Here is a 144,179-nt window from a genome sequence, read left to right on the forward strand (position 1 = left end):
GACCCTGACTGTAGGCTCATGAACAAATTGGGGACACAAAGCATCTCTTTTCCTTTAAAGGAGAGGGACATGGAGCTACATAAATCCAGGGTTGTCTTGTTACACTTGGAAGGCAGTTTTTAGCATACACAGAGCATTGCCATATACGTTTTCATATTTTTCAATTTTCATCTATTATTGTGGAGGGAAGATGTAAGATTGTGCTAGGATAAAACATCTGTGTATATAGAAAGCTAGATCAAGGAGGTAGACATTTAAACCAGCCCATTTATTAATTGAAGCAGTTCAGTTTAGGAAGAAGTATCAGATTAGCAGCATTTAGCTGAAAGGACAAATTCTTGGTTATAGCTAAAATCTCCAGATGATACAAAGACTTGGGTTTTTCCCTGGGAAAACTATGGCAGCTACATAATGGAATAAACATTCTACTGCTATCCTTACCAAACAAATTTCCCAAATTTTTATACCTCCTCTTATTCATTTTTACATTGGGCAAGCAAAAATGCAGACATGATTGGGAAATCAAGGACTCAGCTTCCAACAAATGCAACTAAGGTCATAAACAAAACTACGCTTAATGATGAAGTGGGACTGTGACGCAGGGTGCTTCATGGGTCACTTGCCAATCAGAAAATGCCACATCACATTCATCACAGAAACAAGGGGCTCTTTTGCTCAAAATTAAAATGTGTATTTCAAAAGCCTTGGCAGTTCTCAGGTTCTGTGGTTCCCCCTCTCGTAATGTTGTGCAGTTACATGATTGGGTTCACCCTACTGGTATTCTCTGTAATGAGAAAGCAAAGAAAATTCATTGGCAGGAGATGCCGATCAGAGCATGCTGCCTCAAACACTTCCCGCAGTACTAGAACCGTTTGCATGGGGAGAGCACTCTCCTTCAGAAGACAAATCAGCTAAGTTAGAAGTAGCAATGGGGACTTAGAGGAAGCCGGGTTTTTAAAGTAAAGTCTTCTTTAGCAATACTGGTATTTGTCCTCAGTACTACATAGTTTTAATTTAAAAGTATTTCCAGCAATGCAGTTCAATGAAAGTTTAATATTTTACCTGATTCGTTTCAGAGTTGTAAAAGGAACAAAATATTACAAACAAAAGGTGGGAATCAGAAAAAAATTATACTTGCTATATGTCTGTAGAATAATTTCTAAACTACGAATTGCCTGAGATTACAGGTCTCTACACAAGGAAACGATTCATCCAGTTGCCACATGGCTTATTTACCATTTGTTGTACATGATCAGCACATATTAAAGGATTTTTTAAATGGAGCCAATAGAAGTTTATGATAATAAAAAACAAAAACAAAAAAACAGATTTCTTAAGGAATTTTCAAGTGTGAGGCAAATGTAAGGAAGGGGTTAAGAGAAGAGCTTAATACCACTGAGTTAGATTCTAGGCTTCGCCAATTATTAGTTCTTTAAGCCATGGTTTCCTTATTGGTAAAAAGGGACCATCTCTTCTATAAAGGGTCATTTTGAAGATTAAACAAAATAAAGTACACATAAAACATTTAGCATAATATTTGGCACATAATAAACACTCAATAAAATTTAGCTGTTATTTATTTTAGTTCACAAAGGTTAATATATTTCCCTTTTATATGACATAATTTGACAATCTGAAGTCTTTTATTTTCATTAGTTTCAATTTGTCCATATCACACAACTTAAGCATATATGCTTTCAGTAATTAGCATGTTGTATAGGATTTCCCAGAGTTTTTAGATAAGAAATAGAAATTATACTTTTAAATAAATTAAAATAGTTAAAATAAACTTTATAAAATAATTGAAGTCCAATCAATTTGGTTTTATTGTTGAAAACTACTTTAAACATTCAGCAAATTATTTGCTTTACATTAACAGAAGAAAACAATGAATGATAGATTAAAAATGACAGGAAAGAAAATAAGGTACATAAAACTGAAATATAAGAATTCAAGTTTAAAGACCAAATAAAGATTCACTTACTGAGGTTATAAGAATTTAACCTTCTCTTTAGCATACATGTACACTCTAATCTGTGAAATAGCACTTATACTGGTAAACTCATGGTTTAGCACATATGGTGTATTTACAAACTGATTTTATAAGTAAACATGCAATGTGAACAACAGCCCTTGATTCATGTTGTTACAGTGACAAATTCATGTTGTTCATTCCAGGAACTGGCTTTACTCTGTCAGGTGCTTACCAATCACAAGGTTTACTTCTCGTACACAAAGTTAAACATGGAGCCAGAGCCTGTGACTGGCTTAGAGACTTTTTGCTATGCAAAAGGTTTTTTAGTCAAACTTTTTGTTTCCCTCATTGCTTTTGGACTGTAACTCTTGTAGAAAATTTTTCCATTTCTAGTTTTAAAAGTATATATATTCAGATTTTCTTATAGTACTTAATTATATTTATTTGTAGGGCTTATCCTGGTGTCTAGTATTTTCAATATAATATTTTTCTCATATGGCTGTCCACTTATCCTAGCTCCATTTATTAAAAATTCTTTCTTCACTAATTTGATGTGCTGCCTTCATTATATTTTCATGTGCATCAGTTTGAAGGTAATGTGTTATTTCTCTTTGAATAACTTAAATATTTTCCTTTTGTTTTATAGCAGCTTTATTGTGATGTGTTTAATTGTGTGTGTTTTTAAAATTCTGTTTGGGGTTTGTAGCACATTTTGAATTGTGATTTAATGTCAGTTTTGTAAGATTCTCAGCCACCAACTTTTAAAATATTCCTCTGATCTATTCTCTCCATTCTCCTTTTGGGATTCATTACACATATTGGATCTTTTAAATCAAGTTCCACACAGTTCTTATTCTCAGTATTTTCCAAACATGTTATAGTTCTTGTATTTTTAAAAATTTACCTTCTAATGACTGATTCTCACTTCATCTGTGTCTAACCTGATATTAAACATATTTATTGAGTTCTTTATTTCAATTATTGTATTTTAACAGTTATTGAGATATAAATTGCATACTATTTCCAGTATCTCTTCTTAGCTTCTCAACCCTGCAGTGGACATTTTCTGCATAGCCTCCGGGGGCTTCAGGTAGTTTGTCAGGGACACAAGTACTTCTCTGTGTTTCTGTTCTCTCAAGGGTCATGGTTTCTCAAGTCTTGGTAGTCCTCTGATGTCTCTCACACATACATACACAAAACTGTTTCTTTCTGTCCCTATTCTTAGTCAGATTTTTATTCTCAGCAAGAGAGTTGGTATATGACAAGCTGATCTATCATTACAGGATGCCTTTGTAAGCACTTGGACTCAGTTCTGGATTTTCTATTCTATTCCATTAGTTTCTTGTCATGTGCCAAAACCACTTTATTCTAATTATAGAGAACTTCATATTTTTATATATGGTAGGATTAATATACATATGCATACTTGAACACACACCAACACACACACACACACACACACACACACACACACACACACACATACCTAATATGTTTCAGTGTCTTCTAGCTATTCTTTCTTGTTTATTCTTCTAAATAAGCTGTATAATAAAGCTATTTAACTCCAGAAAACAAATGTGATATTTGTATTTGGATCAGGTTAAATTTGTAAATTTACTTAGGAACAAAATGTACATCATTTTAGCATTGAGTGTAGTATTGTCTATTAAAAAAATCTACTTCAGTTTCCTCTGTGCCTTCAGAAAATTTTATAATTTTCTTCATATGGATGTTAAACTTTTTTCCCCCAGAATTTTACTTTGTTTTATTTCTATTACTTATAACAGAGTCTTCTCTTCCATTCATCCTCTAACTGATTAATATTCACATATGTGAAGGGCATTGATTTGTTGTTTATGTTATATCTTGCAACCTTACTAAATTATTTGCTTATAATACTGTATTTTTTCATAAATTATTTTGGGTTTTCAAAGAGTATGTTAATATAGTCTACACATATAAATAGTTTTACTTGTATTTTCAAATTCTTATGTTTATAATTCCTTTCTCATTTAATTGTATTAGATTTTAATGGGGATATTAGACATTTTCTTATTCCTGGTTCTTATACCAAAGGGTCTCTAGAACATCCTCATTGATGAGGATACTGGCTTTTCAGTGAACTGTCAGTCATTTTATTATTTTAAGGAAGTATACACTAATGAAAACTGAGTGCTTGGTTTGTTTTTGTTTTTACATAAATGGATGATTTATGTTGTTCAGTGACCTTTTCCCATTCAAGAAAATGTTCATATTTGTTTTCCATAGCTCTATTAATATGATGAATTATATTGATGTATCCCTTAATAATTATCTTTGGCCAAAACCGGTTTGGCTCAGTGGATAGAGTGCTGACCTGCAAACTGAAAGGTCCCGGGTTCGATTCTGGTCAAGGGCATGTACCTTGGTTACGGGTATATCCCAAGTAGGGGGTGTGCAAGAGGCAGCTGCAGGTATATCCCCAGTAGGGGATGTGCAAGAGGCAGCTGATCGATGATTCTCTCTCATCGATGTTTCTAACTCTCTATCCCTCTCTCTTCCTCTCTGTAAAAAAATCAATAAAATATATTTAAAAATGATAATTAATTATCTTTGTATTTCTGAAATAAATCTCCCATGTTATGATGTATTATTATTTAATGCACTATTAATTATTTTTGCTAACATTTTACTTAAGAGTTTTGTATACCTATTTATAAGTGGAAACAGGCTGTAGTTTTTGTTTTATACAATATTTTTCAGGTTTTGATATTAGTTTGATATCCAATTCATTATTTTTATTACTTTTTCATGCTTTGAAGTAGTTCAAATAGCATTTGGATAATGTAATCTTTAACAGTTTGGTAAAATTTCATTATAGAGCAATCTGTGGGAGGGTCTTTACATTTTATTTAATTTTAAAATTCATTTTATTTAGACTATATGTTTAATGAGATCAATTTTAGTAAAATATATTTTACTAGAAAGTTATCTAGTATTTTTTTTTTTTAGAGTTTCAAATGAATTTGCATAGAATTGTATAGAAAAGTTTCTTGATTAAACTTCCTTTCTTTGACAGCTATCATTGTTTTCTCTTTGCTATTTTCTTATTTTGCATTTTCTCACATTTAACTGATTCAATTTAATTATTTTTTAAAGGACCAGATTTATTTATTCATAAACTCTGTGGATTATTTATTGTTTTATTCTCTAAATTGTTATTTTTTGTTTTATTTTTATTTCTTTTCTTTCTAATTCCTTCTTTATAATTTTAATACTTTTCAATTCCCAGTTAGTATCTATAAGGCAATCAGCAAACAATGTATTTCCATATATACTTCTTTAATTCATCCACTTTTGTAGTTGAAATTTATTGACATTGTTAGGGCATATATTAAGTATATACTATTCTATCACCTTAGCGTTTGCCATCAACTCTACAGTTAAGTATATTCACTGTCCTTATGGTGAACATTCCCCAGTATTCTCAGTTGTCTGAATTCATTCCCTACTGATTCTTTAAGAATATTCCTTGAGGTCATGCATGTTTATAGCTTCACTTATAATATATATACTAAAAGGTAAGCTAAACTAGATTTAAAATTTGGCTTACATTACCTTTGAGTATCTTAAATATACTACCGTATAATCTTCTGGTTTAAAATACCATTGTTGGAAAGTATGGCTTTTTTTTTTAAATCAGGAAGCCCAAAGGCTTTTTTTCTTTATCTCAATAGATTTTTAAAATATATCTTGGTATTTATATGATTTTACTAAACACACACACACACACACACACACACACACACACACACACACAAATGAACAAACAAAGAAGAAACAATCTCAGATACAGAGAACAAGTCTATAGTAGCTACATAGTAGGGGGAGTGCAGGAATGAGTGAAAAAGGTGAAAATAACTAAACACAATTTGCCAGTTATAAAAATAGTTATGTTGATGTAAAGTACAGCATAAAAATATATTGTAATAACTATCTATGGGATTGGAGGAGATCACTGAGGAGTAAGTATAAATAGAGAAAAGATCCCAGGACTGAACCTTAGAAAACTGACCAAGAGGTTAAAAAGAGAAAGAATAACCAGCAAATAATTCTCAGAAAAGCAACTCTTCAACTAGGATAGAAAACAGAGTAGTGTGGTGTCCCAAAAGCCAAGTAGGGAAAGTGGGTTAGGCTCTAGTTGGGGAAAGTGGGCATCATCAGTGAATTACTGAATATTCCCAAGTCATCTTACAAAACATTTTGAGCTTCTAGAACAGTGAAAGGAAAATCTCATGGACAACATCTTTAACAAAAAGTCATTCCTACACATTCTAGAATATGAGCAGGCAAACGAAAACTCCAACTATTGGCGGTAATAGAGGGAAGAAAAAAAAGGAGGAATTTCCAATTTTCCTTCAGCTAGAGAATAAGGAATGGCTAACAAGTACTCACTACTCAAGGAAAAGTCTATCCTTAGAGAGGAATCCTGGCAGGCAGGCCTGAAAATTACTGTGAAAAGTGGGGTAGGGTTACAGAGCATGCAGTTTTGAGATGAGTATAGAAAGATTAAAATAAAATTATAATAGATTATGCTGGTATGGTCAAGTTCCAAGAGCTTCCAGAAATACACATACTTTCTGTAATCTCATAACTCCAAAATTTCTCTCTAAAGCCCTAAATTCTCTTAAGCCATAGACTTATGTATAACTTTCTCCCTACCTCACATCTAGCTCATTATCAAGAACAAGCAACACTACCTCCAGTATATATCTTGACTGTTTACCTCCACCTGTAATACTCCAGCTGAGCTACAATCATCACCATTAGAAATTACTGCAATAGCCAATTAACTGGGCTGCTATTACTATCCTAACCTTCCCCACTTCATCTGTTTTCTTTCAAGTACCCAGTTACTCTTTAAGAATATAATCAGATAATATCACATCTCTGAGAAAAAACTACCAATGGCATCACATAACCCTTGCGACAAAAGCTAAGTGTTTCACCATAACCTACATGGCCCTACGTAATCTGAATCCTAGTTTCCTCAATGATGTTATTTCCTACTATTCTTCTTCTCACACTAGTTCAAGGCCACACTGGCTTTGTAGTTTCCCAAAACTCCATGTAGCTCCTGTACATGCTCACACACATACCTTACACGCTTCCCCCTCAAATCTTTGCACAGCTCACTTCATTTGTCCAATTCAAATAGCATCCTATCAGAGACACCCCCTAAACATTCCATCGAAATAGGACTGCTATATTGGCCCACCCCTTATCAATCTCTTTTTTTTCTTTATATCCTTTAGTTTTCTTCCTATCACATTTATTATTATTTGAGAGCATGTTTTTATTGTTATCTCCCACAATAAAATGTAAGCACTGTAAATACACTGGATTTATGTAGTACTCTATTCACTTAAATATTTCCAGAGCCAGATCCATGCCTTGTCCACAATAGGTGCTAAGTAAATATTTGTTGATTAGCTGTATGAAGCATTTCCTAATTACCATTTCTTATAACTTGTTTAAGTACTGATTACTGTCACAAGTTCAACTTTATCCCTCTACCTTTGCTTTTATATTTTAAAAAGGTGTTTTATATCTTTATTCTATCCTTCCAGTTTTTATGGTTTTACTTTAACTTTTATTCATTAATCCACGTAGAATACATTTTTGTTTATGAGGAGAAATAACTTCCTATTTACCTCCTTCCCCAATCTCCCAGTATGCACTTATTAAATAGTCTGAACTTGCTTAGAATATCATTTTTACACATACTAAGTTGTATGTACATATAGAATATCCTTCATAAATTCCTCATATTTTTTAAATTTTACTACATTTTGATGTAAATATTCTAGACATATCTGCTAAACTACATGCTCTTCTTTTATTGGAAGCTCATTCTGCCATGGAGCAGTCAACATTTATTACAGAATCTGAAATTAAATTAAACCAGTGTGCTTGGTCATAGAATGTGGCTTTCTCAAACAATGTGCTTTTGAATGTCACCCATAACTTGTTTCTATTGTGTTTAAAACTCACAAGGAATGTATGTATATTGTAAGGAAAGGATAGAGAAAGAGAAGACAAACCAGATTACAGAAAGAAATTTCTAGTCATTTGATTTTGTCTAAGATATTCTACAGTATTTTGATAGGATCTTTGTACTTTCCCTCTGCCTTGTGATTGGCTAAAATCACAGAACTAAATTAGAATTCACACTTAATGGATTCAAGGCCTATGTATCACACTCTCACTTTATAACACCCTCTGTGCCCATTTACATATGTGCTCATTCATTCTAAGAAACATCTGTATTTGATAAAGCAAGTTGAGACCAGGATTTTGCCCTGAGGGTATACTATCTAACAAGGAAATCCATGTATTTAGTTTTGTAACCAAAATGATGCTTTCTCATTCAAAAGATGCGCTTGTGCATCTGCTATTTGTTTGGCATGCTTTCTGGCTCTCTGTTACTCACTTCACAGTTTGGGTTTAACAAATATATTGAGTGAAATGAGGAAAATTATGTAGACCCAAACAGTAGGAAGTGCTAGATTGTCATCAAATAACCAAGTGCTGAGTTTACAAGAGAAAGGTATCATTTGATACTCCAGCCACTTTTTGCTGGATCTTTGTAAGATTGCCATAGTTAAAAAAAAAAAAAATGTTTTTATTGGTTTGAAATAGAGGATGAGAGAAGAGAGGGAGAGAGAGAAACATCAATGATGAAAGAGAATCATTGATTATCTGTCTCCTGCTTGCTCCCTTCTTAGGATTGAGCCTGCAACCCAGGCATGTGCCCTGACAGGAATTGAACCGTGATCTCTTGGTTCATGGGTTGGTGCTCAACTACTGAGCTATACTGGCTCGGCAATTTTATTTCCAATTAATTTCTTTGTACTATATGGAATCAAATAATTTATGACACCTGAATTCAAATAAAATTGACAATATTTGAGAACAAACTATCAACCATGTCTGTGTGTTAAATACTGTAGTTTAAAGGTTACATAAAATGTAATATTTTAATATAAAATCATGACTACCAAGCAAGCACTCATTTTTAAAAAGGAGCCACCAGCCTGGCTGAGAGGCTCAGTGGTTGAGAGTCTTCCCATGACCAGAAAGGTCACCAGTTTGATTCCTGGTCAGGACATATGCCCAAGTTATAGGCTCGATCCCAGAGAGGGGTCGTGGAGGAGGCAGCCAAGATTGATGTTATGCTCTCACATAGGTGTTTTTCTTTTTCTCTCTGCCTCTCCCTTCCTCTCTCTCTAAATTAATTATATATATATATATATATATTTTTTTTTAAAGAAAAAAAAAAGATGAGCTACCAGAAAAAGGACCAGGTACTAAAATTCCATATTCTGTCCCAACTGCCTTCTGAACGTTCATTTCTTGGTATCTGTGTAAATTCACCTACTTAATATTGTGGCACTCTCAATGCCAAAGTTATGCAGAGTGAGAAGTAAGACAGAGTAATCATTCCAAATTTTTTATCTTATAATTCGCCAAAAAGAAATTCAACTTTCACAGTCAAGTTTACTTTAGTGCATGCTGCCTAGCTTTAAGCCCACAATTTGGATAAACCTAAATTTTCAAACAATGGGGCAATAGAGATAGAAACTTGAAAGAAACAGAAAGGAAGGAGGAGGGGAAAATATTCCTTAAAGAAAGAAAGAAATTCCTGGACAGAATGGACCTGTAAGAGGGAAATGATTCAGCAAGATCTTTACACTTAAAAAATTATTTTTCTCTTATTGCTCTCTATCAGTGCCCTAAACTATTCCTTTTCAGATTTAATCCTCCATTTTCTCTTCCCTGCTTCTCTCCCTCCATCTCTATAACGGGGGAAAGCTACCTTCATTCAGTGACTCACACAGGAATGCTGGTTTTAGTCATAAGCAAGGTTTCTGCAACTTCACTGATGGGGTGTTCTCCTTGAACAGAATGATTTTCCATATTACCTCTCCTCAGCTACAGCCAAACAGATGGCTCTATACTTTTAAGCCCAACTAAAGCATGCTGTGAGTGCAAACACAAGGAGCTTATTCGTAATAATCCTGTTCAAATCTACTCACCATATTTTAGTTATGTCTTGCTTTTTTAAACAAGTTTTAAAACGTGTAAAGTGGCAAAACAAATGTAACAAAAGATATGTTTGGATGTAAATAAATTTAACATTAGTAATTAACTTTCATGATAAATTCTAGAAAACACAGCAAAGAGTTCACTGAAACTGCTGTAAACATGCTGAGAAATTCAACTCCTATCTCAACTGGACCCTTATTCTAGACTAAGTATGTATACATGTAGGCAGCCAGTAGTTTATAGCACATTTTAATATTTTTAGAGAATAGTTAAGTGATCCAATCCTTAAAAATACAGCACCCCCCCACCCCACCCCCGCTGTTTTTTCTTCCCCCCCAGGAATCTATTTTGGAAGCCAATTCAATGATTACTACTGGGACATGGAATTTTGATATCCATTTGGTACTGATTTACACCAGTATTTTTAAGGTTGCCAACAAGAAAGTCCAGAATATCAGGCAGCCAAAATTCCACAAGAGACAACTGTCTTTTATTTTATAGCTTATGAATTTGGGGCTTAATATGATTTTCCACTAACAAGATCTGTACACCCTCCAGAGTGCTAAAGCCAGTGTGTAGATCAGCAAAGTAACCCAGAACATATGAGGCTAGTTAATATTAAACTTGAAGGAAAACTATACAAATTATATTGTTTATTTAGGAAAAAAAGCACTCTAGTTGAAAAGGGCTGACATATGATTTATTGCAAACACTTAACCAGCATGTTTACAGTTTTACTCTTAAACCCACTTGCATCATTTGTTTGGCGGTGGTATGGCATTGGATATAGTATTAATAAAGTCATGAATTAAAAATCCACTAGATATTGGTAAGGAATGGCTCTAAATACTTTTTGTCTTCTGTTTGTATTAAATGTCTAAAAAAAGCAGAATCTTGTCCAAAAGGAGTAATAAGTCACAGGCAAATAACTTAAGAGTTAGATGAGCATAAGTAAAGAAAGAACCTGTTTAATTAAAAATAACAAAATGTTCTTTGTTCTTAGAAATAATTCTGTTGCAAAACACAACTTCCATATACATACATATATATATATGTTTTTAAACATCAGCATCAATTTCTTTGTACGCTCAAAGTGATCTTTTGAAGGAGGTCAAAGAAAGAATAAATATTGAAACACTGGAAGAATTAATTTTTTTTTTTTTTTTTTAGAAAAATCATGAAGACTTCTTTCCTGGGAAAGAAGGAGGGAAGGAAGGAAGGAAGGAAGGAAGGAAGGAAGGAAGGAAGGAAGGAAGGAAGGAAGGAAGGAAGGAAGGAAGGAAGACATTGTCCTTTAATATTTAAGTATCTCATGCCTAAATGATATTCTCTGGGATTCTAGGCTTGACCAGAAACCTTCATGTTTCATACAATTTCTAATGTGGTTTTACATACTTGTTTTTTATGTAAGAGTCAGCAGAGATATGATTTAATCAGCATAGAAAACCTTGGAATTATTTACCTACAAAATTGGACATCAAACACAGCATCCTGCAACTGTTTTCCAGTAGAGAGAAATGAGTTAGCTCACATTTACAGATGAGGTCTATTGAAAAATAAAAGAGGAAATATTTCTATAGCAGACATTCATACTACACAGTGTGTAGATCAGCAAAGTAACACAGAACATATGAGGCAAGTTAATATTAAACTTGAAGGAAAACTACACAAATTATATTGTTTATTAACCACCAAGAAAACCATATCAGATGCTCATGAGAATCCTAAACTCATTCCAAAGATTGCCCAGGTCACCTACCATGGATGATTTCCCCTCATCATCAGGAAGTGCTCTGCTTTCCTGGAATAGAGAACAACTTTGGGTGGATCCTCAGACTCACCAGAGAGAAGGTATAGCATTATATGTGAGCCCCTGGCCTCCACACCACTATACTTCTGAAACAGCCGTACAAAACAGAATTGTTTTAACTGTGTTGTCCAACTGCTCCATCTAATGTCAGTTAAAGCTAAACATGAACCAATGGAAGAAATACTTCTGATATCCATTCTTAACTTTTATAGTAGAAATATTTATGTAAAAAAACTTCATTGAAAAATATATCGCTAAATTACTCTATAAAATTATTTGCTAATAACATAACTTTATCTACACAAACTTTTAAAACTGACATTGAGTGGATAAATTATTTCTTACCAAAAGTTACTATATCTAGAAGAAAATAAAATTCAAAAATATATATGACTTAATCTTCAAATGTTAATGTCTGTATCCCTACAATGTTACAAGACAGACACTGAGAAAAAACTCATCATTCTATTTGGAAAGGTCAAGGAAATGTGTCTCAGGTGACAGCTAAACACACACTGCTTTTATCAACCCTGACCCTCTGTCAAGAACAAACACTCCTGGTTCATTTAAAAAATAATAATTTTCTTATTTGGCACAGAGTTATGACAAATTCCATTCTTAATTAAATTTCCAAAAGACACCACATTACTAGTAAAATTCAAATTATGGCTAACCCCACCAGTGTTGCTGATGCTAAAAGTGGAGAAATGCATCTCTAAATGTGTCAGGTACATGGAAAATGGTTTCACTTTAAAACTTAAGTTCATCCTTCCAAATTACTAGGTAATCAGCAGTAATGTGACTGAGTGACTCTACCTGTACTTTATTTCCATTTGTTTTTATGTAAACACTAGAGGCCTGGTGCACAAAATTTGTGCATGGGGGTGTGTGTGCTTCAGCCCAGCCTGTACCCTCTCCAATCTAGGACCCCTTGAGGGATGTCCGGATCGGGCCTAAACTGGCAGTTGGACATCCCTCTCACAATCCAGGACTGCTGGCTCCCAACTGCCTTCCCGATTGCCCTTAAGTGCTTCTGCCTGTCTGCCTGATCACCCCCTAACCACTTTCCTGCCAGCCTGATTGATGCTGAACTGCCCTCTCCTAAAGGCCTTGGTCGCCCACAACTGCCCTTCCCTGCAGGACCAGTTGCCCAAACTTCCCTCCTCTGCCGGCCTGGTCACCCCTAAGTGCCCTCCCCTGCTGGACTGATTGCCCACAATGCCCTCCCTTGCAGGTCTAGTACCTCCCAAATGCCCTCTCTTGCTGGCCGTCTTGTGGCAGCCATCTTGTGTTCACATGGGGGCAGCCATCTTTGACCACATGGGGCATCCATCTTTTGTGTATTGGAGTGATGACCAATTTGCATATTTCTTTTATTAGATGGGATGTTGCTAGTAAGTCAAGTTCACTGTGTCCTTTGGAAATCTAAACATACAGAAAACCAGGCATGACAGAATATATACTATTTAATATAAACAAAGGAATTCTGAGAGCAAAACATAAAGGTTAAAGGAGGTAACTTCTCTTTAAGGCTGGAAGAAGAAATTTGAGAAACTTAAATGAGGAGGTTCTAAAAACCCTGACAAAATGATATCACCCTGTGTGGGTAACATGAACGTGGTCTTGAGAAGCTTGCTTAAGAATGTTCTATTCAACCATTCTTGACCAATGGTGAGCAGTGCAATTGACATCACAACTGATTTATATCTGACCTTCATCTTCTGCCTTAAGTTCATGGCATGCATCGCTTAGACGTGCTCCCAAGAAATCTCCATGCGACAATAGTGGAGTCACGGCAGGGGTCTGTGTTGTCAAGAGGGAAAGAGATGGAGAAAAACTGGGTGTCATGGCTTCAGGCAGGGAATTGAGATGGTAGAGAAGGGGGGAGTGTGGGTATTTGTGAAAAACCTGCCCTGGAGTCATGGCTGGCATTCTTGGTGGCACTGCTTTTATCCCGGGTTGAGCTACTGCGGTGATCAAAGGGGGTGGAAAAACAAAACATTTCTTCTCTTCGGGAGTTCCAGGTTCGTGTAAATGCTCGTCCTTTAGTTTTGCAATATCATTAAATACTGAGGCAAGGGGTTGGAACTTGGGTTCCCAACTGAGGAGATAATTCCAGTGAAAGCTGCCTCTCCCATCGTGATCAGAGGCTCTCTGTGTCGCGCATCTTGCTTCCGGATCCCCTGAAACAAAGATAGGCTCTTTCCTGACCTCAGCCAGGATGTCCACTTTGACCTCTCTCTTCCTTAGTGTCTGGGGCAGCCTATCATTTTGAATGTAGGCTGTGCCACAGCTGTCTCCTCCATCTTCTTCCTCCAGCGCATGGGTGGTTTCTGCTGTCACAACAGTAACCACCATGTCAGTTTCCCCAGACAAGCAGGAGAGCTGGTCCGAGTCCCTTGGGATCCCAGAGTCCGGCATCCGGGACTCCCGGTCGCTCAGAGCTGAGCCAGAGTCCTTTCTGTAAGGGTGCTCATTTATCCTCTGGATCTCCTTATCTTCTGCGGTTTCTCCTTCCACAGAACAGCGGTCACTGGAGTTTGAGCGCCTGTACAGATGCCCAGCGTCCTTCTCCATGATACTTATTAAACTCAACCATTCTGGCGTGGAGTCCATGGGCGCTGCCGCATCATTGCAGCCATCCGTTGTCTGCAAGGGCTTGCTGGTGTCCCTGGTCAGTCTCAAACTGGTATCTAAGGATGATGACGTTTTCTTGTCTTCATAACTGTTGCCTGTGTCTTTTTGTTTATGTCTTAAAATCAGGATAGTCAGAAGGATGATGAGTAACAGAAACGCTAAAAAGGAGATGGTGAGGCTGATTGAGAAGCGGCTAGCCGACACTGCTGAGCGTTTTCCTTCTGAGGAAAAAGACACGTTCACAAAAACAGTACAAGATGCGAACTTGGAGTCTTGTTTAGGGCTACGAGCGATTATTTTCATTTCAATGGTGTCTTCTTTGCTGACTTGACTTCTTATGAGGGGAAGGGCTCTAGTCAAATAAATATTTCCATTCGTTTTATTTACTGAAAAGAAAGGAGATGGCGTTTCAAGGGAGTAAAGAATAACACCATCAGTACCAGCGTCTGCATCTGATGCTTCCACTCTGCCAATCAATTGTCTTAGGTTATAGTTTTCTGGGAGGTTGAAAAAATATTGATCTTGAGTGAAAATGGGTTCAAACTCATCTATTCCTTCAATCTCGACCCAAACCATTAAGGAGGCTGTGGAATCACCTTTGTCTTTTGCCTCAACCATGAGGCAGTATTTATTGTCATTTTCATAGTCAAGGACTTGCTTAGCATGAATATCCCCTGTCAGAGGGTCAATGAGGAAGGGATCATGGTCAGGAGGTGCTCCATGAGTGGAAGGACAAGGGGATAAAATAGAATAGGTCAATTCTCCATAAGGACCTGCGTCAAAATCCAAAGCATTTACAGAGCATATGGTGGAGAACACAGGCAGATTTTCAGGAACAACACAGTTCAACCTTGGGAACAGAAACAGAGGTTCATGATCATTATCATCTAGGATACTGACAAACACAACTGCAAAAGAAAAATGTTTCTTTTCTTCATCTGAAGCTTGGATGGTTAAAGTGAATTTTATTGTTTCTTCGTAATCCAAAGGCTTAGTCAAATAAAGGACTCCAGTCCTCTCTTCTAAGTAAAAATGCCCCTTTTCGTTCCCAGAGATTATGTGGTAGATGATTTCTGCATGTAAACCCACATCACGGTCACTGGCTGACACCACGGTGATGTGACTCCCCAGAGGGGTACTTTCCTTGACATGTGCGTGGTATGTCAGACTGTGGAATATAGGTGGATTATCATTGACATCGAGCACTTCTATGGACACCATGGTGGTGGAAGTCAGTGGAGGGCAGCCATGGTCAGATGCCAGAATGACAAGCTTGTGACTGGCAGATGCTTCTCTGTCCAGATTATGAAGCAACACCAAATAACCAACCTGCTTAAAAGGATATTGTAAATGAAGGAAATGAGTTTCCACGTCAAAATTCTTCTGTGAATTACCACTCATGATGGAATATTCAACATGTGTGTTTTCAGGGGCCCAGTCTTGGTCAGTGGTTGAGAAGGTGACAAGCGTACTTCCAATTTGAGCATCTTCACTCAAGCTAAGATTGTAATATTCTATGGCAAACACAGGGGGATGATTGTTAATATCTTGTATTTCTATCTCCACTAAGGTAAGAGCCCTCAGGTTAGGAATTCCACCATCACTGGCTTCAACAAGAAATTGAACTGTTGATTTTTTATCCAGAAGTACTATGGGTTTGGTCGTAAATATCATGCCTGAAAAATAAGACGTAGCATTTCAATGCTGTGAAATTAAATTTTCATGATCCATTTAGTTAGCAAATGTGTTTCAAATATTTACCAATGTGTTTGCTTATTTGTTACTTAATTTACAACCAAAATTAACTCCAAATAGAAAATTAAAATTATTATATTTGTACTTTTGTAACACGTAAGAATCAGAAATAATATTCGTGACATTCACTCTACTTAATATGTGTGCTGCTTGCAGATAACTTTGCCATAAATTTGTCCTAGTTTTCTTTTTGTATAGTAAGTTGTTCCATTGCTGTTTATTCATCTTTACCAAGTTTAGCTATACTGTCTACTCACTGTTAAACTTTCTCTGTACAAAACTTAACTGCTCTAATCTGAAATCACTTGCTTAAATGAATTTCACTGCCACAGATGTCTTGCTCTGATAAAAACACAAACAGCCTTGGATAGCATCAAATAAACCAGAACACCACCATGTTTTTACTCAGTAGATATGCTCAAATAATCCCCCCCCCCCATTTTCTTTGGTCCTTATTGAGTGTTATTACTGAACTTTCTACAATTAGGCTTCAATGAAAACTTTCAAACTTTAATAACACAAAGTCCTCAATACTCTTTCGAAGCCTGGGATAACTTCCTGAACTGTGCTTGGTTGGACTAATGGACTGGGTGTTTACTATATGGGGGTCTCTGAACCTCTGAGCCATCGCCAGCATTTAATCAATTCCTTTTGCTTTCCAGCCATTGAGATGCTGGGGAAGAGAAATAACACTGGGGTTTGCTATCACAGCATTTGACATGAAGAGAAATAAGATGGTGGTGTTTGTAATACTAGGGAATGGGGATGAGGAGCTATTTTAGGAGCATTTGGAAAGGATTATTTCAGGTTTCCAGCCTATAACTTAGACTCTGAACACTAAAGCCACTATACATAACTCACCATTCCTAGGATCAATGGAGAATTCCGCGGAAGAGGAAATAATTCTGTAAGAAATGTACTCATAGTTCTCTGGGTCTGTGGCTGCCACAGTGAGCACAGAGTACCCCACAGGCACCAATTCTGGAATAGTGATCTGAGGAACAAAGACAGAGAAGTGGATGTTGTGCTACAAGACTACAGATATTCTCATGCATAGGGCCAAAACGTGAGATCATTTTATTCATTTTGCTTATAGAAAATTCACAGTGAGCCTGACTTTATTAGCTATGTTTACAGAGCTGACATATTAAGATGATTATGTTGTGGTCCCAGAATTCAGAAAAAAATATTTTTAAAAGATTAATTCAGTTTCTATTTTTATTATGAAAAAATTTCCTTCTAAATTATTTCTGTGTGGTAGAGGATAGTTAATACATTCAGTAATATATTATGACTTACATACATTACCTGATTTAACTAGCCTTTACAGGAGATCACTACTTAGGTTAGTTTCTCTCCTGGGTTTACACAGAAACTTAGCATGTGTTACATTCAAGTGTCCTAAAGCCCAGGTCCAAGTACTTAGTTGAATGCTATCATTGTTCTTATTTCCATAAACATATTCTATGCCCTAAAAACTAAAATATCCACTTCACAGTTTTGTTGTATATATATTTATTTTTATTTATTTTTTGCAAAATGATAGCACTCCAAAATATTCCAAAACTATACCTAGGAAAGAAAAAGGTTTTCCAAATTACCTGCAGATAATCTACTTTAGGCTACAATAGGTCACCTTATTGTCTTATTTGTGACCTTGAAAACATTAGGCAAGTTCCAATTGTTATGAACAACAGGACCCCAATCCCTAAAAACTAGAAAAATGATAACATAGTTTCATATGATGATATATAATACATACTTAAGAAACTCAATAGAATGATACATTCAATTTCATATATACTTCTATCCTCTAAGCATCAACTTAGGCACTAAAAATAGGGATTGCTGTCTGTCTAAATTAGTCTGTCCTCAATGGTAGGCTCACATTGTTCCCTATTCTTTCTAATTGTTTCCTATTCTTTCCAGCTTGGGCTGTGTTTTAGCATCTAGGCAAGCTATTTACCTGGTAAGAATCTTGAGAAAACACTGGCGGGTTATCATTGATGTCCAACACATGGACAATGAGTGATCCCTCAATGTGGTGCACCGAATCAGAAATTTGGATAAGCAGCTCATATTCAGTGGCTTCTTCAAAATTCAATGCTTTCATTAGCACCAGCTCCCCAGTGTACTGATCAATAGCAAACTTTGTTCCAGGATTACTCTCTTTGGTGAAACTGAAGACGAAAGCTGGATTCAAATCCACATCATGAACTGATATTTGAGTCACAATTACACCAGGCAAAGAATCTGAAATAGTCATGACCAATGTCAGTCTCTATTAAAATTCATCCTTTGAAATATCTCTTGAATAGTTCAATCCAAGCTTTTTTATATTTATTTGAAGTCCAACATGACTTGCTTTTTCTTGGCATGATTTCTCATACACAGCTCATTATAAAGTAAACAAAAACTTTGAAGAATTTATAAGCCCAATAAAAGTGAAATTTTACCACTGAATTGAGAATTGAGGGGATAGGGTAGAGTCAATTTTTATATTACATTTTTCATTGTATGCTTACAACATACTCCCAGGACCAAGAAACATTCTAAGCCACTTATTTGTACTATATAGATTCTGTATCAAAATCATATATTCATGGGGGTATGGGTGGAAAGAAGATTATTACTCAAAACACTAATAAAAAACAACATTTTGAAAAAGTAGGCAAGTCTGAAATAAAAATGTTTGGATACCGAAGTTAGGAATAGATACTTAGTTCTTTGGCACTTATCTTGCAAATTTATTTCTTTTGCAGTAACATATACATTGCTTCCTTCCCTTAAAATATAACTCTCAAAATGGTCAATACTATAGAAAGCCAAAGTATACATAGTACTAGTTATGAAAACAAATCTTTAGTATTATTTACACACAAAAATAATCACAAAAGAGATGACATGCTAAATGCCTCACACTCTATGTATCCTCTAGCTTAAACTGCTGTGAAAGGGATTTTGTTTTTTAGCTTACATTATGGTACAGGTAGAAAGATGACAACAAGGTATTCAGAATAGTTCCACTGCATATAAGACTCCTAGTTTTCGTATTCAAGCTTGAACATTCTTGATGTTCACCAACCACATCTTAACCCACTCAGTATGTTTTGGTTTATGTTGCTTGTTCTTGTAATACCCAGGGTGTCCTCCCAAAATATATACATACACTTTGAATAATTATAAAGGCAGTGCTTATTAAAATACATTTCATTTTCAAAATTGAGCTATCAGCTGTTAGAGTGTGTATACATTTTTTGGGACACTCTGTGTTTATATCGGGCATCCTGCTGCATTTTTATGCAAATGCATATACTTTAGAATAGCACCTTCAGTAAAAGCACATGAAAATCTATCAAATAGGTAGGAAACAAAAATGAAGAATTTTTTTTTATTGATAGAATATTTTAGAATATTTAGAATATCTGGCCGAAACTGGTTTGGCTCAGTGGTAGAGCGTCAGTCTGTGGACTGAAGGGTCCCAGGTTCGATTCTGGTCAAGGGCATGTACATTGGTTGCGGGCACATCCCCATTGGGGGGCGTGCAAAAGGCAGCTGGTGGATGTTTCTCTCTCATCTCTGATGTTTCTGGCTCTCTATCTCTCTCCTTTCCTCTTTGTAAAAACTCAATAAAATATATTTAAGAATAGAATATCTGGAGATGTCCCTAGATATAGAAATTTCTGCAACATTGCTGTCTGTGATCGGTGATGGTTACAATTTGTTTGGAAAGGGGACTTAAAAATGTTAGGAACACTGTAGGAATAAATTTAGTATTAATATTACAAGGAGAGAGGCAAGTGAGGGGCTACACTATTTGGGACTTCAATTATAAAGAGTTGGGCTGCATTTTCTCACCAGAGCTGTTGACCACAGGCAACTTTGAGATCATAATCTATTGAGTCATCATATATCCCAGAGGCCCAAGCAATTAAGATTAATCAGCATATCACATAAAATTCTGTATTTGCAGCCTCTACCACTAATGGTGTGAAACTTTTTGCAGATGTTTAGTTTACATGAGAGGAAAATGATGACTTTGTATGATGAAAAGCAATCCCTGTCACTTATTATTAATATACTGCAAAGACTGACAAAGTTATCAATATGAGATTGCTTGTTCTCAGAGGAGTTTTAGGCTGATTATTAGTAAACAAAATGTGCTACTTCACAGAGCAAATTTTATTTTTAAGAAATATCTGAACACAAAAAGAACCCACTTGCAATGGTGGTCTGGGCATGGGGAACTGGCCTTCTGTTTATTTGAATGCAAATCCCAGCTTCAATATTTAACTTCTTTGACATTTGATAAACATTTGACCACCAGTATTTTATTTTTTAAAATAAAGATGAAAACTATCTTTAGAATTAGTACTCATACTTAATACAGCATCTGGCTGAAAATATGGTAGATGATATTAATACAAGTTAATCAAAACCACCATTCCAAACTGCTACACTCACTTTCTGCAATTTCCACTGGTTCAAGGGGGAGAAAAGCCGGGGCATTGTCATTTACATCAGTCACTTGTATCTTGACCATACTTGTACCCGTAAGCCTGGGCATTCCTTTATCTGTGGCTTGTACAATCAAGCTGGTTTGGAAAAGAATCAAGAAAAACAACATAAATATCAGATTTCCAGTTGAAAATTTAAAAATGAGCTGGCTAGCTATATTTGTTTCTCCTACTGGCTTTTTCTAAATGATATCATTTCAAATTTATTTCATAAGAATAGTAGCCTGAAACTTATTTATTTATTTTTGTCATGTTTAGAGAAGCAACTCCAGCAAACCACCAGGGCTCTGGAGGCATCTGGATCAAAAGAATGCATCATTTCTGGGAAATAAGACTGTCAAATTCATTCCTTTCTTACTAAGAACAACCTAAAACATAAAAAAGTACCTGTTATATATTTTCATTTTACTGTATCAACAAAATATAAATCCACCAAACAGTTGTTTTATATTGATATTTTTTTTTAGACCCAAATTGCAAAAACAATCAAAACTGTAGAATTGAAAGAGGAAATCGCTGTGATTAATACATATACAAAAAATGCATGATTGGCTAGGACTATAAAGTAGATGTGAAAGTACATGATCTGAAAAAATTCACATGCTGTGATTCAACCTCTCTTGGATGATGATACAACTAGTTTATCCAGCAACCAAGTTAGAAAATTTATTAGTGTCTTCAACTCCTCCCTTTCTGTCACCACCTTTCCAACACGCAACTAATGATGAGTCTTGAAGATTTTACCTCTTAAGTATCACTTGAATTAGTGATCTCATCCATTTCATGCCTTCCTCCAGAGTCTCAGAAAGGCTGATCAACCATCCTGCTTTGCCAAGGACCAAAGGGTTTCCTAGGCCGTGAGACTTTCAGATTTTCTAAAAAACTAGACAGCTCTGGCAAAACCAGAATAAGTTGGTTCTGTAGCCTCATCATCTTTACCTGGAATGGTGTGTATTCATTATATTCTTTCTCATCTGGAGTACTTACTTACTCACCAATCTTCCTGCTGCAAGTCTCATCTGCTCATATCCAACCACCACATTGCAACTCAATTGTTCTATCTAAACTCCAGATCTAAAAACCTACCTCCCTATTTAAAACCTTTCCTTGTTTCTCCATGCATATAAGAGGAAGTCCAATCCTTGAGCATGTGTACAATGCCCTTCTATGATCTGTCCTCTGCCTGGAATCCTGTCCCTACACCTTTGGTCTGTAGTTTTCACTGACCTCTCATTTGATTTGGATGTCCCTCTCTGACCTTGTACATTCTTCTATACAATAATTAGCTTTTGTTCTTAATGATTTATTTGTCAGGCTCTCCCATAACTGCTACAAGGGCCAGTTGGATACCTTCTCTGATTTTTTTTAATATATGTTGAATACAGATCTCTCAAAATTTTTTTTTAAGATTATAAGTGTACTATATCACAGAGCCAGGATTCAAGCCCAGGTCTTGCTTGACTGGACAGTTTGTGTTCCACTATATATATGATCCTCCTTCCACTCCTCTCTCTTACTGTGTATATGTAACTCCTTAATGTGTAATCATTAGCTCATTTTTCACTCTCCTCTAAACACTGGGAGGTCAATAGGGGTAGCTGAATAATAAAGTGAGTTGTCAATAGAAGATGATCTTTATTTCAGAGGCGATGTTAGTCTTAGCCAGCTGTTGATGATACCTTTTGAGAAAGTGTAAGTGTGTCAATTTCCTAAAAAATACTTTCTTTTCCGTTGTTAGCTTACCTAATAAGTATTCTTTCTTTTTAACCTTAAATTTAAAAATGATGTAAGATAACCATCAACTCTTTCTTGGTTTAAATTCCACTTGATAGCAAATGATTACTGTTATCTACCATTCATAAAGCACACGGGCTGCCTTTAACACTATCAAAGTTGGAACATACACACACACACACACACATATATATATATATATATATATATATATATATATATATATATGCCGAAGCAACCTGCTGACCAGCCAACCAGCTAGTAGCTATGATGCACAATGACCAGCATGGGGCAGATGCTCACCACAGGAGCCTTGCTGAGCGACAGCAACTTTGCAGAGAGCCCTCTCACACACCAGGACCCCTTAGGATATGTTGGACTACGGGTTTTGGCTGATCGCCACAGGCCAGGCAGAGGGACCCTACCTGCTGGAGGGACCCCATCTGCAGGAGGGACCCCACTCACTCCAGTTACCCTTTAAGCCCCAGTGTGCCCCAGGTGTAGCCGGCCAGAGAGGGACCATGGAGGATGGCTCCAGGGCATGTTGCCTATCTCACCCAGTCCTGCTCCACTGGCCACCTTCTAATTAATTTCTTTTCAATGTTCAAGAACCATGCACTGGACCTCTAGTCAGCATATAATGACTTGAGTTTCACACTTCTGGAGCCTAGGAATAATTCCATGTGGAAGGTCTGTTTTGTTAGTATGAACGTAAGTCAGATACATATGGAAATGCTTTACTAAAAATAATCAACTCATAATGTTCTCTGGCCCTGCTACCTGCCCTTCCCCAATGTCATACTAAAGTCTCAGCCAACACATCAAAGTTATGTCTCCTTCTACCAAAACCATAACCGCCCTTCACAACATTACAACTTTTAACCTGATGTCAGGTTAAAAAAAAAAAAATGGGATTCTTTGATATAGAGAAAAATATATGATTTGGTTTCAAAATAAAAGGACAACTAAAAAGTTTCTCAGTGGCTTAAAAAAAATGAAAAATTATAAAGTCAGATCCATTGAGATTCTACATACAACTTCTTAGAGACCTCAAGTTTTTTATGATAGCTCCTTGGCAGTCTTTGTGGAATATTGGTTGTAGCCAGTCCAATTGGCTCCATGTTTTAGGGCTGCTACCCTAACGAGTATTACCAAGAGACTATCAATGAGACTGGCCCATCCCAAAGAAAAAAGAACCATCTACATGTATTATCATTTGTATGTCATCCTGCAAAATAGTCTACTTCCTTTCTGCTCCATCTGAAAGTAAAGTGTGTTGGTCAGTAACCCCTCCAGCCCACTCAGAGGTTCAAGCGACTTTGCTATTGTTTCCCTCAGAGCAAGGATCATCAGTTACTTAAAGAAAGTCTCCAACATGAAAACACAAATATGAAATAGACAAAGAGAAGAAATGAGCCCAAAGGAAACAGAGATCCAGAAAGAACAAAAGAAAATGTAAAAACAATTCTAATTCATGTCCTTTGAGAGACATCAGAAGGTAATGCATGCATACATTAAGAATGAGATGCTACAGAAAGTTCAAAGTCAAGAAAAAAACTCTTGGGGGAAAAAATATAAACAATGTCCAAAAATGTTTTCTAACTAGAGCAAAAAGAAAGTTTAGAAGGTTAAAATTAAGATATTCTCTCTGAAAAAAAAATAAAAAAAAATATACCCACATACAAAAAAAAAATAGAAAGTAGGAAATAAAATAGTATTGACAAAGGATCGATCCAGCAGTCCAACTATTGACTGAATAAAGTCTAGGACAAAGGAATAGGGCAAAGTAAGCACACAAAACAAACCAGAGAAAAAGAGAAGAGGTAATTATTAATGAAATAAGATAGAAAAATAGAAAGATTTCTCCTTATTCAAAGAGCAGACCAAGTACTCAGCACAAGGAAAGACTCACATTACAGTACATAATCACAACATTTCTAAACATTAGAGATAAAGAAAATAACCCAAGAACTCCCACAGAGAAGGAAAAACAAATCATGTACAAAACACATCATTAGGATGGCAACAGACTTCTCGACAGCAACACTGGGTTTTAAAAGATAAGAGAATACCTTCAAAATTCTAAAAAATAAATAAATAAAAATCAACTTCTATACTATACATTGTATAAATCACATGTGAGAATAGAATACAAGCACTTTTAGATACTCAAGAACTCACAGAATTTACTTCCCTGGCCAAAGCTACTGGAATTAAAAAAACGAAAAAAGAGAAAGGCATGAGATCTGGAACATGAGCTTAATTTAAGAGAGCAATAAAGCAAAGCCGTGAAATACCCCGCTTTGCTGAAGACTCAGAAAGCTACTGCTGATTGTTAATGCTAGACCAGGAGGGCAGAAAGCAGCAGGAACAGGTCTGGAAGCAACAAAGAGGACTTGATAGAATATTCTATATGGGAGGCATGTGAGGGGGGAAGATGGGTAGGCATGAAGAGCTGTTGGAGTGCTGACAAGGAATACATAGATGTAGGGAATTGAGTGAGCAAAACAGGAAAGATAATTCATTAACTTTGGAGCAGGGGGAGGGGAAACATAAGAAAGGAAACATAAGTATGACATGGCTCTAAGATGAACACTTACAGAATCTTATAATGTAAACACTGATTACTAAGTAAATGAAAACCAGTGAATGAATACAAAGACCGAATTGGATAAGAGAAAGTAAAAATATTAAATACACATCTGTTATGACAGGAAGTTGATAGATAATGTTTAAAATGGTAAGTTAAGACATCTTGGTGTTTAAAGTAATGGAGAAAACCAGTTTAAAATGTCAGTCTCTGGGGGGGGCTTTAGTGCTGGGATGGGTGAGGCAATGGTGGCTGACTTTCTTCTTAGTCTGTTGATATACTCCATGCTACTACTGGATTTTTTAAAAGTGTATTGCTTTGATAATAAAAGCTTTGGCCCTAAAACATTACAAGGCTCCCAGGAATATCCAAATAGCAACTTAAAAAGGGATGAGTCTCTCCTCATCAGTTATAAGTCAAGCAATGGAAATGCTTTCAAATGATTCAAAGCGCATTTTTGCGTACTCATTCCTAGACGTGTTATTTCACAACTGCAAGCTGGGACTTATTTTATTATTATTTTATGTTCCTAAAATAGTTTTATTCTGTTTTGTGTTTTATAAATGTACAGGTATGTACTTTTAAAAAGGACTTTTAATTTTTTTTTAGAAAGAGAGAAAGGAAGGGAGAGGGAGAGAGAGAAACATGGATGTGAGAAACAATGAATAATCTGCCTCCTGCTCACCTCCTGCTGGGGATGGAACCCACAACCTGGGCATTTGCCCTGACCAGGAATCCACTGACCATCTTTTGGTACATGGGACAATGCTCACTCAGCTGAGCCACAATGGCTGGGGCAGGTGTGTACATTTAAGATTCATTCACATAATACAAGAGGAAACCCTACTATGGCCATTTGAGTGGATAAGAATCTCATTCTATCATTTACTGGCTACACAGTCTTGGCAAACCTTACCTCTGTGAACTTCAGTTCCCTTATTCTGTAAATTTAGTTTATGGTGAGAATTCAACATGTAATGCAGGTGCACCATAAATTACTGTGATTGTTATTATGCTTCCTGACATGGATTATAAGGGCACTCAGTTTTATTAAGCTCCTTGGAAACAAGAACTGTTTCATATGGCTTTATATCTCAAGCTCAGTAAACAGTTTTTAAAACAAGAAAATATCGATCAGACAGAGCTTACAGTCTGTTTTACAATTTGTCGTTTTTCTACTGAGTTTTCTTATATGAGGCTTACTATGAGGGCAAAAAAGTATTTAATTTTTATTTAATGTATCTATATTGAATAGAAGCATAACTGACAATATCCTTTACCCCTTGTTTTATATTGTAAAACAGAGGACTGGAATTGAGAATATTTTCCTCATCAGACAAAACAATAATATTTCAAAAGTGAAGTTAAAAGCTAAATGACACTTTTCCCGAGGCACTCACTGGACAGATAGGTAGGCTAGGGGGAAATCAACCTATATTTCCTACTGCCTTAAATGTCAGAAAGAGCACTAAAGAGGGGGGAAAAAAGCTACAAGGGAGAAGGGGAGCCCCAAACCTAGATAGGCAGAAGCTGTAAACTATTTCCTTGCCTTGGTGCTACTGGTGACTGTGTGTGTGTGTGTGTGTATGTGTGTGTGTGTGTGTGTTTGTGTGTATGTGTGTGTGGCTGTATGGGTAGAATTCAACTTCTCTCAGTTCTTCCAGCCTTGAGTTAAATACTTTATGGAGAATTGGGGAGGGGCACTTTTAAATATTGGGACCAATTTAAATATTGGGAACATTGAAACTATGACATACATAGGAAAAACTGGAAGGAGTTAGACTTAGTGGCTAATTAGGCTCCACTGAGTAACAAAGTCTTAGATGCCCAAACAACTAAGCCACACAGGTCAGGGCTACCACTTTCTTTTTTGAAATCACTTTCATTCTGTTTGAATGACTTGGCTGCATTCTTAAAGCAGTCCCCATTTACAGCCATTTTAGGTTCCCTAGTCTTTTTCTTTTCCAGACTGAGGTGCCGTAAATATCCCTGTATGTTTGGCTAGATTATCATAGCACTGACATTTTAAATACCTAGGAGACTTGTAACACTATGATTCTCTCTTTTGTAGAATTCTGTGTGAGTCTGGCATATTTTGGACTCTAGGCAAAAAAATATTTAATGTTCCATGGGGTGCTTTCAATAAGATCATGTCTATTAAAACACAGTTCAAGGGACTTGATGACAGGATTATAATTCACACATAAAAAGAATAAAGAATTAAAAAGAGCTATGTCATTCAGTCTTCACTGTTCTAAAAAAAAAATAGTAAGAACAAACATTAGCAGAGTGCTCCATGGCTCATTAGATTTTTGACAAATATTGATTTTTAAAAAGTCTCTGATTTAGTACTTAGCAGCATCTTAAATTCATGAAATCTTAAAATGAAAAGAAACCTTAAAATTCTAATTGAATCACCTTTCCAAAGCTGTAAATACTTTCTAAGACTCTCCCCATAATCATAAGTTGGATGAAAGGGAAAACACATTTTATAACTAAACTTGTACAATAGACAATCAAGCTCAAAGCAACAACAGTGCTGTCAGAAAGGAAGCAGATAGCTGATCAAATGGACCGGAATCTGGGACAAACCTGTAGGAGCTGGTGAACTCGTAATCCAGAATCCCATTTGCTATTATCACGCCGCTCTGCGCGTCAATCTGGAACACCTGGGCTTGTGTGCCAGCAAGAAGGGAATACTCAATGAGGCCATGTGACCCGCTGTCCAGGTCAGCAGCAAAAACCTGTGAGGAAGCAACTCTTGCATTAAAAAAGGGGTTAGGTCTGTTTTCCAGAGAAATTGACAGGATTACAGATTGTCAAATACATTTAAAAAACAACCATCAAAGCAACACTAACAAACTGCTGAAGCTTACATTTCACTTTACAATAAAGTGAATAATGGGTTAGGAAGCAAGTCTGTGTTCTCAGGCAAAGGATTTACAGGTAACTTTCAGCAGAGTCTCATATGTTTAAAGCTACAGTTTTAGGCAAGAGGAAAATATAGTTGAAAAATATCTAATTTGCATGAATAGAAAGCTTCTAGCTCTGTGTGTGCATTCTTGCTGGCCCCAGAAAAGGAAAGATAAAGGAAACCTATACACAGTGAGTGGTAATCTGTCATTTGCTTTTTTATTTCTTGCTTAAAGTGTTGCCTGAAAAGGAATCCATATGTGGATTTTTTTTATATTACATTGAGAGTCTCTGTTTTAAAGAATCTTTAAATAGATGAAACAAAGCCTAGGTTTAGTGCTAACAAAATCCCCCCTGATCATTTAGGTGACAAATTATCAAAGTAGTGCTGAGGACGAAAGTTTTGCATTAGCTTCCAGGAGAGGTATTGTTTAGTCTGCACTACATTTTGACCCCAAAACCATTAGTGAATTCAAAGTCTTGTTTATGAAAAAGATGGCAGATGAATTTAAAAATGTTTAAACTTATTTTTACTCTCTATGCCCATCGTCTTCTCACTCTTGGGTGATTGTACTGATGTCCTGGTGGGTTTTTGCTTCTACTTCTCAAACTATCAGCCTTCACACACTGCTGCTGGAGTTCTCAGGGGTCCCTGAGTGGCACAAGTTTGGGTGCCCAGGACATGTTCAGAAAGGTACACAGCTAGCTATTTGGTACAGCAAAACAGCAATATACACTTCCATTCAGAATCACCAGGAAGAGCAACTCCTCTGTATTTGGGCAGAAGAAAGTCTATCATGTCTCCAATGCCATACAATGAAAAGGCCCTGATCGGAAATTGAACAGTGACCTCAGGATTCATAAGTCAATGCTCAACCACTGAGCTATGCTGACCAGGCTGTGGCTTCTCTTTTCTCTCATGACATTAAATGCACACTTCATTATAACATTAATTATATGCATTTAAATCACATACTTACAGTTCTGATTTCCCCACTAAATTGTATGCATTTGTGAGTTTAATTTCTGTGCCCCTATAGAGTCTCTGCTAATGTTAGCAGAGTGCTCAGATGGGCACAAATTGAACACTAAATAAACAGAGGAAGAAGAGTGAACTCAGAAACTCCAAATTCATTCACCAAACATTGGATGTGCCTTGAAAACATTTAAATTTTAACTTATGTGCTAGAAAAAGGCCTATTTTTGATGTACATTGATTCATGATAATCCACACATACATGCACAAACATCTTTCTGTTACCTGTATGATAGGAGCATTGTGAAACTGGCCTTCAGGCACTGATACTTGGTAAATTCTTTGCCCAAATCGTGGGAAATTATCATTCACATCTTGTATCAAGATGACTACTTTGCTGTAGGCTCTATGCCCACTGCTTTCAGCTAAAACGATGAGTTGTATTTCATTTCTGACTTCAAAATCAAGAAACTTGGGTTCTTTCACAGTGAGGTCTCCTATTTTTATTCCCAGGGAGAAAACAAAATAAAAAAAAGTTGATGTTGTAGTTTATTATTTTAAAAGTTCCAAATCATCTTTGCCTTATGTGCTCAAATGCTCACCTGGCCCTTTCTGAAGCACCATATTGGCTGGCCTCCCTCCTCCATTGAATGGGGGGGAAGGGAGGAGGGTGTCATTGTGAAAAAGGTTGAGCGTATGCAGATGTTTGCAAGTTTCAAACATGTAGGAGGGAAATAAGCTGTAAAATATCTGAACGCTTGAAGCTATCTCTTAAAACCTCTTTTTTCTCCATAATTGGTCCATCACCATGCCTGGGGAATCTACCTTCCAGATATTTTTTGTATCTACCTCCTCCATCCACTGGCATTTCCCATTTTGTCCTCTGAATTAAGCACTTAACAGAATCCTATATAATAAAACCCTACTATGCAAATCAACCAAATTGCAGAATGACCAGTCACTATGATGCCCACTGACCACCAGGGGCAGATGTTCAATGCAGGAGCTTCCCCATGGTGGTCAGTGTGCTCTCACAGGGGGAATGCCACTCAACCAGAAGTGGTGAGCACAGCAGTGGTGGCAGCAGTGGTGGCAGGAGCCTCTCCCACCTCCACTGCAGGTGGGCAGTAAGGAGCAAGGGGTCCCAGACTGGAAGAGGGATGTCTGCCTGCAGGCTTAGGCCTGATTCCCCCCAAGCATTCATCCCAGACTATGAGAGGGTGCAGGCTGGGCTGAGAGACACTTCCCCACAGTGCACGATTTTTGTGCACCAGGCCTCTAGTCTTATCTAATAAAGACAGAATATCCAAATTTTCCATCACTCTGCAACAAAGACAGTGACACACACACCCAATAAGGAGCCAATTGATGAAACAAAGATGGTGATGGCTAGGCCAGGATGCAGACATTTTGCCCTGCCCTGACCACCCCAGGACTCTGGGCAGCACGTGAGGAGCAGCCGGGGTAAGACGGGACACCTGCTATGAGGGGCAGGGATGGTGGGAGTGGAGGAAGCTACAGGAGAGCAGCAGGGCTGGAGTGAAGGCAGAAGGCAGCAGCCAGAGCAAAGGCCCGGGTCTCAGGTGCCAGAGGGAAGCCGGTGCCTGCAGTCAGGGGAAAGAATGCCTATTCTTGCACAAATTTTTATGAATTGGGCCTCTAGTTAAATAATAAAAAAAGACATTGTCATTGTCCTGTGTAAAATTATTCAATGGCTGCCCATGGTGATTTTACATGGTAAAATTTCAGCATTTTTAACCTCCAAAGGACCTCTCCCACCTCAGAAATCTCATCATGCCCTTCTCCATTTGTCTCTGCTCTGGTCATAAAACTCATAAGTATTCTGTTCCTCAAATGCTCATTTCAGAGTTGCCATGTATGCTTTTCCATTTGCCTCAAACGGTCCCCAGCCCTGTACTTCCTCAGAGATCTTTCCAGACCACCCATCCCTGTACCATCACTGTCAGCCCCCAACGGACCCTCACAAACACATGCTGTACTTCGTTCACTGCTTCAGTCTAGTTACTCCTCAGGATTTAGGGTTTTGCAAGGTGAGGAAGGCTACCTGCCTCTTACATCATCATAACCCCAATACCCAGCTTGAAGTCTGGCTTGCGGAAAACACCAGTAACATTTGTCACACCCTTATATGAAAAGTATAACCAGGTTAGGGAAAGTAGCTCTGGGGGGATTATGCCATGTTCAAGTTCCTCCCTCAAATTAGGAAAATTCCTCCCCTGATATAATTTCTTTCTTTGGTTTCTACTCTACCTTTTCTTCCCCCTTCAGCTGAATTGCTTACTGAATTTAATGTTATTATTTTTATTATGATGATTTACTTGGTTCTCACTGTCAGAGATTCCATTGAGTGGGGATTTGCTGAATGAGCATTGATTTGGAGTTCAGGGAACCTGATACCAAGCGTAGATCCTGGACCTGGATGCTTAACTTTGGAAAATTACCTAGTTCCACCATCACTAATTCTATGGCCTGGAGTCAGTTACTCAGGTTCTCCAGAGCTGAGTCTCCCCTTCTGTAAAATGGGGATGCGAGCAATGACTTCACAGGGTAGCTGTGAGAAGTCACACAGTGCATGCTTAGAATGTTTCTGTGTAGTCAGATGGTATAGATCCCAGTGTTGTACCTACATCTCTCTTCCCCTTCATCACTAGATATAGATTTAATATCTTTACAAGGTCTGAATTTAGAAAGAGAAAATTAAGTAGCCTCAGACTGTTAGAAAAATTCTATCTCTAGTGAAACAGCCTGCTTCTGGGAGCCACAGTTCTTAGTGCTCTATCTAAACCCGTTTCCTAGGTAACCATCGAAACCCAAGAAATATGGTAACTTTGCTATTGAGTATTTTGGAGGGGATTTTATAGTTTCTATTCTGTTATTAAGAGAAATTAAACATTTATATTGTACATGAAGAACTCATTATATTACCAAATTTGAAATTTCATAAAATCACTTTCATTTATTATCATCAGATTTAGTTACCAATTTAGATCGAAAGGCAAATTACTTTTATAAACCACAGTCTGATGTTACTAATACCTCTGACAAAATTTAGAGCAGCTTTAACTATGGCAGCTGGAGACTCATTAAGGTGCATTTTGATGAGCAGGGAATGAAGGAAGCTGGTCTTTAGAAAACTTCATGAAAGAAAGGAGGAGCCCCCACCCCCAAATGGTGGAGGAGCCCCAGTCTGAGGTGGGTGCAAAGGTCTCATCTGGAGCTCTGTCTCCACCGAGCAGGGCACTCAGCTTGCTCTCATGTGCTGTTACCACTGGTAAAGGAGAAACATGATGGAAATGCAACACTAAATTGCCAGTGTCACTGAGTAGAAAGTGTGCCAATTACAGTGCAGATCAAAGTGGGGTTTTTAATAAAAGGCTTGTGTTTGGGCTTTGATAATTGGAATTTTGAACTTGGAATGGTTCTGCAGCTCTAATGCTTTCCTTGCTCGATTTTTTTTTTGGCATAATAATTGGCATATGCTGTGGAAGTTATGCAAGTGGAAAAGACAATAACCAGTCTGTGAGATAATTCACGGCTGGCGCACCTACCAGATCCACATTTTGCCTTGGATGATACATGCATATTTTTCTCAGAGACAACAAGGGTTTTCTGTCACTGGTGAGATGAAAGTACTCCTGGGTTCTGTCTACTAGTAATAGGATGGGCAGGAGTCCATGTTTTCCTTAGAGGAAGGGCCTCATAACACCAAGTTCATGTTCATTCTCATATGTCAGAGTGCCAGTTACACAACAACTTGAGAATGAAACTGCAGGGATATTTTCCTTCTGATATATGTACATATATAGCTTTAGTCCAAGTTATAAAATACACATAAAAATGAGATTATGAGTCTTCAAATGCTAAGTGTTTGATAGCACACTCAGGTCACTTGGGTCAATTATAAATGGTGCACATGCATATTGTATATACAACCAGAGTGTGATAAATATTTATGCTATCCCCTAGCTTTTAAACTCTCTCCCATTAAAGCTATACCCTTGAAACATTGAAAGTTTGATCATTTTTGTTTTATGTCAATCTACCAAGTAATGAAATGAATACTACCATCTGTTATTGACATACACAATGTTAGTCAGCTCCCAAATTCCTGCTGGTTTGGACAGTGAGTAGTAGATGTTTTTAAGCTGAAGTGACAAGAAGTTTGGACATAAAAGTAAACCTTTGGTTTGTGACTATGGACACAGGGCAAACTCTGGCAAGGATGGACAGAAAATTCAGTGCCCATCAGAGAACCATCTAATCATAACTGATTTAGCCAATAACTAATAAAATGGTTTTCTCCCATTTTTACCATTAATAAAAGTGACCACAAAGTTTAACGATTATGTGACAAAAGTGGCATAAAAGATAAATTTAATATCACACTTAATGATTTTAAAAAATGTTTCCTGGCAGCAATAGGATAAAAATATATATTGAAATGATCTTCATAATAAAAAAAAGAAAATGTTTGATAAATTGTGTGTGTGTGTGTGTGTGTGTGTGCATTGAAATGCATTACTGAGTTGATACAGTAGTAGGAAATCTTCAGAGCACAAAACAACAAACCACAAACTCATAGACACAGACAACAGTCTGGTAGTGGACAGAAGGAGACCTGACTTGGGGTGGCGAAAATGCAATACAATATACAGATGATGTATTTATAGAACTGTATACCTGAAATCTACATAATTTTATTAAGCAATTCACCCCCATAAATTCAATAAAAAATAAGATGCAAACCATAAGTAAATAAATAAAGTGTAAACAGTAACCCAGGAAGGTAAGCAAGCACTAAAATCCCATTTATGTTAAAAGAATTTCTAACACAACTTCCTTCTTTGAGATTAATCTCTAATAGCTGCACAGGCTATAGAAAAACAAGGGGAAAAGCCTGAACTCACAAAAGGTGAAAAGTCTAATAGAAAAATCAGAAGAAAGCTAGAAACCTAAAGGTCCAAATGAGTGATCAAAGTTTTATATATATAATATATAAAGTGGATGCACAGAAACTTGCTTTTCTTGACTTCGTGTTGACTGGAAGGGAGAGGGAAAAAATGTCTGCCAATACATCATTGATAATGCTTCCAATGGCTCTTTACCCATACTACCCTTTAACCAAACGATGGGGTGAAGAGATGAAGATTCTTAGCAGACTACCTCAAAAAGATCCTGACTAAAGGCTGTGTAGATCAAAAAGTCATACCACTACCCTGGACAAGAAAGCATTTACTTAAGAAATTACCCTTTCTCAATTCTTCCCATGTGCATGTATTACAAATTAAATAAGGCAGTTGTATGGTAATATAGAAATTATTTAAAACATACTTCTTGAGGGTTGACAACGAAGTTGTAGATACATATCTACTACATAGTTCTTAGTCAAAAAAGTATGTTTTAAATAATCAATTGGTATTCATTTAAAACACAATAATGGTCTTATTAAAGCTAAATTTAATACATGCTGTATTTGGAAGTAATTTCTTTACCAAGATATAGAAACCTTTCCAGCTGTCCTCTCTTATTGCATCATTGACATTCAGTGGCAAATTGGAAGAATCTGATGATAATTCCCTAAGGCTAGACATATGTGCTTATTTTCAATTCAATGTAAATATCAATGATCTTTCTACTATATCTCCAATTCTCCCACATAGATGAGTTAATTATGAATAGAAACCAATTTATCTAAAAAAAAAATTCAAAGAATAGGATAGGAGCCATCTAATTTGGAAATGTAAAGAATAGAATTATTAGCAAGATCATGTGAACAAGTAAATAGTTCTTGATTTCCCACAATTTCTGATTTGCTACCATAAAAAACTTCCTTATTTACCTTTTAAATTATTTACCTGTAACAATTTCTACCTTTCCAATTTTGTTTCCTTTGAAGAAGTATTTATTACTAGGAACATTATATGATGCAGGAAATAAAAGTTATTGGGGAGAGAAGACCTACCTGAGTTGGAGCACAGGGAAAAAATTCCGTCTTCATTTCCACTAAAAATTGAGTATTTAATGCTATCTTGGATTGACTCAGAAGCAAAGGCTTTTACAGTCACGATAGAAGTACCTATAAAATTGAGTTTAAAAAAAAAGAATATTAGGAAAAGAAAATTTCAGGGAAAAACCAGAACAAACACTGGGTACTTATTATTTGCCTCCCATGTTTTCATGTGTTCATTCATTCAATGATTACTTATTGAGTGTCTTCAATAAGCCACTGTGATGCTAGTTGCTGGGGAGCTAGTGACAAGCAAAATAGAAAAGATCTCTATCCTTATGGTGGTTATTAACTGATGAGGACACAGGCAAAAGCCAGAAAACAAATATACAATCAAGGTAGATTTCATATGTGCTAAGTTCCTTGGAAATAAATAAACAAGATTATATGGTAGAAAACACTTCTGTTGAGGGGGAGGCAGATACTCTTTTGGAGAGGCCTCAGGGGTGTGACCCTGTAGTTGACCCTTGAAGCATGAGAAGCCATAGAAAGAGCTGGAAGAAAGGGATTCCAGGAGAAGAACAGAAATTACAAAAACCCTGGGCTGGAAAAGGGCTCTAATCATCTGAGAGATGCAAGTCAAAATGACAATGAGGTACCATCTTACACCTGTCAGAATAGTTATTATCAACAAATCAACAAAGGACAAGTGCTGGCGAGGATGTGGAGGTAAAGGAACCCTTATGCACCGCTGGTGGGAATGCAGACTGGTGCAAACACTATGAAAAACAGTTTGGCGTTGCCTCAAAAAATTAAAAATGGAACTTCCAATTGACATAGTAATACCACTTGTAGGAAACGATACCCCAAGAAATCAGAAACACCAATCAGAAAGGACATTTGCACCCCTATGTTCATAGCAGCACGATTTACAATAGCTAAAATTTGGAAACAGCCTAAGTGCCCACCAGCAGATGAGTGGATTAAAAAACTGTGGTACATGTAAAATATGCTACCCTGTTGTAAAAATGAAAGAACTCTTACCATTCGCAACAGCATGGATGGACATTATGCTAAGCAAAATAAGCCAGTCAGAGAAAAATAAATAGCAGATGATCTCAATCATTTGTGGAATATAATGAACAACATAAATTAATGAACAAAAGTAGATCCAGAGACAGAGAAGCATGGAACAGACCATCAAACCTCAGAGGGAAGGTGGGGGAGAGGTACGAGATCAACCGAAGGATTTGTGTGCAGCATATAAGCATAACCTATGGACACAGACACTAGGGGGGTGAGGACCTGGGGCCTGGTGATGGCCAGGGAGAGGTCAATGGGGGGAAAAGGAGACATATGTAATGGTATATGTAACTTTAAACAATAAAGAATTAAAACACACAAAGATATAGAAGTTCATGTCTTTGTACACAGTAAATGCTTAGTAAATATGAGGGGAAAGGAGTTATTAAAGAAGAAAGAGAGAGGAACTAAGGGAAGGAGGTGGTCATTAAAGTGGTCTAGCCTGAGAGTTTAGAAAAGTGCTTCTCTGCCTACCGAACACTTCTGAACAACAGCGATTATTTTTAAATCACTCAGTGCTGTAAAACCACATCTGATAATGGAAATTGCAGTAGTTAAAAAAACAACACCTATTCAAGATCTCTGCTGGACATCTTCATTCAATCTTACTCTGCAGGCCCAAGGAACAGGCTTGCAACCCCTCATGCTGGAGGTCATGGTAAAAATGATCTCTAAACTAAGCCAAATGGGTATATTTTAGATACTAAAGTGTTTCATTAAAAAGAAAAGGAAGAAAAGCTGGAATAGACATGAACTTTTTAAGTATATCTTTGTGTGTTTTAATTCCCCAGGAGCCTTTTCAACACTTACTATTAAAAAAAATGCAATGAGTGCTATAAATATTAAAAGAAATAGTATGTGATATTGCCTGCAAAACTGAAAATTCAGTGATAAAAGTATATATAGAATTTGTAATGGAGAAAGCATAGCAACACCAAGACTAGATCCATTATTCTCTTTAAAAACATTACGCTTAACATAAACTGTGACAAAGTTTAAAAATCTGATTTCCAAATTGTTGTTCTTTTCAAGGCAGTTATGAAATCATTTATTGACAAAGTAAAGGATTATAATCAATCATGGTGGAATCAAGTTACCACACATGTTGAGAACTCTTTCAAATTTTATTATAATCTGATGCTTATTTTGATACATTTCAGGGGACTGTTTTATAAATATAAAAATATCTTACAGTTTGGTAGGAATATGCCTTCACAGTAGGGCGGTATGTTTTATCTTCAGTGCTCACTCACAGTTCTGTGCTTCCTGATACAATTTGTTTTTTAAACACAGGAAATTCAATTTCAAGTAGTAGCTTGTCATCTATTCTTAAGAATGGCAGTCAGAAGAAAAACAGGCAAGATGTACAATCTTGCTGACGGCCTTTTCTTCACGGGTAGGATGCTTATTATATGCCCAATTACAAAAGAAAACACAGAGATCACTTACATGTAAAAGAGCAAAGATGAGTACGGAATTGCAAATAAGAATCACACATGGCCTCTCCCATAAAGGGAACTGATCCTGGCTTTATTGCAAATAAAATGCTCATAATATCAATGAAATAGTATTTCTTTCAACAAAATACCTCAACCTAGATGTTAAGTTAGCAAAGAGCTGCAAATATTTATATACTTTTTCCCTCTGACAAAATTTACATCTGAGAGAGCCTGAAAAAAAAAAAAAAAAAAAAAAGGAAATAATTAAAGAGCCATGCATCCTTCTTGGTCTTGGCTTACTATGCATATTTTTTTAAAAAACTTTAAAAAAATTTTGATTTCAGAGAGGAAGGGAGAGGGAGTGATAGAAACATTAATGATGAGAATCATTGATCGGCTGCCTCCTGCACATCCCATACCGGGGACTGAGCTGGCAACCCAGGCATATATATGCCCTTGACTGGAAACGAACCTGAGACCTTTCAGTATGCAGGCTGATGCTCTATCCACTGAGCCAAACCAGCTAGGGCTACACATTATTTTTATTGTTGACACTATACAGATGCCCTCATTGCCACCTCCTTAGCCTGCCACCAACTATGCACATTTTATTGTTAATTTTTTTTTAATGTTTTTATTGATTTCAGTTACAGAAAAGAAAAGGGAGAGAGAGACGGAAACATCAATGAGGGAGAGAATCACTGATCAGCTGGCTCCTCTATGTCCCCCACTGGGAACCGATCCTGCAAGCTGGCATGTGTCCTGACAGGGAATCAAACCGTGACCTCCTGGTTTGTGAGTCAACACTCAACCATGGAGCCACACCAGCGGGGCCCTATGCACATTTTAAATAAAAGTCTATCTGTCTTCAGGCACCCAGGGGAAACTTACAACTAGTTCTCATTTCACATCAAGATAGAAATGGTAAAATATAAAAACCAACATGGTATCTTCAGTTTCTATGAGGTAAGTAAAACATAGAAGAATTTATTTTTTTATATTTTCAGGCTTTTATGAATTTCACTTCATGTCTAACATTGCATTGAAAAGTATGATACATTTAATGTTCTTGGCTTTTTTCTTCTATTAATGCTAGATGACTATAAAAATCATAATCATAGAAACACTTAGGTAAAATAATTATGAAAACATTTTATTATGAATTGTCCATGAGTGAATAATTCCAGAGTTTTATTTTTGGTATTTCTAAGCAATGCAAGCGTATTTTTAAATTGATGGTTAACTTGAGAGAAACAGATTTTTCAAACATTTGGATAATTTTGAATTATCTATTATCTTTTAAATGATGCATTTGGAGTTAATGTAGTCCAGCCACCGAAATGTTAAACATATTTCAATCATTTAAGAAGGAAAGTCGGGAGGGACATTTAGCAAGATGCTTTAAGTTTGAAAGTTGTATTATTAACATTAAAGCTATGTTAATCAAGACAGTGTGGTATTGGGAAAAGAAAAGACAAATAGATCAATGGAGCAGACAGAGAACCCAGAAACAGACCCATATAAATAGTCAACTGATCTTTGATAAAGGAGCAAAGGTAGTACAATGAGGCAAAGATAGACCTTTCAACAAATGGTGCTGGAACAACTGAGCATTTACATGCAAATATAAAGTAAAATAAATCTAAACACCAACTTTATACCCTTCACAAAAATTAACTCAAAATGTATCATAAATCTAAATGTAAAGCAAAAAACTATAAAACTCGTACAAGATAACATAGGGGGAAACATAGATAACTTTGGGTTCAGTGACCCTTTTTTTAGATAAATACTAAAGGCACAATCCATTAAAAAAATAATTAATAAACTAGATTTCATTAAAATGTAAAACTTCTGCTTTGAGTAAGACACTGTCAAGAGAATGAGAAGTCAAGCCACAGATTGGGAGAAAACATTTACAAAAGATAAAGAACTGGTATCTAAAACATACAAAGAACTCTTAGAATTCAACGTGAAAACAAACTAAAAAATGGCACTAACAAGACACCTCATCAAAGAAGATATACAGAGGAAAATAAGAACATGAATAGATCCCCCCACATCAATATATCATTAGGAACATGCAAATTAAAACAACAATGAGATGTTACTACATGCTTATTGGAATTGGCAATATCCGGAATGCTGCCAACATCAAACTCTGACAAGGATGCGGAACAAGAAGAATTGTCCTTCACTGTGGTAGGAATGCATACCGGTGCAGCCACTTTGGAAGACAGTTTGGCAGTTTCTTTAAAATATTAAACATACTCTTACCGTAAAAGCCAGCAATCACATTCTTTGGAATTTACCCAAAAGAGTTGAAAACTTATGTCTATACAAAAACCTGGACGTGGATATTTTTATAGTTGCTATTTTTATAATAGCTTTATTCATAATTGCCCAAACTTAGAAGTAGCCAAGCTGTCTTTCAGTAGATGAATGGATAAATAAACTGTGCTACACCCAGACAATGATATATTATTCAGTGCTATCAAGCCATGAAAAGACATAGAGGAACCTTAAATGCATATTACTAAATGAAGGAAAATCTGAAAAGACTACATACTGGATGAATTCAACTATATGAAATGCCTAAAAAGGCAAAACTATGGAGACAGAATAAAAAGATCAGTAAGTTGCCAGGGTTAGGGGCAAAAGTGAGAGAGGGATGAATAGGCAGAGCATGGAAGTTTTTGAGGACAGTGAAACTACTCTGTGATACCATAATGATGGATTCATGTCATGATACATTTGTCCAAACCACAGAATGCACAATACAAATGGTGAAACTATGGAGCTCTGATGATTTCTGATGTGTCCATGTAGGTTCATTGGCTGCAGCAAATGTTGGGTGCAGGATGTTGGTAACAGTGGAGGCTATGCGTGTATAGTGGCAGAGGATGTGTGGGAAGTCTCTGCAGCTCTCTCTCAATTTTGCCATGAACCTAAATTCTCTGGAAAAATAGTCTTCAAAAACATATTAACCCTGTTACATATAAAGAAAACATAAAGAAACAGAATCACTCCCAGGGCAGAAGCCTTGACAAAGTGTTAAGAGACTTAAAGGGAAAAATGTGTAAATCCAAAGGAAGTCGATGTGCTATGAAAATCCAGATGGTCATTACAACATCAAAAAATCCCACTAGGTATTGCTCTTGCATTCTTCGTGACAAAAAAGTAAATCAGCTAATGTCATTCAATATGTGAATCACATCCTTCTCAAACTATTAGGATTAGTGATTAGTGAGCAACTCTGCTATTACAATTTGGCTTCTTTTTTTGTAGAGAGAGCTGGTCAACCTGACGTCACCACTGTAATTCACATGGTTCTTAATATGAATAAAAGAATGTGAGCTCTGATTTATATATGTCGCTTTTATATATAAGTCTCAGCCTGGGGAAAGAACTCCCTGATTTAATAAGATGAGGTATTGAGCCTATTCAGCGGAGGCCTAGAGGTGGTAATGGGGTTAATTCACAAAGATGAAACCTGTTTTGTGAGTGTTTGTCTTCTGAGTAAACGTGACCTTGCCTAAGGCCTTTCTCCTTCTGTCTCCTCCAAAGCTATCTTAGAGTCAGCGGTAAGGTAATGAAATCCAATATCATTGTAAATGGCGAAGTCAGTTAGATGCTCCTCATTCTATTGAATTCCATTCCAAATAAGAGACTGGCCTTAAATAATGAGGAAGGAATAACAGATAATGTGTGGGTTTTTTTCCTTTTTTCATTATTGTAAAAATTTCTCTTTGGGGCCTTAGGTATATGTAGAAATTTTATTCACTAATGTAAAAAGTCGTAATAATAATGATGGTTTCCAGGACAATTCTTTTGAGGAATAACACACTTAATGCCTATTGCTCTGCCAAATTTATACTGGGTGTGAATGTTCTCTAGCAGTGGTTGGAGACCCTCGCATGTGAAGGGTAAATAAACAACCTAGAAAAGGGGAAATTATAGCAAGTAAAACCCAAAATCCTCCCAAGGCTTAGTCCTGTGCCCTCGTCTCCTATGATTCTCCCCCTTGCTTACTGCTGCAATCACGAGGTCCTCTTTGCTGTTCTTTGAACAAATAAAGCTTTTCCTTTTTTATGAAATACTTTGTCCCCAAATATAGGAATGCCTACCTCCTTTCTTGAAGTCTTTGCCCAAATGTCACTTGCTCAATGATGCCTGATCTTATCTGCTATTTAAAAATCACAATTTGGCTGAAACTGGTTTGGCTCAATGGATAGAGCGTCGGCTTGGGGACAGAAAGATCCCGGGTTCGATTCCGGTCAAGGCCATGTACCTTGGTTGTGGGCATATCTCCAATGGGGGGTGTGCAAGAGGCAGCTGATCAATGACTCTCTCTTACCGATGTTTCTAACTCTCTATCTCGCTCCCTTCCTCTCTGTACAATATCAATAAAATATATATTTTTAAAAAAATAAAAATAAATAAAAATAAAAAATAAAAATCACAATTTGCCTCTCTCTTTCAGCATTCCCTACTTCCTCCAATCTTGCTTTCTTTATTCAATAGTTCTTACCACCACCTAACATATACTATACTTTAGATATTTAATATGTTGATTGATACTGTTTTTCTATCTCTGCTAGAATGTAAGCTTCATAAGGACAAGCTTCACAAAAATACTAAAGGCACAATCAACGTGAAAAGCTTTGTCTTTCAGTTCACTAACATATCCCAATGGAAAAGAACCTGGCACATAGTATTCCCCAAAAAATGTGTTGAAGGAGAAAATAAAATATCTGAAGAGTGATGCGTACAGCAGTGGAGTGCTCCAGAGGGCAGAAATGGGATTTATGGATAGACACAAAGTAGGCAGATCTGGGTTCAATATAGGAAGGACTTTTCAAATGAAGGGGTTTTCCAACTTTGTCATGCAACAAATAATCTGCAGAGCTTGTTAAAAACAACAAGGTATAAGTGAACTGGAGGTCACAGTTCAATTCCTGGTCTATATATTGTATATGATATATGATATATATATATATGTGTATGTATGTATATATATGACAACAGATTCTGGACCCCAGACTTAAGCAGAACCTGGAAGAGCTGGAAAGCAGAACAAAAATCTTCAAAGGACACTTACCTGCCTCACAATTTTCAGTCACAATCCCTTTATACAGACGGTGGCTGAAGGACATCTTTACATCCTCTCCTTCCATGTGAACGATCAAGAGTCCACTGGTTGTTCTAGCTGGGACCCCTTGGTCTATAACTTTAAGCCGCAGCCAGATCGGAAAATATTCTGAAGATGGATTTTGCTGAAGCTGAATCTCTCCTGTATACTTATTAATAGAAAACATTGACTGGGCCTCTGCGAAACTAAAAATGACAGTTCCATTGGGCCCCAAGTCTGGATCATTGGCTCTCAGAATGGCAGTTGTCTGGTTTACAGGTGACTGAGGGGAAAGAAAAATATCTAAGGGGTTCTGTTCCCAAACTGGATCATTGTCATTAACATCAGTGACATGCACTTTTATCATTACTGTGGTGCTTCTTGAGCCCTGGACACTACAGTCTCTGGCCACAGCCCAAAATGTATGTTGAGATCTGGCTTCTCGGTCAAGGGCATGGCCAGTTCTCAAAGTGCCTGCCACGGGATCCATGGTGAAGGCATCAGCAGCCTCATCTGTCAGGAAATACTCAGTTTTCCCATTCAGGCCTTCATCCTTGTCCACAGCGGACAGCACAAGAACCACTGTTCCTACATCAGCATCTTCTCTCACGAAGGACTGGTACTGAAGCATGGGAAAGGAAGGGCTGTGGTCATTATCATCCAAGACTCTAACTTGCAACTGCACCAGAGTGCTCCTCGGGGGGTCCCCCAGATCAGAGCACAGGATGACAAGGGCAAAATTGTTGACTTGCTCTCGGTCCAAAGCACGAGTGTTTGAGAGTTCTCCTGACGTTTCATTAATAGAAAAGTACTCATCAGTATTTCCATCTATTAAAAAAAACAAATTCAAAGTTCACTTGAGTTAAAAAAAAAAAAAAAGTAGCAGCCCTTGGCTAGCAATATACATATATATACAGTATATTCACTGATTTGTTCACTCAATAAATATTTATTTCCTGATTACTACATTGTAGTGTTTTTGTAAGTACTGAGACTATAACAGTGAATGTGAATAATAAAGTCCCTGCCCTCATGAATCTTCTATTATTGGAGATAAACAAATTATATAATTCAATATGTATCTTAATTCAATAAATAATTTTAACACCTGCTTTAACTGATTTATATGATTTTTTGTATATGCATATGTAGAACTTTTATATTCATATATTTTTCCTTTTGAGAGGATTAAAATGCATTTTTTATTTGAAAAAAAACAATAGTTGGCAGGGATAAGAAACAGAATATAATTTCCATTTTTATATACCAATCACAGATTAACAGATTGACAAACCCTAGCCAGGTAGCTCTGTGGGTTAGAGCATTGTCCTGATATGCTAAGAGGCTGAGGGTTTAATCCCCTGTCAGTATACATATACAAGAATTAACCAAATAATGTATAAATAAGTTCTCTCTCTTTCTCTCTCTCTCTCTCTCTCTCTCTCTCTCTCTCTCTCTCTCTCTCTCTCTCATAAGTTTAAAAAAAATGCAAAACTTTTATAAATTGATAACAGTAATTTTCCCAAACATTACTCACTACAGATTGTAGGCCATTTATACCTTTCCATGGCACCTTGTGCATGAATCATAACACTTCTGTTAGTGGAACACTTGTCTATTTCTTCTATAACATAATCAAGGGGGATATTTTATCCATCTCTGCATCCTTCAAAAAATATTTCCTTTACTACTGTCCCTGGTACTAAGTGGAATGTAAGTTAAAGCTGAGACAAAAAGCTTTCAAAGATATTTGAAAGTTACCCTGAGCATCAGTCAGGAAAAATGTGGTTCAATGACTTGCTGGCCATATTCTTGAATGGTGGGCCAATTTTTGGTTGAGGGGCATATTCTTGTATGAGGCACACTATTCCTGATAGTGTGGGAAGTCATTGGAGTCCACTAGAGGCATATGGGGAAGAAGTGGATGGGCATTCAGAGAACACAACAGCCAGAGGTAGTGCTGGAGGCTGAGGAGAAGGGACTTGCATTTGTATTTATTCACAAGACATGGTTAATTTGTACCAAATATAGGGCTGACCAGACAAACTACATTTCTGTGGGATTAGCAAACATTTAAGGAACACCTTTCTTCTACCAAGTATGTGCTGGATGCTGGAATAGCAGGAGATTAGGGCATGATCCCAGCCTCCAAGAGTTTATAGCTCAGGAGGAAAGGTGGGTCAGGACTTGGACATTAAAGTGTGGTGTGAAAATCATATACTCAGGACACTAGGAAGCACAGAGGAAGGGTACACAGTCCTGTGTTAGGATGTTCAGGCTATGCTTATTAGAAAGTGACATTAAAACTAACTCCTAAAGGGGAGGAAGACAGGATGCAAATTTCAAAGACAGGGAAGAGGAAGAGGAAGAGGAAGAGGGAAGAGCATGTGTGAAGTCCCAGGAGTAGGAGAAATGAATGGTTGCAAATGTTTAAGTGAACACGTGGTCCCCTGGGTATTTAAATGTCAGTGGTATGGAGAGGGTTGGTAGTGGATTTCAGAGGTAAGCAGGTGTCTAATCATGAAGTGCTCTGTGCACAATGATGAAGGGTCTATACTTTATCTTAAAGTCCATGGGAGTCCTTGAAGGACTGCAGAAGGAAAGTGTTACGAATCACATTTCTGTTTTAGAAAGAGTATTGGGCATCAGTGTCAAAGCTTGAATAGAATACTGAGGTTCAGCGATTGCTATGGTAATCTACTTGAGCAATGAGGAGGTTCTGAAATCAAATGTGTAGAGAGGACGTGGACATATTCCAAAAATATTAAGGAGGAAAAAATGAGTAAGGAAGTGCCAAAACTGGTTTGGCTCAGTGGATAGAGTGTAGGTCTGCGGACTGAAAGGTCCCAGTTTTGATTCTGGTCAAGGGCATGTATATTGGTTGCGGGCACATCCCCAGTAGGGGGTATGCAGGAGGCAGCTGATCGATGTTTCTCTCTCATTGATGTTTCTAAATCTCTATCCCTCTCTCTTCCTTTCTGTAAAAAATCAATAAAATATTTATTTTTTAAAATGAGTAAGGAAGAATTCATGATGGGCTTAGGTGAAAGACAAGTGTTTAGACCAGTTCTCTTTAAAGTGAGGTCTGAGTGCCCCCAGGCTTATATGAAGCTTCCCAAGGAGTATCTAGGAACAGGTAGTTTTAAGGTGATTTCCAGAAGCTCAGTTCTCATGTTCTCATTACTAAAATTGTTCCACCTAAGAAATCACCTAGAATCACGTGGGTTTGCCTTTCCCACATTTATTCTTGCTATCACCCTTCTTTCGGATTATAAAGAAAGGCTCACGTCTCACCCATCCTAACCTGACCAAGATGTACCACCCCAAAATGTAAAACTTCCTGCCAAGCAAAGAGGCATTCCCAACATTGGTGTTCAGTGTTGAAACAGTGACTGACTTTCATGGCTGGGGAATGCATCCTTTCATAGTTGGGAGGAATCTTTGAGATGAACTAAATTGTAGGACCTATCCAAGTTTCTAAGTCATAAAATAAAAATAAAGATCAATCATTGATATGGGGTTTTATTTCAGAAATATTACTGTTCTACCAATAATCCTCTCCCATGTAAAACATGCGAACAAGCATTTTCAGTGCTTACATGTGTAACAAGATTCTTTTAAGGGCAAGTTGAGCAAAAACAGCTGATAACCACCAGCAGAGACTGTAAGAGAAGCCAGACCATAATGGGGGGATAAGAAGGAGGTGCTGCTAAGTTTGTTTTTGGACACTTTGATAATGTGATGCTGTTGTATACGATTTGGGTCCTCGAGGCTGCCAGGAAAAATTGAAACAATTTGAAATGGGAGGAAGAAGGGTAAGTGGATATCCTGGGTTAAGAAAAAGATTACTGGGTGTCCAATGTGGCTTTGACATCAAGAGTTACCTTCCACCTTTACCATCTCTCAGCTACTTTACCACTCTAAATTTTTTACATGGTTTTTGGTGTGTGTAAGTGTGTGTGTGTGTGTGTGTGTGTGTGTGTGTGTGTGTGTGTTTCTTAGAATTTTTCTTGAACTAATTTAACATCTTTTTGGTTTGTTCATTAATTAATGAGTTAAATACACATCTTTGGCAGTCATTAATTTTATATTTGTATGACAGTCACTAGTTGAGTTGTTGTTGTTTTTAAAGTCCATTAGTGCTTGACATCTAGGGGGCAGATAAAGATTGGGAGATATTGGGGTACCAGTGGTAGCTGAAGACAGGGACTGGATGAAATGATGCAATAAGAGTGCATCTATGAGACAAGAGAAAGGATAAGCACAAAAAAAACCCGGAAACTCCAACAAGTCAGAGGACCACCAGGAGAACAGAGACATTGGGAAGACTTGTCTAGAAGGATAGGGAGAAAGTGGCTTTCTGAAGTCAAGGTCAGACCAAGTGTCCACGGCATGATGCATGAAGGCATAAAGCAGTACAATGAAATTAAGAACTGAAAAGGATCCACTGGGTTTAGCAACAAGATCTTTAGTGTCTTTTGCAAAGACATTTTTAGCAGAGTGACTTCTGTGCAACATGTTGCAATGAACAAAGGAATGAAAATGAAGTAAAGACAAAGAAACCAGAGTGCAGGTGATTTTAAGCTGTTAACCGAGCGGGACATATAAATACGTCAAACGTAAACAATATTGGGAACAGGTAGGACGTATGAATACGTCCTTGAAATATATGTTGCGCCCCGAGAGGGACGGGTATATAATTTTTGTAATCTTTTTTTTTATTTTATTGATTTTTTTACAGAGAGGAAGAAAAGGGGAGGGATAGAGAGTTAGAAATATCGATGAGATGAGAGAGAAACATCGATCAGCTGCCTCTTGCACACCCCCCACTGGGGATGTGCCGGCTATCAAGGTACATGCCCTTGACCAAAATCAAACCCGGGACCTTTAGGTCCAAAGGCTGACACTCTATCCACTGAGCCAAACCGGTTTCGGCTATTTTTTGTAATCTTTATCATTGTTTGTAAAATTTATAATTTTTTAATTTGACGTGCCCATTTTTTTTTGTCGGTATTCTTTTCTATTTTTTTTATAATTTTGTATTTTCCTTTGTGATTTATATATATAAATAAATGAATATATATATTAATATTTCATTTATTTTCATTAAGTATAAATAAAAAAAATAATATGAAATTATGTCCTCCGGGCGTGACGTACTGACAAGTCCTATTGAAAGAGTACGCACCCCTTACAGGTTGTGTCATTAAAAAGGGAACTCCCCGGTTAACAGGTTTTAAGAAGCTTAATTGTTAAGACAAATAGATTGTGAGTAAAGTGATACATCTAAGGGGCGGGGGGGTGTTTTTCAAAATGGGAAAGAATGGCAAAAAGTGATGGGGAAAGCCAAGAGGAGGAGAAAAGATGGCAATTCAGAAAAAAGAAGTGAATGGTACAAGGAACATCCCTGATGCCATAGATGGGGACGGGTGGCAGTCTAACGAAAGTGTTTGTAATTGGTTCTCACCAAGATAAAGTCAGAAATTGAGAGTAAGCATTTAGAAAATTGTATAGCGGCTCAAGAGAATAATTTTATGTCTGCAGATTACAATAGTTCTTAAAAATTGGGGTTTGCATTTTGCATTTACAGGGGATTCTTTCCCTCTGTAACTTATTGTATTTTATAAAAGTATCAGTCACAAAAGATTGAAATTAAAAAATATAAACCTTGGCCCCTAATCACAGCTGGTTTGAGAAGGTTTAGAAGGGTGAAGTTTACAGAGGAGGACATTCCTATTCCACTGCAACAGGAGAAGAAGAGGAAAGGCCTGGGCTTGCTGATGTAAGTAACTTACAGGGAGTATTATTCTGTGGGATGGCAGTATGATAGCACCTTATCCTTAGGAAATAATAAAAATATTGTTCAGCATAGCACTTTCATAATAGTAGGACTTTTCAATATCTAAATGACCATAAAAAGGAATGAGTTAAATAAATGCTATGCATATGTATAAGAAACATCATTAGAAATGTCTGTTCATTGACGTGAAAGATTTACAGAGTATGTTAGCTTAAAAAAATGAAGAAACAATATAAATTATTCAGTACATTTAAAATTGGTATCTGGCCGAAACCGGTTTGGTTCAGTGATAGAGCGTCGGTCTGTGGACTGAAAGGTTCGATTCCGGTCAAGGGCATGTACATTGGTTGTGGGCACATCCCCAGTAGGGGGTGTGCAAGAGGCAGCTGGTCGATGTTTCTCTCTCATCGACATTTCTAGCTCTCTATCTCTCTCTCTTCCTCTCTGTAAAAAGTCAATAAAAATATATTAAAACAATAAAATAAAATAAAATTGGTATCTGTATTCCCTAGACTCATGAAAAAGTGTTTGCCACAATACCAAATGAGTTATCTCTGCATGACATAAGACTTTTTGTGCTATTACTTTTTTGTGTGTTTTTTAAAAATAAATTGTATGTATATTCTACAACAATTACATATCATTTTATAATCAGGGGTAAAAACATTTTGGAGTACAATTGGTGGTACAAAGAAAATGTAGACTGATTATAGAATTTTTACCACATAGAATAATCACTTCCAGAAGCCAGTCTTAAAACTATGTTCACAAAACCTTAACACAGTTTCTCTGCATCAGAAGCATTATTCTCTCCTCAACTCCTACCATTCCATGTTCTCTGTGACAATTCCTAAAAAGCTGACTCTTCAATCTCTCTTTTATTAGGTGATTAAGATATGGCTCTCTCAAGCTGACTGTGCTGATGCGGAAGTTATTCTGTCAGAAATCCTTATGCCTCCAATCCAAAGATGCCAGATCACAAAATTATCTTCTAGAGAAGTCCCTAAAGACCTCCATCTGCAGGGTATGTTGTAGATCTGATGTGTTACATTGGTATTCAGAACTTGGAACTGTTTGCCCACTCATGTGCTCTAGGTCCTTCTAGAAAGACCTAAAAAAAAAAAAAGTCTGAATTGCTCAAAATATTAAAAATAAGTTATTATAAGAGAGAAACAAAAGTAGGGAGGGAAAAGCTATCTGTCCAACTGTACATCATTAATGTTAATTAACTTAGGGCACTAAAATGCATTGCCCTATAGAAAAATTTATAAGAGTACTTGGCAGTAGATTTTTAAAGAATTTGGAGGGTAGTGGTTCCAGATGGCTGTAGCAAGGAGTGGAGAGAAAACCCAGGGCACCAATCGGTTCTTACTGGGTGTGTAGGCATTCTAATAGATACCAAATACAAAATCATCATACAGTGTGTGTCAACTGGGTCAGTACCTTGGGGAGTGGGGAGGGTTTAATAATGAAAACACTTACCAATTATATAATACTTGACAGCTCCATTATTGCCAGTATCCATATCAAAGGCCAAAAGAGTGTAGACCACCCCTGGTTCTTGGTTTTCCAGAACCTCTATGTCATGAGCGGGGACAATGATCTTCGGAGCATGGTCATTTTCATCTTCCACAGTACAGAGAATGGTGGTGGTGCTGGACAACGAAGGGACTCCTCCGTCTCGAACAAGAACTGACAAGGAATGAAAAATGGCACAGAGTGTGGCCAAAAATTTATACCCAAAATGCACTGCCCTAACTAGATAGCATCAGACCAAACTGACAGGTAGCCCCGGCTTAATTATGTTTTATTTAAAGACACCCTACTGAAATGCAAAATTTCAGCACTGAACTTTCTCCTGCCCATTTTTGTTTATTTGCTTAGCAGAGTCAAGGGATCCCTTACCTCGGAGGGTGAGGACTTCCTGAACTTCTCTGTCAAGTGTAGTGGCTGTCACTACCTCTCCAGTGTCAGCATTTATCTCGAACAGCCCAGACGATGAACCCGGCATGATTTCATACTGAAGTTTGGAATTTATTCCTTAAGGAAAATATATATTTTTTAAAATTAGCAATTATCCCTTTGAATCTATTCTTTTGTTTTCCCATTCCTTTTCCTATGAACATGTTAAGTGATGAATGAAAAGGGCAAAACAACCTTCAATTTAAGGTTAAAAAAACAAAACAACACCACATCAAAACCTATTTACCTATCCTTGCTAAATAAAAGCCTCATGAGCTGAAATGCTTGATTTTTAAGTCATAAGACTTCTCCAAAGTGAATGCTTACTATCCTTTCCCTCCCATTGAGTGACTATGCAACTCTACAACATATTTCTAATTATTCCTTCTAATAGTACTTGTGACTTAATGACATACTTGTAGGCTTGCAGGGCAAGGGACAGTTTCTGTAGATTATATAGGGAAGCACGGGATTTGGTTGGAATATCTCTAAGGGGGATTCTCCAAAAGATCGGGGCAGCCCCTACCTTGACTTTTCCAAACAAGTCCGATCCCCAGGGTCTTAAAGAATCTCTATGTTTAGTCTTTAAGCTCCGACCTTGTAGTAGATTGCATTTTCTCAAGAATGCTTACCTTGCTGGTTGTATCTAGAGGTAATTTTAGTTCAAGCTGTTGTGACAATAAAAGCCTAAGGAGATAGGCAAACAGGGCTCTTTGCTCCTGAAGCAAAACAGCCCCTTAACCTTTCTTTCACAGAAACATGTGTCAGAATAATATGTTCATCCATCGCTCAGGGTATGCTGACCAGCCCTGGCAGGTTGACCCCTATTTCAAAGTTTGCACTCAATTTTGCCACCCTTCATTCTCCAGCACAGTAGGCAAGCTCATAGAGTTGCTTCTATACATATATTTTGTTTTGTTTTCTAGTTAGTATTCCATATCCTCTCTGGAGTGAAAAATGCAGTGCTGCATTATTCAATATTATAAAAAGAATTCTTCCCATATGTTTGTGGTTTCATTTCTCCCCTGATAAAAGCATTAGGCCATTTCCATCACTGGCTGTAAAAGAGCTTTCATACTATTAAAGTGAACAGGTTAATTCCGTGCCATTGTAGCTTAGTTGCACTTTACACAAGTTCCTTTCAATCATTTTTCTATATTCTTTTCTTAACTGACAAGAATCTATGCATAGATGTAGTGTAGAGAGCCGCCTAAGAAGGCACATGGACATTCTTTTAATTCTTATCAGCTGAGCCTGAGGGCACTGGCAGAGTCCTGTTATCAGTACTGAATTCTTATCTTTATCCGTGTACTTGGAATGAGGAACAAATAGGACCTTGATATGATAAATCTCGTCCTTGTACCAAAAAATGAGGAACTTACCCAGGTCTTGATGAATAGGACCTGGGCACACCCAAACCTCCTTTTGACCTTAAACTTCCCCTTTGGAAACCAATAAATGTGCTGTGTTGTCTGTGGTAGGTGTGACTGCCTCTCCATCAGAGAGGTGGCACCCACCTAGCGCCCAGCTTGATGAATCTATTTCTGCCTCTTGTCTCTTTTTTTTCTCTAATTTCTTAATCCCCAGCTCCTCCACTCAGGAACTTGTCATTTTCTGTGATGGACATGGAAAACAGAGAAAATGCCCACCGCAATATAGTACTTAGAATATCTGATATATAATTTAATAAAGGATGAAATATTGTTCTTTGACCTTAAGATAAAAAAAAAACCCTTCAATTACAAATTTCCATCTTGCCAGTCTTAAAATGTAAGTTTCACTCTGATCTAGTGACTGCGATATAGGACTGAGTGCTACAAGGCATGGAATAGAATGCTAGTTTTCTAATATATATCTTCTTACCATGTCCCTTAAAGAGGAAAGGTATTTGAGGTAATCTGCAGGCATTTAAAACTTTTTTAAAGTTTAATAAAATAGGTTCAATATATTTGATATGCTATAGCCAGAAGTCACCAAAATATTTCACTCTGTCATTAGACACTAGGCATTAGGCATAACATTACATTAACAATTATTTAATATCATAGTAATCACTTTGACCTCATAATGATCGCATAATCTCCCCTCTAGCCAAGAAAAAATTTCTAAGAATCCCAGATTGTTAAAAGTTTGTTATTCCTGTTTATGTCTTCTGACATTATGGAAATGGGAACAATACCATCTTACATTTATTTTGCTTGCTCCTCAAATATGTAGTGAGCAAAATTAGGTGAAAAGCATGGTGCTAACTGGCCAAGGAGACAGTGGTAAGTCAAACAGGTTTGGCCTCTGCCTGGATGGAGCTGACATGAGAAAGGCACCTTTTTATTTTTGGACATTTTATTTTTGAAATAAATTTACTCACTATATAATTTACTATATATTACACATAATATTATGTATGACATTATAGACTTTAAAATCCCAACACTTGTCAAACCTATAAATGTCTTTAAAGGTTTAAACATAAACTCAAATCTTTCTATTTTCACTTTCTTCCATTGTTCCCATTGTTCTTTAATGTGCTTTGCCACTATAACCAATATTTTCCTGACTTTTCAGAAACTTTTTGATTTTATTATTTCTATTTTTGATATAGCTTTAAACCATTCACCTGAAATCCACCAAGTGCATTACTAAAGGTAAATGAGATCTTTTTTTATAACTACTAGTGGCCCAGTGAATGAAATTTGTGCACTCGGTGGGGAGGTAGTCCCCCAGCCTGGCTTGTGCCCTCTTACAGTGCGGGAGTCCTGTGATTGATCACTCCAAACTTCACACCTTCACAACTTGAATAGTGTGAGATAAATTTAAAGTATTCTACTTTGGCTCTTTTAGAGCTCAGTTCCTTGCTTCTTCCTTCACACACCCTTATGACCCACCAGAACAAAGAGACCATCACCAAACTTGAAAATTAAGAAAAGAAAACAGATTAGTCAAAACCATTACCTTACTAAGCAATCTGGAAATCTGGATCTGAATCTATTCTGTGATATAAATACATGGCACACATAGAGTAAAGGACGTGTGTGTGCCACTCAAGTCTGTGCATACATAAACACATCTGCTCTTAGACCTCAAGACCTACAGCCTTTTGAGCTCTTAATTTCTCCCACTATAGGATAACTTTCCTCTTCAATTCATTTCTTTTCCTATCCAAGCGAGCTCCACGAACTCTCACTTTAGCAATCTCATACATTCCTCAGGTCCTTGGTTTTTTGCCAAAGAAGAGCAGCAAAACTCCAACCCAGGATTATATCGGCCATCTCTCTGCCCTCCTTGAGTATCCAGCAGATACCTGGAGTTGGCGAAAATTTCACAATAGCATAGATTGAGGGCACAGAAATGTCCTTGTTATCTGGTGATCTTTCCAAATCTCCTTGCTCACCTCTCTCCCATTCATGTCTGCCACCCAAACACCTCCTGGCTCACTCTCACAGATTCTCCCCTTCCTACTCTCGGATAAATGGGGACATTGGGAAAAAACTTCAACTTTCTGCATCTGTACTCCACTCCACCTCCTGCTTTCTGTCTCTGTGGCAAAAGAACTCTTCAAATGCTCTCCTTGGAATTTTCCTTTTGATTCTGCTTTCTCATTTATTCTCCCCCACCACCATATTATATTCTTCTCTAGCTATAAGAATCAATTTTTTTCCCCTTTTTTTCATAGCCAAGTGTCTCTAAAAAAATACTACCCATTCTCTGCAGCTAGCTTGAGACTACTGCCATACTAAGCTACTTTTTCTATAGTTACCAATGACTATCTGATTATAAACTATACTGGTCATTTTTAGTTCTTATCTTCAGATATTGCTGAAGATACGTGTGCCATTGATCTTTTTTAAAAAAAAAGACAGAAAGGAACCAAAGGAGTGTGGTAATAAGGAGACTGGGAAGAAGGGAAGGAGGAAAACTGAATTCAGTTTATACTCATAAACAGATGACACCATGTGTTTGCACTGAGGTTCAGCTATTTGGTTGTTTCATTCATTCATTCATTCATGCATGGGATGCATTCATTCATTCATGTATTCCTTTATGCAATGCACATCTACTGAGTGCCAGGCCCTGGAAAGGTATCACTGAATAATAAGTAATTATCCTGACCCTCAGAGTTACCCTCTAGTGGGGAAGACAATGCAATCAATGTTATATACAGCACAGTTAAATATATTAAATCACTGAGGAAGTGGATCAGGGAAGACTTATCACCGGTAGATAGTTCACTAATGATATCATTCAGTAAACATGTAGAGAGAGTGATAGTTAGTTGCCAGGTGATAAGAAATAACTGATAGTAAGAAGACAAATTCTCTGCCCTCACAGTGTTTACAGTAGAGCACGAGATACAGATAACTTAGCAGGCAATTATGATTGCACATGATAAGATATGACTGAGTAAGTATACGTTGCCTTTTGTATAAGCTAAGACCCTGAAGATGAATAGCATTTAATTGGTAAGAGGAAAGAAAGAGTGTTGGCCCCAAACGGACATCTTAGGGAGACTGAGAGTCAGAAGAAGAGACAGGACTTCCTTCCTCCCATTTGCTTACTGTCTCTATCAGCAATGCCACTTGACCTGGCTGAAACAACTGCCCACAGCTTTCAGTCTCTTGGGTACTCCAGGATCAGGCTCTGCAGAGCTCCTCTCATTTTCTTCCTAGGTTCTGATCAACTCAACCTCTTATTATTTTCCAAGATTTTTCCTATGTTACTTCAAGATTCCCCTGTTTGCTCATCCAGCTTTCCAACCTCTCATTTTCCTGCCTGCACCTAACTAATGCAGTACTTGGCACTAGGAGTGGGTCCCAGGTAACAGGAACTCTGGAATTGGTTTATGTCTCTGGCCTTGAAAGCACTGTTTAGTTCCTGGCCCATGGACAATCACTTGCAGTGATCTGAAAATCATATAAATTACTACCTGTGTCCGACTGTAATGAAGTGACTATTAAATGACTCAAATTTCTTAGAGGACCAAATGGTGCGGGCTTGTGCCATGTGATAGTAAAAAGGACTATGATGTGAGATGGCTGTTCCTGAGTATACTAGGAACTTACAGAAAGAAAATTGCACCAATACAACTCCTAGGACAATGGAAACTAAGGAGAAAATAAACAAATGGGATTACATCAAAATGAAAATCTTCTGTACATCAAAAGAAACCATCAACAAAACAACAAGAAACCCCACTGCATGGGAGAACATATTTGAAAATGTTATCACCAATGAGGGTTTAATCTCCAACATTTATAGGGAACTCATACAACTTTAAAAAAGAAAGATAAACAATCCAATAAAAAAAAATGGGCAAAGGACCTAAATAGAAACTTTTCAAAAGAGGACATACAGAAAGCCAAGAGACATACGAAAACATGCTCAAAGTCACTAGTCATCAGAGAGATGCAAATCAAATGACAATGAGATACCATTTCACACCTGTCAGAATGGCTGTCATCAACAAATCAACAAATGACAATCGCTGGAGAGGATGTGGAGAAAAAGGAACTCTTCTTCACTGCTGGTGGGAACGCAGACTGGTGCAGCCACTGTGGAAAAACAGTATGGCCTTTCCTCAAAAAATTAAAAATGGAATCGCCATTTGACACAGTAATATCACTTCCAGGAAATGGTACCCCAAGAAAACAGAAACATAAATAAGAAAGATATATGCACCCCTATGTTCATAGCAGCACGATTTATAATAGCTAATATTTGGAAACATCCTAAATGCCCATCAACAGATGAGTGAATTAGAAAACTGTGGTACATCTACACAATGGAATACTATGCTGCTGTAAAAAAGAAGGAATGTTTACCATTTGCGACAGCATGGATGGAACTGGAAAGCATTATGCTAAGTGAAATAAGCCAGTCAATGAAAGATAAATACCACATGATCTCACTCATTTGTGGAATTTAAAGAACATTATAAACTGACTAGAGGCCCAGTGCACAAAATTCATGCAGCGGGGAGGTCCCTTCACCCCGGTCTGCACCTACTCACAATCTGGGGCCCCTCAGAAGATATCAGCAGTCGGAGAGCCCTCTCACAATCTTGAACCACTTGCTCCCAACTGCTTGCCTGCCTGCCTGCCTGCCTGATCTCCCCTAACCACTCTGCCTGCCTGCCTGATTGCCTCTAACCTCTTGCCTGCATGCCTGATGGCCCCTAACTGCTTTTGCCTTGGCCCCCACACCCAGGGCCCAGGCTTTCCTCCTCTAGCCAGCCACAGGCAACCGAGACCTGGACTTCCCTCCCTCTGGCCAGCTGCAGGCACTTGGGACCCGGGCCAGCTTTACCCAGGCTGGCCGCAGACACCTGGGCCCCAGCTTTGTCAAGAAGGATGTCCAGATTGACATCCGGAAGATGTTCAGTCTATCTGGTCTAATTAACATATTACCCTTTTATTAGTTCACATGTGTCAAACATAAGGCCCACGGGCCAAATCCGTCCCGCCAGGCCTTGCAATATGGCCCGCACCGCGCTGTCATCACTGCACTCCGCTGCGTTTCCATCACAATGACAGTTTATGACTGTTCAGTAAACCATTCGGCCCGCGATTTAGGCTGGATTTTAGATTTTGGCCCCTTCTCTGATTGAGTTCGACACCCCTAGTATAGATGATCAAAAAGAGATACAGAGGCAAAGAAGCATTGCCAAACTACAGTGGGAAGACAGGAGTGGATTGGTAAGAAATCAACTGAAGGACTTTTATGCATGCATATAAGTATAACCAATGGACGCAAGACACTGGGGGTGAGGGGTGAGGACATGTGACATGTGCCGGGGGGGGGGGGGGGGGGTAGGGGAGGCCAGGGGTGGAGGTCAATGGGGGGGAAAAAGGAGACATATATACTACTATTTTATTACTTTAAACAATAAAATAAAATTTAAAAAAAGGAAAAGAAAGATAATTACAAGCTGCGGCTTTATACATGCAGCTCAGGCATAGTTGAACACCAGAAAGCTTCTTTGGAAGCCCTAACATTAATCTTCCTGAAGATCAGATCAAGTTGAGTGGCAGATACAAGAGGTAACTTCTTGCACGGGGATGTTTATTGACCTGAAGACCCATGGCTACAGTCAGATCTCAATAGTCATGTACAAATCTGACTCAGATGCATGCAGCTTACAGTTTCAAAACAATATCAAGTTTTCTAATATATATTGGAATAAACCTGAAGCTTATGTGTGGAAGTCATTTCCGAGGATATGAAATAAAAATAATAAATAAAAATAAAAAAATCAACATAATTTTGATTCAGGATGGATTTTATTTATATATTGTGCTTCCCAGAGATTAGGAGTTTAATAAGTTAGCTCATATAGCTTTGTCTCTTGACAGTTTCTTTGACTGACTCGGATCCATACTGGATGCCCTCCCCCCACTACATTTCCTGAGTTCAGAAGGTTCTTCTTTCATAAAGATCCTTGAAAAGACATTGGTTAAAGGGACATCAGCATCCTTTAAAAGCCTACAGTAGTTGTCTCTGTGTAGAATATATAGAGGATGGTGCCATTGGTCCTGAGAAAACCAACACTCTACACTAATATATAAGGATTAGCAGAGGTAATTTGCTTTCAACCAGCAGAGTACATCTACAGGGTAAACTCTTCCACTATCATCCATCACCTACTTAGCAAAGATATTGATCATCTTGGCAGCCAGTAGAATACCACATTGAGTCACCACTATGATGCTATCAAAATCAAAACTGATGAGCAGCAAGTAACAAGTAACTTAGATGTGTTAACTAGATACATGTATTAGACCAGCAATTGGCAAACTACAACCTACTGACCAAATCCAGCCTGCCCCTGCTTTTGAAAAGTTTTATTGAAACACAGCCATACTCACTTCTTTATGTGTTACCTATTGCTGTTGTCTTGCTGCAGTAACAGAATTGAATAACAGAGACTGCATGGCCTATAAAGCTAAAAACGTCTACCGTCTCCCCCTTTATGGAGAAAAGTTGGTGGGACCCACCCTAGCTGGTTTGGCTCAGTGGATAGAGTGTCGGCCTGCGGACTGAAGGGTCCTTTCCAGGCAGGGCACATGCCCGGGTAGCAGGTGCGATCCCCAGTAGGGGGTGTGCAGGAGGCAGTCAATCAATGATTTGCTTACCACTGATGTTTCTAACTCTCCCTCCCTTCCTTTCTGAAATCAGCAAAAGTATATAAAAAATAATAAAGTTGTTGTTGTTTATTTTTAAAGTTGGCGGAACCCTATCCTAGAGTAAAGGGTGGGAGTGTGGTAGGAGCTGAGGACAGAGGAAAGATGGACTCATGTTATAAAATGCCTGGTTGTTAAGCTAAAAGCAATAGAACTTTACCATCAAGACTGTGGGGAATTAATAAAGAATTCTGACCAGGGGAGTGCTCTTTTCAGAAACGCTTTTTCAGAAACATAATTTTTCATGTAATCCCTCAACTGTGCAATGCCATGCAGCTCAGACATTTCTGAAGCAAAAAATAGGATCATGCCAGGTTGACTGAATAAATAGATAAATAAATGAATAGATTCTAAAGCAACTTGAAGCAGCTTATTTCACAGATGCTCCGGTTTCTCAGATCTCATAGCCATATTTACTGAGCTCCAAAGTCTTGGCTTGTACTATGTAAGGGTCCTCGAATAAAAATGACTAAACAATGTTCTCAATTCATGAGAAGTTCACAGCCTAATAGGCAGGCAGACAAGTAATCAATTATACAATTACTAGAGGCCCAGTGCATGAAAATCATGCACGTGTGTGGGGGAAGAGAGGGTATGTGTCCCTCAGCCCAGCCTGCACCCTCTCCAATCTGGAACATCCCTCTCACAACCCAGGACTGCTGGCTCCCAAATGCTTGCTTACCTGCCTGCCTGCCTGATTGCCCCTAACCGCTTCTGCCTATCTACCTGATCACCGTAACCATTCCCCTGCCAACCTGATCAATGCTTAACTGCTCCCCTGCCAGCCTGGTCGCCCCAACTGCCCTCCCCTGCAGGTTTGGTTCTCCCAATTGCCCTCCTCTGCAGGCCTGGTCACCCTCAACTGCCCTCCCCTTCAGGCCTGATCCCTTCAGTCTTCCCTCCCTTAGAGACCTGGTCCCTCCCAACTGCCCTGCCCTGCTGGCCATCTTGTGGTGGCCATCTTGTGTCCACATGGGGCAGCCATTTGTGTGGTGGAGTGATTGTCAATTTGTATATTACCCTTTTATTAGATAGGACAATACCATGAAGTCAATGAAATACAACTCTATATCAACTTCATCAGTGATTCTCTTTGGGTGAGTGAAGTTATCAGTGCTCTTACTCTCTTTTTTTTCTCTTCTGTTTACTATTTCATTAATTCTAAGACACATTTTTTTTTCATATTTTAGCATTTCTAAATTGAGATACAATTTACCATTAAGGGTGTCTTAGACTCCATGAAATAGATACTGTCACTGCCAAGTTGCCCCTTGCTATGAGTGTAGGATGTTGGGAGTTGTTCATCTAGCACAGGAAACCAGATGTGGAGTTCATTCAAGATAAACCCAGATAGAGAATATATTTTTATAGAATAGAGAAAAAGATCTCATTGTAGAATTCAACACTTCTGTATGGCAATGTATTTGATATTCACCACCATTTAGTAAAGTATCAGCCAGGAGTGAGTCATCTTCCCAGTGGAGTGGGGCGCCCAGGGGGGAAGGTCTTTTCTCACTAACAATGGAGCTCTTGTTGGTGGCTCCAAGTACTGTAGCAGTTTTAATATCTTAGTTAAAACCTGGTAGTTGTTTTTCCCTTTTAATATAAGAAAAAACTCCTGTTGGAACTAGTGTGAGTCATACATCATAAACATTCGGTGCTGGAATTCCCATGGGTTTTGAAGGCCAACACTTTGAGCTGACATTTTTTAAAACTACACTGTAGAAGGCTAGAAAACATATGTTAAGCTTTCTGGTATTAAGTCATGCTATAGTATTTTTAAAAATACATACTATAAAGTAAACCATTCATAAATTCCAACGTGATGCCAGTATGTTAAAATCTTGATTACGTCATTTAATTCTCATGCATAATCCTTTTTCATTGCTTTAACACAACAAGCCAAAAAAAAAAAAATTTAAAAAGAAAAGAAAAAAAGAAGATTGAGGGAAAATATGTTCAAAATCACAAACATACACACAAATTCACATGCATTTACATAACCACTGCTTCACAGATCTGGCCTCATTAAAAACACTGAAATTTCCAATAAACTGAAATTGTCTCTAAAACATGTGAAGGTACATGAGACTCATGAAGATTCTAAATGTGTACTTCAAGTATCCATAAATGCAGAGCCAGAAAAAACAATTTCAAATCTGAATTCTCCATCCAGCAAACCATAATCTCTAGAATAATGAACAATCAGTTCAAGTAACAGATTGCAGACTATTGATTCTAAAAGAAAATAACACAAATACTGGGCAACTTGACAAAAATTGGAAAGCATATTTATGGTCATCATCTTTAGTTAATATATGCAAATTTGAGAGAAATTCTCTCCTTCCTCTTCAAACATTTAAAACAAAAGAGATCCAGTCAGTAGAATCCATTACAGAAAAATAAAATTATAAAGCTAAAGTCAAGTCCAGGGGAGGAAGCATTTTACAGACTTTAATGATGGCTCAATCGCACATCAGTGACAGTTTGCATATGTCTAAATACTTTGAGAAGTGCTTTCTATGGTGTCCCAAGCCCTGTGTTGCTCAATTTATACCAGACTACACATTAAAAGAATTTCACTGAAGCAGAATTACAGTAAAATACAAAACTTATGTATATTCTCTCTTGTTTCTATCACCCTAAAAGTCAGACTGTGGGAAATGTGCTAAGTCAATTTTTTAAGCACAGATTGGAACAAGCAATTGTTAGTGTGCTCCTAGTGCGGCTTTGAGCATAGTAAGAAAAACTGTTTGATAACACTGCCCCACTCTGGTCAAAAGAGAGATTAGATAGCCCTTAAAATGAAAGTTTTTGTAGCATGACATCCAAATTCATGTAAAATACACTTCATTAAAAGACGAAGTTTTCCTAAAGAGCAAAGCATCAGAATGGTATACAATTTAGATTAAAAGCTGAAGGAAATATATCTTTTAGTCCTTTGAAACAGAAGGAACAAGCTATTATTATACTACTAGTATTTCTCCATAGAAACATCTATTGTTAGTCCCACAAGAAAAGAAAAAAATATTATGCTGATTATGTAATGCCACTTGCTATATAAAAATGTGAATCGCGAAAGGCTGGTTTATTAAACTATTCATATTTATTCAGGTGGGGAATATTACATATGCTGTTAATGGCAAATACTTCACTATAATTTTTATAATTATTTTGTTTAAAATAAAAACAGGATATTGTTAAAGTTACTGAAATTTAAATGCCAAAAAGTCAGTGATATCGAAAAGTAATTCCAGCCTAGTGGACAGTGTCAGCCTCTGAACCAAATGGTCCTGGGTTCGATTCCAGTCGAGGGCACATGCCTTGGTTGCAGGCTCCTCCTGGGCCAGGGCCTTGGTTAGGGTGCCTGAGGGAGGCAACCAACCCATGTGTTTTTCCACATCAGTGTTTCTCTCTGTCTTTCCCTCTCTCTTCCACTCTCCCTAAAAATCAGTGGAAAGATATCTTCAGGTGAGGATAAACAACAACAACAACAAAAAAAACAACAAAAAAAGGGAAAGTGATTCCAATAAATCTAGAAATTTACAAATTCTTAGCCATAGTAACCGTTTACTTCAAAAGTCATTTCCTCAACATAGTGATTGACATTAATAATAGTATAGTAGCCGAAACCGGTTTGGCTCAGTGGTAGAGCATCGGTCTGCGGACTGAAAGGTCCCAGGTTCGATTGCGGTCAAGGGCATGTACATTGGTTTCTGGCACATCCCCGGTAGGGGGTGTGCAAGAGGCAGCTGGTTGATGTTTCTCTCTCATCAACGTTTCTAGATCTCTATCCCTCTCTCCTCCTCTCTGTAAAAAAATCAATAAAATATATTAAAAAAAATAATAATAATAATATAGTAGTAGTAATAATAATAAAAAATAATAATAATAATAATAGAAGTTAACATCTCTTAACCATTTATTGTGCCAGCCACTGGCCTTAGTTCTTTACATGTAATAATCATTCATACTTAGAACTATAAATCAGGCATTATTATTTTCCCCTTTTTATAGATAAGCAAACAGAGAAACAGAGAGGATCAGTAACCTGTTAAAAGTTACACAGCTAAGCGAATGGCAGTTCTAGGATTCAAACCCAGGCAGTATGACAGCATCCTATCTCTTCCATTATACTATATAGAAAGGAAATAACTATTTGCCTTCCTGTATTCAATGTATCCATTATTCTCTGAAAAAAAAGGTGAAACCAAGTCATAGTTCTGCTTACTGTCAAGATCAAACCAATAACTTCTATGTTAATTAAGTGTCCTTCACTCTACTATAAAGATAAATGATAAAAATCAATATAAGAAAATGCTATATAAAAACACATTATCTTTGCACATGAATGGTTTTTTCTATGAGAGGTTTGAGATGACTCACAAGTGTCTCATTTTTCTGGGACACAATTAGTTGAAATTATGTCTATTTGTGTTTTTAGCATTAATAGTTTCCACATTTTAAAATTACCTGAATCTCTGTCCATAGCTTCAACTCTTGTGACAAACTCCCCTGGATTTTTGTTTTCTTTAACTGAAGTTTCATACAGGTGCTGCTTAAATACTGGTGCCTCATCATTTACATCAAGAACAGAAATTGTCAAGGTCTGGGACGAAGAAAGTGTTGGGACACCATCATCCACGGCCAAAAGGGTCAGAACATGCTGGGTTTTCGTTTCATAATCCAAAGAACACGTTGTAGTTAGTAAGCCTGTTTTGAAAGTGGAGAAAAACAATATGTAATAAATATTATTTAGAAAAGTTCAGCTTACTCTAACTTATCTAACTTGCTAAAACTTCAAAACATTTGTTAAATAATAAATCTTATTAGACTGACTTTAAATTTATGTATTATCTAAAATAAAATGAGAGCATTTTTCATCAGAAAAGTCACCCTAATTTAAACTATAAGGATGAATGAAAATTCAGAAACAATCTATCATATACCATTCTTTCCTGTAAAGATGATATCAAAATGGTTTTTCTACTCAACATCGACCTTCATTTTTTAAAATATATTTTTATTGATTTCAGAGAAGAAGGGAGAGGAGAGGGAGTTAGAAACATCAATGGTGAGAACCATTGATTGGCTGCCTCCTGTACACCCCCTACTGGGGATCAAGTCGGCAACCTGAGCTTATGCCATTGACCAGAATGGAACCCGAGACCCTTCAATCCCAAACCGACACTGTACCCACTTAGTCAAACCAGCTAGAGATGACCTTTTTAAGACATCTAGGTTTTAACAGTATACATCTTCAGGTCAAATGACAATTCATGTTTAAAGTCACCAAGTAACAAAACAAAAAATGAACACGGTTGCATTGTTTAAGATATTTAGTCTTTAAGGTATTTAATTTTATTAAAGAATTATAATCTCCTTATACTTGCTCTATTAACTGTCTTTTTTACTAACAAAATATAGTACATACTTTATAATTCAGACAACAAATTTCATGAATAAAATGTATCTCCATCCAATTGCCATTGGAGCATATAACTCATGGAAGCAAAGTGTTATAAAACCTTGCACACATATAGCTCCCATGAGTCCAACTGTCACACTTTTTCTTTTAGGACTGCTGTTTGCTTCTCTAAAATCATGCTCATCCTATAAGAACTTTTCTTCCAATAATTAAAGAGGTTTACTGCTTCAGATTTTATAAAACATTTTTCCAGTAATTACAGCCAAAAGCCATTGAAAAAAATCACTATAAGAAATATGAGCCTCGTGAGAGAAACAATAGCCCATTTCACATGAAAGCATTCAGCAATTACCATTTTATGTCATTGAAAAATGTGTCAACTGAAACAGCCACTGCAATTGTTCAAGATTCATGAGGCCTATATATGAGACACAGTTCTAATTTTATCCATCCTCTTTAAAAATCTGAAATAGACCTTCCTTAGCCATTGTGGAAAACATTTTAAGCATCACTGAAACAGGCCCTTGGAGACCCCGCTCCAACAGTAATCAGCAACCAGGTCTGGACTATTTCTCTGTCAGTTGCGCCTTTAGGTGATGCTCACGCATGCCTCAGAATGAAACCATATGTGCAGTATTCAATAAATACTTTGATAAAAAAATTTCAGCAGTATATAGCCAGACTATAATCATGACTTCCAATTCCTACACATTCAGTCCCATTTCAAATTATGGTCTTAGTAATGGTGGGGTCAATTGGCATACATCTGAGATTTTTTTTTCTAAGGCTCATAAAGAAATGACTATTTTTTACAGGTTGAGATGGTAATCTACCTCCTCAATAGCTCCTGAAAATCAGATCATGGGAGGTTCATTTCCAATTTTATAAGAATGACACGTTATACATCACACTACATCAGAAATTTTAGTAGATGTTAATTGGCAATGCCATAATAACAAGACAAGTAAAGAAACAATTAGTGACATTTCTATAGAGAACTTGACAGTGAATAAATGCTTCTGGGGGGAAAAAATGGCACACCTGACATGAGAAGTAAGGGTCTTATACCCAAATCAATACAACCATTTAAAAGTACATTATTTCTGTCCTGATCAGATATTATTGATAATTTGGTTAGAGCATCATCCTAATATGCCAAGGTTGCAGGTTCGATCCCCACTCAAGGCACATACAAAATCAACCAATGAATGCATAAATAAGTGAAACAACAAGTCAGTGTTGCTCTCTTATATATATATATATATATATAGCTAATATGCAAAGTGTCCCCTCAGGAGTTCAACCTGGAGAACAGGAGTTCAATTTCTCACTATGACGTGTGTTGACCACCAGGGGGCAGTGAGGAACATGGTGGGCAACCAGCAGGAATACTGAAAGAGTGAAGGAAGAAGGAGAAAGAGTGAGGGGAGGAGGGAAACCTGATTGGCCCTGATCACCGGCCAGGCCTAGGGCCCTTCCCATGCACAAATTTCATGCACTAGGCCTCTACTAAATAAATAAATGAATGAATGAATGAATAAATAAATAAATAAATAAATAAATAAATAAATAAATTCCAAGTATATAAAAGCATGTTTGTATGATCTTAAAGATAAATTTCCATACTAAAGCCATTGAATAATGCTGTTGGTTAGTCATATTCTACCTTTTTGTACTTTTGGTACCATCTCCACCTCCTGTGACTACCCACAAGGGAGGAAAAGAAGTTTGCTGCTACTGTAGATTCATCTCATGAAATGTGAGCTAGTTTCAAATCATAGTCAATATCAATGAACTGGCCAATTATAGTTGGTTCTCTGAATACAACCTCTGAACCTATCCCATAGAGAAGTTAAGCACAAAATTAACATTTCTTTAAAGCCTATTCATTTGGAACCATCATCTTAACAGAGGAAACTGAAAAGGATCAATGTACGCAAGTGATTAGAGGTTTTAATTGACAGTGACAAATACCTGATGACTCATCTAGCATAAAGGCCATGTTTTCATTTCCTGAAAGAATGCTGTATGTTACTCTTCCATTCCTTCCTTCATCTGGATCGCGAGCAGTTACGTGGTGCACCAAGGAGCCCACTGTGGCATCCTCTTTGACACGAGCGATGGAGAAAGACAGAAAAGTGGGGCTGTGGTCATTTACATCCAAAATCACTACCTTGGCCATCAGTGACCTCAGTCGCCGGTCTGTCACATTCACAGCCTGATCGGATGCAGTCACTGTCAGGACCACAGCAGGAACTCTCTCTCTGTCGAGGGGGGATGCAGTGACCAATGTGCCAGATGAGGGGTGGATGAGAAATGGATTGATTCCAGGGTGGTGGGATTCAATGAAGTATTGTATTCTACTGTTCAAAAAACTGCCATCTCCATCTTTGGCATTGAAGACGTGTACCAGAGTTCCTACAGGGACATTCTCTTCTACGCTTATCACAATGAACTCTTCTTGGAAAGATGGGGAATGGTCATTCTGGTCTTCCACATCAATGCTAAGGAAGACTGTGTTATGCAAGGGAGGAGTTTTACTGTGATCTTTAGTAACCACCCTGAAAAGATAATGTGATGTCCTTTCATAATCAAGTCCCTTAGAAAGGAACAAGTCCCCTGTGGAGCTGTCGATTTCAAAGGGGCCATCCTTATCATCTGCAGCAATACTAAAATGTAGATTTCCATTATGGTGTTGTTGAAAGTGATCAGGTGGCTTTATCAAGCTCATTATTTTTGCAGGCTTCAAGTTTTCTGGTATAACTAAATGTCTAATATTCTGAGAAATGGCAGCTCTCCCTTTGGATAATGGTATCACCTGAAATAAGAATTAAAAGGAGCTATTAATTTGGAATACTTAAACAGTTGAATCAGTATATGTGATGATGTTACTTTGGAAACTAATCCCTTCTATCTGTGTGAAATACATATGGTAATTGGTGGCATTATTTTTTATTATATAACTAGAGGCCCGATACAAGAAATTCATGCAAGAGAAGGCCTTCCTTCCCCCAGCTGCCAGCACTGGCTTTCCTCTGGCATACAGGACTTGGGCTTTCCTCTGATCCCAGCTTTGTCCAGAAGGACATCCGGAATGACATCCGGTCTAATTATTATAGATTCCAGTATGCCTCTGATGATTGAAAATTGCATAATATCTAGGAGATGAGAAAGTACATTTCCACTTCCCATTTGTTCTAATGTGTGAAATGTTATATTGGTGAGGCCATGCTATGTTTTGATAAGCTGATCTATAGTCTTATGATTCTTCAATGAGAATGTGAAATGTGTAGTTCTCCAAATTACTCTAAATCCTAGAGACCAATATATACATAATGATAACATCTGTGTACATTTATGTATCATGTGTCTTTGTTTATCTAAAACCAAAGACTTAAGGAATTCCGACATAGAATTTTCTCTTAACATACATATCCTTAATCAATAAAAAATTCTCTGGGGTATATGTTCTTATTTTTTATACATACCAATATCAATATTACTGATTATCATGTGCATGAGCAAAGAAAAATGGCCATGCACAGTTATCTTATATTTGACTCACTGGTGTAATTTTTTCATTCTAAGACTTTCCACATCTTGTTTTCACATTCTCATTAAAATAAAGTCTTAGAATATGGATCCCAAGTGACTTTTATAAATTTAAAAATAATTACAAAAAGCAATGTGATTTATTATTTAGCCATTTGCTTACATGTAAGTTACTTCTGCAAATTTACCAAGTCTTTGCAATTAGAAAAAAAGTAAAGACATTTTTTGTTTATTAAAATAAAGCAACATTAATGCCTATAGAGGATGAAAGTACATATCTTGTCAGGAATTGTGCAAAGTTCAAATAAAAAGTTATTGGAGCTAATGATTTCTCTAGTGATAATAAAAAGGCACACATACATGTGCAATGCTCTCTAAAAGCAGTATTCATATATCGAATGTATCTTCACTCTATAAAGGTGTACAAAAATCAAACAGAGCCTTAAAACACCCTTCTACATGTTATGGCGATGAAAGAACATTACCTGAATGTTAATAACAGCCCGTCCTTGAAGAGGCGGCACTCCCTGGTCACTGGCAATTACAGTCATCCTGTAGAAAGGTCTATAATCATACAAAAGCACCGTGGTTGTCCTTATCTCACCACTGTTGGCATCAATCTTGAAGGGATCAGATCTATCTTCTATGCATACACATAAAAATTAAGAAATTAATGTTAACTAACAATGCAGGAACCATAATTAACTAATCCAAATACATCTGTGATTGAGCATTTGGAAGATGTACTTGCCTTAAACTCTGTGAGAGAATGAACATAAAAAAAGTAGCACTAAAAATATATGCAAGAAAACAGAACATTTTCTAGGGGTGATTTACTTTAACTTTATGAATATTTAGTCTTCATAGAGATTCACGGATCTTATTATTCTAATCGTATTTCTTTATATTATAATAATACCACTTGTTATCCACTAATTGCTACTTTTCTTTCGATAAATGTTGATTTGCACATCACATTATTGAAAATTATTCATGTAAGGTGGATGATTGGTGGGTTGGTTTCTATTTAGGGGACAAAAAACTACTATAACTTTTCAATTCTTTTTTAAATATAAAGGTGATTCTAAACCATAACAAATGTATTTTGTTTGTAATTTGGTGTTATTTTCAATGTTAATTATGTCCACAGAGGAGGTAGATAGTTGATAAACAAAAGAGAAAATTCTAAACGCTCATAATTCTTTATGGGTAGTTACGTTTACCTGAAGATACTGAATATATAACTTCTGCATTGTTTCCTTCATCAAAATCCTTTGCAAACACAGTTGTCACCAACATATTTACTGGTTGACCTTCCAAAACCTGTCAATAAAACAAATGGCTTACAAATTTCTCAGTAAATTTTTTAAAATAAAAAAGCAATGAATTTTAAGCACACTACTACTAAGCATTTAAAAAACTATTTTAAAATCCACATGTAATTCTAATGTCTACCATATAAAAATTATATGGGTGTAAACCCATGAAAAGAATCCACATTACAATTTAAATATTTTACTCGATTTAAACAAATTATCTACAGCATTTCAACTAATTCTGAGAAGGGTGGAGAATGAAATCAAAATAATTAAACAGTCTTAAATTTTAAATGTTTTTTAAGGATTCTAGCATCTTTTCATTCATCACCTTCTCAAGATGTTTTTAAAAAAGTTGTTGTTAAGGTCTAAAACATGTTAAAGATAAACATAAATTTTTATTTCAGGAAACATACCTCATATAGGAGAGATAATTAACAGAATTCCATATATAAAATTCCTACTGTGCAAGTAAGCCACATGATATTTTAATGACATGATTAAAATCATAATGACAAAACATTTAGCTTTGGTGAAATTTTCTTTAAATAAGGATTTGGAAGGTGAGTTTAAAGTTATTAGCTTCCTAACTACCCTATGCATATCAGAGCACAATTTGAATGTTCAATTTAATTACTTGGAAGATGAGACTTCTAAACTTTTTATTCATACAACCCATTCATGATTTTTAAAAATCTGATTACCTCCAAGATATATTTATTAACTAATTGTGTATGTAAACTAATATGCTAATTTATTATGTACATTATAAAACATATAAAAACATAGGAATAAAAAAAGATGAGATAATATAACTATAATTAGAAGTTCTTGTATGTGCCCCAATAGATCAGCTTTTATAATCTCTTGATATGTGCTTCTCCACTTTAGAGCTACAGATTCTTCCCTTATCTCTAAGCAGAGATGTGTATCAGTCACTCATAAGGAGCTCTGCACAAAGAGATACATGCAAATTACTCAAAAAACAATCCTCCTCTGAGCATTGCTGATAATGAGGAACCATTATGTTTGTATACAAAAGGCAGAACTACATTAATCATAAAACAACTGAATATGAGATCTCAAATTGCACTTATAAGCATTTTAGTTTTTGATGAGTTTTTTTGGACATATGCACAATTTCTAGGTCTTCTAGAAATGAATGCATTGCCACACCATTACTGATTTGATAAATTCATGCTTTTTACCACAAGATGGTGCTCAAATAACTAAGAATACTACAAGTCCATTGCAAGGCTATTTCAACCCCACAGACCTTGATGTGTAATTCCTTTCCAGGGAGACACTGAGGGAAGTATGGCCTGTTATCATTGATGTCAGTAACGGCAACATAAACCACCATGCTGGCATTCTGCGGTGGGGAGCCATGGTCGGTCACCAGGACAGTCACCTGATGGTGCACCTGATGCTCATGATCCAGCGCCACCCAACTGATCAGTTCGCCTGAGGGCACAGAGGACAAAAGAGGGTGACACTGTGCACTAGGATTCTGGCATTGTTAACCACTTCCAACATAATCTGTGGAAAGGAAAAACAAACATTGTAAAGCTCCGAGTAAAAGCACAACTTTCAAGACTGTGTATGTGACTAGTTAGATTCTACAACTGGAAGAATTTTCTGAAGTTTCTCCTAAAAATGCCATTTTAAGTTTGCCTTTTTTTTTTTTGTATTTCTATGAATTCAATTTGAACTAAAAAATGAATTCAAATGGCTTACAATGGCATAGAAACCAATGATAAAATAGTCTATGGCACCTTAGTAAATAGCTCAGAAGACTAAACTGTAGCACGTTCCTCTCTACCTTGCTATGCAGAATAAAGGAAAGAAGCACTTCAGCTCAGCTTGGGCACTATGAGCTCTGGTTTGAGTTTCAGTTTCTCCATCTCAGAAGCAGAAGGACCACTCTGAGCCTACTTCCTGAGGGCTATCAGAAACAAATGCAATCATAAATTTAAAGTTATTTTGTAGGCTGTAAATCATTATCCGCATGGCAGTTGTTATCATTACTTGAAAATAATGAGAAATATCTCCATGAGAATCAAATAGATCCCTCAGGCTATGGTTTTCCTTTTACATATGCAGTTAGTTATTTATCGTTATCTCACAAAACATATGTGTAGCGATGGATAGTGACTTTCCAAATAGCTCTTGTTTACAAGCCTTATTTTACATATTCTTGTTTAGAACCTACTCGCTCCTAGTCAATGTCCCTCACATTTCAGCCTTGGAAGCTCAGGCATGAAGTTGAAACTGCCTCTACTTCCTTGTCAAGGGCCATTGGAGGCCACGAGCTCTCTCTGGTAATCTGTCCTCTGCTGCAGAGTTCTGCCGGGCAGTGACTCACTCACTATTTATGAAAATATCTATTTGTGAGGAAGTAAACATGCAGCAACTACCACCTAACCTTGTTATTTCTAAGATTTTTTAACTTGCCCTCTTTGTCCAAATAAAATGATGTGTACAACAAAACAGGAAGCTGAAATGAGAAACAAAAAAAATGAAATTCACATTTGGGTATGTTGCTGAGTTGGTTGGCTTAATCGCAGCACTTACTATATAAATTACATAAGGTGTCCCCAAAAAATGTATAAGCACTTTAACAGCTGATAGTTCAATTTTGAAAATGAAATATATTTTAATAAACACTGCCTTTATGATTATTCAAGATGTGTGTGTACATTTTTGGGGACACCTATATTAATATAGTATTTACAATAAGTATGATTTTTAACAAAAATTACACATAAAACTACTGTTTTTAAAATCCTCACCTGAGAATTTGTTTACTGATTCTGAGAAAAAGAGAGAGAGAGAGAGAGAGAGAGAGAGAGAGAGAGAGAGAGAGAGAGAGAGAAATCGGTTGCCTCTGGTATGTACCCCAACTTGGAACTGAACCTCCAACCTATGTATGTGCCCTGCGGAGGAGAACTAGCTTCGGAGTGAACAGGAGCTGGTACCTAGCTTGCAGACTACTTGACGAGCACTGTGCTCTGGTGAGCACTCCACCTGTTAGAGGAAAAGGAGCCTTTTTATAATTCACACAACAGGGATCTTTGGGATAAAGTTAATCAGAACTGAATTCAAATTCCACCCACTACAGGCACGGGGCCTCATTTACACGGGCTACATTATACATGGTGCCTCCAGGAATTGTACCAAGTGGTGACCCCCTCTCATCTCCTTCCAGCCCTGTGACCTTGGGCAGGTTACTTGAGCTATCCGAAGTCTCAGTTCCCCAGCTACAGAGGTGTAGCATAAACATATTTCATGTGCAGATGATTTCAGAGATTAAATAAAGTCCCTATAAATTTATATGATATAAATTTTATTTCTAATGATTCATACTTTAAAATTTTAAATTGTATAAGTTGTAAAAATTTAATTTCATAATTAAAACTTTAAATATCTTTTTTTCCCTATGGTTCCCTTATCAAAGTTAAAATGGGAAAATAGAACAATAGAGTGGTATTAAAATTTTGAATTGATTTCTAGTTTTCATCAATGACATTCATATTTTATAAAATATTATTTAATGTTTTAAGAATCTACAAATGAAAAAAAAGAAGGTTGGTGAAGAAATTGGACCTTATAAAAGGCTTTATTCAACCCAGTTCTGACTGTATCTCTAATTTAGAGTAAGAGCCATACTGTATATTAGTAATATGTGGGTGAGAGTCAAGAGAAGTATGAATCATTAGAAATAAAATTCCATCCATTTTTACTTAATTTTAAAATCACAGTACTGTAATCAATAAGGTATGCACTAAAGACCATAATTTTAATTATATGCTTGCATTAATGTGATAGCTAAAAGATCAGGGTTTTGTCAATTCCAATTTTAAAGGAATAAGGGGAAGCTACAAAATGCTACCTGTATGAGGATTCATCTTGAAGAATTTTCCATCAGACAGAAGGAAATATGACAGCTGTCCGTTCTTTCCCGAGTCTCTGTCAATTGCTGTAATTCTGCCTATTACCCCTTGGGGTAGGGGGCTCTCCTCCACTTTCAAAAACAACACATCATGCAAGAAGGTAGGGGAATTGTCATTCTCATCCAGGACATGAACAATTACTGAAGTGCTCACATTTTGTGACAACCCGTCCTCTGGGATCCAGGCAAACACTCTTAAATGATATGTTTGGGTGGATTCATAGTCAAGCTGTCGCCGCAAATAAATCCAACCAGTGTAAGGGTGAACAGCGAACACAGCAAAGTCTGCGCTGGGTTTCAGCGAGTAGAGAAGCTGGGAGGTTTTGTGCTGTGGGCCACACATGTAGGCCTGTACCTGCAGTATTTGGGTCATCGGTGGGAGAGACTCACTAACTTCGACTTGATAGACCAAATTTCCAAAAATCAAGGATGGGTTCAATTCTTGTTTTTCGATAACTATTGTAAGCAGGAAGGAGGATGCTCGAGAAGGAACGCCGAGATCCCGGGCCATGAGAGTGAGTGTGTGCTTCTGGGCCACAGCGTCTGCCAGGCTGTCATTGAGGTACACCACGCCCAGCCCCGAATCAATGGAAAAGATGCCTGGATTCTGACTCACAATGGAGTATCGGATGAACCCATTCCAACCACTGTCCTTGTCTTCTGCACGCACACGGTACAGGGCTGTGCCGGGCAGTGTGATCTGAGGCACTTTGATCTCGTCGGAGGCTTTGGCAAACACTGGATGGTTGTCGTTGACATCAATCACAGTTATGTTGACCTCCGTGCTGCCGCAGGTGGGGGAGCTGCCGAGCTGCGCCTGGACCGTGAGCACCACTGTGGGCTGCATTTCGTGGTCCAGAGGCTTCTGGGTTCGAATGGTGCCCAGCCACGGATGGATAGAGAACATTCCCTGCAGATCACCAGAGGAGATCCTGTAAAAAATTGGCTCTGAGGAATCTGAATAAAAAAGGGAAAAGAAAAAAAGAAAGAATAAAAAATAAAGCAATTCCTGTATGTCAAAATTCCTGTATGTGGAAACACTGAAATCTGAACAGGCGTCCTCAAACTTTTTAAAGTGGGGGCCAGATCACGGTCCCTCAGAGAGCTGGAGGGCCGGACTATATGAACTACTAATTCCTACTGTGACACCTCGGCTGCGCTCACTGCCCAAAACACCTGGCGGGCCAGATCAGACTCCTCTGCGGGCCGCATGTGGCCCGCGGGCCGTAGTTTGAAGACGCCTGAATGTATACTGCATCTACAGAGAATACTATCCAACGTCTTCCGTCTTCCCCAGCTCTCCAAAGTCTGGTGAAAAGTTAACATATGGTTTAAGATGCTGTAGTGGATAACGGTACACAAAGCAAGGCACAGGCTTGCTATCGGTCATCATTCCTCTTGCATTAGTTACAAAAGGAGAAGACATTCAGAAAATTATTTGGATGCCTTTTAAATATATTTGAGGGAGCCAAGTTAAGTTTATGTTGATGTTATTCTATAATATCTACCTATGAACGGCAAATATCCTCCACAAAAGTTGAGGGAAGGGAAAGGAGGGAGCTAGGAGAAGGGGAGGGCAAGGCCTTTGAACAAATTATTCTCTTCTAGGAATTTCTCCTGCAGAAACTTCTACAAGTCTCACAAGGACATTACTTGAGTACTATGTAGACAAGCAAAATACTGTAAATCATTCAAATTGATAGTGACAGAGAAATGTTTCATAAAATCATTCAAACATTATATCATGAGACAAAATGATATACAGTTACCTATAAAGTTGTACAGTAAAGAGCAGAAAAAAATATACAGTAGAAAAAATACCATAGAAATTATATAGTAGAAAAAAAGATAGTTGTAAGACAACAAAGATATTAGGATACATTTTTGTAGAAAAAACTTTTTGGAAGTGTGTGCATGTATTTTGGGGAATGGGATATAGGAGATGTATATTGTTTACATTGAGCTTTTTTTAATTTAAAACTTTATTTGGAAAGTACCTATTACTTTTCTGAATAGAAAAAAAATTATAAGATAGAAATAATGTTGAAGAACAATGAGTAAGACACAAATTGTGTGGTCTCCACTCTTCTTGCATAGAGAGAAGAAAATATTTAATACAAGACTGTACAGCGTAAGAAAACACAGGAAATGCTCCAACAATCAATTTCAATGCAGGATAAGAAGTACTTACTCAAGGACTCTTTTGCTTTCACTATGCCGACAGGACTGTCTTCGGGTACATCTTCATAAACTGAGAAAGTGTACGTAGGCCTTTCAAATTCAGCTGGTGCCAGAGTTGTCTGAAGAATGTGTATAGTGACTTCGGCATTAACTACCGAGGTGAGCCCGCCACCATCTTGAGCACAGACCATCAACAGAATTGTAGTAGATTCCAAATGACCAAGAGTTGATGTTAAGTAAATAATTCCTGGGGAGGGAAAGAAAGAATTAAGACACAGATAACATGCAATAAATTCTGATGAGCAATCAGACATCTGATCTGTTGATTCTTCTGTGATGTATAATTTTATACCAACTTGATTGGGCCATGGAGTGCCCAGGTATTTGGTCAAACATTATTCCGTGTGTCTGTGTAAGAGTGTTTCAAGGTAGATATAGACATAAATGTAGACATAGATACAGATACAGAGCTCCTATTGGTTTCATTTCTCTGGAGAACCCTAATATATCCACTTTCCAAACAAAGACGTAAGTATATTTGCAAAACGATGCTCCAAAATCTGACAAGGAAATAACATTTTCCTAGAGCTTAAACATTGGGCATCTTGAAACTAAATTAATTCAACAGAAAAACATAAATAGTGCTGCATTTGTTAGGCCTGACTACCATATCATCCGCCCAGGTTCTTATGCAGATATTCTGATTTCCAGATGTGGGAAGGATCCAGGAATTGCATGTTTTACAATTTTAAGGTTTAAAAATCACTTCTGCATATGCTCTCCTTCAAAATATTTATATGTTCTTCAATAGTTACTTTATCCTAGTATCTTCCATGTCTTTCCACCTGAATTATAGTTCTATACCTCTTTCTAGGTGACAGTTCTTCTGGGGTATTTTTCAATTTGACATCAGTTGGACAATCAATCATCTTAGTTAAAATTAAGAAACTGTGTGTGAATCATCATTTTTCATTATAAACCAGTCACCATTCTTATATCATTTTCCTCTTTAAATATCCTCAATTAGTTTCTTCCTCTCTCTTTTTATTACTATCTCCTTAGTACAAACTTCATAACTTTATCCCTAGATTATATTAATATATTAATATATAGTCTCTGTTAATTAATTTATATTTCCTGTTCAACTTTTCTAGTCCTATAATTCACATAGTACAGTGCTGCCAGGGTAATTTTCCTTAAATGCCATGTTCACCATAATGTGCTAGTGCTCAAAACCCTATGTCATTCCTCATTTCCTATAATAATTAAGTTTAAACTTCTCTGTCATGCTTTTAAGTTCCTTCATAAGCCACCCCACTTAAAGTTTCATCATTATGTAGCCCATTTCTCTACTTCAGACATGATCATCTCTGGCTGTCATATATGGGTAAAAAGTATGATATAAAGCAAAGCTCATGGAATGCAATCATAGAAAGACTATTTTTTTCTTTTACTTAAATTTATTTTTGGGCAAATGGTTGTTCCCCTACCCCTAAGTCAAAATTCAGGAAGCTCCTACAATTTCCACAATCACTATCAAACAATTAAAATTCTTTTTGTTATTTTAAGTCACAAAACAGTCTTAATTTAGTAATTTGGATATAAAGGTACTGGTTTTCTAGTACCTCCTTTGGCAATCCTTCATAAAGTGAGACCTGAAGGATGACTTAGGTCATTAAGTAGGTGAAGATGTAAAGATGGGAAGAGGAGAGGGAACAATCAATTGATCTCAGCAGGAGAAAAATGATGTGATGTACTTGCAGAAGGAAGATAGCATAAGAAAGGAGGAGGAGGAAGGAGAAAGAGGAAAGGAAGAAGTTGATATAAGAAGGGGGCACATAGATTAAAGAAAAGAGTTATTGGAGATAAGAACACATAGGAAAGCAGGCAGATCCTGAAGGGCTTGGTTTGAGCATACAAGGATTTGATATTCAGCCAAAAATCCATAGGAAGTCATTAAAGATTTAGGCAGTGGAGAGAAATGGCCAAATCTGTCTTTTTATACATAAACACGGTTCATTTAATGCCTATGTATATACATTTTACTAGGCTTCTTCTGAGCCAATGGTTACTTCAGTTGGCCTTTAAAGTCAATGTTGTAAAGTAAAACAATCCCTGCTAGAGACCAGAAAGGAACCAGTGAGTTTCTTTGAATACTCACCACTTAGAAGAGGGAAGTATTAAGATTAAGCTTGTCCTTACATATGCTGAGTATTCCAAAACATTCTTTTTTCTTACATTTGTATAGAAAAAGTATCTAGAAAACTTATTTACTTGAATCCAACATTCTTAAATAAACTGAGCTGTCTATTAAAGTTGAGGAGCTAGAAAATGTAGCTCTCTAATATATATTACATATAAATATGCATAATATATAATAATGAAGTAGTAAATAAAAGAAATAGTTTTCTGTCTATATATTTTTGTCAGCTTTAAGTGTATGACACTATCCTATATAATTAAGAGGTAATATGCAAATTAACCTTCACACCCTCACAAGATGGCTGTCTATGACCAATCTGGCAGGGGCATAGTGAGGAACAACCAAATGACTGAACAAGCAGGCTCTGTGGGGTTACCAGGCTGGCAGAGGGGACAGTAAGGGGTGACCAGTCCTGTGGGGGTGGGGGAGTCAGGAGCAACCAGGCCGGCAGGGAGGGGGCTGTTGGGGGCGACTTGGCTGGCAGTGGGGGGCAGTTAAGGGTGATCAAGCCAGTATGCAGAGTCAGTAAGAGGTGATCAGGCCAGCAGTGGGGGATGGGAGGAGCAGTTAAGGGCAACCAGGCAGGCAAGCAGATGAGTGATTAGGAGCCAGCAGTCCAGGATTATGAGAGGAATGTCTGACTGCCAGTTTAGGCCCGATCCCAGGGATCCCGGATTGGAGAGGGTACAGACTGGGCTGAGGGGACTCCCACCAGGTCTCGAGTATTTTAATGTACAGTGATTAATTGGCTCTCATTTTTTTCATTAATTACTCACTCAGGGGACCAACTTTAACTTTAAAACAGATACAGATTCATATACAGATTACTAATTATTTTATGTTTTAATTACTGGGTGTGTAAGTTTATGCATACTAATTTTAATGTGCAATAATATTTGGCTATTATCTTTAGTTTGTCACTTTTTTATTTAAAAGAGGAAACTGCTGGAATAAAATTTATTTTAATTGATTGACTAATAAAAGTACTTAAATACAAAGGTCCTCTTAATTAAGTTTAATATATAGTGTATATATAAAATCATGTTCTACTAACTAAGCAACACTCACTTTCATAATCAAATCTCCCGCAAAAGATGGAATATTCTTAACCAACTTTCTAATTCCTACTTAGAAAAAAATCTGTAGGTTGCTACTAAAATCGTAAGTTATGGAATAGTTAAAAACAAAAACAAGCACAAAGTCATAACCTTCAACAAACATGGAGTCCGTAAGTGTGGTTTTCTCAAAAAATAGGACAAAAACTATGGGGTATCAATACTACTTTATTATTGGTTATTGATATTTATGATATTTTTTCTATATTCAGTTTGTGAGAATATAAAAACTTATTTACCAAATAGATGACATTAAGCTATTTATTTTGCACATGAATCAAGGTAACTAAGTTGTAGCAGCTGACAGGAATAGAACGGATTCAAATTTCTATCAAAGAAAATAATTATCCAAATTTATAACTAACTTATAAAAGGTTCAAATTCAGATCTGCCATATTACCAACCACGTGCTTTAAGCAAGACACTAAATCCCTTTCTGCCTCAATTTCTTCCTCCACTAAATTGTAAGGTCCCTTTCATCTCCAAGAGTCAGTGATCTTATATTAAAAAAATGAATGAGAAAACTCTCCAACATGCTTTTGTTTCCTATACAAGTGACATATGCTGGTTAGGTGCCTGTGATTAATTTTAGACTCTGTCTTGCAAATAAAAGAAAGAATGTTTTGGCGTGAGCAGGCTCAGATCCCTTATGAAATGAGATGTGGTATTAATTTATTAACTACATATCAGAATGTTCTATATGTAGAAAAGTGGCAATCATGAAAAATTATTAGAATGATTACATGGTATCAAATAGGAGCATAAAACTAACATTAGAAAAGAATCTGCCCTTGGAATAAAGAAAAATAGAGTCTGTGCTACATTACTTAAAGTCCATGGTAAAAGCCATACAGCTGAGCAGCACGGAAGCTAAACATGGAGGCACAGCTGCCCTTGGCTGGCAGCTTAATTCACTCAGTTACCCTTTTAATTGTTTGGTTTGTAGTGCTAAACTTGGATTTTGTATATGTCATAGCTAAACATAGATCAGATGATGGGCAAGGCAGCATAATTCATTGTTGCTCAACTACTTTTTGCAAACACAAATGCTTGCAATCTCTATCACCTTAAAATAATCTGAATTAGAAGTTATGTTTGTTTCAGCGGAAAATGACTAAATAAATACCACAGAAAGGCTAAAGAACTGCTTTTTTCCCCATGCTACTAAAGGGATACTTCAAACAATGTAGAAAAAAATCTACATATAGTTCATTAAATAGGATTACAAATACATAAAAAAAGAGCTATTAATAAATGTGTCTTCGTATTTCCTACTTTTAAAGCTCGGAACACTGTGGTCTACCTCGTGGCCACATCAAAAAAGCCCAAACTAACTGAGAATAAGAGAAATGAAGGCTCAATTTAATATCTCTCTCCTGGTGCCTAAACACATTTTACAAAAATATTCTTTGAATTAACAACACACTTAGAAAATCAGAAACAGACCAGGATGATAAACCCACAAGGGAAAACAGCCATGACATTGCCACACCCACTCCCCTTCAGTTTTCTTCAAGACATTGCTCTTACCAGATGAACACAATAATCACAGAGCTCTATTTTTAATGCTCCAGTCTCGGTTGTGGCATAAATAGGTCAATGGAAAAATCTCTTGTCTTCAGGAAAACACGAGCCTAATAAAATACTATGTACGCTTACAGAATAGCACGTTTGATATAGGAAGCATTAAAATGAAAGGGTGAATGGGCCAGTGAGCAAATTAATGAATGTCTCAAAGAGAGAATTTTAGAGTAACTCAGGAAGAAGTGACAATGTATTAGGTCTAGTAATAATTAATGTCGTTTTCTAATACTTTTTTTAAATCGAATTTATTTAAACAATACAACAAAATTTAATCAACAATATAGTTGCCGTTGTTTTCTACTACTTGTGCCCAACGCTCAGGAAGCATTTTAATCCCTCTGTTGTAAAATTCTTGTGATTTTGATGCAAAAAATTCGGTCAATGCATTTTTGAGGCATTCTTCATTATTAAATTTTTTTCCAAGAAGAAAGTTTTGCAAAGAATGAAACAAATGGTAATCGGAAGGGGCAATATCAGGAGAATATGCAGGTTGAGGGAGAACTTCCCATTCCAACTGGCGCAGTTTTTCAGCAGTGATTCTTGCAGTATGCGGTCGTGCGTTATCGTGGTGAAGAATTACTCCCTTCCGATTAATCAGCGCGGGTTCTTTTTCTCTTAAAGCTTGGGCTAACCTTTCCAGTTGGGCACTATACACTGCACTTGTAATGGTTTGGTTAGATGGTAAAAGTTCATAATGAAGAATTCCTTTAAAATTCCACCAAACACACATCACTTTTTTCGCATGCAAGTCAGGTTTTGGCGTGGGCTGCAGAGCCTCATTTTTGTCCAACCATTGAGGCCGCCTTTTCAAATTAACATACAGCACCCATTGTTCATCTCCGGTAACAATTTGCTCTAAAAACGGCAAATGGTTTTGACGAGAGAGGAGCGAACTACAAATTGTGACTCTTTGATTACGGTTGTTGTCGGTCAACTCATGAGGAACCCATTTTCCAAACTTTTGGACTTTGCCAAGTGCACGCAATTGATTGGAAATTGTTTTTTGTGAACAATTTAAAGTTGTCGCAAGCTCTTGTTGGGTAATTTGAGGATTTTGCACCAAAAGAGCTTGAAGAGCTTCTTGATCAAAATTGGACACACGGCCTCTACCACTCTTGTCATCTAACAAAAAATTTCCCTCGCGAAATTTCTCAAACCAACGCTGGCATTTTCTGGTGCTAACTGCATCTTGACCAAGAGCATTACAGATGTTTTTTGCAGCCTCACTTGCTTTTCTTCCTAATTGGAACTCGTAAAGCATGCAGTGCCGAATATGCTCTTCATCCGCCATCTTCTTAGCCCTAGTTTTGCAACAAAAACCAAACCAAACACAAACTTTTTCGAGCAAAACTTGTTAATTGCACTTCACACGTTCTGTAGATACCACGTGTTTGAAGGTTATGTCAATACTAGTCAACGCCAAGCAAGATTTTAAACGAATGTTTAAAAACGACATTAATTATTACTAGACCCATAGAAATATACTCATCAATTCTCAATATTCTCCTCATGCAACATAACTATATAAAACTATAAAACTGTGCAATTATATAATCAACTATGTAAAAACTGTAATCTATATAACTATATATACATACAGGGTGGAGGCAAAACTGGTTATAGTTGTTTGTATGGAAAATAATATAATAATTAATAAATAATAATACAAGAATAAACTGTTTCACATACTTCAACTGCAAACCTACTTTTGCCATACCTTGTATATATAATCTATATATTTATCTAGTATATAAATCTGGATAAGTGCCAGCTAGCACAGATAAGCTAGAGAGAAAACAAGAGAGTTTGGGTTCGTTTTGAAGAAAAGTGAGGTAGGCCACAAATCACCTACCAAGCTGTGATGGTGGAAGAGGATTTAAATGAAATTTTGCTATGTATTATCAATGACACTCCCTTGCAGTTTCTTATGAGAATGTAATATGGATTTAAATAAATTTTTAATTATTTCTAAATGTCACTTGTTTTTTTTATTCCACAAAATATATATATATATACACACATATATATATATGTATATATACACACATATATATGTATATATATGTATATATATGTATATGTGTATATATATAGCTAAAAGACAATTCCTTGAGACTATATTTGCACTGGCAGCTTCTGTAGAGATAGACCTTATAGGAGAAGCAAGAAGGAGCAGCTTTCTATAGGCTACAACAAAAGCACAGATCAAGAAGAAAAAAAAAATATTCCAAACTGCTTCTTGTTCAGTTCTTTGAAAATATCAATTGTTAGATGACTAATGTCATGGCCTGGAAGTCTATTATGTGCAATTTAGAAAATGTATGTGGCGTGGCAGTCAACCAACAGATGAACTTGAATGCAACTGTTCAAATTGAAGACTTCCTGTACACTGGGCAACCTTTTCCCCATAATTAGTCATGATGCTTTTCAATTCTCTTCTAAGGATCAAAGCAAAGCATTACCAGCTTGCATGAATTTCTCATGAGCTGTGATTAAGTGCAACTAAATTCTAAGTACTGTTAAACTGAGAAATGTCTTCAACTTAAATGCATTGACATGAAAATAATATAGGCACCAATCAACAATAACCCATAACCACTTGCATTACAAAACTGGTTTTCCTTAAAAAAAAAAAAAAAAGCAAAACCATGATACCTCCCTAGTTATGACTCATGATTAAGTTTTCCATGATTAACAATGACATTTGTCTTGTACCAGGTGCCAGGAGTGGGAGCATGTGGCTGACTGAAGCCAGCACAACAGAGATCTCTCCTAAAGATGGGATACTGTGCCACTCCTTCTTCAAGATCTTCCAGAAGAAACTAGATGATGAGCGTGTTGATGTATTCTAAAAACAATCTGCTGAATGCTTTTTGATGCTGTACCCTGATTACTGGCTGACCTACATAATTTTGGCAACGCTATTGTCCTAGAGGGCCTGGCGTTTTGACAAGCAGTTAAGGTCCTCAGTTCAGAGGAATTTTGAGAAAGCCAAGATAAGCAGACCAATATCCTAAAACAGCATGTTCTTCTGATCTTTTAAATGTCAAAGGGGCCACATCAGTGTGTTATTTTGAGCAAGGAAAGTTCTGCCTTAGAAAGACTGTCATTGTAAACAGCGAATCCCCCAGCGGCCACCACTCCAGATAAAGTACACTTTCCTGGCAAGAAGCAGTGGCTCTCTACCTGTGGCTGGGTGAGAAGGCAAACTAACTTGGCAGATTAGATGTTCTGTGTAAATTACATTTGTTGCTAATGAATATGATTGTTGCAAAGAATGTTGTAAAGATCCAATAAGACAATGTACAGAGCATGTCTACGAGGGCACCTGACATTATCATCACCCTCACAATACATGCTCATTCTGCCCATGCTCAGATCAGGGGCTTTAAGAATAAAGGTAACCACAAAGGGTTAGCTGCACGCCCATGTTCACTGAAGCCTGTTCACAATAGTCAGGCTGTGGAAACAACCTAAATGTCTACCAGTGGATGAATAAACAAAACATGATATGTACACACAATGGAATATTATTTAGCTTTTAAAAAGAAGGACGTGCCATCATGGAGGAACTTGGAGGACATTATCTGAAGTGAAATAAGCAAGTAATAGTAGGACAAATGTCTAGCCCACTTATATGAGGTTTCTGAAACAAACTCCTAGAATCAAAGAGTAGAATGGTAGTTGCCAGGAGACAACAGGGAGGAAGAAATGGGAAATGGCTAACCAGTGGGAACAAAGTTTCAATTAAGTTTCAGAATAAATTCTAGAGATCTGTTGTGCAACACTGTACCTACAGCTGACAATAAAGGATTGTGCACCTAAAAATTTGTTAAGCAGGCCGATCTCATGTTACGTCTTCTTACTACAAAATAAAACAATTTAAAAAATTTTTAAAGAAAACAATATTTCCTTTTTTGCAGCCTCATTTTAGAACAGAATATCTCTAATATCTCAAAAGTATTATACTGTAATAGACTTGTAATTTTATGTTTTCTAGTAAAAATTTTTTCAAAAATTATTTTGTTAATAAGAATCCAATAGGGTGACAACTTAAATAATGACTGTTTCTAAAAAACTCAGTTTACTCATTGGACATCTTTGGCAGGAGCATAATTGTCCTATTAGAGAACTAATAGGAGCTTTAGGTATTACTTAAAAAACAAAAAATAAAAACAAACAAACAAACAAAAAAACACAAGGAAACTAAGCGAAGAGTTTAAGAAAATACAAGACCTGGTATTGGAAAAGGATGTCTGTATAAGGCTCTTTGCTCTACTATGATTAGCTCCCTGAAATCATGCAAGTCATCCTTAAATGGCATATGAGAAAGAAACATTTTGGCTCGTTGTTTTCTCCTAAATTATTGCCTTTAATTCTCACAAAAACTTTGCAACATAGGGATTATCAGCACTACTTTTTTTTAAGGTAAGGAGAGTAGGGCCAATGAAAAATCATAAGTTGGGACTGAGATTCAAATATAACCAAGCTACAAAGCCTTGCTCTTTTCAATACACCTCGCTGCCATTTGGCAGGTGATATGAGTCTTGCAACATCCCTGCTAATAAAAGAAATCCCTCTTGTTCATTTTCTGGCTGTTTCACAGAAGAAGTTGATTTCGGAGGCAAACTGTTCCAGGATCACATACCTGTGGTAGAGTCGATGGTAAAAAGGGAGGACAGGTCACTGGGGAGGAGCTTGTAAGCCACTGTTCCATAGACCCCAGAATCCCTGTCGGTGGCAAGAACATTGATGATCTCGGTTCCCGGCTGGGTCTGGCCACTAATGCTCAGCACATAGGTGGGCGGGTTGAACACAGGTTCGTTATCATTCACGTCCTCCACATCCACACGAACAAAAGCTTGAGCGCTCAGTCCACCCTGTTGAGGAATGAGAAGCCATTATGAACGGATCGTGGGTGGAGGGCACAATTTTAGAAAAAAATCACCAGTGAAAGCTTCACTAAGAAGGTGCCATTTGAATTATAGATGGACCTAGATGAGGGAGCTGGACTCCAGTCACCTGGAGGAAAAGCATAACAGAAAAAGGGAAGAGCAAGCACACAGGCCCTGAGGCAGGGGTGCAGTGCCCATCCCAGGCCTGTTTGGGGAACGGAAAGGCAGCTACAGATCAGGGAGGATTCTAGGAGCCCCTGAAAGAACCACGGCTCTGACCCACTGGAGGGTTCTGAACAGAGAAGTTGCTTGATTTGACTTGGATTTTCACTGGGACTCTGGCTGCAGTATTACGAGCAGACTGAAGGCCAGCAAGAGAGGAAGGAGGGAGAACACAGATTTAGAATAAAATCTGAAGGCAATGGTAGCAGTGAAGATAGTAATCCTAAATATTTGCGGCCAGATCTGTTTCAGAATTCTGAATTTTTCAAATTTTAGAAAAGTAATATACTACATAAAATAGCGAGAAGTGGATCTGATACTGTTTATTTTGTGTCCCCTTCATCTCAAAACACGAAGAAGGGGAGAGACTACAGTAGAAGACTACAATACTTTTCTAAAGTGAAACATATGTTCCTACTTTAAAGCACCATTTGTATCTGGCACATTTTGATACTTTCATCTTTGACAAAAATCCTTGGTAAGTCACAGCCTGGGTTTTCTCACTCGTTCAGCCTCTCCCTTCTCTTGCTCTCTTTCTCTTCATTTTTTTTTTTCAATTCCCCCCCCCCCCCCCCCCCCCCATGGCAGAGAAGCCCTGAGAAGGAAAGGCAGTGGGAAAGAAGTTTTGGCAGGAGAGGAAAGGAGAACTGCTACAGTGCAGGTCTGCAGGAAGCTCATGTGAGGGCCAGGAAGGCCAGAAAGAGTATTGAGGCTCAGTTAACCAGGGCTTGCTGAGGCTTACACTGCCAGCAGTGGCAGCAGCAGAGGTGTGATGGAGGCGTCGCCTTCCCCTGATCTCTGGGTTGCCTCCTGCCCCGAGGGCTCCTAGACTGTGAGAGGGGGCAGGTTGGGCCCTTTAATACTAAACTCAAATTTGCTGAGATCTTGAGGAATTTCACCATTCAGTAAGTAAGCTGATGTATATGTTAATTTCTTGATTGTGGTAATCATTTCGCAATGTATATGTATAATCAAAACATCAAGCTGAACACCTTAAATACATACAATATTATTTATTAATTAGAGACCTAGTGAATGAATTCGTGTACAGATAGGGTCTGGCCGGCCCATTCCAATCAGGCTGATCAGGCTGGGCTGGCCAGGGGGAGGAGCTGCAGGTGGTCAGCCTGCTGGCCCTGCCTTCTGACTGAAGTCCAGGTCGAGGAGACAATTTGCATATTAGTCTTTCATTATAGGATTATATCTCAATAAAGCTGCAGTAAAAAGAAAAAAAAATGAATGTGCCTTCTTATTTAGCAAGTTTGCTTTTATTTTAGAGATCTATCTGCTTTACACACAAACCATGTAGCACAAATAATAGCCAACTTTTATCATGAATGCATGTAATGGTGAAGGGCTAAATCAACTTACTTTCTATATTGCTAGTTTGCCCCATCCCTGCCCTAAGCCTGGAATAGTGAGATAGAGATGAAATAGCTTTATCTCAGACACATATTTCAGCTACAGAATTCAGGATGTCACAGAAAATAGAAATAGTATGTTAATAGACATATATACCAAAAAGGAGACATACACTTAATGAAAACAAATGGGAAAAGGAAACAGGAATTAGGTAAAGTCTGGAATAATTAAATTATAGGGCTTTATTGTGAAAAATCACTTGACTCCAATGTAATCCAATTATTTGTTTCCATTGTATGATTTTTATAACACCCTCAAGGCGTCTACGAGTGAGATAAATAGCAGCAACAGTAGCAGCAAAAAAAATAGGTTATTTCAGAAGTGATACCAGTAAAATAGGAGGAGTGATTGAATTTTTTAAATATTGACAGTCATCACAAGAATAAATAGAAAAGAAGCCCAGAACAGCTAGGTATTTTATAAGAAAAAAATTCTTCTTTTGACAGATAAATATCTTAGTAACCACCAGCAAATGGGTTCTCAGCAATTTTCTTCCAAAGAGCTTTCAAGACATGTGTTAGGAAGAGGAAGGATCAGAGGAAAAATCACAAACTATCAAGGCAATTCTGTAAAGTTAAAAGTCTTTTGTCAAAGTATAGTTCATTGTTTTAAATAAATTTACTGTGGCCTAGATTCCACTGACTTGAACCTAAAATATCTGTCTGAGTTAATTTAGTCTTCTGACCCAGTCTAGATTGTATTTAAAGGACAGCCTATTCAGTCATTGTCAACAGTGTGATATTCATCTTTGCTAACCTTTCTGATTAGGGACATATGCTGCTGGTAGATATTGCACACAACAATCATGACAGATGCAGACTTCACCTTGTAGAAATACACAGTTCATCACAGAAGAAATGCATAAATATGCAGACAGCAGAATAAACACTACACATCAGACCACACACACACACACACACACACAGTCTTACGTTGCTTGCTCTCATACATTCTAAGACAAACATTGAAGGCAGTTTTAGGTCCAAACAAAGTGATGGTTAGGAAGTTGTTAAAAACCTTATTTGAAGGGATAGGGATAATTCTTCTAAAATTTGTCTTTAAAAATGCATGGCCAGCCCAGCCATGTGGCTCAGTGGTTGAGCATTGACCCATGAACCAGGAGGTCTCTGTTCAATTCCCAGTTAGGGCACATACCTGAATTGCAGACCTGATCCCCAGCAGGGGCATGGAGGGGGCACCTGATCATTCTCTCTTATCACTGATATTTCTATCTCTCTCCCTTTCTTTATGAAATGCATGGCCAGGCATGCCCTCAGGAGAACCTGTGTAGCTCTCTCCTTGACCTCTCTGTACCTCCCTGGACCCACGGAATGGGCAAAAAGGAGAAGGCGGTCACCAAAATGGAGAAGAAGGTGTCCAAACACTGTAGAAGGAGGAGGCCTTGAAGCTCTGATAGCCCATTTCCAGACAATAGATGCTAATAAGACAGACGGTAGAAACACCATGTCCCCATCTTCATCCACATTGCCTGAGACAGATAAATTGATCCTCTTTATTACATGGATCTTTAGTGTCCTGCATTTGGTGACCAAAACCTAGGAGTAAGTCAAATCAATAGGGGATTCTTTACATCATTGTGGGTATTGGATGGCAGCCTGGAAGACACAGCTAATTATTTTTAATGTTTCCATTAGCGTATAAGGGATTACATCACTACAATGACATGTATGCCATTAGCCTGGACACAATCATGTGAAGCAAGTTGTCCCCATGAGAGACTGGCACAACACCCAGATGGGGCTGCCAAATGTCCACCACTCCCCAGGGGAGCATAATCATCTATGGAGGCTACTGGAAACAGTCAACTAAGATGGACAAACTCACCCTGCATTCAGATATGTTCTGACTCAAGACCGAAGAAGGAAGGAAAGGCAAATGGGTGTGGACTCAGATTACATCATGGGGCATAGGGTGTACTCAACCTCTGGCATGTCAGTGGCTATGGCCTGGAACCATCAGTCACTGCTCCTCAGGGATGTCTGTGGTGAGTAAGAGGAAAAAAGCCTGGAGGACAACTTCTTTAATGACCTGTATTCTATGACACCTCAAAGAACTGCTGGTTTGTGGGACAGCTAGGTCAGAAAAGAGAAAATATAGGTGAGGCCAAAAGAAGTGCAGCCTGAAGGTGATGATGAGCACCTCAGAGCTCTTGGAGGTAGTCAAAGTGGTGGCCACAGAGGATGCAACTCTGATCACCGTTGAACATATACTCTCTGCCCCAGATATCAGGAAAGAGAAAGGTGATTCTGACAAGCCAGTGGCCCTCTAACAGCCTAGCTCTCACTCCAGGTCTGTACTGGCGATGAAACACTAGCTGCTTTGTGTTTGCGGGAGTATGGTTGAAGCAGTTCACCTCAATGATTTGATGAAAGAGTGGAAGATGGTGGTGGAGATTGATCCAAACAGTCAAGCGCATCTGGAGGAGGTAAACTTGAAAAAGAATGGAGAGGAGATAGAAGATGTAAAGTGAGGAAATGAATATGAGAAAGATGATACACCAGAGAGGGAAGTGGGAAAGAGGTTGGTGGCACCTGAAGGGAGCATGAGGACTATCTGTCCAGGACTGAGCAGAACTGAATGAAGCTTGTATGGGACCACATGGGGCTTGACACAAAAAACAAGTTGCTGAAAGTAACCAATGTTATGCCAAAAACTTTCTTTGATGATTTATGATGCTACCCTGGGCCAACAATTAACCATTGAGTAGTGAATTCCCTCAGTATTGGGTGTTATTTCCAATAAATTGGAGTGAAACAAGGCAGCTGCAAAGAGCTTCTTGTGCATAGTCTTACTTATACCAGAAGTTCTGGTGAGCCCTTTGCCTTCCTCTTCAAGGGGACTCTGCACCAGAGCAGTGTATTTGGTCATGTATTCTATTTTCTGTGTCTTGGTACTTTGACATCTGGGACCTTCTGATTCTGGAAGGACTGACCAGGATCAGGTGAGCATGTTTTTCAAATGCAAACCAACCAACTTGGAGCCCACATCTCAACCACAGTCTTTATGGGGATTTCACACTCCAGGACACAATGCACCTACCCTAATCATTCCACAGTCAAGTATCAGATAACCAGAGGCAGCTTCTATGCCCAACATTCCTCTGAACCTATTCAAACTGCCAATCATAAGTCTGCTTGTTCTGCCTCTCCCCTTCCTTCCTTTGGAAACCCCTGCCTGGAGTGTTTCCTCTCCCTCTGCTTCCTGACACAAGGTTTCCCTTTTACACACACTCCCTCCCTTGGTGCCTCCTCTGGGGATCTGTGAACATAAAAAATTGTTGTAAATATAGCAATTGGCTCCTTACTCATACCTAAATAATAATAAAACCTACGCTAAATTGCAGACCAGTTCCCATCTGTGCCAGGTCTGCGATTATGATGAATCACCTATCAGGAGGATGATACCTGGAATATGAAGTACCTGCAGGAAGGATGTCTCTGTTCTAACAACTGACAACCGTGGTTAGCAAACTGCGGCTCAAGAGACACATGCGGCTCTTTGGCCCCTTGAGTGTGGCTTTTCCACAAAATACTTGCCTGGGCAAGTCTATTTTGAAGAAGTGGCATTAGAAGAAGTTTAAATTTTAAAAAGTTGGCTCTGAAAAGAAATTTCAATCGTTGTACTGTTGATATTTGGCTCTGTTGACTAATGAGTTTGCCGACCACTGCTCTAGACTATACTGTGCTTTGTTGGAGGATTTTCTTTCTACAAAACAAGGAGTTTTTACACAAGAATATTATGATTCATATACATCATTGTTCATTCAGACTGCTTTAACAAAATACTATAAAGTGGGAGATTAATACATGACAGAAATTTATTTCTCACAGTTCTGAAAGCTAGAAGTCTAAGGTCAAGGTGCCAGCATGGCCCAGAGACTGGACTGCCAACTTCTGGCTGTGCCCTTAGATGAGGGAAGAGGCTAAGGAGTTCTGTGGGGTCTCCTACTAGAGCACTAATGCCATTCATGAGGGCTCCACCCTGGTGACCTTCCAAAGGCCCCACCTTCTAAGACCATCAACATAGGAATTTGAAGTATTACCAACATTCAGACCAGAGCAATCACCAAGAATGTTGATTTCTTGGTTGATTTCTAAAAGCTATCAGAAGCTGCTACACAGACTGTATACACTTACTTAGTTATCTAGAAAAGAAAATACCTTTTTGGCATGGGGGGTGTAGGGGGAGGATGGGAGAATTCATCCCCTTTGTTCAATCTGGGAAAGCTTTGTGATTAAAATATACTTGAATGTTGCCATAGAAACTGGTAAACTGAGGAAAGGCAGGCTTTGTTGGAGGATTTTCCATAGAGTAAGTCTGCAGAGTAGGTTCAATATAAAAACAGAAAGAAGAAAGGAGGTTTAAATTAAATATCTAGGTTGATTTTTTTATTCCTCTGCCAATAATCTTAATTAGTGCACTGCTCTTTTTATCAGTAAAAATTTTTCTGGCATCAAATTATCTTATTTCTATTAAGATAAATAGGCACACTTTTACAAAGTCATCTGAAACCAACTAATTAGAAACAGATGTTCGACTATTATTGTATTGTAATTAAACTAGCTATTCAATCCTAGAATGGCCTTTTATAATTGTCTTAAAATATATTGAGAATATATTTCTGAAGCTTTGGGTAAATATTTGTGTGCGCATATGTTGAGTTTTAAACAATCACAGACTTGAATTAACCTAAACTCCTCTGTTTACTCCTAATTTTGTTTACTACATGTTTTCTTACATGTACTCAAGGATTCCTGCAATCACATAGTCAGGGATTGATAAAAATCTAACCAAATAGATCATAATAATTTTACAGAATATAGTAATAGCTCACAGTAATTTTACTGATTACTTTCATGTTAGTTTATACATGTTTATTTATAATAAATATATTCACAGTCATTTTTCCTCATTGACTTATATCTTTAGTAGGCGGATTCTCTTATTAATTTCAAAAGGAAAGGATTAGACCAGAAGGTGTTAGCAGTACCCATCTACTTTAGGGAATAGTCAGTAACAAAGAAAATCTCCAAAATAGACTTAGTGAAAAGAAAAAGTACAAAACTGTGTGTAGAGTAGGCTATCTTTGCTGCAATCAATGTAATGGAAATTAGACAAGCTGTTTCTAAAATGTACGTGGAAGTGTAATTGGTCAGGAATAGCCCAAGTAATCTTGAAAATAAAGAACAAGGCTAAAAGGATACATGAATCATGACCTATTACATAAAAAAGTAATTAAGAGTATAGCGCTAGTACAAAGTTAGACAAGCAAAAAATAGACACACACATACACCACATGACTCATGACAAAAGTGATACTACAGTGCAGTGAGGAAAGAATGATCATTTAGCAAAGGAGCTAGTTCAACTGAATACCCATACTAGAAAAAATAAACTTCCCACCCACTATATTGGAAAAAAAAAATTAATGTAAAAGGTAAAACAATAAAGTTTCTGCAAGAAAACATAAGAGAATACTCTTCTGTATTAGGATAAGCAAATATTTCTTTAAAGGACAGTTGTAAAGGGAAACATATACCGTGTTTCCCCGAAAATAAGACATCCTCCGAAAATAAGACCTACTTACAGGTTTCCTTCTGAGTGAAATATAAGGCATCCCCCCGAAAATAAGGCCCCCGCTAGGCTCTGTCTCAGAATGCTATTGCTAAACATGAGAGATTTGGTCCACTGATTCTGAAAGAAATGGAGTCACAAGAAATTCACCAAAAAATTCAGGAATTGGATTGTTATGACGATGTTCCATTGTTATGATGATGAATAAATGAGTACATAAATTCTTGATACTGTAGGATTCACAGTTTGTCTGGTTTGTGTTGACAACTACCATACTACTGTACCGTATACAGGTAATAAATTTCCTTTATTTTCATTTAACAATAAATGTGTACCATATTCTTCATGGAAAAATAAGACATCCCCTGAAAATAAGACCTAGCACATCTTTGGGAGCAAAAATTAATATAAGACACTGTCTTATTTTGGGGGAAACAGGGTAGATAAGCTGAGCTTTATTAGAATTAAAAGCTTCTGTTCCTCAAGACACCAATAAGGGAGTGAAAGACAAGCCACAGAATGAGAGGATATATGCAAAAAATATATCCAAGAAAGAACTTGAATGCCAAAAATATAAAGAATTAATAAATAAACAATAAGAAGCCAACAGTACAATAAAAAATGAGTAAAGAATTGAATAGACACTTCACAAAACAAGCTAAACAAATAGCCAGTAAAATTTGAAAATGTATTCTATTTATCATTCTTCAAGGTAATGCAAAGTCCCCAATGTGCTATACCACTACATGGGTACTTGCATTGCTATAATTAAAAAGAGATTAAATAACAAATGGCCCTAGCTGATTTGGTTCAGTAGCTAGAGCCTCGGCCTGCTGACTGAGGATTCCAGGTTTAATTCTGATCAAGGGCACATGCCCAGGTTGCAGGCTTAATCTCCAATAGGGCACTAGTAATATTTCTTTGTCTACTTCTATGTATGTTGTCATTTTGTAAAATGTACTTATGATTTGCACACTCTTCTGCATTTTTTAAAAAATGTCAATTTAAAAGTTTGCAGAAAAAGACATATGAGCCAATTTGAAGGTTCCTTCATTGATGGATCAATATGGACATCAGAAAGGATAAGGTTGGCAATGTATGAAATAGATCAAATATATTAAAATCCAAGACTTCATAGTAAAACTAGAAAACGTCATTAGTATTCTTTGGAGATGGCAAATGCACCAACTCAATATTCTAAAAGATGATAAAATAAAGAGAAATAATCAAGTATAACTTGCCTTTATGATATGAATTATATTGCAAGGTAATCAACTAGTTAATGAGAGTACTTTATTTTTAGTTGAAGATTCCAGAAAATAAATGCAAAAGAATAATAGAATTCAAAAATCACCATGTCATTATCCGTAATAAAATAATGATGTGTCTGCTGATGCAATAAAAAGCTCACAGCATCACCTCTGGCTCTAAAAGACAGTTATAGGAAATATGATAAAAGAACATTGTAAATGAATCCCAGGGATGAAATCAGCCATGTTCAGAATGTAGAAAATTTAAAGGGCAAATGACCTGATTTCTTCCAAAAAATAAATATCCTAAGAGAAAAGGTAAGGGGGTGGGAAGATAACTATCATAGATTGAAATTTAAGGGAGATTATGATGAAATTAATTTGTGAACTTATTTGAATCTTATTCAAGTAAGCAAACTATTAAAAGACATTTTTGGATACTCCAAAAATTTTTAATGGAATACATATTAGATATTAATTAATTAATGTTAATTTGTTATAGTTATTTTTTTAATCCTTACCTGTTAGAGATATTATTAAACTATTTATGGATGTAATAATATAATGTCTAGTGTTTGATTCGAAATTCTCTGGCAAAGGGAAAGAAGTAGTGATTTATGAAACAGTATTGGCCATTGATAATCCTTGATACGCTGTAATGTATTCATAGTGGTTCACTTTTTGAGTCTGTTTAAAATTTCACACACAAAGACTTACCCCATCTCTTGCTTTCACCAAGAGATCATAGGTGGCTGGGTCCCTTTCCCTGTCAATATCTTGAGAAACACAGATCTGCCCATCATGTGGGTCAATCTGGAAGGCTCGGGGTGCTTCGTAGCTTTGGAATCCGTCAAAAAGAGAATATTCGACCAAGCCATAGAGTCCTGAATCCGCATCAGATGCTTTTACCTACGAGACAGGAGTTGGCTGGTGAGGAAATAGAAATCCAAGCATCACTTTTCAGTTGGTCATGAATTACTATGGTAATTTGCACAACCGAGTAACCCCCATAGCTATTCACGGAGTGTAGGCTCTAGTTTTATATTGTCTCCTCTTACCTTCTGTGACAACTCTCCCCACTCTCCTCCTCCCTTTGTGATGGCTCCTTTACAGAATCTTCTGCTCCTTCCTATACTTTCATGGGATCTCTGAAAGTTTGAATTCCTTGGGGCTCAGTCCTTGGTCTTTTTGCCTCCTTATTCCTCTCACTACATCTAACTGATCTTACCCAATCTCAAGATTTTTGAAAACATCTATACACTAACTACTTGATTTGGGTGTTATTGTGCAGGCTAGCCAAGTGGTTCTCAATCGGGGGCAAATCTGCCTCATGAGGACATTTGGCAATGTCTGGAGACATTTTTGATTGTCACATCTGGAGAGAGGATGTTGCTGGCATCCAGTGGTTGAAGCTAGACATGTCGCTAAACATCTTACAATACACAGGACAGACCCACAGCAAACAATTATCTGGCCCAAATATAAGTAATTCCTAGATTGAGAACCACTGCACCTGATGAAACTCTTAACAATTGGCAATTTTACTTTTTTCTTTAATTATCTTTTTTCTTTTTTTTCAACTAATGACAGTCTTTTAAATTTATCTTCACTCTCATCTACCATATTCTCTGGCAAAATTTCATCCTGCGCAACTAGCTAACATGTTTGTGAGTTATTCTTCTCATCAGATGGGCTGAACTAGGAAACCCACAAACTTCCCCACTACAAAGGACTAAATTCCAAGTACATTTGGTCTGTTCCATTCTGGCAGCTGTTAATGATTTAGTAGCCTCCAGTTCCCAAAGACACCAAATATATCTTTTAAAACCATATGCTATTCTCAATAACTTTGGCTTGATTGGAAGATAATAAGTACAATGAACTTTCAAATTCTAAAACTCATTCTCAGCCTTTAATAGCACATATTAACAAGTAATTTAGCTCACATAAAACGAGTTTCCTTATTTCCACTTTTTTTCTCATCTGGACTTTTGGCAAAACAAAATATAAGGAGTCAAAAGTGGGACAAGAGTACTGATGTCAATTTATGTTAGTAATTCAGATTCTGAGTTTCTGGATCATAAAATAAGAATGTATTCCTCCCTGTTTTGGTTAAAAACAGGGAGGAATACATTCTTATTTTCACAAAACACTAACCTATTATCATAATTTTATGGTGCTAAAAGAGGTTTTACCCCTGAATCTACTCAAAGAGCCATATTCCAGCACTCTCAGTGCCATCCCATGTTCCTTATTTCAATCTCAGTCTACATTGATGATTTAATTTTAAAATTATTCTGACTCAAAAGTGTTCTCCCTTATCCCGATCTTCAACAAATTTAATGGAGATGTTATAAAAATGCAAAATATCTCTCTGATTCCATCATTAGCTTCCTATATTTAAAAATATATAATTTTCTTAAGTATTGAATAAAAGATATTCCTTTTACATCTGGGTAAGGATTCCTCCATATGAAGGTGTCATGGAGACAGGAGACAGATTGAGAACACTGGCTCCTGAAAACATGTTTGCATGTTCCACCAGCAGAATAATTATATTTGCATTTCCCTCACCAGAATATCCCTATCCCTATTTAGGAAGGTCTTCTCTGCAACAACTGGGCAGCTCTGTTGGAGGTCACTTGCCCAGCAATTACATTAGTACCCAACCTCAAAAGCCAACCCAAAGTCATAGGGTGATATAGTATCAATCACATCATTTAATTCAGTGATGTTTATAGAAAAGCCTCAGAGTTCCCCCGCCACCCCCTAAGGAAAAAAAAAAAAAAAGGCCTAGAGAAAAGTGGCTGCACATTAGATTAAATTTCAAATTAAGTAACTTCAATTTAATTTTTTTTCTTATTTAATTTCCAAAATTATATGCTATATCCATGAGCATAAACAGTTTTTTGAAGAAACAGTTATTGGCACAACACACCCACACATAGAACTTCAAACAAAAGAAAGAAAAAAAGAAAAAGAAATCACAAAATAACTTTTACATTTGAAACACTTGGCCAAGCACTGCTCTTACAGTTATAATAGAATTAAAATATCCCAGTGAAAAGTTGGATTCAGCATTGGGACCACGACGAATGGTCCCCATATGCAAGTATGCCACTCTCTGAAACAATTTTGGCAACTTCACTAACGACCTATTTCTTACCAAGACTAGTCATCAAGGCTGAGTTCTTATTTTTTATACAATTCAGCAGCTCCTAACACAGTTAATTATCTCCCTCTTATTGAAAAACTTACTCATCAGACGTAACACTCTAACTTTCTTTTCCAGTACCTAAATTTCCTTTACTGGCTGAGCTCTCTTCCGGGCCTCTGGACACAATAGCCCCCTGGAGCCCAGTCTTTGGGCCACTTCTCTTTTCAGTCCACACACGTTGCCTGTGGTGGGCATTGCCCACTGTGGACAACTCGAACAAATCAACTTGCATCTTGTCTTCACCATCAGAGCATTCCTTTTGTAGCTCAGGAGAGCACCCCTCATCCTTGCCTGCTTGCAATATCCTATAAGCTTTGTGCTCTTGCTGCATTTGTGTGTGTTTCATGTTTTCCTATCCTCTTCCAAGTCTTGTTGGATTGTAGAGTCAAGTTAATGACTCAGAAATGAAAACTAAACAATAATAACAAAAGAACAATATATTTCATAACAATATATTTCATAAATTCGAAAAATAACTTTTATTCCTGAAACATAATCCTATTAACCAAGCTATACTATCATAAGATAAAATACAAAATTCTAAAAGCAGCAAAAGAAAAAAAAATTATTTGAAGGCATATGAAACTATTCAGTGGTTGAAAACAGAACTGTTTCATTTTTACCTTTTAAAATGTATTTTCAGAGAAACTGATAGAGCTGTTAAATGAATAAGCTAATTATATATTCTCAAAAAGTCCCTGTTCTGATAATATGTTTGTATAGCCTTAATTAAAGAATGGGCTTAAGAAACAACTAATCCTATTTCTCCCCCCTCTCCACAAAAAGCAACCAAAGGAAATTTTGTGAAAGGGGACCACTGGGTGGGAGTAAGGGGTAACTTGTCCTGTGTAGTCTTACAAAGTAAACAATTAAAAGAGTCTGATCTAAAAATAGAATTGGCAGGCAGATCAGTAGAACACAAAAACAAGACCTGAAACAGATGCTGGTAAACCTAATTTTTAAAAATATTTACAAAGGAAACATCATAAACCACTGAGAAATGTGGGTTTATCCACATAAGTTGCTAGGGAAAGATGGCAAAGAACATGGGGGGAAAAATCAAGTTTGATATTAACCTCACATCAAATTAAGATCTCCACAGATATGTTAAATATAACTAATGAAATCATTTAACACAAAAAGAAAATATATAGCAATATTTGGTTGATTCTTACATTGGAAAGGAATTACAAAACTAAAACAGATGGACAAAAAATATCAATACAATGAGTATATCATAATGTAAAACTCCACTAAATACTTAAAGTTTTAAATTAGATATGTTATCTGCAACAAATATATTAAAAAGTTAATGCCCTTAATATAAAAGTAGTCCTTTAAAAGTAAAAGTATTGATGTCCTAATACAAAAAAATGGGTAAATGACCAAATGACATGAACAAACAATTCACAGAATATATTTAACCTTTAAAATAATTGGAAACCATTAAATTAATAGTGATTTGAGAACTATTAAAGTAATAGCAAATTGGAAACCATAAAAATAATATTTTAACTGATGGCAATGATAAAATAAATATGTACTATTTTTTTTAATTGTTCACAGTATTACAGATGTCTCCCATTTTCCCTCTCTCCATCCAGCCGTTATCTACCCTGTCTCTTCCCCTCCTTCCCCCCAGGTCTTCACCACCCTACTGTTCATGTCCATTGGCTATGCATATAAGTATAACATTTTTAAAAGCCTATCTGGAAAGTAACTTTGCTTTTACCATATACATATGGTAAACCTAAATTCTCCCAAACCTAAAAATATTCCATCTCTTTTACCTAATTATTATATTTCTTGAGTATCTGTAGACAGATATGTGTATGAAATACATATACATAATGTAGAATTATTTATTCAAGAACCTAAATGTCCAACAATAAAAGTTGTTAAATGAATTATAATTCATCCATAAGATAGAATTATGTAGCCATGATGCAATAACTCTTTTGTGAAGATCCTTTTACCTTATATATAAACACACACAAACACACACTCAAACAGAACTAGAATCCAAAACCCTCCAATGTACGTAACAAAGAAGTTAAAGTTGGAGGAACAGAGTCAACCACTCCCACAGCCCATGAAGTGTTCATCCAGAGCTTTTCACCCATAATGCTGTGTTAGGTCAAATCCTCCTTCACAGGTAAGATACTGATCTTAAAGAATAATTAACTAATATTTATGGTATATAAACTAGATTGTCAGTCTTTGATCCACTGACTGGAACTTAAAAATCATCTTTCACTGATTTATTAACTAATTTCAGTGATCTGAATTAGGCTGTTGGTAACTCATAATAATCTTATGTCAAGAGAATAGACAAAAATTCTGGGAGCAATTTTAAGTAAACTAGTTGACTCGACACTAACATTGAAAAGTCAACTACCTTAATATGGTAAGTAATAATTCACACACATGTATGTACACACACACACACACACACACACACACACACACATACACAGTAGCCTAAAATACAGCCACATTATCTTTTATTTCCAGATACAACTGAAAAAACAATTATGACTTTGTTTCACAAATTCTAACTGCATGAGTTTCAGGGCCTCTTTTTAATTGTTTACTAGTATTATTTACATTAACAGGTATATAAATTACAGCATAGGAAAATAGTCATAATATTGTAATAACCATGTGTGGAATCAGGTGATTATTTGAAGCAGTAGTGGAGCCATCCTATAAAGTACATGACTGTCTAACCACTATGCTATACATCTGAAATCAATACAGAATAATACTGAATGTAAACTGTAATTGAAAAATAAACCTTTTTAAAAGGTGGCTTTTACATGTTTTTGGCTCCACTTGTGTAGGTAACAGCAGAAGAAAATCATATATCATTATTCTTGCCAGCACCTGTACACCTGTAGCTCTTCAACATGAAAGACAGGAGATGAAACTGATGGGCCTTATGGTACCCTTGGGACCACTGAAAGGTAAGGTTTATTTCCTTTCAACCAGTTTCCTAACTCAAGAGAGAATACTATTGTGTAGAGTTACATAAATGTTATTATTTGCAGAGAAAATAAAATCTGCATAATATACCCCTAAACTCCTAACAGGTGTTCTCTCTTGGGATGCACTCATCGCAAACTTTACTTTTTTTAAATATATATTTTATCGATTTTTTACAGAGAGGAAGGGAGAGGAATAGAGAGCTAGAAACATCAATGAGAGAGAAACATCAATCAGCTGCCTCCTGCACACACCCTAATGGGGATGCACCCGCAACCAAGGTACATGCCCTTGAGCGAAATTGAACCTGGGACCTTTCAGTCCACAGGCCAAACCAAGCGCAAACTTTACTTTTTAAATATGTTATTGGAAATAGTGTTTTCTATTGAGCCTAATAATCTATCTATCTATCTATCTATACCTACCTACCTACCTACCTACCTATCTCTTCTATATCATGTGTTCTTAAGAGATACCTTCTCTCCATTCCACCCACAAAGAACACTTTGAAAGCCCACAGATTCAAGAAAGGGGAGCTGGTTGTTGAATTTTTTAAATAATTCATTTTAAGTGTCACAGTCTACTTTGTGGATGAATACCATAAATTAGAACCATGTGACTTTTATTTTGTAGCTGTACTTCTCTAGTACATGTTTTATAAAACAAAGGGCTACCTTAAATTTATGCCCAGAGGTCTTTCCAGTGGAATGGTGTGCTCTCAGATATAAACACAACAGTTGCACTGTAAAGTCAATGGGGAAAAGGGAGTTGAAAAATTCTAACGAGAAGACAGTGAGTATCCAACCAAGGTTACATCCACAATATAACTTAAGGCTGTGAGTTCCAATATGGACTCTGACTTACAAAAACAGAGTTTATTGATGTTTTCACACCTGCAAAGTCATCATATCATAGTTGGCAAATGTTAAGGTTTGGAAACTGAAACTCCATTTAGCAGCTTTCTTTCCTGAGGGAAAAGAGGAAACAGTGCATGTAGATCTAATGGAAGTGTGGGCTGCACTGTTTTGTCTCCAGCCCCCAGTTCAAACACTTTTACAGAACTGTATATTTATGTGAGCTCACTCTTTAGGGGAAATCCTATTACATTTCAGTGTTCCCTTTTAGGAAGACCTACTGGAAAACAATTCCCCCAGGCTTTAGTTCCAGGAAAGTCAACCTTCTCCTGAGCAGCAGGAATGTCTTCATGCGGATATTACAGGAATCTTGTCCCTCTGGGGAACTGGACCAGCTTGAATGCATGTGCGTGATCTTGCAGACTCCAATTCCATCGACTAAATTCTTCTCGGCTCCCTCTTACTCTATCATGTCACTTTCAGTTGTCCCATTTTTCTGAATTTTATTTCCATCTTTCTGGATTTTGTGTCATTTTGTTAGCAGTTTTGTTAGTCTTTTAATTAAGTAGAGTACAAAATATATTTACTTAACACATAACATCCTACAGATATGGAGTTATCCTATATAATAAAAGGCTAATATGCAAATCCACTGAATAGCAGAATGAACAGTCCCTATCACACACACCCTGACCAACAGGGGGCAGATGCTCAGTGCAGGGCTGCCCCCTGATGGTCAGTGCACTCCTACAGGCCAACCAGACACTTAGCATATTAGGCTTTTATTATATAGGATGTCATTGTGCTGTACATTAGATTTCTAAAATGTATTCATCCTATATAAGTGAAACTTTGTACCCTTTGACCAGCACCCTGCACACAACCTCCTTGTCCTTAATCACCACCATTCTATTCTCTGCTTCCATGTGTCTGACTTTTTAAATTCCACATATAAATGAGATTATGTAATATTTTTCTCTCTGTGTCTGGCATAGCTCACTTACCATAATGTCCTCCAGGTTCATTCATGTTGTCACAAATGGCAGATTCTCCTTGTTTTAAAGTTGAATAATCCAAAATCTATGTCCTCACAAGACATTATACTATGACCAGTGGCTATTTGTTGGTTCACTTTTAATTTCATTCAAACAAAGAATTACATATGGTAAATATTCTCTATGCTCTATAAAAAGAGAGGCATTAAATAGGAATTTAAGTCTGGGTGCACCATTTACTCATTGTGTTAAATGGGAATAATAGCCACTTCCCAGGGTGGAAATTCAGTAAAATAATGTAGAGAAAGTGCCCAATGCCTGGCATGTAATAAATACTCAATAAAACTTCGTTATTATTATTCCCAGTTCTCATTTTTCTGTCCACTTTCCTGTCTTTACCATCACAATTCCAGTCCTTGTTGTCACACTGAGGTCACAAGTTCTCAACCACCACAGTCCCACACATCACTCAAGGCTCAGCAATGAAACATGTTTCAAATAATGTGCTTAAGATATGGAGTAACTTCCAAAGTGCTTGAATGACTTTTAGAACCTAAATGCTATTCGATGCCAATCTCTATATGGCTATCCCCATGAGAGTGTCACTCAGACATTCTCATTCTAGCAAGTTCCCAAGTAGGACCCTTTCTTCCAGATGACTGCCAGCCTCAACCACTAAAGTCATATTAATTTACTAGAAGAAGTTTAATTTTCCATTCCTATTCAAAATTTAAAATTAAAACCTGAGTCTAGATTTGCATATTCAAAAACTCATAAAGGTATTCTACTTAATAGAAGCCATTCATTACAGGCCTCTGCATCTGGGAGCATAAAACTAACAGAACCTTTAGAAAGACAGTTTTCCCTCTAAACGTGATCAAATTCTTAGTCAAGACTCCACTCCCCACTCCTGCCTTCTTCTCAGTCAGCCCACGGAGAATAGAAAACAGACTTCCCCGTCCCCTCCACAAGCCCTCGGTGTTTGTGGGCTTTTTCCATGCCTCCAAAAACATCATTTTAAGAGGAGACTTGGAGTTTCATGAAAGATTTCATGATATCTGTTTTCTGGGAGAACTGGAAACAGAAATTGAACTGTAAATGCTAGACTGTCATGCCTGGAAGCAACTCCCATTTTCCATTCTGGATTGATTTTAAAATATAGTATCATTCCCAGAACTGTTCAGAATAATTCAATTTTTATCTACCCACCCTTCCCCTTTTGCTCTTAATTCTTCCCCCAATTGGATGGCATGCAATATTTTAACATTAAAATATGCCCTCCAAAATGAAAAACTAGTAAGCACAAACCTGTTCATAGTAAGAAATATTTTTTAAATATTTTTAAAATATATTTTATTGATTTTTCTTACAGAGAGGAAGGGAGAGAGATAGAGAGCTAGAAACGTCGATGAGAGAAAAGCATCGACCAGCCGCCTCCTGCACATCCCCCACTCCGGGGATGTGCCCCCAACCAATGTACATGCCCTTGATCAGAACCGAACCCTTCAATCCGCAGGCCGACGCTCTTCTGCTGAGCCAAACCGGTTTCGGCCATAGTAAGAAATATTTTATGAAAATATTTAAGGTACTTTGCATTTAAGACAAAACTCATTGTCTGAAGCGTGCCTCTTTGCTGTACAGTGATATGCTGGAGTGTGATGCTGAGGGCTAGAGTGTCACCGTGTGACCACAGAAGGACTAGAGTTGTGATGAGTAAAGAGAGGAAGGTGAGCAGGATAATGAGAACTGGAAATAATAATAAGTAAGTTTTTCTAGAACTTACTCATAAGTAAGCATTTCGTTTTGTTTGAAGTCGCTATCTTTATATTCCAAGAAGATTTTAAAAAATCAGACCAAATGGGGGAAAGGGTGGAGTGCTAAGATGCAAACCCAGGCCAGCAGGGGGAGATGGTGACAAAGGGATTCAGGCACCAAAGCTGCATCCCTAACTAATGGGGGTCTTTAGGGGCTAAGCAGTAAACAAAGTCAGTCCCAACTGTGCCCAGAATGTTCTGCTAAGGTCTCACAGCTCTAGGCTGCTTCACAACAAGGAAATGTCCCCTTGGGAACAAAGAAATAGAGAGGCAATTCTGAACTGCCCTGAACAAGTTGTAAGGGAACATAAATCCATAGTGTGGTGCATGCTGTGTAAGCAACCAGTAAAGAAATCAAGGAGGGAGTGGGGAGGGTCATTTATAAAACACTGGTAAGATTTCCCTTTAAAGAGACTAGGATCTCAGAACCCGTCCTTATTGTTTGATGATATCAGAATACTTGAAGAACTTACTTCAAAGGCCCTTCTCACTCAGGAAATCATAAGTTTATAAATTTACACTACACTCCTCAGTACTTCTTCCCCCACATCCTCCCCTCCTTCCCATCCCTCCATGCTGTAAGAGTATTGAGAGTTAAACACTCCTGGGCATGCTACCTGAAATCCTTAGGAACCGTGAGTTCTTTTATACCTAGCTTTAGTATGGCGACACTTTCAAAAGCATCAGGGTTCGACTTTGAAAGCCAAGCATAATGGAGTGCTTCAGGTTTTCTTGAAGGGAAGACATGAGCCTTCACACTGTTTAAAACAAACATATTTCCTAAACATCCTTCTTAAACGTTCTTCCCTTTCCCCCAAGTTTCATACTCATGCTGGCTAGGTAATCTGTCCCCGCCCCCCAACTCCAATGCTCTGCTGTGCTCTTCTATTCCTTTACCCTACACCCATCCATCACTCTCCTCCCACCTCTCCATGCTCCTAACCTGCCAGCTTCCGACTATGTGCAGCGCCAAAAAATAAAATGGAGTCCATTCTCTTACTCATTTTCCTATTAGAGTAAAATTTACATTCAGTGATATGTGTTGATCTTAAGGTATAGTTAGATGAGTTTTGAGGTAGATATAGACAGGTAATAGAGATAGATAGAGATGATAGAGATGATAGAGATAGAGATAGAGATAGAGATAGAGATAGAGATAGAGATAGAGATAGAGATAGAGATAGAGACATCTATATAACCAACATATAAATAAAAATATAGAGCACTTCAATCACCCCAATCCTCACCCAGTCACTCTTACTCACATAAGCAACTACTGTTTTAATTTCTATTGCCATAGATTAATTTTGATAGTTTATTAACTTCATATAAATGAAATAATGTATGTGCTGTTTTGTGTCTGGTTTATTTCACTCAACATTAGGTTTTTGAAATGCATCCATACATAGTATTTCATGTTTCAGATCATTCATTTATACTGCTAAGTAGTATTACATTAAATCTATATGGCACAATTTTTTTTTCCACCATAAGTATTTGTGTTGTTCCCAGTTGGGGGCTATTATAAATGAAGCTACTATGAACATTGTGGTACATGTTTTCTTTTTATAAACATATGTTGTCATTTTTCTTGGGTTAAATGTAGTCATGGAACTACAGGGTTATGGGGTAAGTGTATATTTAACTTCCTAAGAAACTACCAAACACTTCCCCCAAAGTATTTTACCAGCAACATGTGAGGCTTCCAGATACCCCATATCCTAATTTGGATTGATGTTATCAGACTTTAATTTTATCCATTCTAGTGGATGTGAAGTCCTACACATTATGACTTTGTCATTTCCCTAATGATTAAGGATGTTGAATATTTTTCATAAACTTATTGGATATTCCTACATATCCTTTTTGTGAAGTATCTTCTCAAGTATTTTTTTTATAGGCTTGTTTGATATTTTATTATTTTCTAGAGGCTGAGTGAATGAAAATTCATGCACTGAAGGAAGAGGTCCCTCAGCCAGGCCTGCCCCTTCTCACAGACTGGGAGCCCTCAGGGGCGAGAGGCAATCCAGCAATCAGGGGAAGGCAACACCCCATCACACCTCTGCTGCTGCTACTGCCTGCAGCACAAGCCTCAGCTGGCCCTGGTTACCTAAACCTCGGGCAGCCCTGGGCAGCTAGGTAGCCACCATCCAAGGCTTGCATGTGCCTCAGGCTGGTCCTGGGCAGCTGGGGTGCTGAGAGGTCAGGATGCTGCCATCTTGTGGCTGTGGGCACCACCTCCATCTTTGAAGGTGTGACAGTCATTTAGCATATTCCCTTATTGGCTGTGGGCACCACCATCTTTTCAATGGCATGAGAGTCAATTAGCATATTCCCTCTTTATTGTATAGGACTAGAGGCCTGGTACATGAAATTTGTACACTGGGCGGAAGGGGGGGGGGTTTCCCCTGGCCCAGCCTGCACCCTCTCCAATCTGGGACACCTCATGGGATATCCGACTGCCACAGAGTTCAGGCCTAAGTTGGCAGTCGGACATTCCTCTCACAATCCAGAACTGCTGGCTCCCAACCGCTCACCTGCCTGCCAGCTTGATCACCCCCTAACCACTCCCCTGCTAGCCTGATTGCCACCAAATGCCCACCCTTGCAGGTCCAGTCGCCTCTAACTGCCTTCTCCTGCCAACCTGATTGCACCCAACTGACCTACCCTACTGGCCTGGTCACCCCTAACTGCCCTCCTCTGCTGGCCTGATTGCCCACAACTATCCTCCTCTGCCAGCCATCTTGTGGTGGCCATATTTGACCACATGGGGGTGGCCATCTTTGACTACATGGGAGCGGCCATCTTGTGAGATGCTCAATTTGCATATTACCGCTTTATTATATAGGATTACTAGAGACCCAGTGCACAAAATTTGTACATAGGGGAAGAAGGGTCCCTCAGCCCAGCCTGCACACTCTCACAATCCAGGATCGCTCAGGGGATGTCTGACTGCCAGTTTAGGCCCATCAGGACATCCCTCTCACAATCCAAGACCACTAGCTCCAAACTGCTTGCCTGCCTGCCTGATCACTCCTAACCACTCTGCTTGCCTGTCTCATCGCCCTAACTGCTCCCATGCCTGCCTGATCTCCCTTAACCACTCTGCCTGACTGCCTGTTTGCCACTAACCACTTGCCTGCCACCCCTAACCACTCACCTGCCTGCCTGATCACCCCTAACCACCTCTGCCTCAGCCCTCACTGCTGCGACTTCATCCAGAAGGACATCTGGAATGACATCTGGAAGTCATCTAGCTGTCCAGTCTAATTATCATATTATGCTTTTATTATTATAGATAACAAATAGCAAATATACTCTCCCAATATGCATATTACTTTTTCATTTTCTTACTGGCGTTTTTTTAATGGACAAAACTTTTTAATTTTTGTGAAATTCAATTTTACCAGTTTTTCTTTTTTCTTTTATGGTTTGGGCTTTTTTTGTGTACTCTGATAAATCTTTCCTACCTCAATTGTACAAAGATATTTTCCTGTTTTCTTCTATAAGTTTGAAAATTTTCACTTTTACATTTTAGTCTATAAGTAATTTCAAATTAATATTTGTGTATGATGTGAGATTGTGGTCAAGTTTTTCCCCCTTACAGATATACAATTATTCCACAATGATTTCCTGGAAAGTCTTTCTTTTCACCATTGAATTGCCCTGACACCTTTGTCAAAAATCAATTATGAGGATCTCTTTCTAAACTCAAATTCTGTTCCACTGATTTATTTCTTTGTCTTTATGCCAATACTGCACTTTCTTGATTACTATAGCTTTATACAAAGTCATGAATCAAAGCAAGTCTCTCAATTGTTTTTGTCTAAAAACTACAGGGACCGATGGAGTCCCTTGGCCTGGCCTGCTCCCTATTGCAATTCAGGACTCCTTGTGGGATGTTAGAGAGCTTGTTTCAGCCCACTCACCACAGACCAGGTCCAGAAACCCCACCAGTGCACAAATTCATGCACTGGGCCTCTAGTATGCATATAAGATCTTTGGTTAATCTCTTCCAGCCCTTCCTCTTCTCCCTTCCCTCTGATATTCATCAGTCTGTTCCATGTTTCCCTGCCTGTATGTTGAGCATCTGCCCCCTAGTGGTCATTGTGTGTCATAGGTACCAGACAGCAGGCTGGACACACACACACACACACACACACACACACACGTGTGTGTGTGTGTGTGTGTGTATGTGTGTGTGTGTGTTTGACTATTCCAGATCCTATATATTACCATACAAAATCAACTTGCAGATTTTGTCAAAGGAGCCTGTTGGAATCTTGATTGGGACTCTGATAAAACTATAGATCAATTTGGGAAGAAAGGATATTGTAAAAGTATTCCATATATATATATCTTAATCTATCAATTACTCAGAAGGGCTGTTAAAATCTCCAACTTGTGTATTTTATTATTTCTCCCTTTAGTTCTGTCATATTTTGCAATTCTATTAGATGGATTTACATTTAGGATATTTACATCTTCACAAGAGGCCTGATGAATGAAATTCATGAAGGGACTCATAGCTGCAGTGGCTTGCCTTTGGCTCTCACAGCCCTGGCTTCATCCAGAAGGTAGTCAGGAAGGATGTCGAAAGGTTGTTCAGCTGTCTAGTCTAATTAGCATATTACACTTTCATTATATTATGCTTTTGTTATTATAGATGGTTAATTGTCCTTTTGTCATTATGAAATTTGCTCCTTGATCTGTGGTGATAGTTTCTGTCTGCATATGAAAAGACAAAACCACACCAACTTTCTTATGCTTATTATGGATATAGTGTAGCTTTTAAATGTTGTTCCTTGTTATATATGTTTCTTCTCCTCCTGCCTCTAGCCACTTTCATGATACTCTCCTTATCTTTAAATTTTGGCAGTTAAATTGTGATATATCTAAGTGCATTTCATTTTTCATTTATCCTATTTGGGATTTACTAATGTTCTTAGATATGTAAATTGATGTTTTTCTCTGAATCTGGAAAAATTTTAGACCTATGTCTTCAACTATATATATTTGTATTGCCCCATTTATTTTCTTCTCCCCAGGGATTCCAATTATCTGAATAATAAATTACATGGTGGGGCAAAAGTAGATTTATAGTTGTGAGTACACAAAACACAGTTTATTCTTATATTATTATTATTTATTTATTTATTCTTTTCTAACTGAACTACTGTAAACCTACTATTGCCCTACCCTGTATATTGTCCCAGACATCCCTAAGACTCTGTCCAACTTTTAAAAATCATTTTTCTTTCCATTCTTCATATTGGAATTTTTATTTCAGATATTTTCCTTTCTATTTCTAGAGTTTCCATTTAGATCATTTTTATAGTTACTGTTTTTTTGCTGACATCCCCATATGTTCCTTCATTCAAACCATCTTTTTTTTTTTTTTTAAAGTCCTTGAACGTATTTATAATAGCTATTTTAAAATCCTTGTCTACAAAAAACCAACGTCTGGGTCACATTGAGGTCTACTTCTGTGAGTCACATTTTCCTGCCTCTTCACATGTTTGGTAAATGTTTATTGTACACTGGGTATTGGGTGTGACACACTGTAAAGACCATGATTTTTGCTGTCTTCCTTTAAGGAGTTGGCGTTTTTTGTTTTCAGGGCGTGGCCCTTACTTGAGCCCATGGTTCTTATTCCTAGGGTACAACCTTTCTGTGATTTCGAAAGCATATCCAAGTTGTTCAGCGAGGTCTCCCCACATCTGCAATGCAACTCCAGTATCTCTTAGCACTGGATAAACTCGGTTTTTTCTGTGTCAGCTCTCTTCCCCACAACAACTACTTACTGCTACCCCTCATAGTCTTGGCCTGCATGTGCACAGCCCAGGCCCAGGCCCAGGCCACAGACATAGGATAAACATCCACACAGATTTCTGGGCCCCCTCTGAGCAAATCCATCTCTTCTAGTGCTCTACCCACAAAGTTTTAGCAGCCCCCAAGACCCAGTCACTGCCTCTCAGTTCAGCAATCCCACCACTTCTCTTGGGCTCCTCCTCAGTTCTCCACAATGAGAGAAGTGCCCTGAACCCAAAGGCAGGGCAAACAATGGGGGGTTCATCTTGTGTGTTTCTCTTTGCTCAAGAATCTGTCCTACACTGCCTATCATATAACACCTGAACACAGTTGTCTCGTGTTTTCTATCTGGTCTTATAGTTGTTTATGATGGGAAGATTACTCTGCGTGGCCAGAAGAGCAAATGATAGCCCTTAATGTTTTCCTTGTGAGGGTCAACACCACACAGGAATGTTAATGACTACATGCCTTGATCTCATTATATGGCACTGCAAGAAAACTTTCTGAAATCCTGACAAACCTATTACATAGCTTTCTCTCCGAGGGATCATGTGTTATATTTGCTTGTGGCAAGTGAATCTCTTCTGACTTGCAGCACAGATCCCACCTTCCTTTCTTCTTTGGCTATTGTGTTGGGTGACATGATCAATTTCCTGACTACACATGGCTGCATACCCCAACGTTTCTTCTGACAAATTTTGGAGCTAGGATCTAAGTGTCTATCTTGGAAAGGAAGCAGTCAGCATCAGGTTCCAATCTTCCCCTCTTCTGGGGTCTGCATCTCTCACCAGAGAAGAAAGATGCCAGCTTCCCTGATCCTTTTCCTCACGAGTGCAGCTGGACACCAAACACACCAGAAACGTGGAGGTGCCCACGCACCCAAAATTCTTGGCAGTCCAGAAATCCCCTTTATGACCATGTGATTTAGGACAGGATACACACTCCAATGCCCAAATTCTGGGCCCGCATGGCCTTTTGCTTGGAGTTGAGGGTTCTTTTTCTCCTTCCCCCTCTCCATCAGGGGAGCTCGCTTATTTATTACAGATCTGACTTTAAGAGGCTGAATCCTATCTACTTAATTCCTGATTCAACAATAGTTCATATATGATCTCTGTTAGTTCACAGCAAAAAAGCTACTATATTTTCTTCTTCTTCTTCTTCTTCTTCCTTTTTTTTTTTTTTTGTCAACCCCAATCTACTTCACCAAGAGCAAACACTCAGAGGCTTTGCAGGTGTGTGGTGGAGCAAAGGTTATATGGTAACTCAACTACAAATGACTCTAGCACAGACTTGTCCAAGCAGGCACTCTAAACTGAATGTCCTTAGGAAATCTTTTCTCTTTCTCGTTGACAAGTAGATGTTCTGCCCTTCTATATACATGCTTTAGAGCATGTCATGTATCCACCACAGGAAAAAAGTGCTGGTAGCTTGCCATCAGAGGCTAAGAACACACACTCTGAGAATCCCAGCTACGTCACTGAGATCCTCCACACAAACTTGAGTCTTTCTCCCCTGGTCTTTTGTACAGTGCTCCCTTCCTCCAGGATCTGAAGAAGACTACAGTAGCAGTGCTTGCAAAGCCTGCTTCACTGCAAGCTCCACAGTAGCAGTCCCAAGGGGAATTACTTTCCAGCAGTGGGACTGTATTCCCATGACTACATCCTGCCTTTTCTCCTCATTCCTGACCGCTTCCCTGCCCCATCTCCTTTTAAAAGCTAGAGTTTCTGAACCAGAGCCCTGCTGTTGTGCTTCCCACTTACTCCAGTCCATCTCTCATCCTTGGACCACCCGTGTCATGGACAGCCTTTCGGATTCAGCTCAACAGTATCTTTCACCTCCATATGTAATGGATATGGAATTAACTGTGGAAAGCAAGTTAAAAAATTAGAAAGTTAAAGTAGTATCACCTTAAGATGAACTTCTCTGATACCTAGATTCCAAATATTTGTGGTAAAAATGCAAGTTTAAAACACGTCTTTCATGTGTAAAATACATTCAGCTTGATCACTTTCAAGTCACATTAATATCTCATTTTCTGCCCATTGATTACTTCTATTTCAGTATTATGATTGTGTCTGAGCTACATTTAATGAACAAATTTAATTAAGACTACCACTAAAACTCTACCTAAGAATGTTAATAGCCCTTGAGGAAAAATTTTTGTAGAAGAACAATCTATAATTCATATACATTGTGGAGGGAAAATAAAATATATTGCCCTTTGCTAAGAATATATTTCTTTCTTTCTTTCTTTTTTTTTTTTTTTTTTTTTGCTATTTTAAGATTTACTATAAAGTTACAATAAATCAAGATTGTGTACTACTGGTGAAGAGAAAAACACATATCAAACAATAAAGAACCCCAAATCGGCCTACACAAAGGTGCAAAGGCAGCTCAGTGGAGAAAGGAGAGTCTTTAACAAGAGGAACTGAAACTATTAGACCTATAAGAAACTCACACCTTATAAAAGAGAATCAGAGAAATAAGTGAAAATTTTAAACTCTCAAACTTTAAAACATTAAAGAAAATCCCTGTGATCTGGGGGTAGGCAGAATTCTTAGACATGTCTGACACCAAAATGACAATCCATAAAAGAAAAAATTGGTAAGTAGCACTTCATCAAAATTAAATACTTTCGCTCTGCAAAAGACACTTTTAAGAGAATGAAAAAGCTAAATTGGGGAGAATGTTTACAAATCTATATCTGACAAAGGCATTGCATCCAGAATATATAATGAATTGTCAACATTCAACAGTGAGAAAACGACCCAATTTAAAAATGGCCAAAAGAATTGAATATAAATTTTTTAACAAGGGTATGTGGAGGTCAATTGGGCACACAAAAATACTCTCAACATCATTAACCATTAAAGAAATGCTAATTAAAACCATGCACCTATCAGAATGGCTAAAATAAAAAACATTGATAGTATCAAATAGCAGCGAGGAAACAGAAACTGAGTATTTCATAGTGAAACATAGAAGATACAGCCACTCTGGAAGTTTGGGAGCTTTTTATAAAGTTAAATATAACCTTTACCATATGACTGAGCAAAAATCTCACTCCTAAATAATAAGCTAAGTTCACATGACCCAATAAATGTTTGTAGTCTTTCAAAATTTCCCCAAACTAGAAACCCAAATATCCTTCTACAGATGAATATAAAAAGCAGTACTGTGAAAAGAATATCAAAAGACATCACACTGGAAGAAGCCAGTCTCCAGATGTTATATCCTTTATGATTCTACCAGAGGCCCGGTGCACAAAATTCATGCATGGGGGAGGAGGTATGTCCCTCAGCCCAGCCTGCACCTTCTCCAATCTGGGACATCCCTCTCACAATCCAGGACTATTGGCTCCCAACTGTTTGCCTTCCTACCTGCCTGATTGCACCTAACTGCTTCTGTCTGCCTGCCTAATCACCCCCTAACCACTACCCTGCCAGCCTGATTGATGCCTTACTGTTCCCCAGCTAGCCCGATTGCCCCTAACTGCCCTCCCCTGCTGGCCTGGTTGCTCCCAACTGTCCTCCCCTGATGGCCTGATCATCCCCAACTGCCCTCCCCTACAGGCCTGGTCTTTCCCAGCTGCCCTCCCCTGAAAGCCTGGGTTTCTCCCCACCCCCCCAACTGTCCTCCCCTGCAGGCCTGGTTTCCCCCTACTGCCCTCTTTGTTATCTAAAATATAAACAAACTGGTCTCCCCCAACTGTCCTCCTCTGCTGGCCAGATTGCCCACAACTGCCCTCCCCTGCAGACCAGCTTGTGGTTTGTGTCCATATGGGGGCAGCCATCTTTGACCACAAGGGGGCGGCCATCTTATGTGTTGGAGTAATGGTCAATTTGCACATTGCTCTTTTATTAGATAATATGTATGTGACATTCTGGAAAAGGTAAATCTATAGGAAGAAATCAGTGTTTGCCAGAGGCTGGGTTGGGGTGAATGTTTGACTAAAAAGAGGCAGCAAAGGAAGATTTTGGGGGTGATGGAACTGCTGTGCTCTGACTGTGGAGGAGGTTGGACAAATGTGCTAAAACACACAGAACTATATATACAAAAAAAGGTAATTTTATGGTATGCTTATTTAAAATTTTTAAAAATTAAAACAAAATTCAAATAAATTTCTCTTTAAAAACACTTTAGAATAAAATTTCCAAAGAGGTTTCTTCCAGAAAGGCTGCTTTGGGAGGGCTCGTCCACCCCAGCGCTCATGTTTGTGGGTCTGTTTATTCAACTGTAAAATGAAATCAGCCTAGAAAGAGTGATTTTCCTTCTGCCCCCCAGCCTAAAAGTGAACCCCTGGGCACGCCCTTTGGGGAAGTGAGGGTGGGTATTTTAGAGAGAAAGCATTTGGTTGGCACTAGGTTCTTAACCCACAGAGCAGTTGTGCTTTTGTCCGTCTTATATATTGTTTGCCTGGACACTTCTGTATCAGAATAGCTGGTGTTGAGCCAGCTCCTCAGGCCCCTGGGATATTTGAGCAATCCTGGCTTTCAGGGCCTACTGGCGGGGCCCACTCATGGATTAAATACCCGGGGGGACTCTGAAAAGGTTCTAAAGTCTAGGTAGGTGTCCTGAGGTCGGGTCTAAAAGGATGTAAGCCTTTTTTATTTTATTTTTTTCACACATGATGACTTTTGGGAAGAATGCTTTGTAAATATTGAAGGAAATGCACGATGTGGAAATGCCATTATGAGGATGACCATGCTGATTTGGACCAGCAGAGCCACAGCATCATGCATGGTGAGAACTACAGGTTACATGAAGCAGTTCTAGGCACCGTGTTAAGGAACTATTGGATTTTCATGACAACCCTGTGATGAAAGGGCTGTCATTGCATGGACATATGAGAAAATGGGCTCCAACAGGTCCAAATTCACATGGGGAGAAGGTGGCAAGGCTCGTTTGGGCCTGCAGCTCCAGCCTTCTGAGCCAAGGCCTGTGAGAGGAACCTCAGGCCTGATGTCAGGCCTTATCTCCACAGGTGGCCCAGAGAAAACTAATGCCACCTTTCAGCAAAGGGTGGTGGGGGTTACCAAGGGCACTTTCAGACCTTATCATGTACAATAGCACTAAAAAAAAATGTTATATGGTGGAAAGCTTTCTTATGAATAATTCCAACCCAAAAAACACAGAGCTGGGCCCTGTGGTTGAAGGTGGGAGCGACATTGGCCCAGAACCCCAAGATTCCCAGAGCACCTTGGACAGTCACTTATCCAGGAGGTTGGCACTTACTGTTAAGCAAGGAGGTGCCACGATGCTTAAGGCTCTTGTGTTTGAAAGAACAAGGTGGAATTGTGGCACTCATGCCTGGTTTAGTTTGGTCTGGGCCAGTGGTCGGCAAACTCATTAGTCAGCAAAGCCAAATATCAACAGTACAACGATTGAAATTTCTTTTCAGAGCCAAATTTTTTAAATTTAAACTTCTTCTAACACTACTTCTTCAAACTAGACTCGCCCAGGCCATGGTATTTTGTGGAAGAGCCACACTCAAGGGGCCAAAGAACCGCATGTGGCTCGCAAGCTGCTGTTTGCCGACCACCGGTCTGGGGGAAGGCTGTGGGATTCCAGCCTGGCTTTGGGCGCTGGTCCATCTGACTCAGGAACCACCTGCCTTACTTACTCTCCCCCCTCTGGCCAGTAGCCATGACCCGTCACTCTCAGGGTAGGAAACTTCTCTTCACCATATTACACTTAGTGAGTTTAATCTTTAAAGAGAAGGATAACAAGTTAAAAACTACGCACTCTTCCTTTTTTATTGCTCTGATAAAAGGCATGACCTGCTTTTTTCTGCAGCACAAAAGTGGATGGTTAAGTCCAAATCTTAGTGCAGGATCAGCGGCAGATCTGCACCTCTGACCCCCATGCAGGGGCTGCTGGCATGGCTTACAGTGGAATCATTAAAGGAGCCTCCTTCCCATAAATGTCAGAGATCATTCCCACAGGGGAGTTGACCACGTGCACGGTTTTCTTGCCAAACAGCTGGAACTCTTAGTGAATGAGCTGCTCCCAAAATCCAGCACTCAAAAAGTGTTGAGCCGGATGACAGGCCAACATGACTTGGTCGACGTGTGAGCGTCCAGCAGGGACACGGTGTGGTACTTCATGAGGTGGATGAGGCCTGGCGCCTCCCACCGGCCGCTCAGCGGAGCAGAGTGCAGCTCCACTTCATCCCGATATCGTGGATGTGCTCAGCAATGGGGTCAAAGAAGTCACAGAGGTGCGACCTGGGTGTGCCAGCCACTGGCACCTGCACACGCTATATGTCTTTCTACAAGGTGTTCACCACCTCTCCCAAGACACTGATGACCGAGGTGATGTGGTGGCTGGAGAGCATCAGTTCGCTGTTGGCAGCCATCCCACTGCTGATACACAGGCTCCTGGAGATCCGTGAGAGGCGCCGGCTGAGGGCTGTTGGGACTCAACCGGGAAGGTACATGGAGATGCTGTCATCAGGCCAGTGGTCAGCGGTCGGGCTGCATCTCTCTGCTGGGCTGTGTCCATGGAAAACCGGTAACCCGTCCCATCATCACGCAGGAGCCATAGTCCGTGTGGAAAAGTAGGGTCCGCTCTGTGCGCGCAGCCCATCTCCCATGGCAACGCACCGGCCTACGCTACAGCAGCCACCTAGGGACAATCCTGCCCGGCACCACGTGTTCATAACGTATTTCTTTAAACTAGTCTGAAGTTATAAAAGACTTAAAAGTTATAAGGGGAATTCCTAAAGAGCTTATTAAACACACACGGAGCTAATTGTGAATCACGAAGCTCTCTTTCCAAATGAATTCTGTCTTATCAACATCAGAAATGAAGAGAAACCACAGCAGGCCTCTAAGGAAACACCGCACTGAGGATAGCGTGCAGGTCCGATTTCTCTCCTTGTCTGGAGCAGAGCCAGCACTTCGCCCTGAACACCATCCTCCCAGCCTCCCTGAGGGAGCTGAGCCTCTGAGTTGGCCTCTCCTCAGTCTAGCTGCTTCTCTCGGTCTCCTGCCATCCTGCCTGGGACCTTCACCTGCCTGGTCTCCTCCGCACTGAGGTCTGGAATCTCAGAAAGAAATCCCCAAAGTAGGAGATGCTCCTGTAGAGCAGAAGGAAATCTCTTTGGACCCAGACTCAAACTCTACAGGTCTCTCACTAAGAAAATCTTCCTCTTCCATAATTTGTGCAAAGTTAAAGTCTCATGCACACTTGATATATACAATAGTAGGTTATCCAGTCAACATACTACTTCAAAAAAAGGAGTGCTTCTTTTAAAACAGTCAAACACACCTTTGTAGGGCCAAAACATGAAAGACCATTTCAGTAATCCTTTCTCCTAAATCTTGAATGCATTCTTCATAAGACAAACAGTTTCCTTGAATAAGAATAGTGTCGGGTATATAGAAAATGTTCAGTAAGTGTTAGTTATCAGTATTACAATTTTGTTAAATTACTGAGAGACCTTCTGGAATATGCGATTGAAACTAAACTCCCCGACTAACTGGGTACATCATCTTGTTCAGTGCAGTCTCATTGGTTCACTTATTGCAACTATGCAAATTGTGGGTGCTCAATAATGCCTGTTGAAAGGCACTGAGAGAAGGAGGGAGGGGAAGGAGAAATAGGGAAGAAGAAAGGAAGCTAACTAGAGCCTACAGATGTGATTTTACACTGCGTGGGAGTTTAGAAGAAAAGTTTCTTTTCAGTACAAGTCTATGATTCTAGAAGAATTGTAGATTCATCCAATCACTTCAGCCAAATGGTTCCTAAAATGTGTCCCATGTGTGCACTTTGGCCCAGGACACTTTACAGTCCTGGAATGTTTCCTCCTCCTCTCCCAAGTACTAACAGCCTATCCATTCCTTAAGTTCAGTTTCAATCACACTTGCTCCATGAAATGTCTCCTCATCTTCTAAAGGAGAAACAATCATTTCCTGTTCTTAAATGTAAGAGTTTTGGTTCATAATAGTTGTATCATCTATAACCAGTTTTATTTTTCTAGTTAATCTTTTCATTTTTTTATTGTTTAAAGTATTACATACAGTAGTACTCCTTCCCCCTTCATTGACCTTCCCCCAACCTCCCCTACTCCCTGTCGCAAGCCCTCATCCCACCCATCCCCCAGTGTCTTGTGTCCATTGGTTGTGCTTATATGCATGCATACAAGTCCTTCCATTGATCTCTTTCCCCATCACCCCTTCTCCCCCACCCCAACACTCCCCAGCCTTTGTGCTGTAATTTGACAGTCTGTTCGATGCAAAAAGATAGTTATCTTTTCATAAACTTGATTTTGATCATTGCAAATAAACTGTAAGGACACTTATGGCAGAAACCATATGACATTTTGGTAGGGGAAGAATATAAAACAGAAATAAATAAGATTATTTCAAATATTAAGGCAAAGGGGAAAATAAAGTAGATGTATTCATTATGGTTTCAGCAAGAAACAGAGAGAGCACTTAAATTATGATAATAATTTAATATGATAATAATTAAACCTCATCCATTGTACACCCCATGTAATGTTCCATTTCTCTCTGGTGTGGGATATCCCCCTGCCCCTTGAGATTGACAGAACCCACCTTTCTCCCACCTGCTTTGTGCCCTAAAAAACTGACATGTACGGATTACATCATGCAGCTGCTTCACCATGTGACTTCTAATGGGTCAGGCCAATGGGACTGTGAGGCTGGCAACTTACTTCCCTAGTTTTGTTCCTGCAGAGACAAGAGCTGGCCAAGACCTCCCTTAAGGTCAGAGCCCTTGCACAGCAGCCCTCTGCATTGGGCCTGTCTGGCTTTTGAGTACTGTTCCTCCATTGCAGGATTTGCCTCTATTACTAACCTTAGTACTGCATTCATTTATAAGGTTTCCTTTCCCTGCCCCTGCCCATTCCTTTGTAAATAGAACTTTTATTAAACTGTTTTCAAATTATCATAATTTAAGTGCTCTCTCTGTTTCTTGCTGAAACCATAATGAATACATCTACTTTATTTTCCCCTTTGCCTTAATATTTGAAATAATCTTATTTATTTCTGTTTTATATTCTTCCCCTACCAAAAAATAACAATAAGCTCCATATAAAAAGCATATTGTCTTGTTCACCACTATTACCTTCAGCTTCTAGAATAGTAGCAGACAGAGAGGAGACAATCAATAAATATTTGTTGAATACAACACAGATATAGATACATGATAGATATAGATATAGATATTCAAATTCAGAGTAACATTTTCTGTATGTTTAAAAGATGATTCCAAAATACTAAGTTGGTTATTAATTCATTTTTTCAAGGTTTAGAATGAAGTACTAACTCGGAGCCTAAATGTAGTATTTTTTTTCAGCCCAATCAAAAGAAAAAATGCATAACTTTGTACATTATTTTCATGAAGTTGAGTTTCTAACATTAAGGGAAGCAAAGGAGAAAAATCCCAGAGAATATAATATATAATGAAGGCAAAAAGACATCTCCAACCAACCTTTTTTTTTTTTTTTTTTTTTTTTTTTTTTTTTACTATGGGAAACATGATACCTGCGGAAAAATTAGGCCATAATTCAGGAAGCATCATCACTATATACGTATTTCCCTACCCTAAACGAAAATTTATCACCACTGGCTCCCCATTTCCTGCCTAAAGCTATGCTTTTAAAATATTAAGACATTAATCCTACTGAAATGGTGGATAAGCCTCTTCTTACACAAATACCTAAAATTAATGAAGTATGCAAGATAAAGAAGTGAAGGGAAGACTGGAAGCGGGACCCTATCCAGCTCTTTCCTAAATGGGATACTGTAGATTATGGGGCAACCAAGTATAGATGGACAACAGGGGATATTCAGAGAGGTCAGAATGTGCATGGCAGTCATGTCACTGGGGAATGCAGCAGCTCAACAGTGGAAATGCTTCCCATCCCGACAGCTGCTAACAGGGTGAGGTTGGGACCAAAGTGCCAAAATGAGCTCATATGGGTGTGGCAAAAGGCTTGTCCCCTGTAAGATGTCCTCCAACAAACTTTAGCAGCTGTTCAACTGCTTAACAAATGGCTATTTTCTTTGGCTAAATACATTATTACTAACTATCTAGGGAAACCATGATGGACCTAATGAATCTATTATTTGCAAATCAACAGATGAGGAAACTAAGCATAAAGATAAGGAGTATTGTCACGAATTTGGTAGTAATTGGAATGGTATTTCCCATCACTTAGAATTCATTTCTAATCTTCACTCTCAAATACTGATGAAACTTTTCATAATTTGTTTTGACCTATACATGAATGTAATTGTATAAACTTTGACTGGAGCCCATGATTCATTTGCAATAGAACTTCCTGACTTCCTTCTCACTTCCAATATCCTCACGTATCTCAGAGACCAGTTCCCGAGGATTTCCTGTCTCTAGGTGTGTGGCTATATTATCACTGAGAGGCTCTTAAATGGGCTGGTATTTGACAGAATTCCTCTTTGATCAGAGAAGCAACCAGAAGTTATGAGACTGTTCAGGTATTGATAGCTGACTTCTGGTACGTAAGGAAAGCCAGGAAGCCAGTGCTTTTAGCTAAAGATTCTGAACTAAGTTTGAAACAGGACACTGGGGAATTGGAGCATCATTCTCCCAGGCCTTGCATATTAAGGTGGAGCCAGTCAGGAGGTGAGGTAAGTTGGTCAGGGCAATGACTAGCAGAGGGATTCAGGTCAAGTGCAGTTCCTGTCTAGCAGGGCTCTCCTAAAGGCACAGGTGCACTCTGAGATCTGGCAAAGGGAACAGACAGAGTTGTGGGAAGAAAACAAATTCATTTTAATGATGTTTTCTTTTTTATTTTTAAATATTTTCTCTTATCTATAGACTTTATTACATAGTTTATATTTTACATGTTTATTTATAAGACTTCATATATTTTATATTTACATTTATACACATGTATATTAATAAAAGGGTAATATGCAATTTGGTCATGATGCCCTCACAATAACAACCAAACAGCAGGCTGCATGGGCTGACCAGGCTGGCAAGGGGGTTAGCGAGGTATGACCAAACAACCTACCAGCAGGCTGCCTGGGACGACCAGGCCAGTAGGGGGGTTAGGAGTGATCAGGCTGGCAGGGAGGGTGGGGGGCAGTTAGGGGTGATCAGGCAGGCAGGCAAGTGAGCAGTTAGGAGCCAGCAGTCCCGGATTGAAAGAGGGCTGTTCAACTGCCTGGATTGGGCTGAAACAGGCAGTCAGACATACCTGAGGGGTCCTGATTGGAGAGGGTCCAGGCTGAGCTGAAGGGACCCCCCCCACCCTCTGCATGAATTTCATGCACCAGGCCTCTAGTACATACATATTCTTGAATATGGTTTAAAACACATATTGGAGATGATTCCTCAAAAATTTTTATTAATAGGCATATATTCAATCAAGGATGTTCGAAGGCTATGCTTAGAAATAAGATGGACACAAGAGAACAAGTAGAAAGAGAGTGCTAAATAAAACCATCAGTATCACACAGTAGGGTTTGGGGAGCATCCATGGGACATAGCAGGAGAAAAGATTACAGAGAGAGGGAGCAGCATGGATCCAGAGAATGGCCTGGTAAGAGGCCCCACAGCAGAAATACAAGAGGATTGTGTCTCAGGAAGAGGAAGTGCCACTGCCCACTGCCCAGTTGACTATTTCTGCTGGGGATAAGAGCTCCAAAGAAACCAGAGGGATCTGGCTGAGCTCACGGTCACCCAGGCACCTGGGCATTAGCAACTGACAGGGCCAGAGAGATAGTGTTTGCCCAATAGCTTTTCTTATCCTAAGACCTATGATGCTCTTCCCCACCCAGTGAGGAATGGATCTTCCTACTGTTTCTTCATCTCTTCCATCTGATCCTCAAAAGTCTTCCTGTCCCTGTCTCTAGAAAGGACTTTTCTGACATCTGAAGACTCCAGAAGTGATTTAATGCTCTGCCCGGGCACACGCTCTTACATTAGTCACTCCACCCATTTTCCTGGGAAACCAACTGCTTACACAGAATGGGAACTGGGAAAATCAAACTTAATACATGTTTATGAGGATGGCCAATTTTCCCATGTGCAGCAATATGATTTCTCCCTTGCTGTTTTTTTTTTCCTTGCTGTTTTTTTTTTAATCTCCAAGCTGAAGGAGGAGAAGAGGGAAGTAAGCGTCTGCTTCAGTTCCTCACTGCACCTTTCTTACACAATTTTGGCAAAGGTTCACATTTCCAGTCAACTCCACTCCTTTTATTTCCCAGATGTTTTTATGCTTCAAGGCCAAACAAGCATGATCGTTCCTTCCCTGAACTCTGACTCCATCTGTCCCTGTCACTTCTCCCCTCCCCATCACAGCCACCCCCAGTTGTCTGGATCATGTCAGCGAATTTTATTACAATATTTTCATTGTACTGTTTACAGGAGCACACTCTTGGGAGGGTCAGCCTCTGTTAGAAACCATAAGGATGGGACTCACAAGGCTAAAAAACTTATGAGACACACTTTGACCCCTCGGGACAGTTCTAAGTGTGTGGCTTGTCAGAAGGACTAGAAAACTCAGAGTCATTCTTTCCCATTTACACTGCATTCTCCAAGGTATATTGTGAACAAATTTTATACAAGTGAAGTTGGCTCAACGCTTCTGCAGTATGTCAATCCAATTTCCAAGGCTTAGAATCCCACCGAGCTTCTTTGCATCACTAAAATAACAAAACTCATGCTGAAATCTATATGTGTACATTTTAGCCGCAATCGATATAATAAAAGCCTAAGGGACTTTGCGGCAGAACAACCAGAACGACCAGTCGCTATGATGTGCACTGACCACCAGGGGGCAGATGCTCAATGCAGGAGCTGCCCCTGGTGGTCAGTGCACTCCCACAAGGGAAGAGCCGCTCAGCCAGAAGCTGGGCTCACAGCTGACAAGAGCAGCGGCAGTAAGGAGCGAGGGCTCCCAGACTAGGAAAGCCCTGGACTGTGAAAGGGATGTCTGACTGCCAGCAGGTGGACATCCCCTGAGAGCTCCCAGACTGCAAGAGTGTGCAGGCTGGGCTGAAGGAATTTTGTGCACTGGGTCTCTAAATAATTAAATAATTAAATCTACTAATACATACTTAAAATTTTGTTATATAAAACAAACCAAATGTACAAAAAATAAATAAATAAATAAATAAATAAACAAATAAATAAATAAATAAATACAGAACCATAGAACACAGACCAAAGGGGTGATTGCCAGAGGGGAGAAGGGGAGTGGATGGGTGGAAAAAGTGAAGGGAGATTTAATCCATAATATTGTGGTAAGTTTGCACAATGACAGATGATTGCCAGAATTAGTGAGGTAACCAATATTGTAAGATGTAAAAATGCCTAATCACTGACTGGTACATACAGGTGGGGCAAAAGTAGGTTTATAGTTATGAGTATGCATGACAGTTTATTCTTTTAAAAAAATAAATAAAAAAAATTAAAAATATATATATATATATATAATTGATTTTTTTTACAGAGAGGAATAGAGAGTTAGAAACATGGATGAGAGAGAAACATCAATCAGCTGCCTCCGGCATACCTTCTACTGGGGATGTGCCTGCAACTAAGGTACATGCTGTTGACAGGAATCAAACCTGGGACTCTTGAGTCCCCAGGCCGACGCTCTATCCACTTAGGCAAATCAGTTAGGGCGACAATTTATTCTTATATTATTATTTACTAATCATTGTCCATGTGAACAACTGTAAACTACTCTCCATATACAATGGAATATTACTTGGCCATGAAAAAATGAAATCTTAACATTTGTGACAACCTAAGTTGCTAAGTGAAATAAGTCAGAGAGCAATAAATATCATATGATTTTATTTATATGGGGATTCTAAAGAACTAAATAAGTGAATAAACAAAACAGAAACAGATTTATAGATACAGAAAACAAACTGATAGTGTCAGATGGCTCTCTGACTGAGGCTGCATGAAAAGGGTGAAGGAATTAAAAAGTACAAATTGGCAGTTACAAAGTAGTTATGGGGATGCGAGTACAGCACAGGGAATATAGTCAGTAATATTGTAATAACTATGTATGGTCCCAGGTGGGTACTAGAATTATTAGGGGGAACAATTCATAAAATATATAAATGTCTAACCACTATGCTGTACACCTGAAACTAATATAAAATCATATTAAATGTCAACTATAATTGAAAAAAATGACAAATCACTATAATATTGCATACCAAACTATAAGTAAATAGATCAATACATAAATAAATGTTGTTATATGCCTCTGCACTTTTTCTTAAACTTTAAAATGCATGCAAATCACCTGGGATCTTAATAAAATTCAGACTCTGGTTCAGGCAATCTGGGTGGGCCCCGAGATGCATGTTTCCAACAAGTCCCAGGTGACGCCAATGCTGCTGCTCCTGGGTCCCCACTGTGAGCAGCAGGGGCGTAGAGCCTCCTACCTTACCTTCCCCAAGCTTGGGGTCATTTCAAAAGTATATTCAACTTATTTTTATGAATTATTGTACTTAAGATGCACAGATTGGGAGCTTAACAAAAACTTATTGAAATATGACTTAATACATGTGTAAATGGCATCCAAGTATAAAACATGTCCCTTACAGAGAATGGCAGTTGTGACTCAAACAGCGGGTAAATGCAAGAAGCTTTTGAGAAGCAACAAATTCAAGAAGAACAAGTTAATTAAATGAGATCCTAAACAACTAGAATTCCAGGCAGAAGTAGAAGTCACTGAGCTGAATATAACCGATAGTAAAACTGAACCCAGAAAAGAATTTCTTAACATACCAAGCACATGTATCTAGTATCTGAAGAAAAAAAAGAAAGAAAGAAAATAAAAAGCTTCACTTTATGCAAATGAAGATGAAAGCCAGCTGCAGATCTAAACAACCCAAACGAATTTTCTTTAGAGAAAATGAATCATGCAGACACTAAATTGAATTACTAAATCAAACTAGAATGTTTTGGATTTCAGGATAAACAGCACAAATGCACACTGTGAAGAAATAATCTGAACACTGACTCTCAGGATTTTAAAAACTGCAACGTGTCTGAAACCTTCCCGGCTCTATCCATTCATTACGCCTCTGTATGTAAGCCTTTACCTCGCATCAAATGTCTGACTGAAAATGGAGAAACAATCTTCATTCAAGGCCCATCCTAGTTAAGATTCAGGACTGCGTTATCTGTAAATACCGCCCTCTCCTCTCCAGAGTATTGATGGTCGTTGGAGGATTTGCCTGGAGGACCTCTGCCTCTCCCCATAATGCTGACATCTACAATAAGTCCAGAATTCAGAGATAACCATGGAACTCAATAATTCACTTTTGGCAGTTCTATTTCTTTTTTAATTAACATATTTTCCAAGCGAGAGATGAGAGCACACTGCAGAAAGTAGATCCTGGATAAGCGCACCTCGACCGCTGCAGATGCACAGGAGGCCAGAATGAGGGGGGGTCAAGACCACGTAACAGGTGACGGCAATTATTCACTCTGGCTATGCAACAGGGCCTGGTGGGGTCTATCCCTTCAGTAAAGAGATTTACTGTCAAAGTCATCCCAAAGTCACAATTGAATGAAAGAGCCTGGTCTGGATGGCTCAGTGGTTGCACGTCAACCTATGAACCGGGAGGTCACTGTTTAATTCCCAGTCAGGGTACATGTCCGGGTTGCAGACTCGGTCCCCAGTGTGGGTCATGCAGGAGGCAGCAGATCAATGATTCTCTCTCATCATTGATGTGTCTGTCTCTTCCTCTCTCTTTCTCTCTGAAAACAATATAAAATAATATTTTTAAAAATAGCAATTGCTTTACAAAAGCTCAGCACCATCAGAGGGAAAAGTAGTCTGTGCTCCATCCATGTCATACAAACACTTGGAAATAGCAGGTCTGGCTATCCCCAGTCCCTCAATCTAAGCATCTTTTAGAGGATTGTTCTCTGTTCAATATCCCCAAATGAAGTAAAAGTAATGCTTCTTTGAGATAGGATAATTTAATTGGCCAGGATCGCTTGCTTTTCCAAATGTTGAAGAACACAGAGTAGGAATACAGAATCACTGCTCTACTTAGAAGCCAAATACCAATTAGCAGGGCCTCTAAAGCATTAAAACTGGAGCTCTGGACTGACATGCTATTTAGTAGTTAATTTGGATAATTTAGCATTTGAACCCTTAGCAGGAACTGAATTTCCATCCCACCAGATCTCTGCAACACATAATATAAAGTGCATTTCTGGTTCATCAGGCTCCACTTAACTAAGGCAAAACACATAGCTGTGAGGTAACTCCCAAAGCCACAGTGCTTAAATGAGCCATGACCAATTTCTAAACAGGGCTTTTAAAAAAGTAATACTGTCATCAGCTTTTGCAGTCCGAACACTACAGGCCCCTCTAGCCCCAGCCAAGTGTTTCTAATTGCTTCTCCTCTGGGCCCACCAGCACACTGGGAGCCATTCTGGCCCTGGGCAAAAAACAAGGAGGAGTTCAATATCACACTCCATATCACACTGGTTTACTGCCGAAACATTCTGTGACTGTTACCTTCCTGCTCCCCAGGGTTGGGACACTGTGGGGCCAGGCAGGGGGATCCCTGGCCCTTTCTTTGATCCCCTGCCCTGTTTTCCAGTTTCCTTCCTCAGTGGACTTCTTGGCCTCTGTTTTTCCTAAGGATTAATATACAGGTTGCCTGGACCAGAGTTAGATACTAGACCCTTCCTGGGGCCTCAGCCCTGTCCCCTGTCTCAACCTCAGCCCCTGCTTGGCTCTCCTGTTGTCACCTAAGCTCTGATACGACAAATGAGAGACAGAAAGCTGTATTATATCATATCTCATCTAAATAATCACTGATATATCTCACTGCAATTTTAATTATTTCTTAGTGGCAGATAATAAAAATATTAATGAGTGGCTAAGGAAGAAAAGTTATCCTTAGTGACAGTGATATTAATGTGTTAATGTCTGTTGAGTCAACTCTGACTCCTGGCGACCCAGTGAATGAGTGATGTCCACAATGTCTCTGTCCTCACCAGCCCTGCTCAGTGCCTGCAGACTCATGCCTATGGCTTCTTTCATGGAGTCAATATAACTCGTATTTGGTCTTCTTTTGCTGCCTTCTATTTTTTCCCAGCATTATTGCTTTTCCAAAGAGCCCTGCCATCTCATTATACTAACATAGATCCTTTAAAAATCACCATTTTTACATTTTTAATTCTTTAGAAGCATTTCATTCATTAATGCTAATACATGACAATGTAAGGAAATATCACCTATGATTCTCATAAGACCTGTATAAGAAGACACTAAAGAGTTATTGTTTAATGTTTTGAGTCAGACTTATGCAGATAGCTCTCCTGTTTGCCAGCAAGTTGTTGGGCATGGAATGCAAGTGCCTAGTGGACCATTCTCTGTGAGCAGAATTGCCACTGTGGGGTGAACACAGATAGTAAATAGGAGAGCTGTAATGACTGTTTATTATATTTTGGCTGCTCAACATCAAACGCTCCTTCCCCTTGGGAAAGCCTTCAGTGTGTGGGTTTTGATGGGAAGTCAAGACCTACTTCTCACTGCAAAAGCCAAAGAAGATCACATACTTACTCCCTGTCCTCAACCTTGGCAGATGGAGCATGCACGGGTGTACTCCTAAATGTGGTCTAAATGTGGCTAGTTTAAGAAAGAACATTTCATAAACTGACAATGATAAAATTAAGATATGACCTCATAGGAATCTTTCTTTTTTTTTTTAAAATATATTTTATTGATTTTTATAGAGAGGAAGGGAGAGAGATAGAGAGCTAGAAACGTCGATGAGAGAGAAACATCGACCAGTTGCCTCTTGCCCAACCCCTACCAGGGATGTGCCTGCAACCAAGATACATGCTCTTGACCTGAATCGAACCCAGGACTTTTCAGTCTGCAGACTGATGCTTTACCACTGAGCCAAACCGGTTTTGGCATAGGAATCTTTCTGATGAAACATAAGATAAAAGGTAAGAGGCCAAAGGGAAGTTTCTACAAGATAACTTAAATTTCTGAGCAAGGGAGGCAATGACAAGGGACAGTTGAGTACTCAGCCTTAGCAGTGGCATCCAGCAGCCTCAGATTTATCAGACCAATTCTGCAACATGACCCAGCTCCCTGTGTTCCTAGATATTGGTTCAATTTTTAAAGCTGCCCAATATCCTCCCAAGAATTTTTTTTTCTCTGCATAAGTTAGCCAGGGTCTATTACCACAGAACTTCAAAACTTCTTTTCTATAATCAATTTCTTGTGTATATAATAAAAAGTAGTATACAGTAGAGAGCAGCCAAGACTCCAGAATAGGACTTTCCTGGTTTTGTTCCTAGGTCTTCTTCCTACTAGCTGTGTGATCTTCAGCAAATCACTTCACACCTTGTGCCTCAGTTTCTTCATCTGCAAAATAAGGATCATAATAGTGGACAATCTCATGGTGGTGTCTTGTCAATGGATTAGATAAAGTGTCTATCAGGGTAAGCTAACTTTCAGCTGTGATTATGATATTGAGATGATAATGAAATGGCAGTTACAGTGATCAAATAAGCCATGATCTTTAGCACTTTGGAATCTAACTGAAGAGGCAAGAGGCAGACATATTCAATAATTCATATGTAGGAAAGAATGACAGAGAATGCATGTGTGGACACAAATATGGATCTAAACCCTGCTATCATCGTCAGTTTATGAAATGTTTTTTCTTAAACTAGCCACATTTAGGCCACAGAAATGTTAGACCATACCTAAAGATTATGAAAAGGTTTCAAGGTTCACCCCAAAAATCATAATAGGTTAAGATTCAATGAGAAAATGAGCAAAGGACATTTGTTTCAAGCCTGAATGATGTCAGAAATCCAGAAGCACTCTCAGAAAATTCATTTCATGTCCCCCAGGGGCTCCATTCAGATACATGGAATCCCACACAGAATAAAATTAAGATATGACCTCATAGGAATCTTTCTGATGAAACATAAGAACTAATCCTCAGGCTGAGGAGTTAACTATAGCCCCCCAAATGTCTCTTCTGTGGAGGAAGAGATGCTATAGAATTCTTGAACCTATTCTTACAGCCAACATCTGAATTATGTGTCCTTTAAAACCTAAACTGGGTTGTGTGATGTAGCATCTATCAATAGTCTACAAAAATTCATACATCCTTGCATCATCTAAAATAACTTTTTAAGGATCCAATTTCAGCAGCATCTAGTACAACTGCTTTTGGAGGATTCGATTTCATTTTTTCCCCTATAAATTTCCACTTGTCCCAGAACCATTTATTGAAAAAGACCATCTTGCCCTGTGACTCTGCAGTGCCACTTTCTGAAATAAATCAAATCTCTATATGCACGAGTCTATTCCTGGGCTCTCTTCTCTTTCATTGATTGATTTATCCATTCCAATGCCAGCAATACACTCTCTTAATTACTATGCTTTAATTACAAGTCTTCTTTCCTAGGAGTTCAAGTTCCCTGAACTCCTCCTACAAAAGATTCTTGGCCCTCTCCATGTTTACAGACACGGTAGAATCAGCTCGTCAAATTCCACCCAAAAAAACCACTGGGATTTTTAGAAGAACTGCGTTGAATCTACAGGTCAATTTAGGGGAACATTAACATCTTTACAATATTAAGAAAGAAAAAGAGTGAACAGACCTCAGCTGGAAGAGATTTAACACTCAATTAAATTCTGATTTTTGGCTATGACAAGGGATTGAGAATTCTATTTGCTGAAATAAGACTGTGTGTGCCACTTAGAGAGAACATAGGGCTTATTACCTGAGAGGAACCAGAAAAAAGACAAGGGACTTCTCAAGTTGCTATCCCAGCGCTGTAAAGATCTCTTTGTCTGTATATATTGTAATAGGAAGATAAGAGGCACAAGTAAAGCTGCATTTGGTATATATCACAGGCAATGTTTGTGCAATGTTATCACTCAATACCAGCTTGTTTTCTCAGAAAATGTCTTTCACATCTTTTGACAGATGTATTTTGTGAAAAGGTTAGCTGCCTTCTTACATTTTCTCATTGCTTATTATTATTGGTATGTAGGAATGCTCCTGAGTTTTTATGTTAATCTTGTACATGGCAACGAAATCTTTTAATCGTTGGTATATATATATTGTTTTCTCTGCAGATAGCATTAGTAGGGTGAATCTCTTTTAGGACACGTTAAGGCATTGCAAGGCTTCTGTCCCGTGGGGACACTAAGAATAATCACCTGGCTCTGAGTTCCCAAGCTGCCTGCAGAAGCTGAACTCCTACCCACACTTCCTGCTTCCAGGAAAGTGTTCTTTTTTTTAGTCTGAATTTATATATTAGGTTTTCTATTTTAATATTTCTCCTACCATCAATTGTTTTATAAGGAAGAGAATTAATTAAGCTAAAAACCACCCCTGACCCCTTGTCAGAAGTTGATGCAACCATCATCATCATGTCTTGACTAAAGGAAATGTTTTTAATAAAGCACACTGTATATGACTTAAGTGTGACATTATAAGAGATCATAAGATAAATAATAATAAAACCTATTATGATTTAAAAGTAGCTTTTAGCTACTTTGTGTAAAATGCAACACTATTACTCAGTCTAATGTTCCCACAATTTCAACTGGATAAGGTGGATTATATTTTTCAAGTGCAGTGGAGTACTGCCTGGCTTAGGGAAGGACACATAACCTCCAGGACCTCATTTTCCTCATCAGATAAATGTGTTACAATATCTATTTCAAACAAACCATAACAGCATCTAAGGTGGCAGAGAAGATGGGTGTTAACTTTCTTATACTGTTCAGTAGGAGGGTAAGGGTCTACTTTACACTTCAAGTTAAGCATCTATGTTAAAATAGGCAGGTTGATGACATAAAGAACAGATATGGAGAATAAAGTGCTCAGGATTAATAGAGGAAATGATATGAAAAAAGAAGAGAAAGGGAGAGAGCAAAATATCTCAATGAACCCAACAGGCCTTTGATCCTGTCTCTTCCCTTGTCCACCAGGCTCTGTGCCCTTCAGGATTGACCTTGAATGGATCACACCTTGATGCTCCCTTGCTCTTTGGACTTCCAGTGAGCTCAGCCAATAGGAGGCAGAGAGGAAGATCAGAGGAAGTGAAGAGAGGGAAATCAGGGCACCAGGGAGGTATCTACAGATTCACTGATATTCTTCCTTGCTCTCTCCTTTCCTCCCTCCTCCCTTATTTCAAAAACTCAATCCAAACCAAAGCATGTATTAATAAAATATCTCAATAGCTTTTACATCTATTATATGTTGAAAGATTAAGGGTGTGATATATTGGTTTAAATAAACTTTATTATTAAAATTAATTTCTCTTGTCCTTTTTCCTTCTTTTGATGTGACTACTAGAAAATTACTGATTTACATATTTGGTTCACATTTATGGCTCACAGTACATTTCTATGGGACAGTGCTGACTAGATTCTAAGGTCTAATTAGGCCACCTTGGCTCCTTTTGAGTGTGGCCCTACTCAAAGTGTGGTTCCTAGAGCAGCCTCATGGTGTTCACTGAGGAGCTCATTAAAAATGCATAATCTCTCAGGCCCTGCACCTGAACTATTGAGTCAGAATCTGTGAATGACACCCCCTAGGACACTACAATGCACAGTAAGTGAGAACCACTGCTTTAGATAAACATCCAACATTTGGCCAACTAGATCTTAACCACTGACCACCCTAATGATGAAAACCATTAGGAAGGATAGATTCAATGACATGAAAGGAGGACAGCAATCTATTGAAAATTTAAAACAAAACAAGCCTGAGCCAGGCTTTCCTTCAGTGGAGGTGGAGGCAACTTCCACATAAGTGGATCCTTGGAAATTCCCCGGAGCTGTGGTACAGTGAAACAAAAACGTGTGCCTATTAATCATTTGTGAACTAAATGTTTGTATCCTTCCCAAAATTTACATGTTGCAATCCTAACCCCCAATGTAATGGTAGTTGGAGGTGAGACTTGAGAGGTGAATAGTCATGAGGGTGGGGCCCTCAGAGATTACTGTCTTCATAAAACAAATCCCTGAGAACTCTCTCTCTCTCTCTGCTCTTTCAACCATGGGAGGACACAAGAAAAATTGGCAGGTTCCAGCCCAAGGAGGACCAAAGGAGGCCCCTCATCAGAACTCTACAGTGTTGGCACCCTGATCTCAGAACTCTGAGAAATAAATTTCTGTTGCTTATAAGACACCCAGTTTAATGTATTATGTTATAGCAGCTCAAATTGACTAAGACACAGTCTTTTATTTGTAATCAGACAATGTAAATATCATTAACTTTTCTTATATCATGTATAGGTTTCTCTAAACGAGTAAAATTTCAGAATCTACTTAAGCAATGTATTCTACAGCCTCTAACTTTATTGTTGTTTCTGGGAATAACCTTGGATTTTGAGTAGCACAATCTTTGAACCTGACTTAGTTTGTTTTTTCTTGATGACTTGCAGCAAGCACCTCTCTCAACTCTTCTTTATGCATTTTTTAGCTTTGCCCCATGTGGCTCAGTTGACTGAGTGTTGTGGGGACGTGCAGGAGGCAGCCAATCAATGTTTCTCTCTCTTCAATGTTTCTCTCTTTCTCCTTCTTCCTTCCACTCACTCTGAAATCAATAAAAAATATATTTGAAAAATTACTTTGAAGCACACTATTCCCCAAATCCTCTTTTCTTAAGAGGTTCACACCCACATCACTCTGTCCAATCACCTTGCCAGGTAAACCTTATAAAATGGTCATCCTCTGCCTAACTAACAGAGTATCTAGCTAATCGAGCATTAACACTGAATTGCACAATGTGCCCTGGAAAATGTAAAGGAGTCAAAGCTGATTGTGGCCCCTGTGGAATAATAATAAAGAGGTAGGAAGGCTGACTTTGAGTCTCCAGTAGACAAATGCTAATCTGTGCCCTAGAGGTTGGAGTGGACAGCCAACCAATATCTGGTTTTCCGTTCTGTTAAATGGATCATTTCATGGAAGCATGGGCCAAGTGCTTGCTATTTCCATTATTTTAACTTTAGAACATCATTCAATATCTGGCTGCACAGGCACACTTCATTATTCGTTTTCAAAAAATTTTAAGCTATTCTTGTCTGTTTTTCATTCTTGCCGAAGAACTTCAGGATCGCTTTGTCAAGTTTAATTTCCCATGGGTTTTGACTAGATTTGCACTCAAATATATAAACTTCCACTGAAACATCCAATTCAAGAACATGGTACGTCCCTCCATTTACTTGAACTTTCTTTTATATACATCAATAAAATGTAATAGTTCTTTTTGCACCAGTCCTGCACATTTCATGATGGTCGCATTCCTAAGACGTTTATCCTTTTGCTCTCATTGTAAATGCAATCATCTTCCAGAATTCTTTTCCTTTTTCCTTAATTATGCAGTAATACACACATAAAAAGTCCAAACATTATAGAGAAGTAAAAACAAACCTGTCATTCAAATAGTCAAACCCCTCCTGCCACCAGCAAGTCTGACTATTAAGAATTGGGCTCATATCCATCCAGACAAATTTCGATGGTCTCTGGATTTTGTTAAATTTTTGGCTTTGATATATTTTACATAAATAAGATCACACTACTTATTTTCCTTATGACTTCATATAAAGGTATGTATTAGAAGAGTTTCCTTGTCAGTAGATATAGCTATATCCATCTATAGCTGTATATGGCACCATTATAAGAATCTGACAATGTCTTCAATAAATTTAAGTCACTTCTGGCTTTTCACAATGAAGATACTATTTTGCCAAATATTTGTGTGTGTGTGTGTGTGTGTGTGTGTGTGTGTGTGTGTGTATCAATGTCCTACATGCCAGTATTCTCGTAGGATAAATTTCTAACGATGGAATTTCTTGGTCAACTGTTACGATGAGCATTTTTTTTAAACTGAAAGCTATTATAATATTGCCCTGGAGGAAAAAGGATTTACCACTTTGTACCAATATCATGAAAAGGTCTATTTTCCCACATTCTTTATAATGAACATTTTTACCTTTAGTTTTAGGCAATTTGCCAAAATTTTATTAAATTATTTTTAATTCATATTTCTTTGAGTATCTAAGAGATATTTTCATATTTGCATTGGCCATGTCAATATCTTCTTCTACAGCCTATCTTGTCATAGCCCCTCTTTAATAAGCCATGAATTTTCTCCTTAATCCCATGACTCTGCTGTAGCTGATCTATTTTTATCATAAATATGTATCTCTTCTCAGTTTTGCATGCCTCCTATATTGTCCTTTTTCTTTTAATGTTGTAGTGAAAGCAATATTCAAGAGAGTTGCAACAGCTATCATGTGCTATGGAAATATCTATGATTTCTCTTGGGGACAAAATCCAAATATTGGTAATTTTCCTGTGGTTTGCCACATCATAATTGAAGGATACATTACATTTCAGGTGGAGTTCATTGCAAATAAAGATGTAATTGTTTTATCACCAACTTTGTAAACTCCTTGGTCTAAAGTCATCTCTTTGTCAAATTCCTTCCAGCAAAGTTAACTATATATTCCTCTTTGATCTCACAGCTGTCTACATGTGCACTTACTGAGTGTTCCCTTCCAGATGTTTCACTTTTCCTTACCTCATTTCCCCCGAAAAACAGCTCCTGGAGGAAAGTACCAGGGAAGCAAAGCTGAGCCAGCCAATGTCCTGCCTCAGAAGCTCAGTGTATAAAGAGCCAGCATGAGTTATAAATAGGTTGACATCCTGAAAACTCAGTATAAGATCCGTGATTTAGCCCTGACTGGTTTGGCTCAGTGGATAGACTCTATCCGATAGAGCATCGGCCTGCGGACTGAAGGGCCTGCGGACTGAAGGGCCTGCGGACAAGAATAGATTCTGGTCAAGGGCATGTACCTTGGTTGCGAGCATATCCTTAGTAGGGGGTGTCCAGGAAACAGCTAATCAATGTTTCTCTCTCATCAGTGTTTCTAGCTCTCTATCCCACTCCCTCTCTGTAAAAATCAATAAAATGCATATTTAAAAAAAGATCAATGGTTTACAAAAAATGAAATTATATTTAGAGAGGATGAAATTGAAATTTACTTTCAAATTTTTATCTACATTTATCTCCTTGGTAACATACGTTTTAGGTCAATTCTGAATTTCCATCTTCAAAGACTAGAACAGTGTTTCTCAACCTTTATGAAAGTATTGTCCCTCTAATCGCCTTTGTAGAGATTTTTTTCTCATCCCTCCTAATGAAATTTAAGTATCATAGATATACTGTGTATCTATTTATGTACCCTGATGCTTTCAAAAGCCAAAAACCATTGCCATTATCTTCTTGTTTTTCTCCTCCAAAAACTAGTTATTGCCTCCTGGCAGTGATACTGCCCCCATTAAAGATTCATAGACCAGATAAAATTCTATGACTAACTGAACATATTTGTATTCTACTTTTATGAGACATAAAAGTCATTATATTAGTTTCCCAGAAATAGTTGGGTTTTTCCCTCCTTATCCCTACAGGCTAAGAAGTTATAAGACCAAAAACACAGTATAAAGAAGATATAAAGAGAGGTATTTTTTAAAAATCATAATTGAACCTCATCCTTGCCACATAATTCAGACTTTCTCTGTTTCATCAAATAATGTCTTTCACATGTTTATTACCCCATATGTCATTAGGAAGAAAAGCATGAGATGCCTGGAGTTATAAAGTGCAAAAAGCACACACATATATATCACGAGTAAGTTGAGAGTTACTATGAAGTCTCTTTGAACTTTGCCAGCATTTTAAAAAAATGACACAAACTTTTGCTGGCAAAGACAAAAATAAAGAGGCGCCGCAGCACTGAAGTCCTTTGATATTAGGGGGTGTTTAAAAGAAAGATGCTAAGTCTTTGTTGGAATCATGCACTGAAAGAGAATGGAAAACCTCATTGACTTAAAAGCTAAGTGGAAATTGGTTTGATCATATTTTAAAACATTCACCAAGATTTCTTCAATATGACAACATGATATGTTCAAAAGATTTCTGCATTAACTATAGCAACCTGTTGATAGCTAAAAAGAAATAAATAAGATTCTGGGTCAGCAGCTTTGGAAGTAGACATATAATGGTTCATGAATTAATTAAATACCATGAATGATTGTATTTTTCCCGGCTTACTGAATATATGTAAAGTCCATTTTTAAAACTACACAAAGTACCAAATCTATGTAATAAAATAAAAGTACACTGAAAAACAGTCAAGCCCTCAGAATCTTCTGTGACAATCATTGGCACAATGATGTGAATAGTTTTTCAGAAAGGTTCCTTCCTATTTTCATTTTTAAGAGCCTTTATAGCAGAACAACCTTTCTCTAAATTAAAACACACACACACACACACACACACACACACACACACACACACAACAAAAACCTATAATTGAAGATCAGATAATGAGTTTCACAGACAAGAAAAAGCTAAAAGAGTTCATTGTCACCAATCCAGTATTACATGAAATGTTGAAGGATCTTTTGTTAGGATGAAGAAGGAAAAATATGAAGAATAAAATGGCAATAAATACATATCTATCAACAATTGAATCTAAAAATCAAAATAAACAAAAAGGAATGTAATGAACAAAATAAATTGATAAATAAAATAGAACCAGAGGCATGGAAACACAGAACAGACTTACTTCAGAGGAACAGGGGAAGGGGGAGGCAGGAAGAAATTAACCAGAGATCTTATATTCAAATATGCATTGTCCATGGACACAGACATGGGGAGAAAATAGGACATGAATAAGGACCACAACAGGGTGATATTCTGACAAGTTACATTATTGGGAGAAAACAATTCTTGCTTTTTTCTGTATTCTCTGCCCCTGGGAATCAATAACCATCGGGCAAATAAATGAGTAAATGTCATTTGCTGCTATCAGACAAGTCAAGTCTGTACATCCTCATCAAATACACCATACTCACTCACTAATCCAAAGATTTTTATAGCCTCTTCATCTGGGTGACCTCTCAGCCTTGTGCTCCCTGTAACAGAATGTGGGGGCAGGTACACAGAGCTCTACTTCTTCCAGTTCACACCACCATGTAACCCTCCTATCCCATGGTGCCCAGTGACACAGCCTAAATGACAGGTCCAGAGAAGGAGGCTAGAATTATTTGAGCATCTGTCTCCCCCAAGTGACCTTCAGGATGAATCTTATATCATGCCTCCATCCTGTTGACCTCCGTCTGCATAAGTAGGTAGAACCACACTCACTCCCTTACCCCCATGGCTCCACATGTCCCCTAACTGACACAAACATGCCCTTCCTGGATCCCCCAAATCCTTCCCCGCACCTTGGATAATCCAAATCTGCCATCAGCAAAGTCCCCTTGTGCTCTGAATGCTCCCTTCACTTTCTTGGTGTAATTAAAACAGTATGCACCCCCCCCACACACACACACACACACACTAGCACATGAGTTACGTTGACACCCTCTGGAGTGACAGGGGTTTGCTTCCCACACTCCTAGGTCCAGTGGACTAAGATTGAAGTGTGTGTCCTCTTTGCTGCTCCCAAGCAATTTCTCCTCCCTCTGTCTTAAACCCACAGCCTTTTTGATGCACATGTCAACAGATACACAAGCTACCTCTCCTTACTACATTGTCCACTATATTCGTGAATATTACCTCATTTTCTTAGAACTTTTTTGCTATAGATCTATCTCTTGGTGACTAGTGTGGTGGAGTTTAGGGATTTCACAAGCATAAATTACTTATCCAAAATAGGGCCTTGAGATGCTCTTGTGGATGGCAGAACCCTGGGTCAACCATTCAAACTTAGTTAAAGAAGGACCTGCATACTTCCAATCGTCCCCCCACTTGGAGCTTCAAGGATTACATTAACAGCAACAACCTAGTGAAAGAGACAACAAATCCTTGTTTTTGGCAAACAGAATTTTATGGCTCCTTTTATATTTATTTCCTTATGCCAGCTGGAATAAATTTTGGCATGTGGTTTAATTTGAAACTCCAACTGATTTTATTTCAAGCACTTAACTGTTTTTTTTTTTTTTAATCTAGGGATAGAAGATCCAAAAGTCACAAAGGAAAAGAAAGATCTAACTACACAAAAAAAAAGCTTTACAATTCTATGCATTAATAAAATATTGCAAATAAAATAAAAAGGCAAGAAGAGGGGAAAAAGAACAAATACAAAAGGTTGACAGATATAATATAAAAAAGGGTTTTTCCAATAAATATGAACAATGTTGACATCCTACAAAAAAAGTAGGTAGGGCACACAGTAGACTAAGTAGAAAACCTCAGAAAAAGGATTTAACCTAACTGGTAAAAAGTTTAAACAATCTAATATTTTTACATATCAAACTAGAAAAGATCATTTTAAATAGGTGCTATGATGGAATAGATTTAATGAGGGAGACAATCTCATACACTGGTAATGGGAGAGGAAACTTCAAAAATTTTCTTGATAGCAAGTACATGTTATGTGTCAAAAATCTTAAAATGAGAATGTCCCTCAATATGGCAATCTCATTGTAGAGATTTATTTTAAATAAATCATCAAAAGATATGATAAAAGATACAAGTGCAAACATGTCCATCACACTTTGAAATTTAAAAAAACATAAAAATCAAAATATGTATCAATAAGAAAATTAAAAACATGAAAACAAATATATAGCATGAAACATCTTACATCCATTTTAAAATCATGTTTTCAAGGAAAATTTAATAATTTGGGCAAACACCTATTCACTCTAATGTTAAATGAAAAAAATAGAATTAAAAATTGTTTATAACCTCCATTAACTACACAATGTCTCCCCTTTTCTCCTTTTCACACACACACACACACACACACACACACACACACACATGCATTTCTTCATGTGTACATATCTCAGGGACACTTGGGGTTAGATTAATAGCCAACAGCCCAACTTCACTGGTTGTGGCCCACCTACTCATGCAGGAACTCTAACCCCTGCACTACTTCTGAGCATCATCTCCTGCTGTGTATTTCCAAACACTCCTGCTCCATCTAAGCACTTCCAGTCATCTTCTGGGCATCTGCAGAACACCCCCTCCGCCTGCTGCGCGTCTCCAAGTACCAGCATGTCTCACTGGGCACTATGACTGCTCTACTGACACAAGTGCCAGCTTCCAGGTGATCTATGTTAGCACAAGAAAGCTTGCCCCTTTAGGTACACTTGGTATGATCCCAAAGCTACATTCTTTGAGCCATAACATTTTTGAAACACATCTTTGTGGCCCCCAGACACGAGTTCCATGGCTCCAGGACTGTCAGACAGATATAAATGGCAGTCACCAAGGGAGTTCCAGTCATCTGTGGTAGACTTGACTTTCTCAATGGGACAAATTCATCTTGGTTGAGTCTTTCTTCCCTGAGCTTGGCCTTGAGCCCAGGCACTACCAGACTTGCCAGGCCACTGCCACCAGCTCACAGCTCAGGTGCTATTGGGTGGGGCTGGCGTCTTCTCACAGAAACAACTCTTCCCTCTAATTCAGTGGCTGTTTTCAGACCCTATTAACATCCCTGTTACATTCGCTCATTTTTTCTAATCGCAGGGAAAACACCACAAAAGTTAACTGTATATTCATTTTCAGTGTTGGAATTAACAGTTATTTCTAAATATATGACTGTCTAACCAGATGCTATATATTTAAAACTGACACAAAATAATGTTGAATGTAAACTAATTGAAAAAAATAAAAGAAAGTGATTTTCATATCCTTCTGTAAAGGTTTCTTGCCCGGCTGGTGTGGCTCAGCGGTTGAACATCCACCCAGAACCAAGAGGTGGCTTGTTCAATCTCCAGTCAGAGCATATGCTCAGGTTTTGGGCTCCATCCCCAGTGGAGGCCTGGATCCTGCAGGAGGCAGCCAAGACTCATCGATGTTTCTCTCTCTCTCTCCTTCTCCATTCCTCTCTAAAAATCAATAAAACATATATTTAAAAAAATAAGTAATAAAATAAAATTTTTCTTATATTTCCAGTTTGTCTAAAATGAGCATGTATTATATTCAGAATTAGAGAAAGCAATTAACACAACTTTTAAAGAAAGCTAGAATTGCTCTCTAGATCCCAGATGCAGATGAAAATAAAAACTAAAATGGTGGTTATAAATCTTCAAATAAAATAAGATTAGCCCTTAGGTTTACAGAGAATATACAATTTCACGTTGGTTAGTCTGTGGTTTTGCATGATTCCAATGTGTTTCTAAAAATCCCCAATTGCCAGTAACAATATTCACATAAGTGAATATTTAGAATATCCATTTTAAAGCTTGATAAGTTGGTTTATAAACTGCTTAATTATGGTAACCATGGGACTGCGGCTACTCAGATCTCACTTCGAGAGAGACCCTGATGGGAGGAGTAGAGTTAGCCAACAGCCTCCAGCTGCCACAACCTGGTCAAGGCCATAATGTCCCCAGCTGCTCCCAGCAATGACCGAGCCTGATTGGGTATTAAGGCTGGCCATTCTTGCCCAATGTGGACCCCTCAAATGGGCAGTCTTTGTTCTGGGAAATACCACTGGTCTGGCCAAGCCTTTTTTCAGAGCTGCATTCTGTTCTAGCCTCTTTCTACCCAATGCCCCTCCTTCGTTCTTTTCTTTCACAGGTGGCACTCTGCATCACAGTCAGAGTCTCCTCCTACGCCATCGCCCTGTATTCTTTACAGGTTTGGCTCCCAATGACTCTCTTGCATGTCTTATTCTTCTATGGAGTCTGCTTCTCATGGCACCTGAAGTGCTGTAATCATCAATGCTATTTTGTATTGGTTTTTATAAGCTTTTAGAAGGGAATATTTTTCTTGTAGGTACATAACACATTAAATTAAATGAGTGCTAAGCAACTGCTTATTTTTAAAGTATTCACATGACAAATACTGATATATTTCTTAGCTTTTATATATTAAAACTACCTGTTAAATTATTTGACACATATAAATGATAAGCATGAAATAAGTAGAAACTGTAATTGTTTTCATATAGTACAATAATTCTGTACATTCTCCTGGTTCAAAAAGCACCAATACACATACACACAGATACTTACCATACTTTCCAAGCTACTGCTATACTCAGCATCACACGCTCAAGTCCTTCCAAAGGAAAAGATTTTAGTCAGGCAAATACATCAGCAATCTACCCACTAACTACAAATCAAGGTTTACAAATAATATTCTACGGATGAACTGGGCAATTATTACATTTGAAATTTGAATTGTGTTATCAAAAATCATTTATTTTGTTTCTTCAGTATCTTGGGCGCTAATGACCAGGCAAACTGCAAAGCATGTAAAGTATGACACCCTCCTATTCTTTCTTTCTTGCTTGCTTGCTTGCTTTCACTCCTCACCTGAGGATATTTTTCTATTGATTTTTAGAGTGGAAGGGAGATGGAGAGACAGAGAGAAACACTGATGTAAGAGAGACACATTAACTGGTTGCCTCCCACATGTCCCTGACCAAGGCCAGGAACCTGCATCTGAGGTACATGCCCTTGACGGAATCAAACCCGGGACCCTTAGTCCGCAGGCCAACACTCTATTCACTGAGCCAAACTAGGTAGGGCCCTCCTATTCATTTTTAGTCTCAAAGTTCTTCCCCACCTCTCTCTCCACCACATTGCTCCTTTGGGGTTGTGACCAGACTCTTCCCCAATCAAGTACCTCTATGTTCCCTGCAGATCTCACCTCCTTACAAAGCACTTTACGGACTCAAGCTTTTTCCTTTGACCAGTCTCCACATCCAGGTATTCCATTCTCTTCTGAATATTTTTTTTTCATAAATGTGAGGACAACTGGTGTCCTCTGAGGTGTTAACAAGTGATAGCAGTTTACGGTACAGTTGCTTTTCAGGAAAAAAATAACCTGAGCTATAGTTAACTTGCCCCGCCAAGCTAAGCCTGTGACCTGGATTAAAAGGGATTAAAGGCACAGTTCCACTGATTTCATAAGAGACATGCAGCTGCCTCCCACTCCTATTCCTTGTCAAAACGTGTTCCTGCAGGTTTTGTCTCCACAGACATTAATAGGAGGCAGCTGCTAAGGAACTGTGTGAAGGCAAAAATTTCAAATGAGGGAGATCTATAGAAAAACATTCAATCTGTCTATAATTGTGTTAGGAGCCTAATGTAGTAAATACTCTTTCACAAGTCTTAAAAATGCCAGCCACTGTTAAACACACCAGGTCTAGACCTACTTTCTGTTACTGATGCTCATTTAATGACATCTGATTTCCTCCCTAGAATTTATAATTAATTTACCAACCAAGTAAGCTCAGTCACAAACCTACTGGAGGAAGGTCCAGGCCAACTCATGAGAACTGGACCTGGGCCATTTTATATAAACAAAGAATCATATGACTTCATAATTGTCTTGGGAAATATCATAGGAAGGAAGAGATAGGAAGGGGGGAAAATTAAATGTTCGGTAATTGCTTGGATCCTGCCTTTTAACATATATTTTGTGATATAGGTTCCCACCATTTCTGAAAGTGATCCTTGTTTTTTAAATGCTTTCCGCACACATTATTTCATGTAATTGTCAAAACAGTTCTGTGCTGTAAGTTTGTACTGGCTTCACTCTATAGATAAGGAAACAGCTGTGATGAAATTTTAGTGACTCGGATGGGACCCACATTTACTGTGTGGCAGACCGGGACTGGACCCCGAACTCTACCGCAGCTCTGTCTTCTGCAGGCAGGCTCTCCTTCCTCTCAGGGCAGTGTGTCAAACAGGCATTCGTGGCTGCTAAAGAAAGGGTTTCTTAGCCACAAAAAATTACCACCTTATAGAATTAAAAAGATTAGAAGTAACAAATGGGGAAAATATTCATATGTATCTCTCTAAAAATGAAGAAAGTACTTTTTTTTCTGTAGCTGACCTATTATGTATATTTTTCTTCTGGAAGAGAATACTATTAAACTAAAATTAAGAAAAATTAGAATACTAGGTATACCAATACAGGCAATAGCATTACTTAAAGTCGTATTTGAAGTCTATAGTAAGTCAAACAACGTTCTAATTGAAAAATAAAAAGCGCTAAGGCTCCGGTTCTCTGGGTGCTCTGGAGACTGGGAGCCGAGTGTCCCAGGGGGCTGATGGCCTTCATCGGCAGGCAACCACATCTGCCAGTCTTACATGCATAAGCACACCAGTCTTTTCTTCACATTTGGAAATCAATTCTCTGTGTGAAAAAGTAATTAGCCTTCTTCCCCAGATTGCTGCACTGCTATGCTTATTTTTTAAAAAATACGTTTTCTGTTTTGTCCTTTGTTGTAAAATTGTCAAGGGTCCCTCCTCCCTGCTATCCTGTCTTCACCAAGAAACTGCTTTTTCACTCGCTATTTCAAAGCGGCTGGGGGATTGGAAACCAGATGATCACATTAAATACATCGATGAAACAAGCAGTTATGGCGCCCCTTGTATTTATCACCAGCAGCCTGGGAGGTCCTGGTGATACAGGTTCCATGAGGTGTGGCCCCCGTCCTCCAGGACCCCACAGTCCAAAGGAGAAGATGAACACAGAGAAGACTGAAGTCAATCCTGGCTTAGAACACCGGCCTGTTGACATCGCTTTTGGGTTTGCAGATGTCCATTTTCCTACTTTGTGGGTAGATGGGTTTGAAACTGCCATTCAACTGAGCAATTAGTAAGTAAACTATTAGTGTTACCTATTTTGAAAAATTTTCTGCGAATTAACCTCAGTTTACTAGTACTTGTAAGTATTCATTTATAGCTTCATATGTAACATATGCATAGTTAAATATAACTCAAGTCCCCAGAACATGAGTTCCACAAAGGCATGGGCTGGTGTTTTCTTCACTGCTTATTCCCTAAGACCTATAAGCACTTAAATGTTTGTTGAGAGAACAAATGCACAAATTGCATTTATATAGTGCTTTACAATGTGCAAATGATTTTCATATATATTATCTCCTTTTGTTCTACTAACACCACACAGATGAAATCAAGTACCACTTTAACTAACTCCCCAGTGCCTGGTCCTCTATGTCCCATCACTATGGCATTAAGTGCTATGGCGGCAAAACTTGCAAACGGTATCCATATCCCTGCCTTCATAACTACCACTGCCTTATACCAAAACAGTCACACAAACTTTTCTCCACAAGAAGAGTCTTACAAACAAAACAACCAGCAACACTAGTGTTAATGATTTTGTTTTGTGTTGTTGTTGTTGTTTTTTTACAGTATTTATATTATCTGTTACACCCAATTCATAATAGAGTAATCTCAATGTTTGGAAAGTGGTACCAAATTAATGTAATTGTCCTATGGTCCATAGAATCACCCAGAGGGTTTGTTAAAACACAGATTGCTCTCCCCCTACCTCCTTCTAAAGGTTTCCATTTCAGTAGGTCTGGGATGGGACCCAAGAATTCACATTTCTAACAAGTTCAATGATGCGGATGATGCTAGCCCAGGGACCACACCTTAGAACAACTGATCTGGAAAATCAGTCTATTGATACCAGATGTAAAAATATAATAAAACCAGTATAATTCATTATTGCAATTATATCGGTATGCTTTGTGTTTTTTATGTTTAACTTCTTTGGGTATTTTTACTCCACATCAATCTTCAATCAGATATAGAAATAAATGTTTCTTCAGATGAATTATTTTATAAGTCCTTCAGTTTAATTCATCTTCTTGCTAACTGAAAGGTGCAGAAGAAACAAAAACACACAATACAAAAGGGGTGGGTAATTGTAGAGATTTAGAATAACACTAATTATTTAAAAATTAACTTTTCCAATTTAGAACAAGTTTCTTTTGCCCCACCCCCAAAGAAATAATAATTTGCTAAATTTTTAAAGACAATTTGCTAACTGTTTAAATAGAAAATCAGACCTATATTTCCAAAGGAATGGAATTTTCATTATAGAATCAGGTTACTTGGTTCACAAAGTTAGACAGTAGAAGCTTCATGCTTCCAAAGGATGAACTGGAAAACAGCTGTTATGGTCCTCCTTCAGGCCTTAATTCCACAGAGAGAAGCTAATTTTTATTACTTACAATTTAACACTTCACAGTATTTCCCAATTTGAAATTCACTTTGAGCAGGAGGTTGAAGTTCAAAAGGTAATGATTGGCTATTCAGGTCTGGGCTCATGAAGTTCTAAAAGTTGATAAGCTCAATTTTGAGATAAAACACCATCTACTGCATACACCATATTAAAATCTAAAAATCTGTATTTAGGTAACTGTTCAATGA

At 38.0% G+C, this 144,179-nt stretch overlaps 1 protein-coding gene and 1 pseudogene across 1 annotated transcript; both read right to left on the reverse strand.

The window, feature by feature from the left end:
• Positions 1–13,189: 13,189 nt before the first annotated feature.
• Positions 13,190–101,352, reverse strand: DCHS2 (dachsous cadherin-related 2). The gene is made up of 21 exons (XM_036424341.2): positions 101,328–101,352; positions 100,363–100,436; positions 93,985–94,176; positions 84,532–84,763; positions 74,992–75,228; positions 72,741–73,757; positions 70,125–70,312; positions 68,756–68,855; positions 68,018–68,175; positions 65,955–66,798; positions 63,026–63,265; positions 50,322–50,456; positions 49,899–50,108; positions 42,587–43,444; positions 34,979–35,092; positions 29,281–29,492; positions 27,699–27,850; positions 20,730–20,860; positions 18,232–18,518; positions 17,127–17,259; positions 13,190–16,186 (listed from the first exon to the last, which is right to left on the reverse strand). Exons 1-21 carry the CDS (start codon positions 101,350–101,352, stop codon positions 13,575–13,577), a joined length of 8,151 nt encoding a protein of 2,716 aa, XP_036280234.1. The 3' UTR covers positions 13,190–13,574.
• A 13,333-nt stretch (positions 101,353–114,685) lies between these two features.
• On the reverse strand, positions 114,686–115,543 carry LOC118711450 (annotated as a pseudogene).
• Positions 115,544–144,179: the final 28,636 nt, after the last annotated feature.

This window comes from Pipistrellus kuhlii, unplaced genomic scaffold (genome assembly GCF_014108245.1).
Source record: "Pipistrellus kuhlii isolate mPipKuh1 unplaced genomic scaffold, mPipKuh1.p scaffold_m20_p_8, whole genome shotgun sequence".
NCBI lineage: Eukaryota > Metazoa > Chordata > Mammalia > Chiroptera > Vespertilionidae > Pipistrellus > Pipistrellus kuhlii.

What these genes read in the sequence shown, in the direction of transcription:
- DCHS2 (XM_036424341.2), bottom strand. Translation starts at nt 101,352, where the DNA reads ATGAATGAACCTGGAGGACATTATG. An exon ending in GGAAGTCCTCACCCTCCGAG is followed by an intron (nt 50,109 to 50,321) that starts GTAAGGGATCCC and finishes ATTCCTTGTCAG; the next exon opens with TTCTTGTTCGAGACGGAGGA. An exon ending in TGTCAAGTATTATATAATTG is followed by an intron (nt 43,445 to 49,898) that starts GTAAGTGTTTTC and finishes TTTTTTTAATAG; the next exon opens with ATGGAAATACTGATGAGTAC.